This window comes from Hemicordylus capensis, chromosome 5 (assembly GCF_027244095.1).
Source record: "Hemicordylus capensis ecotype Gifberg chromosome 5, rHemCap1.1.pri, whole genome shotgun sequence".
In the NCBI taxonomy this organism is placed as follows: Eukaryota; Metazoa; Chordata; class Lepidosauria; order Squamata; family Cordylidae; genus Hemicordylus; species Hemicordylus capensis.
The window spans coordinates 210,674,757-210,818,935 of record NC_069661.1 but is presented as its reverse complement, the minus strand read 5'-3'; the positions used below and the strand labels follow the sequence as shown (position 1 = coordinate 210,818,935).

General features: G+C 45.7%; 2 protein-coding genes across 3 annotated transcripts; one reads left to right on the top strand and one right to left on the bottom strand.

The window, feature by feature from the left end:
- The first annotated feature begins 32,760 nt into the window (after positions 1–32,760).
- Positions 32,761–58,662, top strand: GSG1 (germ cell associated 1). 2 transcript variants are annotated; one of them, XM_053256152.1, is made up of 6 exons: positions 32,761–32,824; positions 41,631–41,955; positions 50,896–50,943; positions 53,607–53,759; positions 55,254–55,365; positions 57,993–58,662. In XM_053256152.1, exons 1-6 carry the CDS (start codon positions 32,774–32,776, stop codon positions 58,327–58,329), a joined length of 1,026 nt encoding a protein of 341 aa, XP_053112127.1. In that variant the 5' UTR covers positions 32,761–32,773; the 3' UTR covers positions 58,330–58,662. The 2 variants fall into 2 exon arrangements, with proteins under 2 accessions (XP_053112127.1, XP_053112128.1); XM_053256153.1 differs by lacking the exon at positions 55,254–55,365.
- Positions 58,663–60,543: 1,881 nt separating this feature from the next.
- FAM234B (family with sequence similarity 234 member B) lies at positions 60,544–99,147 on the bottom strand. The gene is made up of 13 exons (XM_053256991.1): positions 98,916–99,147; positions 90,822–91,214; positions 86,175–86,273; positions 80,030–80,218; positions 76,596–76,723; positions 75,736–75,883; positions 74,546–74,687; positions 72,656–72,799; positions 70,224–70,308; positions 68,658–68,810; positions 67,009–67,111; positions 65,083–65,303; positions 60,544–63,990 (listed from the first exon to the last, which is right to left on the bottom strand). Exons 1-13 carry the CDS (start codon positions 98,950–98,952, stop codon positions 63,985–63,987), a joined length of 1,848 nt encoding a protein of 615 aa, XP_053112966.1. The 5' UTR covers positions 98,953–99,147; the 3' UTR covers positions 60,544–63,984.
- Between the last annotated feature and the right edge of the window lie 45,032 nt (positions 99,148–144,179).

The following is a 144,179-nucleotide window of genomic DNA, read 5'->3' as shown; positions in this document are numbered from 1 at the left end:
TAACTTCTAAAGCCACTGCTGAGCAGTGGGACGGTGGCAAGAGCAGCTCTCTCACCTCCAGAAACTATGAAGGGAATAGCTGCTCTCTGGGGCAGGGCTGGCTGGGGTGGGCGGCATGCTGGTGAGTGGTGACAGGCACGCTGCTGCTAAAATAAAGCCTGCACTCGGAGGGCTCTCACCTCCGTGACTGCTGGCCACTCACTAAGTCTGACTGTAACTGGAGGAGGAGGGAGAGGAAGAGCCAGGAGGGCAGGCAGACAAAAGGCTCCCTTCCTCAGCCCTACCTGCCTCCAAATGAGGCTCCCTTCCTCAGCCCTACCTGCCTCCAAATGAGGCAGACGGGCCGATTTCAAACGAACAACGAATCAAACAACGAATATTTATAGACCGCTTTTCAACAAGAGTTCCCAAAGTGGTTAACACAGAGAAAACTACAATAAAGTAATAAGATGGATCCCTGTCACCAAAGGGCTAACAGTCTACAAAGAAACGTAAGACAGACACCAGCAACAGCCACTGGAGGGATGCTGTGCTGGGGATGGATAGGGCCAGTTGCTCTCCCCCTGATAAAGACAAGAAACACCTGCTTTTGGTGCCTCACTTCACATGTCAGAATATCTTAGGCTGCTACCATTGAGACAAAAAGGCATTCTTAGGATCACTGATCATTATACTCATTACCGGGACAGACTACCAGGAATCATTGGATAATTCATTCTTGAGTGCCACTGTAGCAATTTTGAAAACAAGAGCTCTCAGAAGGTCTCATAATCCTATTTCAGTGTGGCAGAAGAGGGAAGTCCTGAGAGGCCTATCTTCTCAGAAGCATGACGGCCCACACCCTAATAAGGAGACATGGAATCCATTATAAAAGGAACAAAAATGCTTCCTGACATTTCAAAGCCACTTTTGTTTCCAAACACTGACCAAATAGCTGGCTAGAATCATTATAAAAATGAAATCATTTTCTCTAGATACAAATTTAAGTCATTCACCAGCAGCAAAGAATTGGAACCAGTGCCGGAGAGGAAATCGTATGCTGCAAGTTTCCCCAAGGCATCATATAGTGTATGAAGTGAGCGCCTGAGTGGTCAGGACTGTAAATAAGGTACCAATAGTACTGCTGCTACAAATAAGTTCTATAGCATTTGTTAAAAGTCTACACAGAACTTTACAGTCTTCATTGTGTTTCACCCTCTCAGCAACCTTGTGATCGATCGATCTATTGATCAAAGACTGTTTCCCCCATTTTACAGGTCAGGGACTGTTGTATCCGATTCAGTTATCTTTTGCAGTTTGTTTGTTTGTTTGTTGGGGATCCTGTACACAGGGTGGGAGAGGAATCAGAAAGGGAAAGGGAGGGAAAGGAGAAGAAGAAAATGGAGTTGTTACTGAATAAACCTTTAATTAAATCCACATAAGATTTCCTTGTGTGTATGAGGGAATAGGGACTGAAAGCAACTTTTAGTTATTGCAAATATATCGTAACAGAGGCAGTCACACACACACACACACACACACACTGCACTGGACTTCCCACATATTGTGCAAAGCAAGGACTTGTGGATCTTTGCTGCACAGATATTTAGGAATTTCAGGTGCTTATGGCTCTCACCTATATCATCATAGAGGAAGTGTAGAGGTTCCTGGCTGCATTCCCACATAACATAGAACTGCGAGTCCAATGAACCCTCGGTTCCACTCCCTGCTCCTCTCCTGTCCGAATTCAAATGAAACAGAGAGCCTGCAGTCAGCAAGACTGCAGAGGGGAGGAGAAACTGGCTGTGCGGTCTTCCTTCTTTCATGAAGGACAGCCCACTCTGCCAATGACAGCCAGAGAGAGGTAGGAGCTTCCTCCCTCAACTCTGCTTTGAGATTTGAGGGAGGAAGCTCCTTCCTCTCTCAGATGTAATCCAGGCTGTGTTAAACCTTGGGCTGGATGAGCGAAACTCACTTCAACCTGAGGGTACTGACTGGAGTTTGGATAGTGGAACTGTGCTCTCTGTGCTGAACCAGAGTTCTGAGGGCTGGCATGCATTCAGATGTAACAGTCTGGAAACCTCTGTCCCATACAACTCCAGTTCCACGTTACTTGCGAATGCAGCCTCTGTTTCCTTAGGAAACAGGAAGAACAAAAAGCAGAAATGTGCACCACTACTTTGTAATATCTGAACAGGGCAAGCCCAGGACCAATCTGAACAGAGACTGAGGCACTGTGGTGAGGCAGCACCCACACTTTCCCTTGGCACACAGAGTGCACCTCTCTTTCTATCCCCCTGGCTCTTTTCCACCTTCGCTTGCTCCTCTCTCTCTTCCTTCCCACACTGTGGTTCTTCCCCACCACCACCCCACCTTTTCTCGCACCCCACCACCCTGATTATTTCCTAACCACTCCAACTTCTTTCCACCAGCAACACATGCAGCCCTTTAATCTCATCTCACCTGACCTGGTGGTATGCTGCACTTTCAAAAGGCCAAGGAGAAGGGAGTGGAAGGAAGTGTGAAAGAGAGGAGAGGAGGTGGGCTAGCTCCACCCTAGACCATATCTGTACTCTCCTCTGCACTTCCTTCTGCTCCCTTCCCCTCTGCTTTTTGAAAATTTGGGAGTGGAGGAGGAGTAGCAGCAGTGGTCTGTGTACCCCCTGCTAGGTAAAGGGGGTGATGGGGTAGAGGTAATGGGTCAGCAGTAGGAGAGGGCTGCACAAGGGGCACCCCCTAAACACCCCCAATCCACTGCTACTGCCAGTACTCATTCGCGACCCAATTCGGTGTCAGGAGTTAGTGGGCCAGCCTGTGTCACCATCACATATCATGAGCAGACAGGCTTTGTGTCAGAAGCTGTGCTGAGCCTTGGCGAAGTGACTTGGGCTTCAGAGCAGAGAAAGGGGTTGGATGTAGGTCTCCCAAACTGAATCCAAATCATTCTCTTGGTTTTACAGAACCTTCAAAGGACCTCCAGGCATTGGCCTTACTTCAAAGAGTTCCCACATCTGACAAAAATATTATGGGGCTTTGATTGCTTTTGTGTGTGTTTTTATTCACAAATGGTCCACAAGTAAGTCACATGACTGAAGAGGTCTAAGCAGGAAAGAAAACAGCTCCTGTCCAGTTGTAGAACTCTTGTCTTTCATCCCACCACCTTTCCTTCTTTTTTCTTTTTGTCATTAACAGCTCTTCCTGTGATGTTTTCTGCAGCTGCGCTTTTAATTAGCCCCTCTCTCCCTCACTTCTGTCTCTCTCATTTGCCTTGCTACCCACAGTCCTCTGCATCTAACACTAGAACCAGGGGTCATCCCATGAAATTGATTGCCAGGAAATCTAGGACCAACAAACAGAAGTTCTTTTTCACAAAACGGAAAATCTACTTGTGGAATTCTCTGCCACAAGATGTGGTGACAGCCAACAACCTGGATGGCTTTAAGAGGGGTTTGGATAACTTCATGGAGGAGAGGTCTATCATCGTCTACTAGTCAGAGGTCTGTAGGCCACCTCCAGCCTCAAAGGCAGGATGCCTCTGAGTACCAGTTGCAGGGGAGTGACAGCAGGAGGGAGGGCATGCCCTCAACTTCTGCATGTGGCTTCCAGCAGCATCTGGTGGGCCACTGTGCGAAACAGGATGCTGGACTAGATGGGCCTTGGGCCTGATCCAGCAGGGCTGTTCTTATGTTCTTATGTACTGTTTTCTGAGGGACAAACTGCTGCATGAGGCATGAGAAATCCTTAGCCTTCTTGGTTCTATCTCCAAACCTACAGGCCTTCTCTTTGAAGAGGCTAGAAGAGCTTCCTCTTTCCTGAGCTTGGAGAGAGGTTGTAAAATCTGCTTTCTTTGGCAAGCCTTTTAAGGTCAATTGGTCTCCCCGCACCCGCCCTGCTCTATGGCTCCTTAACTGAGAATGGCTTTGTTGGTGCAGTTCATTTTATATTTTACATAATTTTTTGCTGTGTTGTTTTTACTGTTGTAAACCGCTTTGAGCTGCCAGAAAAATTCCCTTAATCTGAGCCAGCATGGTGTAATAGATTACAACCAGGGAAACCTGAGTTCAAATCCCTGTTCCATCATGAAACTCACTGGATGTCTGTGAACTAGTCACTTGTCTCTCAGCCTAATCTACCTCACAGGGTTGTTGTGAGGATAAAGAAAAGATAACTATCCATGTACTGGGATCCTCAGATGAAGAGCAGAATATAAATATAAAAATAGATAATTAATGGCTCCCCATATCCCCGCCCCGCCCCCCCCCGCCAGTGCAGCAAATATCAGCTCTTGGGAGGAATTTACTGGTAGATTGGGGAAATGGTGACGAGGAAGGGGTCCCCAGTGCCACTGTCCCGATCAAATGGGGGTGGGGCAGATTGCTGCTTTTAAGTAAAATTGGACACATATTGGGATCCAGCCATTAATCTCCCAGGATTTTGCCCCCTCCTTTCAGCCACTGGAACAACTTAACTCCTTGCCCTTTTAGCTTTCCTGCCTCTAGGATTTCTTTCCACTCCACTTTCCAAATTCTCTTGCTCCTGCTGGGCCCACAAGAGATGTTCTCCCAGCTAGACTGACCTTTCAGTTTCCTCACCAGAAGTTGCAAATTACTCTTTTTGTTTCAATCCTGAAATAGACAGAATGTTTGTGAGCATAGAAGATATCACAGTGTTATTTTGTCCCTGCCCACGGTCACATGTTGTAAATGCCACCGAACCTTACTGTCTCTCTCCTTTAAAAAAAAATAGGTAGCCGATCAATCCAGGCTTTTGTTGGGTTTTTAAAAAAACAGAACAGAACAGAACTTTATTATGGCCATAGACCACTATATAAGAAATACAAACAATGCATCATGTAAATAAAATTTAAAAAGAAGAGAGAAATATATAAACTATTATGAAATGCATTGCTAAAGATCAGATCGAGTTTTGCAGATTATAAAACAAAACCTGGCCACTATATTAATCATTTTTTCATCTGGGTTAAGTAATAAAAACTTCAAATAAAAATCATCAGAGTGTCCTAAAAACTTAGACAATAAGGGGGAGATTAATCTCAAGCAGGCTTCCTTAAAAAAAAATCACAATGTAAAATTGAATGTGTACTGGTTTCCATGTGGCCAGAACCACAGGGGATTGGTTTTTTTAAAAAAAATTTGAAACATAGAATTATGTCTATGTATTGTTCTCCATTGGTGCTCAGGAGAGATATTTCATTTTGTGCACTGTTCAAAATACAAATACGACAAATATTTATATACTGCTTTTAAACAAAGTTCCCAAAGCAGTTTACATAGATATAAATAAAATAAAATAAAATAAAATAAAATAAAATGGCTCCCTGCCCCCAAAGGGCTCACAATCTAAAAAAGAAACTTAAGATAGACACCAGCAACAGCTACTGGAGGGATGCTGTGCTGGGGATGGACAGGGCCAGTTGCTCTCCCCTTGCTATATAAAGAGAATCACAACTTTTAAAAAGCGCCTCTTTGCTCAGTTAGCAGGGATCAGGCTTACATGTTCATGAACTATGTGCTGAAAGTGGTTAGCATGTGGTTTTATCAATGTTCAAAGGACATATCACATTACAACCAAACATGCCAAGTACCTGAGTTAAACAAAGGTCTTCCTTTGCTTGGCCAATGGAAGACGCTCTAGTAAATTAAACTTAACAGCCTCACGTAAACAACCAAACATAAAGGGTCATGTCAGATTTGTCACGACATGAGCATTCTGTTAGTGGAATTCCTAATGCCATTTTCTTTTTTCCAAAAAGTTGATTTGGATTAAGACCATGGTGCAGGATGATTATCCCTTTGCCTGCATGCCAATTCTCTTCCTTAACTCCCCACCAAAGCTGCTATTCGCTGCAAAAGGGGAAATTAACAGGCACAATCTGTGCCTGCAAGTTTTCCTCTCTGAGGCTCATAGCAGTCGTTGAGGAGAGAGACGTGGATCATAGTCATGGTGCGGGGGCAGGGGGCCCTTTCACGAGGCAAGGCAATTGGCTCAAGTGGCAGATTATTGGGACCCCAGCATGGCAGCAAGATGTCCCCCACTGCCCACTTCCGGAGCAGGTGTTTGGGACCAATTTAATCCTGGCAGACTTTGCAGGGGGTGCTTCTCACATTCTTACAAAGCCTGCAGGAAGCATGAGGAGCAAAGAGGAGGTTTCTAGAAACCTTCCCTCCTTCCTGCCCCCATGCACTTTCAAAGCCTGCATGGATAGATTTCAAATGGAGGCTCCCCCCGCCCTGCTAAATGAGCAAAGAAACACTTTTAAAGTGGTGATTCTCTTATATTTAGCAGGGGGAGAGCAACTGGCTCTATCCAGCCCCAGCACAGCATCCCTCCAGTGGCTGTTGCTGGTATCTGCCTTATGTTTCTTTTTAAATTGTGAGCCCTTTGGGGACAGGGGGCCATTTTATTTATGTATTTTTCTTTATAAACCGCTTTGTGAACTTTGGATGAAAAGCGATATATAAATATTTGTTGTAGTAATCGTCATAGTTCTGGTAGAAGCAGCATTTTACACCTTGCCTCAGGTGCCACAATAACTTGGGCTATCCTTGGGTAGATTCCTCCTCAATGAGTACAGCCCTGATTCAAATCCAAGAGCCCAGAGGTAACTTCTTTTAGTATGAATACTATGAATATTTACATACTACTTACCAACAAAAATTCTCAAAGCATTTTACACAGAAAAATAATAATCTATAACAACAGCAACAACATTGACAATAAAATTCAGCCATCCCAGGTCCTTGGGAAGGACTCAATGTCTGGATAAAACAAACCAGTCAATAACACCTGTCTGACAGTGTAAATAAATAAACAAATAAATAAATAAATGATACATAAATAAAGATGGATCCCTGTCCGCAAAAGGCTCACAATCTAAAAAGAAACATAAGGTAGACACCAGCAATGACCACTGGAGCAGAGGTGCTCCTACCCCTGGACTTTGGGGCCGAAGTCCAGGGCCTCTACAGCCCCTGGGCCCGCCCACCCCAAATCATAGGAACATAGGAGCTGCCATATACTGAGTCAGACCATTGGTCTATCTAGCTCAGTATTGTCTACACAGACTGGAAGTGGCTTCTCCAAGGTTGCAGGCAGGAATCTCTCAGCCCTATCTTGGAGAAACCAGGGAGGGAACTTGGAACCTTCTGCTCTTTCCAGAGCAGCAGCTCCATCCCCCAAGGGCAATATCTTACAGTGCTCACATGTGGTCTCCCATTCAAATGCAACCAGGGCAGACCCTGCTTATCTAATGGGACATGTCATGCTTGCTACCACAAGGCCAGCTCTCCGTCTCGGGTGGTGTGGTCACCCAGCAGAGCATGAGGATGCTTAATTTGCAGGGGAGGGGGGCCTCCAAAAGCCTTTAGTCCCAGGCTACAAAATTACCTAGGTGCACTTCTGCACTGAAGGGATGATGTGCTAGGGTTGGATAGGGCCAGTTGCTCTCCCCTTGCTAAACAGAAGAGAAGCACCACTCTAAAAGGTACCTCTTTGCTCAGTTAGCAGCAGGGGTGTCTTAAGAAGAAGAAGAAGAAGAAGAAGAAGAAGAAGAAGAAGAAGAAGAAGAAGAAGAAGAAGAAGAAGAAGAAGAAGAAGGAGATGATGATGATGATGATGATGATGGCTGGAGGAGTCCCAATCATGGATTTCCCATATGACAACTTTGGATACTTCTCACAGTTTCAGTTCTGCGGTATAGCTCTTTTTATGAACTTGCAGCAACACTCCTGGAATGTACACCTTATTTGACTGAAGCCACATCACTCATTTAAAAGTACAGCTTTGTATGTAAACCTCTTGGCTTTGAGGGAAACTATTTTAAATATTTGCTCAGCTGAAAGGGAACCCTATGAAATTCTGATGGAAAGAGGCCCAGCTGTCTTGTGTGTCACTCCCCTTCCTTTATGTTTCTGCTGTAACTAGACACTATCAAAATATATTGTGCTTTGGCAATATCTTGATTCCTTGTCACAACTGCAACACTTTGATGACACCTTGGCCATCTCACTTGTCTTCTTCATTGGCAAATAAGAAGCCATTAGTTCCTATAAAGCGGCAACATGCAGTCTAGTCCTCCAAGTAGATTTCTGTGGCATTTCAGCCAGCCCTTCCAGTTTTTCTCAACACAGTAACTAACTGCACGGCATCACACTTCTGCATAATGTTTCTGTTCACCAGCCACACCCTTCTGCTTCTCATATTTCCGCATGTTCATTCAGAGGCCCTTTCCCCTTTTCTTTATACCATTGCTCACTCATGAAAACACTCCCCACAGTTAAACTTAGAGGCACTAGCTGGGAGGCCTGATCGGTTCATGTAATTCTTCCTTCCAGACAAATCATTTTGTTGGATTAAATTTATTAACAGCGCTGCATTGGCACCAGATCCTCACCTGGTGTTAAGGTGCTTCCTCCCTCCCCGTTAGACTGTGGAAAATATTTGCTGTATACATGCAGCTACCTTTTGATTTTGACCTGATGTGGAACTAAAATGTGCATTACTCCATACTGTAGATAGGGTTATCACCATTGTTGTTGTTTCCTGGCAGAGGTTGGAAAGATGCAGAAATCTGGAGATGAAGCATACCAACAGATGGTGTCCTTATCACTGCATCTCCCTGCTGGAAAAGGCTTCATCTTTTGAATTTCTGCTTTTCACACAGCTTTTAAAGATAGTCCTGCCACAAAATAAGTGGCAACCCTCACTGTAGAACAGTGGTGGGCAAGGAGAAGGCTTATGACATCTTCTCAGGAGTGCTGCCTGCCTTGATGTATGTGCACTGAAAACCTTTCCACAAGGAGCGTAGCTAGGGGAGAGGGGCCATATTCACCCCTCTCCCTGGCAGCCCCTCAGAGTGAGGGAGATCATGAAGAAAATAAGGAGGGGTGGAACTGACTGGGGGCTCCTCTGGAGCTTGGGGGCCTGGGTTCTTTGAACCCATCCGCTCAATAATAGCTACGCCCCTGCTTTCCACCCATACCTAGGGTGACTAAACACACGTGGCAGAAGACCTCAGTTGAGGTGGCAGGCCCTGATCCCAACTTGCATGCCTTCATTGTAGTGTGTAAACAGACCCTATGGGTGCACAAACCAAATGAATATATGCTCTGTGTGCACCATCAGGAACCTTGCAAAAAGCAGCAAGGTGGGAGGCCAGGAAATCTGAGGCTGCTTTAGCTGCTCCTGCTTGCTTTGCTCTCTAGGAGATCATATAATAACTGCCCACGACTGGCTGTCCAAAGTAATTTCTGTAGGGCTCAGAGCTGGGCATCCTCTGCGCTTTGACATGTTTGGCATTTCTTATGGATTGTGCACATGCTGCAGAATCAAGTATCCCTTTCAGAATTCTGATCATCTTAACTTTCTTCCATTTTTAGTTATTACATGTCTATACTGCCCACCCCTAACGGCTCTAGGTGGTTCATACCAAAGAAAATAAATGAAAGGCAGGTTTTTTGCCTGAGGTTGTGGAGATGTCTTGGCTAAAATTGTAGGCAACATCTGCAGTGTTCAGTCTGGACACCGTAATAGGCTCCTCCCAAACCTGCCGTTGCATTCAACAAGCTTTATGTTGAATTTTGACCTTTCATGCAGCGAGACATAGGAGCAATGCCTGCTCCCCGCCACCATCAACGGTGACAATCCTATTCAAAATTGATTCTACAGCATTTTAGAACAGGAGGTCGTTTAGAACAGAAGGTCATGATCTATTTGAAACTGCAGATAACACAGGTAATCATGTGTGGCGATTTCCCTCTGGGTTCCCCCTTCTATTTATTTTATTTTCAATCCCAACTTTTTCTCTCTCAAAGTGGTTTAATAGAAAGAAGAAGACAGGCAGCCTCCTGTTCCCAAAGGGCTCATAATCTAAAACAAAGCACAAAAGTAGGCATCAGCAGCAGCTGCTAGAGAGCTGAAATGTTATCAGCTCCCAGCAATGTTGATGAATGATTACAGTTGATCAGGACGTTGGGTTTGTGGCTCAGACCCAGTCTTCTACTGACTCATCACTGAATCATTAAAACCTTTCTTTCAACAGCTCCTTTAGACAGAGGCTTCTGTCCAATACTGAAAAAGCAGAACCAACATTGCTGATCTTGTCAAGGCCTCATCATATGCCAAAGTAATGATGGTATAAGTGGACACCACCAGTTTTGTTTGATTAGGATTACACAGTTGCCATACCTGCCACTTTTGGAAATAATAAGACAAGCTACATTTAGCAAGTCATTGAATATACTTGCATCCAGTTGCTAGTTCTATTCCTACATGTATGCCTTCAAGAAGAAAATATGTTGAAATGTTTCAGATTAATCACATTCAGACATTCACTGTGTGGTAAAAATGAATGCAGGGGAGAAAGCTTTAAGGGCACACCCACTGAACCGTGCACATTCAGGAGTCTCATCCGTTCATATCCTTGAACAATGGAGGGTACTGATTGTGCATAGGTGCCTGTGCATGCTATTATCACTTTCATTTTTCAAGGTATGGGTTTTCAAGGTATGGATATGGTACACGTAAGTATGTGCATAATCTCTGTGCAAATGAGAATTAGGGTTGTCAACTCTTTAACCATCCCTTTCTCCTGTCTGTTTAACAGCAACTTGATCTGTAAATGTCAAGAGATGCATAGTTTCAGCTACTGATTTCTGATATCAAATTGTTGTTAAAGGCACAAGAGCAGAGAAACTCAGTTCTTTCTTGACAGTTCTTTCTTGACAACTGTGTCCAAAACAGCCTTGTCCATCTCTTTCTCAGCTATATTTTCTCCCTTGCATAAAACTGCTTCTTGGTCAATGAGCTAAGTATCTATCAGTAGGAGTATAGATACCTACCAGCTGTCAAACTCCATGTGCTTTTGTTTACAAACAGAAGCAGATGGCTGGGGGATGACATCACAACGCCCACGTGGGGTGCTGACGTCATGGGAGCTGTCAAAATGTGCTTATGTCACCGGAAATGGTCAAAGGAGGGGCTTAGGTCACAGGAAATGGGCAGAGGAGAGCCCTACATGACCGGAAAAGGTCAGAACTAGGGGTGCGCCCTCACCCCTAGAAGTTTGGCCCCTCACCCTCCCCTCCTACCCCAAAATATGCCCGGGCATGTCCCGAAGGTGGGCATATGACCCCTCTATGAACACGCCACTCCACTCTGGACCAATAGGAACAGGTTTCAGAGCCCAGAAAGGGCCAAGTGCACAGGCGTGATTATGGGTCAGTGGCCATTTTGTGTAACTTGATTGGCTGAAACAGGGTCAAGTGTCCCCTCTACGAACAAAACCCACCACCCAGGGCCTATGAACTATGAACAAGTCCCCACCACTTTGCCAGCATGGCTAACAAATAAAGTCAAGGAAGCGTTAGAGGGGAAGAAGACTTCCTTCAGAAATTGGAAGGCCTGCCCAAATGAAGAGAACAGAAAGCAACAGAAACTTTGGCAAAATAAATGCAAGGGGCAGGTGAATAGCCTGTGTCTCTCTGAGCCATCTTGTTTTTGCAGACTCACTGTTTGTGTGATCATGGGATCCCCTGAGAGAGCATTGGAGCCAGCTTGTACCACTGACAGTTGTAAAACTTAGCCCAAGAAAGCATTCTATTAGCACAGGTTCTGATGATGAGATGTTTCCACCAAAGCCCACTAATTTCCTTTCTTCTCACAAATACGCACATGCACACTTTTTTTAAAGCAAGACCTTTTTCTCTCTGTCTCACAATATAAACATTTCTGGGATATATCCTTAGGTTGCAAGCTTATGCACACAACAGTTACCTGGAAGTAAGCCCCCACGAGTTCATTAAGGCTTTGACTTGGAAACTGTATAGAATGGTTGCAATCAGGGCTGCTATGATTTAAATTGTGACTTAAATTACTTCACAGAACTCAATTTTAATTATTTCAATCACAATTTAAATCACTAGTCAAGAAGATTCTATTTAATCACCATTTTCTAGTAAAAGTAAATTCTTGTTGTCTAATGTAAGTTTAGTACGTATTCAGGGATGTAATACATATTCAGAGATCATAATGCTGTTTCATTCAGGCAACCAGGCCTTGCATTTCTTTGTTGCACTGTTTGCATTTTTGCACACATACCTGACTTTAGCCCATGGCTAAAGATGCTTTAAAAATCATGTGTAGTTTTCTAGCTGTTTTCATTCTTTTGTAGGTTCATAGCTATCATCGCATCCTCAGGATGCTGGAAAAGGACACCATTGCATAATATGTAAGAGGCTCATACTGCCCCCCTCCTGGCAGAGATTCATGGGAAGGTGTAGGATTATCTGATTCCTTTTCGCCTGCAAGGGGTGTGGGTGTGGGTGTGCCAGTGAGATGCTAGTGAGAGACTCAAGGAAGGATTTTGGAGAGAGTCCGTAATGGAGCAGCCAAGGCAGAGAATTGTAGCATCTCAGGATCGAGGGTTTGCCCTCTCGGATATAACCCACTGCTGACTTCTAAGAATGATATGTTATTGTCTCAACTTCATCCAGTGCTGAGTCTGAATATTTGTGTAAATAAACCAAATATGTCAAAGGCACTGTAAGTCTGCAGTGATTCTCCTTCCAAAGAAAACCAGAATCCAGAGTGTACTATGAAGCCCTGGAACTTCTCACTGATCAGGAAAGTGGGGCAACAGAGGCAGCAGAACCAGGATCTACACTTTCCAGAGAATAAACCATGAACTGCAGTGGGAGTATATATACATCAGATTGTGTTGTTGGACCACTTCACATATGACTGTTTTCCTGCAGGAAGATCATCTCCCTATGAAGCTACTTTACACTAAGTCAGAGCCTTGGTCCATCTAGGTCAGTTTTGTCTACTGTGATTGGCAGCAACTCTCCAGGGTTTCAGACAGAGGTCTTTCTGAGCCCTATATGGAGATGTAGGGGAGAATAACACAGGTAGAGATATGGGAGGAAAATTGATCTTGTGGTAGCAAGGACGACTTGTTCATCAATGCGGACACCCTTTGCTAAGCAGGGTCCGCACTGGTTGCATGAATTGTTGACTACATGTGTGAGCATGGTAAGATATTCCCCTCAGGGGATGGAGCTGCTCTAGGAAGAGCAGAAGGTTCCAAGTTCCCCTCCCTGGCATCTCCAAGATAGGGCTGAGAGTGAGAGAAATTCCTGCCTGCTGCAACCTTGGGGAAGCTCTGACTGAGATAGATAGACCAATGGTCTGACTTGGTATATGGCAGCTTCCTATGTTCCTGTCTGTACACAAGTGCAATCATTCACATGTTATGTTGAATGCAGGTATAGAAGTACACTTCCTATCTGTATAATGCATTTGAATCAGGGGCGTAACTATAATAAGGCAAGGGGAGACAGTTTTGTGGGGGCCCACTGCATTGGGGGGGGGCAGAGGCAAGTCACATGACTGACTCCCCCGGCTGTGCACCCTCCCGGGCTTCCTTCAGTTGTATTTATCCTCCGAAATTGATGTGAGTATTAAGACCTGGAGCTACCACAACAGTATGTCTTTCTCTAGTACCATTACTCTCTCTCTCTCTCTCTCTCTCTCTCTCTCTATATATATATATATATATATAGAGAGAGAGAGAGAGAGAGAGAGAGAGAGAGAGAGAGACTGTATATATATATAACTTCAGTGAGGGGGGGGGCATTTTAAAATCTTGTCTCTGGGCCCACTCCAACCTTGCTATGCCCCTGATTTGAATGGCCTGTATCCAGGCTCACTTTAAAAATGAACACATGTACAGTCATTCACACAAACACATGTAAGAGTGTACAGGCATCTGTACACTCATACAGCATAACATCAGAATTTGGCTTTAGAGCAGAGCTATAGAAATAAGAGAGAAGGGGGTGGTGGCAGTCCTACACACTCTTACTCCTAATGTCCCTATTGGTCAGGAGGAGTTAATGGCATTGAGAGTCAACACCTATGGAGTCACATCTCCAACAAGAGATTTTATCGTCGTCATCATCATCATCATCATCATCATCATCATCACTATTATTACATGTATATATTTACATCCTCTGAGGAGCTCATTTTTATCCTGACAACAACCCTGTGAGGTGGGTTAGGCTGAGAGATACACGGCTGGCCCAGAGTCAGTCACCCAGTGTGTTTCATGGTTGAATGGGGATTTGAACTCAAGTATTGAACCTGGAACCAATGGCATAGCTAGCTAGCACTAGGGGTGGTGGTGGCGGGGACATGAACATCCAGGCAGTGTCCAGGTGCCTCCTGGCACCATCCCTGCCCCCTACACCTCAGGCTCAACTTGCACCAGCCACTGGCCAAGGCACTGCCGCCCTGATTGTTCCATGAGGCAGAGCTGCCCCAATCCTAGTGAGAGCAGGTAGACCCTTTAAGGAAGTCCTGTTCTCGCTGGCATCAGGACAACCCTGCCTCATTGAGCCGGTGTGATGTCATCATGCTGTGTCTGCTCAACCAGAGCATGGTGAAGGCAGGTGGCAGGGGGGTGCGGGGGGCGGGGGGAGGCAGAGAAGGGGGGAGGGGGGAGGGGGGAGGCAGAGAAGGCAGGGGGGGCGGGGGGAGGCAGAGAAGGCAGGCGCAGGGGGTGGGTGGCAAAGGCAAGCAGAGGGGGCCTGTTTCCTAGGCACCCTCCTGGATACCCTCCAACCTTGCTATGCCACTGCCTAGAAGCAGGCCTGCTCAACTTAGGCCCCCCAGCTATTTTTGGACTCCAGTTCCCATAATCCCCAGCCACAGTGGCCAATAGCCAGGGATTACTGGAGTTGTAGGCCAACATCTGCAGGAGGGCTGAAGTTGAGCAGCCCTGGTAGAGCCTTCTGCATGCAAAGCAGCTGGCCTGCCACTGAGCTATGGTTCAAAATGGATACATGTGGAGTTGGCCCAAGGGTTTTCCTTGCCACACATGCAGTGGTCAGGAAACAGATGCTTTACAGCAGCCTCCAACCAATAAACTCAAAGTGAAATGAACGCATCCTTCCCTGCACAGAGAATAAGGCTGTTCTCATGAGCAGCCTAACCCAGGCTAGGGCAAAAGGGACTGCCCTCCTGTGCTCCCTCCCAGCCTAACCCTGTTCCTAAGCCCGGCTGGCTGCCAGGATCGTGTGTCTCCTTGGGCTGCATGCAGCCCACGGTGAAATGTGGAATTCCTGGAGGCCGGGATGGCCCCGGAATGCCACATGGCTCCCATGTGCATCTGCTGCTCATATGTGCAGTCAAGCTCCATGGGGAGGTGGCAGGAAGGGCACAGAGATCATCTGGGTAGAAGCTAAGTTCAGCGCAGCCTTCCCCCCTGCCCACTGGTCATGTGAATAGGCTCACTATCTCTGGGTAGGAAGAGTGTTGTGCGTGAGGCAGCCTTAAATAACAGCACTGAGCCCGACACGGACACTCCCCATTGCCCACAGCAAGGGGAGGAGGAATTACACATAATACAAACCATCACTATAGCAACCCTACCCCACCCACTGGCACAATGTGATAAATTAAGGGCTGGGTAGTCCTGTTTGCTATGCTACACAGCTGAAAACAGCTGCCTGATTACTAGATGCCCCAACTCAGCTTCCTTGCCTCATTTTCACAGCCTCTGCATTGCAACAATATCTTTGCATTCCCCCTCAGTTTGTACCCTTCTTGTTCTTCAGAAGAGTTTCCACCCAGAATTTAATCTGTGCACAGGATCACTCCCTTAGAGAGGTGCTTTCATTTCATGAAATGAAATATATTGCATTTCTACCAAAGTTTTCAAAGCAGTTTACATTAAAAAATCTATTCTATATTTTGAAGAGTTTGTGGGTGTGTTTGTGTGAAATAAAGTCATACTTCCCGACTCAGATACCAAATTTTGCACACACAATCCTGCCACTTAAATTAGCTGAACTCACTACTTTACACTGGTATATGCTGGGCGGGGGGGGGGGGGTGATGTTTAAAAATCATTTTCTTAGAAGAAATTCTGAATATAATCATGAGATTTTAACCATTATTGTTCTCAACTGATTTTTAACATTCAATAATCAGATCAATAATCCCAAAACCACATCATGCCCAAGAGAAGCAGATCTTTCTCTATTTCAATTTTCCTCTGATTCAAAATTGTCAGAAATGGTGATTATCCAATAAAATGAATCATGTTTGAAGTTGGAACCCTACTAATTTCAAGCCGTTCTTTGACTTCCCTTTTCAAACACATTAATAACATATGTTTGATCTCTTAACCTTTCCTATAAGTGTAATCTTCACCAAATGGCTTTTTGCTCAATTGGCTGGGTCTGTTAGCATCAAGATCTCCCTCACACAACTGAGCAGCCACTGCCCTCCCAGCCCAAGACTAGGCTTTGGCTTCCAGAGAGACTGAACACCAGACACCTTACATTTCACACAAGCAAGACTGTTTCCACCCAAGCCATTGTTCATATGCAGAGTGCATTCAGGGGGATGCTAATGGCACATTCCTCTCACTGGCTGATGATGGCAGGAAACGGACAGGGTGAGCAAGCTGTTCTCCACTCCACCTCACACCGCCGTTTTGCCACTGGACAGAGGACCGAGGTCACACGGGCTGAGCCTTCTTTGGTGCTGCCTTTTCAAGGGTTTCCAAAACAGTCCTCGCAGAGGGCTTACTGGTGTTGCCCCAGCAACAAACTACAGGCTGTGAAGCAACCACTGAATGGATGCGGGGGAGGGATGAATCCTCCCATTGTCTAACCATTCTTAGCTTAATCAGAGCCCCTCCCTTCCCAAGGGGACTCTAGAATGCCCCCCTCCCCCGGCTGTCTCCTCTGCCCCCCCCCCCCCCCGCAACATTCCCTGTGCATTTCGTGCTTGGGCACAGGATGTGCAGATGGAGACGTTGAGTCACACCAACTGCTCTGAGAGCGGATAGGAAGCTGTCTCTGTTCATCTGATGGCAGGCACACTGGTACTGTTGATAACAGGGGCTCTCTGCAGCAGGGACAAACACACACGTACAAGCCCTTCCACCCGCAGGCGACTCCTGGGCACATTGATATTCAGCCCCAAAGTGGGGGAAAGGTAGTTCTCCCCCTGCCCAAATATTCTGTCTTATGGAGGCTGTGATTCTGGTTTGAAGCTGCAGCTGTGCATATACAGTAAACACACTGTTGATGTTCCAGGCCAAATAATCACCCTGAAATCAGAGTGTGTGATCTTGCAGAGGCACCTCAAAAGGGATTGCCTGAGCTGCCCTCCTCCAAGAATCGGGAGAAGAGTTTAAAATTATCTACCCTTGTTAAAAGAGGCACCTTCCGAAAGTGGCAATTCTCTTCGTAATTAGCAGAGGGAGAGCAGGTGGCCCTGTCCAGCTCAAACACAGCAATCCCTCCAGTGGCTGTTGCTGGTGTCTACTTTGCGTCTCTTTTTAGACTTTGGGGGACAGGAATTTTCTCCTTATTATTCATGTTTCTATGCAAGCTGTTTTGAGAACTTCTCTATTGAAAAGCAGCAGAAGAAGGAGAAGAAGAGTTCTTTAACTTCTTTAAGCTTTCAGAGTAAGATCCTTTTTTGCACACATGCAGAAGCTTAAACACAACAAGATTAGAACTATGTCGGGATATGCCTGCACAGTGTGTTCCCTTCCTTGAGCCATCTCCTGGGAGAAGGCTATTGGGGGAGAGTGGGGAAAGGGTGAATCATAGACACCACCACCCCACCCCACCCACACACACAGGGGCATCTAGTGCATGGCATGATAGACAGTGGAACTCCATAGGAACATAGGAAGCTGCCATATACTGAGTCAGACCATTGGTCTATCTAGCTCAGTATTGTCTTCACAGACTGGCAGCGGCTTCTCCAAGGTTGCAGGCAGGAATCTCTCTCAGCCCTATCTTGGAGATGCCAGAGAGGGAACTTGGGACGTAGATGCTCTTCCCAGAGCGGCTGCATCCCCTAAAGGGAATATCTTACAGTGCTTACACATGTAGTCTCCCTTTCAAATGCAGCCAGGGCAGACCCTGCTTAGCTAAGGGGACAAGTTATGCTTGCTACCACAAGACCAGCTCTCCTCTCCTAGGTTAGCATATCCTCTGAGGTAAGCATGGTAAGCATATCCTCTGATTTTCCACAGATGGAAAGGACACTCTTGTGTGTTGGTAGCACCCCTATTTTCACATCAAAATCAATGCCTGCCCCCCTCCCCATTCTGCATTTCTTAAGCCTTTTCCTCCCTGCTCCATTTTGCACTCACTGGTCCTGCAGCATTTCTCCTTCTCTGGCTTCTGAGGCAAGATGTATTAGCAAACTAACCACAAGACTTGTTTTAAAGTATTTTCTGCTGGCTCTTTAAGAAAGCTGGTCTTGTGGTAGCAAGCAGGACTTGTCCCCTTACCTAAGTAGGTTCCACCCTGCTTGCATATGGATGGGAGACTTGATGTGTGTGCACTGTGAGCACATATTCCCTTAGGGGATGGAGCCGTTCTGGGAGGAGCAGAAGGTTTCAAGTTCCCTCCCTGGCTTCTCCAAGATAGGAATGAGAGAGATTCCTGCCTGCAACCTTGGAGAAGCCGCTGCCAGTTTGTGAAGACAATATTGAGCTAGATAGACCAGTATATGGTCTGATTCAGTATATGGCAGCTTCCTATGTTCCTAAGAGCCAGGCCCAGAAGGCCTCAGAGTGAAAAAGGCCATGTGGGGTTGCCAACTCTGAGTGAAGCTATTCATAGAGATTCCCTGCCCCGCCCCCCATACACAAGCCATTAAATCCTCCAGGATAGATTTTATTGGTCACTTAGAGATTCAAATTGATTCCTGGAGGCAATAGGTCAATCCTGGGCGCTTTCCAGATTGCGAGCCTTACACAGTAAATAGCGGTGTAAACTGCAACGTTTTGTGACACCGAATAAAAACCGTATTAGACATCCGTTGTAAAGGGGCAAGCTTCCACCAATGGGAAAATACAGCTATTTTTTTGCAACGCAGATGCGACGTTATAGGGCTGTGATGCAGCAATAGAATCCGAAAGAAAGCATCCAAAATATGAATGGCACCTTCCTTACAATGCAAGGGCTGAGATGTCAAAACACAAGCAATACAGAAGCACAGTTAAGGGACCCATTGCGACACTGTGATAGTGTGCCAGCTGGAAAGCGCCCAGGAGGGCTGGCAGCCCTACCTGTGAGAGAATGATAGAAGTTTAGAGTTGGAAATGACTCCGGCGGCCTTCTGGTCCAAGCACCTGCACAGTGCAGGAAACTGCCATGGAACTGGAGAAACAGCTCCCATTTTATAGCAGAAGCCTGTGTAAGTGTTTGGCATGGCTGATCTCCTCAGGGGCCTAAACAACTGTAGTCCCAGATGTCCCAGAAGCCGTACTTAAAAAAACCCAAAGCTATGTGTATTATGCACTGAGCTTCTTCTGTAAATTGTAAGCAATAAATAGCTGAGATATTAGAAGAGGTCAGGTGCGTGCTGTTGTTCTCACACATCCAGTAAAATGTTTAATGGAATGTTTAATCCCGCAGTCTGAGTGTTCTGGTTAGAGAAGCCCTATTCACACATTACATTAGATGTGTGGACAGGTGCTGGTACACCTGTGCATGTTTTTGTGTGAATGAATGAATGACTGCTTGCATTCATTTTAGCAGTAAAGCTGGATACAGTGCAGGATACAGATAAGAAGTGTACTGCTGTGCATGCATTCAACATAATGTGTTAATAATTGTACATAAATACAGATCTGTATATGTGTACACTGTACACAGATTGTACGTGTGTGGAACATAAGGTATGAATAGGACTAGAATCACTGAACCTCACATTCAGTAGCATTTTCTACCTGAGTCTTCCTCAGACAACACCCTCCATGCACAGTGAACATGTGAGGGGGGAGGCAGGATCATGCCCACTAGCTCTTGCTATGTTATCCCTGCCATGTTACCCCTGCTAACTGAGCAAAGGGACACCTTTTAACGTCACCATTTTCTTATATTTAGCGGCGGGGGTGGGGGTGGGAAGCAATTGGCCTTATCCAACCCCAGCATAGAATCCCTCCAGTGGCGGTTGCTGGAATCTGCCGTGTGTTTCTTTTTAGATTGTGAGCCCTTTGGAGACAGGGAGCCATCTTATTCATGTGGGGTTTTTGGGGGTTTTTTTTTGTTTTTGTTTTGTTTGTTTGTTTGTTTGTTTGTTTATTCTAACGTATGTGTATACTGCCTACTACCAAAGTCTCTAGGTGGTTTACAACAATAAAACAAAAGAAGAAATTTTAAAACAATTAAAGCATATACAACGTTCACATTAAAATAGCTACCCCTAAAAACTACTAGATAACTAAAAAGCTTGGCTGAAGAGATGTGTCTTCAGTTGTTTCCTAAAAGTCAACAGAGATGGAGCAGCTCTAATCTCTGTAAACCGCTTTGAGAACTTTGGTTGAAGAGTGGTATATAAATATGCGTAGTAGTAGTGGTGGTGGTAGTAGTCGTCGTAGTAGTAGTATCCCACACCAATGAGCCGACTGGCCATGCCCCTCGGAGAATTCTGTATTTGTTTGACAAGGGCAGTACTGATGCAGGAAGTGTTCCTCCATGTGATTCAGAACCACCATGCTGGAGTACAACCCGAACAATATCTACATGACAAGCATATGTTGGTTTTTACCAATTTTATTATGATGGCATCAGGTTATCAGAAAGAAGATTGGCAATAGGGCAGTGATGACAATGTACGATTACAGCACAGCTTTCCTTGAATGATGGGTTTCATGGAAATCTTAAATCACAGGACTTTGCAAACGTACATATGTTATTCATTGATTCTAATTCCCCACTCCCTCCCCTTTATCTAATTGCAGATTTTGTGCCGCACAGCCTGAATGAGCACTGCTCACAAATTCCACCTTACAGATTCTTCCCAAGTGCAGAGGCAGATTTTTGCGTGTGCTGCATTTGCATTGATGGCTACAGAATACAGGACTAGATGGAATGATCCAGTTCTTATTTTCTGAAAAGTTGGAATACAGAATGAATGGAATAAGATATAAATTATACAGTTTATTGATTCTGCATATAATAAGTGATTGCTGAGTGTGTGGATCTCTCTTCTTATCAGAGTGTGTCTGTTTGCATTTCAAGTTCCTAATTAAAATGTATGGATTGTGGCTTTTTTGGGTCATCCTTACCTATCAAAACCTTTTAGCAGGAACCTCCTTTATGGTAGCCTATCCCCAACCCTCCTTCCTATTGGAGATGGAGTTCCAGTGCATCAACCTTTTGCACCAACTATCCTAATGACCACTAGGGGCATTGGGAGCAGAGGTAGCTAGTGAGGGTCTCCTTACCTATCCCTGCTTGCCTCTACTCTATGAACCCTACTTTGACTCCTCAGGTATTTCCTGTAGTGAGTCAGTCCTCTTCCTTTCCTCCCAGAAAGAAGATGGAAACATATCTCTCTCCCCCCCCCCATTCATTATGTAGCTGATAGATAGGATAGGCCTTTCCTATTCCAAATATATTTCACTAAAACACCTATTTAGTTTAGACTCTACTACAGTGATCTCCATGTGTGTTACTTAAATAGCTGCAACAACTAAACTCTGCACTTTGTAACTGAAGTGGTAGCTTCCTTAGTGCTTTGCTAAATAATCACAAAACCCCAACACTGCCTCCCTAGTATTTGTCTCTGCACCCCCAATGAAAAATGTCTCACTACTCCCCTGGTCATCACCCCAAGAATTCTGAGAATTGTAGTTTGTTGAGGGTGCTAAACGTTCTCAGCAAGAGTTCCCTAGTCCCCCTCCAAGAATTAGATCTCCTAGAGTTCTACACCTCTCCAAGAACTACATCTCCCTGGGTGAGCAAATGGTTTTTAGTCTGTGGCATGGAAATGCCCTTGGAATCTGGGCTAATACTGAACAAAGATTAGCCTTCAGTAGCTTTCACCTGAGCCTGAAAACTAACGATAAAGAGCATCTAATCGTAGATAAAGATAATGTCATAACTGCATTACATTGAGATTTGGAATAGATTTGATTTTCTGTCCGATTACTGTGACATTAATGTACCGTGGATCAATCATAAACTGCAGCTCAGAGAAACTGCAGCCATCATTAGGAGTCCAAGGAATGAAATCCTTAGCAAAGACTTGTTTGGATTACATGCTTGTTATTTTCAGCATAGTCCAAAGTGATCCTTTGCGGAGGGCACAATATTAGGCAACCCCTGCTAACTAAACAAAGAAGAATCTTTCTCATATTTAGCACGGGAGAGCAACTGGCCCTATTCAACCCCAGCACAGCATTCTTTCAGTGGCTGTTGCCGGTATCTACTGTTGTGTTTCGTTTTAGACTGTGAACCCTTTCAGGGACAGAGAGCCATCTGATTATTCTTTTTCTATGTAAACAGCTTTCTGGAATTTTCTATTGAAAAGTGTTATATATATATATTCTCCATGTCGACCTCATCAGGAAATGGCACATCTTCCCTAAATGCCTGCTTGGAGGTGGTAATGGGCTGGATGAGGGATAACAAACTGAAGTTGAATCCAAATAAGACGTAAGTACTGACTGTGGGGGGGTCGGGACCTGAGAGATGGTTTAGATCTGCCTGTTCTGGATGGGGTTACACTCCCCCGAAAGATCAGATATGTAGCTTGGGAGTGCGCCTGGACCCAAAGCTCTCCCTGGTTTCTCAGGTTGAGGTGGTGGCCAGGAGCACTTTTTATCAGCTTCGGCTGATACGTCAGCTACGTCCATATCTAGAGGTGAATGACCTTAAAACAGAGGTACATATGCTCGTAACTAGGGTTGTGCGTTTTGTTTTTTTCCCTGTTTTGTTTTTGGCCCGAATCCGAAACACCCCCATTTTGTTCTTTGTTCGAAATCAGCCAATCCGAAACACCCCAATTTTGTTCTTTGTTTGAAATTGCAAAATCCGAATCCGAAACGTTTTGGATTTTGAAAAATGGCCCCGGGGAAAAACTAGTGGGTGGGGGTGGTAGTGCCCAGTGGGTGGAAACTACCACCCACATTTCAGAGGAATTGGGCAAAGGGCTGGTTTTTTGAAGGGCTGGTTTTTTTTGGTGAATTTTTGAAGTATAGGATTTTTCCCATAGGGAAGAATGGAGGTTTCAGCAAAAGTATAGCTTCATGTTGGGGGGAAAGGGGTGGCCCAGAGCAGATTAGGGTGGGTGGTAGTGCCCAGTGGGGGCAAGGAAGCTGCCAGGATTATTTCAAAGGAATTGGGCAGAGGGCTGATTTTTAAAGATGTAATGGAGTTTGCGCATCTGTAAAGTTCTTCCCCATAGGGAATGATGGACCTCCATAATTCCTGCCCCATAACTGCACTTGGGGGGCACCAGGGTGGCCCAGAGTGAGTGGTGGTGTAGAGCACATAGGGTGCCAACCACCCCCATGGGTTGCTAATCCATGGGGTACTGGGTTCTGTTGTTTCTGAGATGTTTGAGTGTAGATTCAGATTCTCTGGTAGCATATGAGAGTGGATTCATGGTTTGTCATTGAAAATCTCATATGCTACCAGAGAATCTATACTCAGAACTCCTCAGAAACAACAGAACCCAGCAGCCCATGGGTTAGCAACCCATGGGGGTGGTTGGCACCCTGTGTGCACTACACCACCACTCGCTCCTGACTACCCCAGTGCCCCCCAGGTGGAGTTATGGGTCTTCTGAAACCTCCATTATTCCCTGGGGGGGGGAACCTTAAAGAAGCATAAACTTCAACAATTCCTAAGAAATCAACCCTTTGCCCTATTCCTTTGGAATAGGGCAAGTGGCAGGCACCCCTTGGGGCACTGCCACTCAACCCACTGTTTTGTCCCTCAGGCCCCCTTTCTGCTCCGAATCTGCCCCAAAGACATGTCAACTTCAGAAATTCTTTAAAAATCAGCTCTTTCCCCAATTCCTTTGGAATCTGGGTGGCAGCAGGCACCCATTGGGGCACTACTACTTGAACCACTCTTCTGCCCCTGTTCCGAAACAGCCGAAACAACAAAACATTTTGTATCCGAAACAGGGACGTTTGGTTTTGGCTACAAAATTTTCTGTTTTGAGCATTGGGTGTTTTGTTTTGGCTACAAAACAGCCGAAACGGCCTGTTTTGTGCACAAAACGTTTTGTATCCGAAACGAAACGCACATCCCTACTCGTAACTGCCAGACTGGACTACTGTAATGCACTCTATGTGGGGCTACCTTTTTACGTAGTCTGGAAACCACAATTGGTACAGAATGCGGCAGCCAGATTGGTCTCTGGGACAACATGAAAGGACCATATAACACTGGTTTTAAAGAACTGCACTGGCTGCCGCTACGTTTCTGGGTGAAATACAAAGTTCTGGTTATTACCTATAAAGACCTTAATGGCTTGGGACCAGGCTATTTAAGAGAGTGCCTCCTTTGTCATGAACCCTCTTGCCTTTTACGATCTTCTGGAGAGACCCGGTTATGCTTGTCACTAGCTCGTCTTGTGGCGACTCAAGACCAGGCTTTCTCTGTGGCTGCCCCAGGGCTTTGGAATGCACTCCCTGCTGAAATAAGAGCATCTCCTTCTCTGTTTGTTTTCAGGAAGACCCTCAAGACTTTCCTGTTCTTGCAAGCGTTTAGTTAGAATGTTAATAACTTTAATAACGTGTTTTATATTGTTATTGTGTTTTATGTATTTTAACCAGTGATTTTAATGTTGTGATTTGTACACCACCGATTTACATATCAGGCGGTATAAAAATATGATAAATAAATAAATAATAAAATAAATATAAGAGGTAGTAGTAGTATCAATATGTAGCTAGGGCCCACACATGAGAAATGTGCTATACCTTTGATATATTTTTTTCTGGTTAGTGGCTATAATAAAGGACGGGTGATGATGATGATGACGACGACAATGACAACAACCATAATTTCTCAATCAGCACCCCATGTCAAGCTCATACGGACATGTGATTCATCCAAATGAAAGAGAAAACAATTGCCCAAACAGGCAGGTTGTGTGGAGTCAAAGCATCTGGCTCCCTTGAGACACACTGCGCTTAATGGCATAACTATTTTTAAAAGTATTCTCTGATAGAACCTTTGCTTGAGGGCCTTTGCATGTCATGGAATGCAAGACATAATGACTGATATTTTAATGATTACTAAGTATACAACTCCATGCCTTGACTGAATGTTTGTAATGCCATTAATATCCCATAAGAAGAATCGCCACAAAGCTCACAAGAGTTTATTTTAGAAGCACTTCTAAATTGAGACATATCATATTTTGCAAAAGTGGAAATCCTGCCGCTTCTGTGACATAATTCAGAATGAATGAGCAACTTTAGATGGAATTAACTCATGGGCAAAGAGACACATTTGAAGAATCTGAGACATCTGGTCAGTCCCTCCAGAGATTTATGGCTGTTGAATGGGGTGTGTGTGTGTGTGTGTGTGCGTGCGTGCGTGCGTGTGTGTGTGTGTGTAGAGGGAGAGAGAGAGAGAGAGAGAGAGAGAGAGAGAGAAATATGGATGGCTCTTCTCACTTTTCATCACACTTTCAGAGGATGCTGAGGAAGACAGAGGGCCAAATTTTCTATCATAGCTACATCTTCTCTCTCTCTCTCTCTCTCTCTCTCTCTCTCTCTCTCTCTCTCTCTCTGTGTGTGTGTACACACACACACACGATGGCCATCTTTTTGATACTGAAGCACGTTTCTCAATGTGCAGGTTTTATATTTTGTTAAACAGAGCTCAGCATTGATGTGTGTGTGTGTGTGTGTGTGTGTGTGTGTGTATGGACTTACTTACTTACCTACCTACCTACCTACTTGGATGATCAGCCTTTTGAGTAAACTGGAATATACTGGAGTAGACATAAATCTGCAGTGGAACCACAATAAATTGGGATTATTTAAGTGTGTGGGGAACAATCCAGTTTAAGCATCTCTTGCAGGGCTAATAGCCATGAATGGGTGCAGCACAAGAAGGCCTATGCAGAAGAGGTTGTGATGAACCGTCTGTCCCCTTGAGTAATAATTTGAATGTCTGGTACATATTCATTCAGCCAGTTCACACAATCATAAATTGGGTAGGACAAACATCCTACCAGCTTTGGGAGCTATACATGCTCCCAGTTTTCAATAATGTGTTAGCAAAAACCTAGGTAGGAGAAGTGGGGAGTGCTCTTCTGCAGGACAGGTTTGAACTGCTTTTCCTTCTACCTTGTTAAAGTGTTGGGTACAAATGCTGGGTAGTACAGCGCTAGCCTACCCAGCTCCCATCTCAGTGTCGATCACTCCCCCCTCCTCCTGTCTAGGTTGTTGATAGTACGCAGGAGGAAAAAATCGGGAGAGCACACCGCTTCCAAGTTGGGTAGGATGCTTGTTGTCCTACCCAATTTACTATACAATCATGTAAACTGCTCTATTTTTAAACTCTCTAAAGCAGTCCAATGCCATTAACAACATCCAGCCTGTAAAACCTGGTAAGATTTCCTCACAAAATAGAGTTACAAGCAGGAAATGTACATACCAAGTTTCCTGCCAAGGAAGAGTTAAAGAGCTAAATAAAGGTTACAATCTGAGTGGAATTAACTTAGGGCTCAAGCAAAAATCTGTCATTTGCAGTCTGTCACTGGCTTTGAGCAGTCTGGCACTCTTGATATCATTGCACTGGAAGGGATCGTTCAGTCCAGAAGTCAATGAGCCAGAAGACCATTTTTTTCTGGAATATTTTTACTCCAAAAGGCAAGAAGAGAAGCTGTAAGGTGAAGGCAACAAGCGTCACATCTGACAACCTGAAGGGACGCTTGCTGGGTATGGCTGTACAGCTGTTTGACTGTCTCTGTCTGTATTCTGCCGCGCTATTTCTGTTGTGATGACAAATCAATTCCCCCCTTTCTAGGCTTACTGAAGAATCATCTTCAAAGTACTGGAAGAAACCTTACATACACCTGAGAGCACAACTACACAAGACGCTATGAAGAACTGTGTCATCTTTGAGATTCACTGGTTGAGTATTAATTAATTAATTAATTCATTCATTTAGTAAGTAAATAAATACATTTCTATACCACCCCCATATAGAAGTCCCTGCGCGGTTCACAATCTAAAAGCAACCATTAAAACATTAACACGCTTCAAACAATTTTAAAATACAAATTAAAGCATTAAAACCTGAAGCTTTAAAATGATAAACTAAAAGCCTGCTTAAACAGGTATGTTTTCAGGTCCTTCTTAAAAACGTTCAGAGAAGAGGAAACTAATTTCATTAGGAAGCATGTTCCAGAGTCCCGGGGCAACTGTCGAAAAGGCCCAGCTTTGAGTCGCCACCAACTGAGCCAGTGGCAATTGCAACTGGACCTCCCCAGATTATCTTAATAGGCGGCGGGGTTGATGAAGAAGAAGGCATTATCTTAAATGCCTCGGACCTATTGCTCTCCTTTTGGCCTTAGTCTGAGATTTGCTCTGCTAGCAAACAAATTTGTAGGACACTTGCAGGCAACATGAATGTGGAGGTCTGAATTGCTGATTCAGCATGTCCAATCCTTGTGTTACTCCCAGACTCGGGATCCCAGTTCCATGGTGGCCCATCTCCAGCCCACATAGATGACTGTGGAACCAGTTGAGGCCCTTCTGCAGCACAGGCTTTAAACGAAGGCACAGGGATTTATTTTATTTATATCACAGCCTTCCTCCAAGGAGTTCAGGGCAGTATACGTGGTTTTCTCCTAATAATATCCTCACAACAACCCTATGAGGTAGATCAGGTTGAGTGATTAGTTCAGGGATAGCTCAGGTAGAGTGATTGCCCAGGATCACCAAGTGAGCTTCATAACTGGGGTGGGGGGTGGGGTTGAACCCAGCTCCCCCTAAACTTGGGCCAACACTCTTAGGCCAACACCACCCTGGCTCCCTGGGAGAAAAGGCACCTGCTACTAAATTAGCACAGGAAACAGCCATCTGGGCATGCTCTTCTGGTGATTTATAATTCCTGCTGCATTGGTACAAAATCACAAACAACTGAACTGGGTGGGTGGACATACAATTATGAAGGGGGCATGCCATAAGAACATAGGAAGCTGCCTTTTTACCAAGTCAGAGTATTGGTCCAGCTAGCTCAGTATTGTCTACACCAGACCTGCTCAACTAAACTCAACTTAGCCCCCCACCCCACCCTGCAACTGTTATTGAACTACAAACTCCCATAATCCCCAGCACCAGGGAGTATGGGAATTGTAGGCCAACATCTGCAGGACGGCCAAAGTTGAGCAGCCGTGGTCTATACTGATTGGCAGTGGCTCTCATTGGCAGTGTTTAACATTGCCAATGTTCAAGCAGGAGTCTTTCCCAATCCCTGTCCTAACTGCAGATGCCAGGGATTGAACCTGGGACTTTCTGCATGCAAAGCAGATGCTCTACCACTGAGCTATGGTCTGATGCTGAGAGCATACCCATTGGGTTATCCTCTGAACCTGTTGGGTTATAACCTGTTGGATTATCCTCTGAAGATGTCCCAACACTCTCCCGGTGTGTCCCTTTATCACACGAGGGGGCTGTTCATCCAAATGGTTTAAGGGCCATTCAGATGAAAAGTCTCTTCATGTGATAAAGGGACATGCCAAGAAGCTGTCAGGACATCCTCTATGGATGTCCCAATAGGTGTATTCTTGGTGCATCCCTTTCCTGATCGCATGTGCTGAGAGTTGAGTTGTCTGAACTGGTCTGAACTGTATCGTCCAAACTAATGATTCAACTATCTAGCATGTATGTTGTTAATCCTGTCAGCCATACATTTGACTTGCCAGGGCAAATGTTTATCCATCATTTTAAACTATCAGTACAAGAATATAGGGATGTGCAAACCAGCTCGACGTCAAACAGGTTCAACGTCGAGCTGGTTTGGTTTGACGGTCTGGGGGTCGAACCGAACCACCCCCTATTCGATCCGACCCGGGACCGAACACCCCCCAACTGTTCAGGGTGGTGGTGCTGCAATTAAAAAAAAATATTTTTTTACCGTATCAGGGGAGTTCCTTGGGATGGTGGAGGGGTCTGCAGAGGTTTCCCCTCCCCCCACCGACCTCCGTTATCACTGCCAGTGGCCCACTCGGTCGGTTTTTCGTCATGCCAGGCCTATCAGAGGCCAATTGTGCAGGAGTGGCAGCATCAAAAATGGCCACCACGCTGAGGTTTGAAGACCGAACAGCCAAACGGGCCACCGGTGGTGATAACAGAGGACCCTGCCCCCCCCCAGGAACTCCCCCCAAAGGGGATATGGTAAAAAAATATTATTTTTTTAAAAAATTCACAGATCCCCCCCCCGCCCCGGTCTGGACTGGGGGGATTCAAGGGGGTGCTGGACCGAAATGGGCCGGTCAAGTTTGAGTCTAGTCTGGACTTAAACTGAACCAGGCCAGCCGGTTCCGTGCACATCCATACAAGAAGATCTCTCCAACATTTGTAGAAACAAAGTGTTGGGTCCATCAATGCAGAAGTGTGCTGGTCCCAGCTTAAGAATGACCTTTAAAAATATTGTTTGGATACCAAGTTTATTACTGCATAGAAAAGGGGAGATATCAAAATATATCCTTTGTATATATTCTTTGATAGGAAAAGGTATAAACAGTGTATTATTTTTACATCTGAAATCACCATAATAATATGTCAAAGGATTGCCTTGGAAGGGCTAAGAGGCAGAAGCTGAAAGCAGAAGGAAATGGAAGAGGCAAGCTGTGGACACAATAAACTAGGGAGGGATTTTGGTTCTCTCTCAAAAGCAAATTAAGAAAACCAAATGACATGAAAAGTGGTTGAGCAAAGCAAAAACAGGAAGCGCAGATGAAACCTGCACTGCCCAGAGCAGAGCTGATGATGTAACACACACATTTCCTAGATAATTGGTTTGATCCTACAAAATTCTAGGATGAATGTCCTGTAGAACAGAGGGAGAGGCAGTGCTTATTTTTTAAAAAAATGAGAAAGGGACACAGATTTGTTTTTCTTGCTTTAAAAAAATAAATAAATACAAGGGAGGAAAATGTGTTTGCCCTTCCTAAGGTATGAGTTTTTCTAAAATTGGAGCAAATGTGATCCCACCCCTCCCCCCGAGGGAATTGTGAGGAACGATTGCCACCTACTGTTGGGATATAGAACTGCCACCATTCAACCCATAGTTTTGCTCCCTCCCACCTTCACTCTCTCCAGACATGGGTCTTACAAGCCTGAGGAACCAAATTCAAAGCATTAGGCCTTGTGGCTTCATGCTTACTTCCATTGGACTCAGTGGAACTTACTTCCAAGATAATACACAAATAGGGCTGCCATATTGAAAAGAGGACTGGTCTCCTGTACCTTTAAGAGATGCATGGAAGAGGGAATTCCAGAAGGTGAAGCTTGCTATGCAGGGGAAAGAAAGACTGCAACGACTGAAATTCCCTATTCTGTGCATCAATTATTCATTCATTCATTCATTCATTCAATTTTTATACCATCCTTCCAAAGCTGTGGCTGAGGGCAGTTTACAAATAAAGGTATGGAAGACCTATCCTCTTTTTCATTTTGCAGCCTTACTCACATTGGGTCAGAATTTATGGTAGGCTATAGTTGATGGGTTATATGCATACAAAACTGGGATCAGCAGTACCTCTACAGCCAGTGATGGCTCAAAGCACTGAGGTAGGATGCCAAATGCTGCCCCCTCCCATGTGTGCACCCTCCTCCCCTTCTCAGCCCCCCTTTTAAAAGCAGGGGCAGAAAGACATCTTGCGACTTCACTGTTGCCCCAGTAATCTGCTGCCTGAGGAAACTGCCTCACCTTGCCTCATGAAAAAGCCGCCCCTGGTCAGTTACAACTTGTGGCCATTCTATGGAGATCCATAAACTAGGGATGTGCACGAATAGATTTTTTAAAATTCAATTTGTACCTGATTTGTTTTGCGTCCTAATCTGCCCACCCCCATCCCCCGAATCACTCCAGATTTTATTTGGATCCGAATCAATCCAAATCTGAATCAATTCAGGGCAACAAGAAGGAGTTCTGGGGGCAAAAGAGTGCCCAATGGGTGGAAGCTACAAATTTCAAAGAAACTGGATCCGAATCTTTTCGAGTCCGAATCTGGGTGATTTGTTTTGTACCCAAATCTGGGCAGTTGAGAACAGGGGCTATTTGTTCTGTCTACAAATTACCCGAATCAGCCAGATCTGGGTACAAATTATTTCTACCCAGATCTGCGAATCGACTGTGTGAATCGATTTACACATCCCAAACATAAACCTAAGTGCTATGGCCCACATTTCAGCCATTTCATCTGAGAACTTTGAGAAGGAAAGTGATGTGTCCATTGCATCTGAAGATTACCCCACTAACATAATATAGCAACTTTCTGTAAGAAACGAAGCAGGTTTGCAAAAGGAAGCCCTGTGGAGATGAGAGGAAAAATAGGAAAAGACACAACCCTCTGTAACAAACAGATCAGCCCAAGTCATCAAGTTTACTTCTACCGATTCACGTGTATGTTACCTAGCATCACAATCGCCTCAGGAGTACAGATCGGTCTTTGGGGTGTAAAGTTGTTTTGTTTTAAAAATCCATCTGGGGTAGCGAAGTCATTCAGCTGCTTCACACACACAAGCAATGCAGCTTCTTTTTTGTTGTCTTAATAACTTTGATCATGGGTGGGACTCTTGGGGCTCTTCACACATTGAGGGCATTCACATGACACGAGCGGCCTGGGTTATCCCAGGCCGCTCGTGTTGTCTGGAGCAACAGGAACCCTCCACTCCCGGCTCAGAAATCACCCCTTGATGGCTGTGAGTAAAGGAATCCTACCCTTAGAGTGGTTCATGGTGAGTGTCAGTGTGGAAAGTAGCAACACTCCTTCTCTCTCTCTCGAGTCCCCATGCCTTTTCTTCCCTCATTAGCTCCACCCCTTCTTCTATCAGCATTGCCGCCACTTCTCCCCCTCCTTGCAAACTCAGCCCTCTTCTCCTCACCCCATGCAGGACTAGGCTAAGAAGACCAACTGAAGGGTGGAGGTGTGGGGTTTGGAATCTTGAGCACCTATTTGCAGGTAGCACCTTGGTGCACATGTTCCACACCACTTGAAAATACCACAATGTATTTGGCCACACACAGAGCCCACTAGTTTCCTTTCTTCTCACAAACATGCACTTACAGTATATACATTTTTTAAAGCAAGTCTTATTTCTCCTTTTCTCACAATATAAACATTTCTGGGATATGTCCTTGGGCTGCAGTCCTATGCACACCGTGAAGCTATTCCTATGATCAGTACAAAGCAGGCCAAGAGAACCTAGCCCACTTTCTACTGATCATCAGAACCACCAGGCTCGTGGGTGAGCCCGGTGGTTCCAAGGCAGCTAGCCCGCCTAATTCTCCCTCCCCTTAAATGAGGTTAATGGAGCAAGCACTCTGTTAATCTCATTTTTTTGCTCGTGTGCTGCTGTGGTGCACGGTGACACATGAGTAGACCCCCAACTGAGAGGCTGCAGGCTACCTCCTGGCCTCAGGGGTCTCTCTGGAATGCCCTGCACACTTGCATGGGGCATCCTGGAGCTTCTGAGGGCTGGGCGGCCCCCAATCCTCGCAGCCTCCACCGGCTCCGTGACAGAGCCGGAAGACGTGTGGGCAGCCAATCCAGCTGCCCAGGGCTTGGAGGCTGCTCATCTACGGGGAGAGCCTGCTTGCAGAGGGCATTTACACATGCATGGTGGTGGCCAAAATGGCCGCTGCTCGCCTTTATGGAGGCCCCAAAGGGCCAAAAAGACTACATTTACTCAGCTGCGGCGGTGATGAGGGAGGCGGCGGGGGTAAGGGGGAATCCTCACAGACACATGCACCCCACCCACGGCTACAGCAAGCCCCCCAAAGGGGCTACAATACAGGTAGTTATTTTTCATTTTTAAAACTTAAAAAAAAAAATTAAAACAAATTCGCAGACCTGTCGGACCGGACCCGGGGGGGGGGTGGTCGATGGAGGCCGGACCAAATTGCCCCAGTTCTGTTCGAGGCCGGTCCAGCCTTGAACCAAACTGGGCCAAACTATTCCGTGCACACCCCTACAAACGGGAGCCATTTTATTCATTCATTCATTCATTCACCACCTGATATAGAAATCTCCAGGCAGTGTACATTTTGTAGCTCTGAGAAACAAAATGGGAGCCGGAAATAACCTCCGTGTTCATTTCTGGCACCGCTGACCCAGGGATATGTGAGGTCAACATGGTTTCTTTCCCCCGCAACGTATGCCGAGGTCAGATGCCTTTTACCCAACTGCAGATACGTGGATAGTGACTCCATGGATAATGAGGTTTCCCTGTACTTGACTCTTTTGGATTGGCCTGGTTTCCAAGCTGTGCCTGTTAGGTTGCCTGTGAAGAGAAGGTAATAATCTCAGAATCCTTAAAAAAACAAAAAGAAATATTTCTGCATAAAGACACACACATTTCAAACAGGATAAGTTTGAAGTTGTCCAATTAGTAATTTCAGTTAAAATACCTTGATTTATATGGAAGCCCTAACCCCTCCCCATCTTTTACCCTCAAGAGAGGTGAGAGAGTAAGAGAAAGATAAGGGAGCTGGCAAGAGGCTTTGCTTAAAGTCCCAGGGATCAAAGGTGGGGAGCTGCTTGCTTGTTAGTAAAAGAACTACCCAGAGGAAACGCCAGTCCACCATATCTCCCACTTTCCCCCTCATTTGCTAGACCTCTGAATGTTGCCAAGGTCTGCCAGTGGCATTTTTTTAAAAGGAAAGGAAAAGAATAGTGCCAAGCAAATGCTGGAGAAATCCAACGCCTCCTCCTGAGGGCTTGGTTGGGGTGCTGAGTGAGGAGAAAAGGGCTGGCTTCCTTCTGGAGAAAGGTAGCCAGGGCTCCTACTTGTACTGGACTCCATTTGCTTGCAGACTGGGTGCTCCCATTTTGCACAAAGATCTCCAGAAGGTCTGCTCAACCTACTTTGAAGGACCCTGGGAAATCAGATTACTGGGTGGGCTTTGTTTGCTGGCTATTGGCCAGAAAAAGTGCCTGTAAAGTATTCTGACACCTGATTGGTTGAGAGCAGGGCAAGCCCCTGCCCACCCTTTGGGGAGTCACCCTTGGGCGGGAGGGGGGGGAAAGAAAGATGCATCCTGATTGGTGCTGGGGCACTAAATATGCAGTTTGGGTAGTGACTATGTATGGTGATTAATTGCTTCATTTGGGGGCAATGTGCCACTGAGCACCCTAAGAGGGAGGAAATGGCTTTACAAAGGAATTTAGAAAAAGGACCAAGAGCCAGTACCATCCTCTGGCAAGCAGCAGGAATGCAAGAGCAACATTCAAGTAAGAGAGAAAGGCAGATAGAGAAAAAGATGGAGAGGGTTATGTTTGGTGAGAGAATAGGGGGCTGGCAAGGGGGGGGCAACACCCCTCTGCACCAAATGAGGAGCCTCCATTGTATCAGGTTGTATTTTCATGGCATGGATCTAAACATGATCACTTGTTAATATCTGAAGATCAATCTGCAACGAGAAACCAAAAAGAAAGCCTGCGTGGTGTAGTGGTGAGAGTGCTGGACTAGGACTGGGGAGACCTGAGTTCAAATCCCCATTCAGTCATGATACCTGACCTACTTCACAGGGTTGTTGTGAGGAGAAACCTAAGTATGTAGTACACCGCTCTGGACTCCTTGGAGGAAGAGCGGGATATAAAATGTAAAACAAAATAATAAAATAAAATAAAAGATCCCCCACAAGACTGACCAATAAGAAACACACACAACCTAATTGAATAAATCTGTCTTAGGAAATATGTTCAATCTTTTTGGTTTCTTGTTGGATCCTAGTACTGGAATCCATGGTATCCCAGTATGCTTTACAATTTTTCTTGTTGTTTAAAGGAACAGCTACAGGAGCAAATGTTGACAATCCTGATTACATGTAGCATGCAGCTTTCATGGTGGTCCCCATCCCACCACAAACCTGAAATATATACATATTTTTAAGTTATCACATCGTTTTAGGAGTTGCGGCTTTTAAGCACGTGTTTATGGGTAATTTTCAGTTCACATGGATGCTCAGAACTGTATGAGAAACTGCAGACATGACCCAGCTGGAGTTACACATGTTTAATTTTCGTTCATTTCTGTGAGAGAATTAAATGAGCTTAAATGCCTCCCATTGCAATTAATGGGACCTAAAAGTGTTTAACTTGGTTAGAATATGTTCTGTTTTTTCCAAGAGGATTAGGCATTTATTTTTAATAGGTATTATTATGAAATGCCTTGGTATTTTGCTGCCAAGCAGGATTTTTTTTTTACTTTAAATCATGTCTTTAAATATATATATATATTGGGGCGGCAGTCATTCTGGGAAACCAATAAGCTGCCCTGATTCCCCAGGAGAACAGTACATTAATCCACCCTCCAGTGAGCAAGCCAAATTACAAAAATGCTCCGTACTCTGGTTAGGCAGTTATGTAATGTACAACATGTACCTTAAGGACTCTGAGCCCATGTAAGCTAAAGTAAAATAAATTCCACATCCAGTAATTAGTGCATTCCTATGCTCTCTGGCCACTGCTTCCCACAATCCTCATTTTAGTTACTGAAATTAAAGCAGAGTGCTGTCAAGAAGCTTTCCAGTGATGTCATTCTAAAAGACTCAGACCCTAGAAAGTGTTCATTAGCTTACCGGGGCCCCGGGGCGGGGGCAGTGGGCGCTAGGGCAGGGCAGCCCCCGCTCACCCATTTTTTCTCTGCTCCTCCCTACATTTTTACAAACACTTTTAAAACGGCTATATTGTGATTTATTGGAGAGCAACTAAGGTGGTCAAACTTGGCCCCTACTTTATTGGCGCCACTGATGCTCCCCTTGCCCCACCCCCCCACCCCGTCTTGTGGTAGCCAGCATGAATTGTTCCCTTTGCTAACCAGGATCCACCCTGGTTTGCATTTGAATGGGAGACTACATGTGTGAGCACGGCAAGAGATTCCTCTCAGGAGATGGGGCCACTCTGGGAAGAACATCGGCATGTTGCTTGCAGAAGGTTCCGAGTTCCCTCCCTGGCATCCCCAGGTTTGGGCTGAAAGAGACTCCTGCCTGGGAGAAGCCGCTGCCAGTCTGTGTAGACAATGCTGAGCTAAATGGACCAGTGGTCTGAGTCAGTATATGGCAGCTTCCTATGTTCCTCTGTAAACATTTAGGCTGGCTACAGTCCTGCATGGGCTACCTAATGGCACAGCGGGGAAGTGACTTGCCTAAGGAGCAAGAGGTTGTTCATTCGAATCCCCACTGGTAAGTTTCCCAGACTTTGGGAAACACCTATATCAGGCAGCAGTGATATAGGAAGGTGCTGAAAGGCATCATCTCATACTGCGCAGGAGGAGGCAATGGTAAACCCCTCCTGTATTCTACCAAAGACAACCACAGGGCTCTGTGGGCACCAGGAGTCGACACTGACTCGACGACACAATCTTTCCTTTCCTTTCCAGTCCTGCATACTCACCCAGGATATGCCCGAGTGGAAGGGCGTCCCTTCCATGAGGCAAAGTGAAGTGGTCATCTCAGGCAACATTATTGGGATGCCAATGAGGCAGTCAGAAGCCCTCCTGCCTTTCCTTTAAAAAGGTGTGGAGGAGAGGAGGGTGTGTGCCTAGAGGGTAGCATTGGGCACCCTGCCTCAGGGGTTCAGAGGTCTTGAGCTGCCGCTGTCCCCATTCACAGTGATGTAGTTGAGCTTTGATCAGAAGGAAACAGGCCATGAGCCCTTTCTCACAATTGAGTGACAGTGCTACCCGGCAGGAGGCAGGGAAGGCTGCTCAGACTTTCCTTCCCCACAGACAATCCTTGGTCTGTGCTGGGCACACGGATCGCATGCCCACACAGACACCGGCTGCCCCCAGCAGCGCAGAGGTTTAGGGCCGGGATCACTTCGGATCACTGGCCGGGAGCCTGTTCCTGGGTTGGCAGCGCATGGCACTGACACACGAGCACTTAGTGCTGGTTAAGGGCACCCTTGCACCCTGACTAAGCAGCAGGCTCCCTAAGCAGGTTTGCTGCCTCCCGGCAGTACGCATGCACAGCCAAGAGTGGGCTTGGCTGCCTTAGCCTGCTCTTGGCTGTGCATGTGAACAGCCTCTGTGTCTTCATTTCCCTTAGGAACATAGGAAACTGCCATATACTGAGTCAGACCATTGGTCTATCTAGCTCAGTATCGTCTTCACAGATTGGCAGCGGCTTCTCCAAGGTTGCAGGCAGGAATCTCTCTCAGCCCTATCTTGGAGAAGCCAGGGAGGGAACTTGGAACCTTCTGCTCTTCCCAGAGCGGCTTCATCCCCTGAGGGGAATATTTTGCAGTGCTCACACATCAAGTCTCCCATTCAGATGCAACCAGGGCAGACCCTGCTTAGCTATGGGGACAAGTCATGCTTGCTGCCAGTGGACCAGCTGTCCCTTGCCCCAGAGCCCCTTGCTTCTCTGCTACAAGGAGAGGCGTCAACGCCAGCTGTGGCAGCAGCCATTGTTTCTGGCCCACAGAGCTTTTGCATCCCGGTGGAGTCCCACCACCTCCTCCCAAGCCAGTCCCCACTGTGGCTGCTGTTGGACATGAATGACTGAAGCCGCCTTCTCTGCTTCCCCCCTGAAATGTTTCCTCCCAGTGAATGGAGGTCGCCTCTTACGCTTAATCCCAGCCTGCCACACCAATCTTTCCTTCCATAATCCCCCCCGAACAGCTGTGCTGTGATTGCATTGTGGATTAGAAAATGCCCATTTCCTGCAAAGCAGCTGCTGGCTGGCTGGATGGATGGACAACATGTAATAATCATGGAGGGGCATGAAGGGCTTTGGGGGCTGGGAGGAGGAGGAGGAGGAGGAAGAAGAGGAGGAAGGAATACAAGGCAGATAGGATGAGTTTGCTACCTTCAGTCCTAACTGGAAGATGAGGGGACGTAAAGGCACTTTCCGAGTCCCACAAACAGGGCAATTTGCACATTAAACTGGAGCGACTGGAGAAGCCTCCAGAAGGTAATTTCAATTTGTCCTCTTGATGCTATTTCCAAAGACAGCTGGGAGAGAATGTGGCTCTGTAGAGTGTGGTCAGGCTGTTGTAATAGGAAGTATGCTATCCTCTCATTCTGATGAGAAGGAAGGAAGTTGTCAGGATTTCCCTTCCACCTCCTCGTGTTCCCTGCTGTTTTCTATCCTGTCTCCCAATCGGACTGCTCCTAACTCCAGGCTGACTCGCTCAAGTACATTTGTCCTCCTTTGAAGTCCATCTGTATACAGGAGATGCAGTCAGCTGGAATGGATAACCACACAGCTTTCGCAAGCAAGATTGATGAGCAGGGAGGAGAACAGGGTCATGCTCACAAATCTTTCCTGCAAAATCTGTGTGGAATCTGCGTTCTGTCATCATTTTAGCAGATGCATTCCTGGGTGGGTAAGTTTCAGCAGAAGACAAACGCTTCGATCAGAACAGATCCTTTATCTCCTTCCCCTCTATCCTTTCTGTCCATTCTAGGAAATGACCTGGAATCTTTCCCTGGACCCTGAAATATCCAAAGGGACAGAAGGAAATAAGGCTTCATTTTGGCCATAAGCCAGGGATATCTTGAATGCGTGAGGTAGAACCCATTGCTCTGTGCTGAGGGTGAAAGTTTTTCAGTTGTTGTCTCTTACTGGAGATGCATTTTTATAGCACTGTCTGTAGAGTTGCAACTGGGGATGATGGGAGTTGTAGTTCCACTCTAGAGATCCTCTGCTGTTTGATGGAGGCAATACTGAGCTACAGGGACCAATGAATGTTTTGATTAAACAAAGTTTCAATCCAGCTCTAATCATGTACAATTCATCAGTCACTTCTCTCTCAGCCTAACCTACTTCACAGGGTTGTGGTGAGGAGAAACTTAAGTATGTAGTACACCGCTCTGGGCTCCTTGGAGGAAGAGCGGGATATAAAATCGACGTAAAATTTGGGTGGTATAAAAATATGTAATAATAATCTGGTTCCACGCAGTGAACAACCCAAGGTTATCTTTTTAAAACTTCAGTTTGAACCCTCGGGTTGTAGTGAGTTTTGGCTCCCCAATCCGAGGGTCCACACAGCCTGTGCGTCATCTCAGTTAGGAACCACAGGCTATGATAACTGATAATGGAGTTGAGTGAGGAAACTCCTCCCTCCCTCTGGCCACGATTGGCAGTGCGGGCTGTCCTTCATGTCCTTCAAGCACAGCCAGTTCCCTATCCTCTCTGCAGTCTCGCTGATTGCAGAGAGATCACTCTCTGTGATGTCCAAAGTCGGACAGGAGAGTGGGGGGGGTGTTTGTGAGCATAACTGGGGCTCTATTTGACCCATGGTTCTGCGTTACATGTGAATGCAGCCAGTACGTCTCCTGAAGAATGAAATTTATTTTATTTTATTTTATTTTATTTTATTAGTTAGTTAGTTAGTTAGTTAGTTAGTTAGTTAGTTGTTAGTACATTTCTATACCGCCCCATACACAAAAGTCCCTGGGCAGTTCACAATCTTAAAACAACCACTAAAACATTAATACAATTAAAACAATTTTAAAATACAAATAAAACCTCTAAAACCCAAACCTTTAAAACAATTTAGGGCTTTATATGTGATAACCAGCACTTTGTATTTCGCCCAGAAACATACAGGTGAAACTCGGAAAATTAGAATATCGTGCAAAAGTCCATTAATTTCAGTAATGCAAATTAAAAGGTGAAACTGATATATGAGACAGACGCATTACATGCAAAGCGAGATAAGTCAAGCCTTAATTTGTTATAATTGTGATGATCATGGCGTACAGCTCATGAAAACCCCAAATCCACAATCTCAGAAAATTAGAATATTACATGGAACCAAGAAGACAAGGATTGAAGAATAGAACAATATCGGACCTCTGAAAAGTATACAGTGTACTGTGCTTGATTGGCCAGCAAACTCGCCTGACCTGACCCCATAGAGAATCTATGGGGCATTGCCAAGAGAAGGATGAGAGACATGAGACCAAACAATGCAGAATTGCTGAAGGCCGCTAATGAAGCATCCTGGTCTTCCATAATACCTCATCAGTGCCACAGGCTGATAGCATCCATGCCACGCCGCATTGAGGCAGTAATTGCTGCAAAAGGGGCCCAAACCAAGTACTGAATGCATATGCATGCTTATACTTTTCAGAGGTCCGATATTGTTCTATTCTTCAATCCTTGTCTTCTTGGTTCCATGTAATATTCTAATTTTCTGAGATTGTGGATTTGGGGTTTTCATGAGCTGTACGCCATGATCATCACAATTATAACAAATTAAGGCTTGACTTATCTCGCTTTGCATGTAATGCATCTGTCTCATAGATCAGTTTCACCTTTTAATTTGCATTACTGAAATTAATGGACTTTTGCACGATATTCTAATTTTCCGAGTTCCACCTGTATTGGCAGCCAGTGTAGTTCTTTTAAACTGCGTGTAATGTGATCTCTCCAGGCAACCCCAGACACCAGCTTGGCTGCTGCATTCTGTTCTAAATGATTCTTCTTCTTCTTCTTCTTCTTCTTCTTCTTCTTCTTCTTCTTCTTCTTCTTCTTCTTCTTCTTCTTCTTCTTCTTCTTCTTCTTCTTCTTCTTCACCATCATCTTTATGGTGCCCTTTGAGTGTGCAAAGTACTTTGCATGTACAGTCTTCATGTAAACCTTGCAACAACCAGATAAAATGTGGAAGTGGTGTCCACATACTGTAGCTGGGAAGCTGAGACTGAGAGGGAGGCGCTTGTTTTCAGTACTGAGCTGCAGTTCCTCCACACAAAGGTCCACTCCTGGCTTTCTTCCCACAACCTACTTTGTGAGTGGGGAGCCTTTTGGTTGTTGCTATTGCTAAGCACAGGGTCATCACATCCATTGGACAAGGGGGGTACACATGTCCTTGGGTCATCAGGGTCTAGGGGCTGCCACGGCACCCCCTCCCCCAGGGCACCCCCCCCCCATGAATCACTTGCCAGCTGGGAGCACGAGGCATGGGATATTTTATTCTCTCAACCAGCTCTTTGTTTGCTATGCCGACTGGGTGTTATTTCTCGCCCTTGCTCCAAGCAAGGAAGAGAAAGAGCATCCAGCCACTGTGGTGAATGAAGCATCCTCTGGTAATCATCAAGGGACATGCACCTGCCCTTCCTGCTGCTGGCCACGCCCCCTGGGTCAGCACATGAGTTATACTAAGGCAGGGGGGGTGACCAATATACTTGTGAGCATGTACAGTGGGGGGGTGGGGTGGCAGCAGCAACCTTTCCCTGGGCCGTTAGTGAGTCCCCTATGCAGCTAGCTAAACAGATGGGAGACATAAATCATTGCTGACCCACTGTACATCACACAGAGATCTACTAGTACAAGGCTGGCCAACTTGAAGCTCTCTAACTATTTTTGGACTACAACTCCCATCACCCCCAGCCACAATCCAAAGTTGCTTATGTTCACGTACACCACAGGCTTTATTCTCACGATTATGCCTTAAATCACATTCTCTATTTCCTTTGCTGAGTGCAATTGAAGATGGCTGAAATCATGGTACTTCTGCTACTCCTTCGAGGCGTTTCCCATCAATATACTTCCTTCTTACTGGTAAACCCTTGGTGCTGAGAGGACTGCTCCTCCTAACCCGAGCAGCCAAGAGCAATAAGGGAATCTCTTGTACTTCCTTGCTTATTGCAGATGGAGCTTCTGAAGTACCTGCCCTGGCATCGTGCAGTCCTGGCTGTGGTCCTGAACCTGCTGGCCCTCAGCCTGTCCACCACAGCCCTGTTCGCCAGCTATTGGTGTGTTGGCACTCAGAAGGTCCCCAAGCCCTTGTGCGGGAAGACCAAGAGCACCAAGTGCATCGGTGTCCCCATGCCTCCTGACGTAGGGACTGGCAACTTCTCATCGCCATCCCAGGACGTGGTGCACTATAGCTGGGAGACCGGAGACGACCGCTTTGCCTTCCGGTACTTCCACACGGGCATGTGGCTTTCCTGCGAAGAGAACATCGAGGAAGAGGGTAAGGTCTCCAGTGAGGCCAAACAAATGGCCTTATTCTTTATGCATTTTAATGTACGGCTCCATGTATATAGCTGCCTCCTTACTAGGGCACTCAAGGCAGTTTACAGGGGTGTGTGTGTGTGTGTGTGTGTGTGCGCGCGCGCGCGCGCGCGCGTTTTAAGTAAGGCAGTTCATACAATCACTATGAGGGTAGGACAAGGATCCTACCCAGCTTTGGGAGTTGTGCAAGTGATTTTCTATCATCTGTTAGCAAACAACTAGGTAGTAGGAGGAGCAGGAATGAATATCTGGAAGGCAGGAGTTGGGTAGGACTGCTTTTCCTCCTACCTTGTGAAAGCGCTGGGTAGGGCAGCGCCATCCTATTCAGCTCCCATCTCACAGACATGATCTCCCTCCTCCTCCTGCCTAGGTTTTTGCTAGCACACAACTGAAAATCAGGAGTGCGCACAGCTCTTGAGGCTGAGTAGGATGCTTGTCCTACCCTCTTAGTGAATATATGGACTGCCTTAGCAGGTCACAATCTGAGAAACAATATGTAAAACTAGCTGGGCTGGGTGCAGAACATCTGCACCTCTAGTTCTCCCCCCCACCACCATCATTTTCTTCGCCCGCATGCTGCGACCCCCATTTTCTCCCCTCCCCCCCGCCACTTTGTTATCCTCCTCGCCTCTGCTGGTACTGCCGCTTTCCTCTCCCCCTGCCAGTAGCTCGCTTGCAAACTCTCGCAAGAGCTGCCACACATGGGATTAGTGACGGGTACGCCTTAGAGAAATATATAGAGAGAGATGACTGGCCAAGGGCAAGGAAAATAAGGAAATTCAGGCACCCACCCTTTCATACTGTTATATAATGAAATAATGTAGTAAGTAGATGGAATAGTCACTCATGGAGGGAGTTCTGGGAGGAGGAAGAGCCCAGCAGCAGTTGCTTCCAGTTGAGCCAATATAAGGTTCACTGTCTCACTTCTCCCTCTGCCATGTTGAATGTCAGCAATGGTTATACATGCTTAGTTCTTTGGGATCCGTCTAGTGCCAATCAGAGTGCTGACTATGAGCAGAGGTGGCTCATTGCGTGTTGCCACTTGAGGAGATGTGCAACATGCTGCTCCCTGCCTCACTGGCCTCACCACGCAACTCACTGCCGTACCCTGTGGGGCAGAGTTGGAGAATCAACACTGCCCCTCTTCCCCTTATTGGCCTCATCATTGGCGGCTTGCTCTGGTCAGGGCTGCTGCTTGCTATAGCAGGCAGTAGGCACCTGCCAACCAATTTGTCCCTCACCACCAAGCACTCTCCCCGCTCTCTCTCCTCCAGCACAAAACCTACCCACTTTGTGTCCTTCATTTGTCCTTCATGTTGGGAGCAGATAAAGTGGGCAAGATTCATGCTGGACGGGGGCATGGGGAAAAGAGAGAGCAATGGTGCCACAGCTCGGCCATGGCAGTGAGAGACAAATCAGCGGCTGATGGAGGATGCTCACTACCTGCTACAGCCAGCAGCAGCACCAACTGGAGGAGAGAGTGTGCCACTGAAGGTGAGGCCAGCTGGAGGGAGAGGGGTGGTGTCTGTGCTTGGGCTCTGGCCCAGGGGCATAGTAGTGAGTCAGGTGGTGGGGCCAGCAGGTAGGACTAGCAAGGAGAAATTTTGAAAGATTTAGGATGGTAGCGGAAAGGAGGTGGGGTGGCGGCAGCAGCCTAACTCACTGCCCCATGGCTTACTCTCCATCTGAGGCTGTGGCTTCACATGGTCTTATGGGGAAGTTACTGCAATTACTTCCTTCCTTGCTTGCTTTCATAAGGGTTTCTTATATATAGCTTCAGGATAATAGCGGGGTGGGAGCAGGGACAACAGCCCTGAAGGTTAGTGGTCCTTGAAATCTCAGTGTCTCCCAATTGTTGGTAACTCTCTTCACCTGACTTTCATCTGCTGATGAACATTGTGCTCAAGATCCTTAAGAGAAACCATTGTATTTTGCTGCAGTTAGGGTGGATGGCTTTATGTGATCTGGTTCAGTATCTTTGTTGTTGCTGGTGCTATCCAGTATAACACAGAATCAAAAGGTCTGACTACAGAACATTTTGTGGCCTTCTACATCCATACTGACGTATCTGTGATGAACAGGGGAGAGAACCAGCCTGTAAAAAATCCTGTCCTTAAATATTATCTGGAAGCAAGTTCCAATGAAATAAATACAATTTATATTACCTTAATTATTTATAAATGCAAGCAAACAAACAAAGAAAGCAAGGGGGAAAGGATAGAGAACCGTTCTGGGCAGTTCTGTTTGAAATCAAACTAAATTCTAACTGAACCGGCAGTCCAGTTCATTATAATAGGCCAGTGCTTCCGTTCCTGCTGTCGATCTGGGTCAAACTGGGTTGGCCCAGTTCAACCTGGTTCAGGACACTTGTAAAGCAAAGGGGGTTCCTAACTCTAAAAAGAAGTTGCAAGGGTGGGTGGGCAAGAGGTCACCTTACCTGCAGCTGTGCGGTGGCGGAGGCTCCATGGCAATCCTGCTGGTGTACTCCTCTGGCAGTGTAGGCCAGCAGGGTCTGGTTCCTGCCTCTGCACATATGAGGAGCCTGGAACCCAGACCCGACCAACCTGTGCTGCAGGGATGGAGCGCTACTGGGGCCGCTGCCATGGAGCCGCTGCCGCCGCCACCGCACTGTAGGTAGAGAGCCTTCTCTTCCACCCACCCCCTTGCAACCCCCTTTTTAGAGGTAGGAATCCCCTTTGCTTTTAAAGGGAATCCTTACCGGATTCCCCTTTACAAGCATCTCACACTGGGTGGAAGCAGGTTAAACAAGTTCGATCCGAACTGGGCTCAGTTTGGTTTGAACTCAGACATCCCCCTTTGGAGGGGGGCAGTCCAGCTCAAGCTCGAGCTAGTCAAACCAAGCTGGTTCAAACTGAATAGGCCTCAAATCGAACCCGTTCTGCACACCCATAGGAAAGGACTAGGTGATTTTCTTAGGGCTAGTCTTTCCTGGGTTTGATTTGTTAGGGCTAGTATTTCCTAGGATTTGATTTCCTAGTGTGGGGATTCGCTGCAGGTGATTCACACAGCTTGTGGGAGGGGCCACATTTCTGAAGAGGCACAGTTTGGAAGCAGCTCTTGAGAAGACAAGGCTCAGACCAGGGGAGCTTTGCTACAGGAGTTTGCTATCAGATATCAAAGGAGTGTTGCAACGGGTTTAGCGGAGAAGTGTGCAAGGAGGTGCTAAAGCGGCCTCTAGCATGAGTAAGGTGAATACTACCCCACTTTTATAATTTTCTTGGAAGGTAGAGCTTAAATCTTTCAATAGCTGACAACTTCAGTTAAGACTTTCAATATATTCTTTGTAAATATTCTAAATAGCTAATAACACTAGTTATGAAAGTAGAATGCCAGCAGGGGAGTAGGTGCTTCCCAGTGTATTGCACGGAGTCTTGCATGTATGACTATCTGCTTGAGGGGCAGAAGTCATGGGTATGCGCTCAGTGCAAATAGCTCCTGGCTCTCAGGGAACAAGTTCATTCTCTCAAAGCAAAGATGGCTGACCTGGAGAAGTTCAAGGATGGAAGAGAAGAATGTGGATGAGACCTTCAGGAATGTAATAAAGGTATGCCAATCCTAGGATTACAGCTCCTCTGCTGTCATGGAGAATGAAGATTCCAGGGAAGGAGGACATCAGTCTGAGGAAGAGGGGGATGCTCCCTTAGAAGGGACCCCTGCCTTAGGTGATGCGCCCATATCCTCTTGCACAGAGGATACTCCTCCAGGGGTTGGGGGCTTCCTAGTAGTGGGTGATTTGATTGTTAGGGACATAGAGAGATGGGTTTGCAACTTATGTGTAGACTTGTCTGCCAAGTGCATAGGTTGCAGATTTCACTCAGCGACTAGATAGGCTGTTAGGCAGTGCAGGGGAAGAGTCCACTATTGTGGTTCATGTCAGCACCAACAATGTTGGGAACTGCGGTTGGGAGATCCTGGAAGTCAAATTTAGGCTGCTAGGTAACATATGGAAGTCCAGGACCCCCAAGGTTGCATTCTCTGAAGTGTGATCCAATTCAGCTTACATGCAAGTGGAACACTGCCAGGGAAGTTCAACACAGATGCATTGGACTTCAGAAGAAGAAACATCTCAAAAACAAGTTGACTGGTAAAAAGGAAACTGAAAGGGAATGTCAGGAGAGTCAAATCATTCCAGAAAGCATTGAACTTATGTCTTCAAACCACAATGATAGAAGCTCAGTTGGAATGTATACCAAGAAGGAGGAAAGGTACCACCAAGTTCAGGAGGACGCCAGTGTGGCTAACAAGTAGAGTCAGGGAAGCTATAAAAGGGAAGAAGACTTCCTTCAGAAAATGGAAGTCCTGCCCAAATGAAGAGAACAGGAAGGAACATAAACTCTGTTAAAAGAAATGCAAGGACACAAGAGTTTGAGGCACATATCGCTAGAATTGTCAAGGGGGATAGCAAAACCTTCTTTAAATATATCAGAAGTAGAAAACCTGCCAGGGAGGCAGTTGGACCCTTAGATGATGAGGGCATGAAAGGAATTATTAAGGCAGATAAGGAGATTGCAGAGAAGCTGGATGTTCTTTGCATCTGTCTTCATGGCAAAGGATAATGATCCACTCCAGAACTGAGTTCTCAGGCTTGGAGGCTAAAGAATTGGGCCAATTTGAGTTGATGAGAGAGGTGATTATCTTGAGGTGACTCTTGAAAACCTAAAAATTAACAAATCACCAGGGCCAGATGGCATCCACCCAAAAGTTCTGAAGGACCTCATTTTTGCTGATCTCCTAGCAAAAAAAATGTAACTTGTCCCTACAGTCAATATCTGTACAGGGAAGTAGGTAATGTAACTCCAGTTTTCAAAAAGGAATCCTGAGGGCATCTGGGAAACTACAGGCCAATTAGCTTAACTTCTGTGCCTAGTAAATTGATGGAAAGCATAAAGGACAAAATTGTTAAACATATAGAATAACAGGCCTTGCTGAAGGAGAACCAGCATGGCTTCTGCAAGGGCAAGTCTTATTTCACTAACCTCTTGGAGTTCTATGAGTGTCAACAGGCATGTGGATAAAGGGGATCCAGTTGACATAGTATACTTGGACTTCCAAAAGCTTTTGACAAAGTTCTTCACCAAAGGCTCTTGAGTAAACTTAGCAGTCATGGGATAAAAGGACAAGTTCATGTGTGGATTGATAACTATTTGAAGGATAAATGGACAGTTTTCTCAATGGAGGGAAGTAAGAAGTGGGGCCCCCAGGGATCTGTACTGGGACCAGTGCTCTTTAACATATTTATAAATGATTGAGAAGTTGGGGTAAGCTAAACTATTTAGGGTAGTGAAATTCAAAACAGATTGTGAGGAGCTCCAAAAGCATCTCTACAAACTGGGTGGGTGGGCAACAAAATGGCAAATGCAGTTCAATGTAAGCAAGTGTAAAGAGATGCATATGGGGGCAAAAAAAAACCCACCCCAGCTTCACATATACACTGATGGGGTCTGGACTGACAGTGACTGACCACAAGAGAGATCTTAGGGTCATGGTAGACAGCTCAATTAAAGTGCACAGCAGCTGTGAAAAAGGCAGATTCCATGCTAGGGATAATTAAGAAGGGGATTGAAAATAAAATGCTGATATTATAATGCCCTTATAGAAATCTATGGTGTGGCCACATTTTTAATACGGTGTACTGTTCTGGTCACCACATCTTAAGAAGGACAATGTAGAACTGGACAAGGTACAAAAATGGGCAACTGAGATGATCAGGGGCATTTCATAGCTTCCTTATGATGCAAGGCTACAGCATTTTGAGCTTTTTAGTTTAAAAAAGAAGTGACTATGGGGAGATATGATAGAACAGGGATGGGGAACCTTGGCACTCCTGCAGATGTTGGCCTACAATTCCCATAATCCCTAGCTATTGGCCCCTTGGCTGGGGATTATGGGAGTTGTAGTCCAAAAACAGCTGGAGTGCCAAGGTTCCCCATCCCTGTGATAGAATGTAATTATGCATGGAGTAGAGAGAATGGGCAAAGAGAAGTTTTTCTCCCTCTCTCACTACACTAGAACTAGGGCCATCCCATGAAACTAATGGCCAGGAAATTTAGGATCAAAAAGAAGTACTTTTTCACACAGAGCATCATTAATCTATGGAATTCTCTGCAACAGGATGTGGCAATGGCCAATGGTTTCGATGGCTTTAAAAGGGGCTTGGACAGATTCATGGAAGACAAGTCTACGGGGTGGATTAAGCTTTTGCTGCCCATAGGCAATCAAAGATTTGCTGCCCCTCTCTGTCCAGAAGGAAAGGGGGTGGAAGAGGAGCTTTGTGGAGAGGAGGGAGATGGCCTCTAGATTATGGGCGGCAAAAAGGCTTAATCCACCCCTGCCTGGCATCAAGGCTTGCAAGACGAGCCTTCTAGAAAGTCGCACAAAGGGCTGGCCTTGCAAGTGACAAGCTGCTAGCCTGGACGAAAGAGTGACCCCCATCACATCAATAAAACATAGACCAGCAGGGGAGAGGCGGGAGGACCCCAGCCCCCCCCCACACACACACAGCTTTTGCAATGCTGCTTCTCCCCACCTGTTCTCCATCTCTCCTCATCCTCTCTTCTTTCCTACCCCCTCCCACTGCTTCTCTTCTTCACTCACTTCCTTCTACAGTCCTTTCCCATTCGCCTTCTTCCCCTCCTCCCACCCTTCCTCCTTCTCCCCACCCCCTCTCCCTTTTACCCCTCCTCCTTTTCCCTTCTCCATCCACTCTTCCGAGTCTTCTGAGCAGTTCCCGCCTTGCAGTGCCCTCCCTGCTTATTTTCTCTCCATTCACTAGCTGGCTTTTGAACCTCAGCACCCCTCTCTTGGGAGACTTCGTCACAGGCACTCCCTCCCTCTAAACTTGCTTGCTGTGCAATTTCCACCCACCTGCTTTCAAGTGGAGCTCTGGGACTCCGCTCCAGCCAAAAGCACTTGTGGGGAAAGCCAGCTCCACCCCGTCCCACCCCCCACTTTAGAACATGCACACACAGCCTGGCCCCGGAGACTTTGGATCTTCTTTCTGTACATGTAGTCCTCATGGAAACATTCACCAGAAGCCCAGGGCAGGGGGCAGGGCAGGGGTGTGAATTTGCTACACGTCTTTGGAGCCCCTCATCCCAATTCTGCGGGAAGCTTCTGCCCCGCATATGGTGGTGGTGTTCAAATGAAAAATGGAAGCGAAGGCGGTGTGCCAGGCGTTTTCTGTCTTAGGGCATGCACCTTTTGGTTTCTGGGAAGAAACATTTAGCAAGGTACTGCAGGGAGCAAAGCTGAAAGGTGCAACCTTTCAGGGTGATGAGTGGGGAAAATCAAAAGGAGGGATCCTGCTGTTTGAGTGAAGAGAGTTGGAGAAAGTCCCTTGCAGAACCGCAGGTATTCTCTTGTAGTCCAGCTGCGGAAGATTGTGAAAAGGGGCGACGAAGAGGTTTGGGGGAGGAAAATTGTTTCGGAGGGTCAAAAATTTGCCGCTCCTCAAAATTTGCTGCCATAGGTGAGTGCCTACTTTGCCTATGTGTTAATCTGCCCTTGCAGGTCTATTAATGGTTACTAGTTTTGTGGCTATAGGCCACCTCAGCCTCAGAGACAAGTTGGAGGGGAGCAACAGCAGGAGAGAGGACATGCCCTCACCTCTTGCCTGTGGGCTTCTCAGAGACATCTGGTGTGTTCCACTGTGGGAAACAGGATGCTGGGCTAGATAGACCTTGGGCCTGATCCAGCATTTGTTTAAGGTCAGGGTACAGTTAGTAAGGGCAGTTTCTTTCAATTGCTCATAAAGTAATAAGTGGGGACTCCATGAAATGTGCAGATTGTGCCAAACAGGGAGGGATTCTGAACTCCAAAGAACTGGGTAAAATAATACAAAGGGACTTAGAGTTTAGTCGGGGGGGGGGATAACAAGATGATGTTCAGCTGGGGAGGACAAAATAACCTAAAAAACAAAAAAAAGCATACTTCCAGGGAATATAATCTGCAGTTCTAAAAGCTTGGAAAGAGTAATACAGTAGTAGTAATAAAGGCCAAACAGTAATAAAGGGTGTACAGGTTGGGTACTTATTTATGGCCTGATATAAAACTGGAAAAAGACTTAGCAGTCTTCTATATGAGGTTGGTAAGGTCCCCACTTGGCCATTTTTAAAGTGGCTTGACCTTCTTCTTAACCCCTGGTATTTGTGTTTACTTGGTTTCAGTAGAAGTGAATGAGAACTCTTAAATTAAGTTGCTTTTTTCTTATCTGTAAGCCCCTTTGCAGACTTTTCAACCTTAAAAAGACATCTCCTGGAAAGCCAGAGCACCTGCTCTGGGATGCAGAGTGCTGCTATCATGTCCTTGATGCTGTGGGGAAAATAAAATGACAGCCAGGGGTCATGCGCACATGATGTCATGCGCACACGAGTGAGGCCAGCCCTCCAGAGCTCATTCCCAGACAGCTTTTGCTGGCTGGGTACATTTAATTTTCCTTTCTCTCCCTTCAGCGAGGGAGAAAAGGGGAAATAAATGCTCCCAGCCAGCATCCACTGGCTGGGAACATGCTCTGAAGGACTCACACTGTGCCTCCAGCAATTAAGCCATACCCACGTGTGTTTGACGTCACACGCAAGGGGCATCACTGGCAGGGCCTCTGGGGATGGGCATAATCTGTGCTTCCATTCCCTGGCTCCGCCACTGCCATACATTACCACCTCAATGGGAACTAGGCTTTTGTCTTTTTGAAGCCATGATGAACAAATTATCAGTGTATTAAACTAAACCATGGCCATCTCATTGATATCAGAACCCTGGAGAACATAACCTAAAAGCATCCCAGAATAATATTCTCCAGAGTCTTGAAGCAGCTAAGGAGAACTCTTCTCCTTCTTCTTTGGTACCTTCTGGGAGCATTCACTATTTCGTTCTCTTTTAGATGAGAAATGTCGCAGCTTCATTGAACTTTCACCTCCAGCAGAGAGAGGTAGGATTGAGAGCTTTTGTTGGTCTGGTTTGACATGGGTTCCAGTGTGCCCTTTTAGGAATAGGCATGATCCTACATTTGGGCATCTGCTGTTAGCCAGAGCTCTGAAGTCTGCTGTGACATGGCAAATCTCTGCTTTGTGCCTTTTGATACTGAACTTTCTCCTGTTTCCAGTGTCAGCAGAATTGCAGTAAAAATACCCTGGTTTCACTTTGTTTCAATGAACAAAATAATGATGGAAACTTGGCTGCCTAGCTCTTCTGAACATTATAGAAGGCTTGAACAGGCTTTGAAGAAAGGGTTGAGCGGTCCAAGAGAGAGATTGCTATTTGTTTACTACACTTTGAAACCTGCAAAAGTCCCAGAGTATTTTTCTTTTGCATTAAGTGGATATTGGAAGACATCTCTGATCAGCAGGCCACTCTGTAGTACTTGCTAGAGCCCACACACCTGCTTCCAATAGCTGTAAATAGTTACTAAAGGGGACCACAAACCTGTCTAGCCCATTGGCTTGTCCTGCACACCTGGTCAAAGAGCTTAGTCACGCCTTCGTCACTTAAAGCATCTGGCAGGTCTTGACAATTAGCTAATGAGAAGGATGCATCCTTCATGCCCCGGGGCCTGGAGCAGCCATTCCTCTTCAAGCCTCTCATCTTGTACTTACAGCCTGGGATTCGGTCCTCCTGACCAGAGGTGCACCTAGGTAACTTTGGAGCCTGGACCTAAAGGCTTTTGCCCCCACCCCCCACCACAAGATAAGCTGCAATGCACTATTTTTTAATATCAGAACATGCTTAGGGAAAGGTGGCAACTTTTGTTTTGTACTTTTAGAAGGAATTATGGATAGGATACTTCCCAATGGCCTGCACATACCACCTTTAGCATGGAGAGCCCTGCCACTTCGATTAGCTGACTGTACTACTGTTTACACCAGAATATGCAGAACAGGGGAAGGAAGGGGTAGAATCAAAGGGGGACGAAAAACAATGAGGAAAGCAAAGGAAGTGAGAAAACCAAGGAAAGACAGAGAGGAGAAAAGGAAAGACGGCTGAGTTAGGGGAGGTGGGATGGAACGATGTAAAAAGCATGAGGAAAAGAACCAATATTAAGAGGAAAGGAAAAACCAAAAGGGGAGAAGAAGAGCCTGGGTGATAGTGGGACAGGGGATTGAATTTGGATACGGTGGTGTGTAGGCACCCCAGGACAGCTCGGTCTCGCTGAGGCTGGTTCCCACCACCACCACCACCGCGTTCCTTCCCCCCACTCCGTGCCTCCCCATGCACCTGCTGCAACAGAGCCAAAGCGGCGGCCACAGAGGTGCACACAGGCATGGCCGCACCGCGCGACTCATGATCAGCCTCCGCCAGCAAGCAGGAATGGGTGAGGGAACAGGAAGGAGGCAAGAGGCAAAGGCATGGAGGCAACGGCTGAGGGAGAGCACCAGCCAGCTACAGAGCCAGGCGACAGCAGGCCAATGTGGAGGGAAAGGCGGGTGGGTGGCGGCAGCAGCAGGCATCTCTCCAGCAGAGGAAGAAGTGGTGGCCAGGGGTGCTGAAGGAGATGAGGCGCTTTGCGGCCCGTTGGAGGAAGCCGGAGGGAGGCAGCAGGTGTCTCCCAGCAGAGGAGGCTGCCCCTGCGTGCCAGCCGGGTGCCTCTGGCATTGCACAGGCCACACGGCCGGGCCAGTGGCGTGGCACCGTGCAGGCCAGCAGTGGCCCACCACTCTTCCGTATCCACCCGGGATGGAATTTATGTGCCTCAAGGCCTGCAGGGGACCAGACATCCACCCAGAAGTCCAGGAGGAAGGGAATGTTTTGTTGTTGAGAAGTTTGTCCCAGTGGGGATCTTATATTTCATTTTATTTTATTTATTTATTTATTTTACATTTTATATCCCGCTCTTCCTCTAAGGAGCCCGGAGCGGTGTACTACATACTTGAGTTTCTCTTTCACAACAACCCTGTGAAGTAGGTTAGGCTGAGAGAGAAGTGACTGGCCCAGAGTCACCCAGCTAATTCCATGGCTGAATGGGGATTTGAACTCGGGTCTCCCCGGTCCTAGTCCAGCACTCTAACCACTACACCACGCAGGCTCTCTTATGCTCCTATACAGAGAGTGTGTGTGTGGGGGGGGTGGAGTCAGAAAGGAAAAGGGAGGGGAAGGAGAAGGAGAAAATAGATTTGTTCTGAATAAACTCTTAGTTAAATCTACATAAGATTACTTTGTGTTTATGAGGGAAGCAGCTATAAAACTGCATTCCAGATTCTTCTCTGTCATTCATCCATTCTCTGCTCAGGGATAATGGAAATGCTGTTTTCTCAAGCAGACCCTAAACAACTTGTATCCTACCAAGTCCAGCACAGCCTACCATCTGTACGTGGTGGACCTCCAGAGGCTTTCTAAATCTCCCCATTTTAATCTTGGGACTGAAAAACAGGGGAAACCATTCACCACCTGGCAGGCCACCATGCATGGCTGGTGGACTCCATTGGTCTTGATGGGGCACAACTAGTTCTAGTCTCGATGAGTCACAACATCTGTACAAGTTAGTCTTGATGGGTCACAAAGACTGTACTAGAGTCTCCTCTCTAAAGGTAGGAGAGACTTCTGCTTTGCCTGGTTGTAACCCAAATGTGATCGCTTTCTTCTGGTTGCACACAATAGGCATCCTCTGGCTGTCACTTGGTTCAGAGATGGTCTACATAAGCCTATTGCTCATTAGTTTCATCCTCCTGCTGATGGAGATGCTGTACACAGGAAACCCAGTTTGTGGACTCAAGCTCAATGCCTTTGCTGCTGTCTCCTCTGTCTTGTCAGGTAAGTGTTTTATCCACTACAGAATGCATTTTATGGAGAAGGAAAAGTACTCCTTGATGGAATAAAAGGCAGTCAAAGCGGGGCACAGATTCTTCTTCTCCAGAGCAGAAGCCAGAATTTAGAAGGCATGCAACTGTAAATGGGAGAAATGAGATGGCCACAAGAAAAGAGACTAGCAGGTAGGAAATAGGAAGATCTCCAGCTGGGACATTTGGCACTTAGGAAGCTGCCTTATACCAAGTCAGACCTTTTGTCCATCTAGCTCAGAATTGTCTGCACTGAGTGGCTGCAGCTCTCCCAGGTTTCAGGCAGGAGTCTTTCTCAGCCCTGTCTGGAGATGAACCTTCTGCATGCAAAGCAAATGTTCTTCCACTGAGCTAGGGTTCCATCCCCTAAGGAGAATATCTTACAGCAGACAGCTCTTAAACATAGTCATCCATCCAAATGAAAATCAAGGTGAGCCTTGCTATACAAAGGGGATGAATCATGCTCACTACCCCAAGTCTGGATCTTCTGTGGACATTAATTAAGACCCACAGGATATTATTACAGGAAGGTTTCCAATATCGCAGAGGTTACATTCCAGGAAAGCTGCACAAACAGTGAATCTGCCACAAACAGTGAATCTGGAGTGCTTAACCTAAACCCAAAACCAGGGTTAATCAGGCCTGCTCAACTTAGGCCCCCTAGCTATTTTTAGACTACAGCTCTCATAATCCCCAGCCACAGTGGCCAATAGCCAGGGATTATGGGAGCTGTAGGCCAACGTCTGCAGGAGGGCCAAAGTTGAGCAGCCCTGGGTTAGGTTCTGTACTCAGGCGACATGAATGGCGGAGACACTTAAAGAGTGTCCCAGCCTCTTGTGCCACCTCTTAAAGCCTCCCAGCTGGGAAGAGCCTCCTTGTGCAAATGCAAGGGTTGCACAAACATAGTTGCACGAGAGACAGCCATTATTTCCAATGGCCTCCATTGTGCAACTGTGTTTGTGTAATCCTTGCCTTTGTGCAAGAAGCACTCCTGCACAACTGCACACACATTCCATTAAAACACACATGAACGTTGTGCAGTATGTCAGCCACTAAGCCTATTTATACATCACTTTTCAACAAAACGGTTCTCAAAGCACTTTCAACAGAAAAAGGAATAAGATGATTCCCTGTTCCAAAAGGGCTCATGATCTAAAAAGTAAGGCAGCTCAGACAGCCGCTGGAAAGGCACTGCGCTGGTGTGGTATGGAATAGAAATAGTTGCTCTCCCCCTGCTAAAATAAGAGAGACACTACTTCAAAAGGTGCCTCTTTGCCCAAATAGCAAGGGTTGCTTACCAGCAGCTAGCTGGTGTGGTGATCCCTTCAACCCAAAAGGTTTCCCCTAAAACTTCTGGTTGTAAAGAAGTTACACTTCTGGGAGAGACTAACCATATGAACCTGAATAGATTTGTGAATCTGAACGATAGTGCAGGATGGATCATCACCTTCCTTTGCTCTTAATTTAGGCCTGCTTGGGATGGTGGCACACATGATGTACAGTCAAGTTTTCCAGGCAACTGTAAATCTGGGGCCAGAGGACTGGAGACCGCACTCATGGGACTATGGCTGGGCTTTCTAGTATGTGCCATTTGTCTATTTTTATACCACTTTTATTAAGACATTTGAAGATGCCTTCCATTGCGTCAGACCCTTGGTCCATCTAGCTCATTCTTGTCTACTTCAACTGGCAGTGGCTCTCCAAGGCATCAGGAAGAGGTCCTACCAGCCCTCTACCTGAGGTGCCAGGGATTGAACCCAGGATGTTACACCCATGTGATAGAGCTTCAATGAACTATGGTCACTTCCTTAAAACTGATCTGGCCCTATGGCAGAGTCATCCAGCAACTGCATTGCTGTGCATATAACATGCAGAATCATTTGCAGTGAGCTCACTTCACAGCCAGGGCCCATTTTCATCTATGTGGATTGGTCCTTAACTGCCCATGTTCAAGAAATGAATTCACAGGGGCTTAATATGATTTTAAAAACATATCAGCAAGGACTCAAATCCACCTTGGAGACCTTTCTCTTGCTTACAAGACTCAGCTCCAGGATGTCTGTTTACTGTCATTGTAATGACTCATCCACTGTCTAGTATTATGCTATTAGGAAACCCCAAGGCTTTGCATGATTCCTATGTAATTCTGGCCTAATAGCTAGGAGTAACAACTTGCTTAACACCAAGGGTCATGGTTAAGCTTTAGATTCAGTTGCATACATTGCACATTATTTGCACAACCCCAGCACATGGCAAACAAAGCGTGGGTGGGATATGCAAAACTCTCCATCAGAAAAAGAATTCTATAGTAGCAGCTAATCATAGGCTACATATTTCCTTGGGAAAGCTTCCTGCCCCTTCTGATTCTCACCGGCTGCATTTACTCTGCTCCAAGTCCCCTTTGTACTACTATGTTCTTTGGGTTTAACATTATTTGAGCCCTAGACTTCTTTGTGTATGCATACTTTGCTCACAGTTGTGCTCCATTATGGGCTTTGCTAATGATAGTCACTTTATACACCGTTAATGCAATTATTGTGTCTGACAAACACAGGAAATATAGTAATGGAAAAGGACCAGCTGGAGTCCACTCAAGTGATGTGGATCACAATGAAGTCCTGCCTTCATTTCAGAAAACATTTCTACCCTAGCATAATCTTAAATCACCACATTCCCACATCCAATGTTTTAATAACAATCTCTTTACAAAAGGACAGCCAGTGATCTGCAAAAATCACACAAGGATCCTGCTTGGCATGTGTACAGAGGGTGTGATTGTGATGGAAAACTGGTTTTTCCAAAAAAAATTCAAATTTGTTTGAAACTTTTTTTTACATTTGAAAATTTGAATTTTCAGTTTTTTAAAAAATATATCTCACACAAGGTCCCTGCTTGATGTGTGTGTAGAGGGTAAAGTTGTGCTGCAGAAGCCTGCAGCAGCATGTGTATAGGGAGTAAGATCATGCCTGGAACTTGCATGAAAAGTGTGAGCTTCCCACAGTGTACTGCAGTCTGGAAGGGACCTTTGTCTCTAGTTTGCCTAACAACACGCCCAGGGGCGTATCTAGGGTGGGGCAGGCAGGGCATGTGCCCCGGGCGCCACTTGAAGGGGGGTGCCATTTTAAAAAATTATTTTTTAAAAAAATGGCCGCCGAAAACAAAATGGCCACCGTGCATGCTCAAATGGCCTCTGTGAGGCCCTAGGCCATGCCAGGCCTCACAGAGGCCATTTATTTATTTTATTTATTGAGCATACGCGGTGGCCATTTTGTTTTCAGCAGCAATTTAATTTTTTTTTTAAAAAAAATTGCCACCGCACATGCTCAAATGGTCCCTGCAAAGCCCTAGAAGCTAGCGGGGGGACGGGGAACCTTTGCAGACCCCCCATGGCCTTTAGGAAGCTCCCCAAAGGGGCTACAGGTAATTTTTTTAAAAAAAATTAATATAAGTCACTGTACACATAATTCAGATTGGCACTATGTACAGAGTATCAGGGCTTGTGAATACTAAGCTGAAGCTTATGAGCTAGGATTGTATTCATTTGCTCTTACTTTGCTTCTTGTGATAAGTGAGTTAAATGTGAAGTCGTAATAATATGGCTATTAATGGTGAGTTTGTCTTTGAATCAGTGTGAAACCCTTAATATTAAGGCCCACTGGGAGTTTCTTGCTCTCTTTCTCTCATTTTAACTGTCTTTCTGAAAGACTAGAATATATTCCAAGCAGTGACACAGTTTACTCTGCATATCCTTTAATTATTTTCAGAGTATCTGGGAAAAGTCAAATTCTCCATTTATTTTTAAAACTTATATAATAGTGATGCTACAATGCATAGTAGAGAATTAGACAGACACTTCTGTTCAGTTTTCCAAGAACACCTCCACATAGTATTTGGGTATTGCATGAGCCCCAGCATACTGAAATTTGTAGTTTTCCAGCATTTTTTGGTCTGGAAATAGTTTTTGAAATATTAAAAGATTAACAAGCTTGACTTGTATTTTTGAGCTGATATGATGGTAAAGTTATCTGAAAGATGGGTGTCAAATGTTTGGTCAGGGGGCGCAATTTCAGTGCTTGCCCTAGGCGCTATTTTCCCTAGATACGCCTCTGAACACGCCCCCCCCCAGCTCCTTTTCTTGATCCCCGCCATGCTCCACTGTGAAAAGGAAAGCCACCAGACCCTTGTTCTCAACCTCTCTCTTTCGTAGCATGGCCTGGGCCTCCTTCACTTGCTGCATGGCCTCCGCCGTCACGACCCTCAACACGTACACCAAGTCAGTGCTGGAGTTCAAACGCAACCATGAGAAAGCCTGCAACGGGAGCTTCACAATGGACCAGTCTCAACACCACCAGTGCTTCTTGCCGCTGCAGTATCACCACAGAGAGCAGATCAGCAGCTATTACCAGCACCGAGAAAAACCTCTCCACTCTGTCTCCGAAGGCGTCGACTTCTACTCGGAGTTGCAGCAGAAGGTGCTACAGAGGGAGCCTGATGTAGAGCTGAATGAGGTCCTGGGAAAATGCGTCGGGGAGGATTCCTGTTAGGATGGAGAGTTCAGTGGAACAGTAGGAAAGTGGAAGGACTCTAAACCAACCATTTAGCCACCTCTGGGGCTCTGGCTTCTTTCATTCACACTACCTGGGAATTTGGGGTAGTGGGGGGAAGTATGGGGTATTGGCACTGATGTATCTGGACAGTACTGCAGAAACTGTTACCCTGAACTATTGAACACAAGAGCGGGTGATACCAAACATAGCTAATTTAAAGGAAACTGTAATGCACAGCAAATGTATTAATCCAACAAAGTAATCAAAGTCCAAACTCATTTTTTAATTGTACAGCTCCTCTTCAGAGGACTATATTGGAGGGAAAATTAAATCTTGAACTCTTGATACCAAATGTAGCTTGATACCAGAATGTAGTACCATGGAAAAAAGAATTCATACAGGTGCTCCAACTTTCTTGGATTCAGAGAATTCCAGTCTGACTTGTTTGATCTGTTCAAACATTACAGTACCGTTCAATATTTGGATCATAAACCAAATTCCTGTTTAATAGAACCCTGGGATTTCTGAATGGATGTGTACTGCACACCATGGTGGATGATAGTTGGCTTATTTACACTTTTAAGCCACCATAATTTTGGGGAGATTTCGATCAAGGCATGGGGAAGAGGTGGTGGACGATAAAGCAATCTTTATCTAAGGCTGCAGTCATAGGAACATAGGAAGCTGCCATATACTGAGTCAGACCAAAGGTCCATCTAGCTCAGTATTGTCTACATAGACTGGCAGCAGCTTCTCCAAGGTTGCAGGCAGGAATCTCTCCCAGCCCTATCTTGGAGATGCCAGAGAGGGAGCTTGGAACCTTCTGCTCTTCCCAGAGTGGCTCCATCCCCTGGGGGGAATACCTTACAGAGCTCACACTTCTAGTCTCCCATTCATATGCAACCAGGTTGTGTATGCTAAGGTTGCCGTCCCCTGCTTAGCTAAGGGGACAAGTCATGCTTGCTACCACAAGACCAACTCTCCTCTCCTATGCACACTTTCAAGAGAGCAAACTTACTGAACACAGTGAGACTTGCTTCTAAGTAAACAGTCACAAGATCGCACTTGGAGTTGGCTTCAACCCAAACCATGTCAGACATTCCCTTCAACTGAGACAGTTGTCAAATTGTCAAGAATAGGAATGCATTCTCTTTAATTTTTTGTGCATTCTGTCCCATTGTGAAAGAATCCAGCCTGAGGTAATCTACCCTCCAGGACTGTTCTGGAGTCTCCAGGAATTGGCACCAATCTCCAGATGACTATTGAAAGCAATCGTGGAGATTTTAGTCACTTGGAACTGTGGAAAATATTGGGGGCAGGTGGGGGGACCATTTCCAGAAATAGCTTCAGTCAGTGTTGGCAATCCTAATCTAGCCTATTAATATCATGACCCCAAAAGATGCCTTAGCCTGCAGTCAGCTTAAGCACAGTTACTCGAGAGGAAGCCCTGTTGGACCAAGTGAAGCTTGCTTCTGAGTAGAAACACTCGGAATTGTGCTGCAGATCTCCCTCTGAATCACATTCTCAGGAGCTCCTGATTGCCCTTCACTTCTCCCTTGGGAAAAAAAACCCCTCTTTTTTCACTTGGGCTTAGTACAGTTAAAAGAGTTTTAAAAAATTAACTTTTTCACTTTCTCTAGTACAGACATACTAAGGGAGAAAAGAGGGTAGGCTTTTGGTTTTTAATGTAAGCAAGCTTTGATCCTCCTGATCTTCACTCTGTTCTGACACTCGTACCTGGCTCTGGACTGAAATATGATTTTCTCTCCTCCTGACACGCTTCAGGCAGGCTGTCTAGTTAGTTTTGATGTTTCGGACCTGCTTGTGTGTGCATTTTAAAGATATTCTCTCTCTCTCTCCCTCCCTCCCAGACACACACTTTTAAGTCTGCTCACGAGCAGGGTGTTGGAAATGTGACTGATAGAGGTGCCAGCCAATCAGAGCTGTGCAGAGACCTGCTTTGATTGACACCAGGGCTGGTCAATCAACATTGTGCAAATCTAGCTTCTCCTCAAGCAGGGACGTAAATGGTTGATGTATGTGTGCCATAACTGCAGTGAGTGTGCTCCCACAGCAGATTTACTGCTGAAATCCTATATGTCTAGACAGAACCTTAGGACTATGCCAGGGGCATCAAAGTCACACATTCTTTTCCTTAGTCTCCTTCGTTCCTCAGAGAAGCTAGCAGAAACAAGTCACAAACCAGAGAGATGCTGTATATGATATTTATTTGTTCCATTATGGTTCACAGTTCAGACAACATACAGACAAGCTATTTAAAGTGCAGATGGGATGTGCAGAACTAATTCACATTATGGAGGGCCCAGTGTCACCAAACAATATTATAAATCAAGTCTACGTGTTAGAGCAAGGGTTCCCAAACGGCGTTCTCCAGATGTTGTTGGGTTACAATTCCCTTCATCCCCAGCCACAATGGCCTTTTGTGGCTGGGAATGATGGGAGTTGTAGTCCAACAACTTCTGGGGATCCAAGTCCGGGAGCACTTTTGTTACAGGAAGAAACGCAGAGCACGTACAGTCTCCGGTACTTTACAGACATTGCCTGCTAGGGCTGGACAGCATGGAAAAAGAAGTTCCTACCTTGGGAGGACACTTTGGAACCAGTTCTCAGCCCTTTAGCAATTACCCTTATTTATAAATACAAACCAGGCAAGGAGATGGCAGGGGGAAGACAAGTGCTATAAGCTCTGGTAGTATTTACAGAGCTATTCGTCCAAAGCCCCATCCAACATACACAAACTATTCAGAGGAGTCGACAGGGAGGGCTCCAACTCCCTGCCTCAGGGCCTGAAGGTAAAAGCTAATGGTAGAGAGGCATTTAGAAGGATAGAATGTGGCTGTGTGACTCCCATGAAGCAACAAGAGCCAGTTCCCCCTGACTATGGTGCTAGCCCTGATGAAGCTGTTTCTAATTCCAACATCTACCCTTGATCTAAAATAAATCAGTGGAGTGATGAAATTCCCTTGATCTAAAATAAATCAGTGGATGATTTCAATCCTAAGGAAGGTGGAAGAATGTTCTTGAATGGTAGAACACTGAGTAACTTTCAGAGGACCACAGGAAACCGCCTTAAACCAAGTCAGACCATTTAGTAGGTCCATCTAGCTCAGTATTGTCTACACCAGGGGTTCCCAACCTGTGGTACTGTACTCCCGATGTAGTTGAACTACAACTCCCATCATCCCCAGCCACAATAAATTATAACTGGGGATGATGGGAGTTGTAGCTCAGCAACATCTGGAGTACCACAGGTGAACCCCGGTCTACACCAACTGGCAGCGGCTCTCCAAGGTTTTAGGGAGGGGTCTTTTTTCTGGAGATGCCAAGGACTGACCTGGGGACCTTCTGGATGCAAACAGATGCTCTACCACTGAGCTACAGTGGGGAATGTCTTACAGCAAGCAGCGTTCACATAGTTATCCATCCAAATGCAAACTAGGGCGGACTCTGCTTAGCAAAGGGGACAATTCATGCTTGCTGGGCTCTGTGGTCACCAGGAGTCAACATCGACTCGATGGCACACTTTAATTTACTTTACCACAGGACCAGCTTTCCTCCTTAGGAACATAGGAAGCTGCCATATACTGAGTCAGACCATTGGTCTATAGGCTCCATCCCCTGAGGGGAATATCTTCCAGTGCTCACATATCAAGTCTCCCTTTCAAATGCAACCAGGGTGGACCCTGATTAGCTAAGGGGACAAGTCCTGCTTGCTACCACAAGATCAGCTTGAATGAGTACTACAGAGTATCCGTTCCTTTGAGTACCTTTGTCACTGATCCACTTTCCCCTGGATCCCATATAACTTCTAATAGTTACTGTGATGCTTTATAAATTACATGCTGCTGAGAGAAGATAACAAAGGCATTATAACTTGTTAAAAATCATTGCGTTTATGAAGCCTAATCCAGTGGAAACACTGTGGCAAGAAATAAGGCAAAAACAGAGAGCATGACAGAGAGACACCTCCTCCCCACCCACCCTGATATGACTTTGTAAAGCGGAAGTGTAAAAAGTGCCATTTCCTTAACCAACAGAGAGGAAATCCCAGAAAATATTTTGTTTTTCCTCCTAGAGGAGAGAGAAAGAGCTGCAGACGGTTGATGCAGAATTAAACCCTGATCAAAATTAAGCACCCTAAAAATGGAGAGGCAACTTTACATGGGAAGGGGTGTTCGAAAAGGAGCAGATTCTAAGATTCTGTGTATTGCCCCAGTATCAGGGCTGGTTTTATTTCACATACTCTAGATCACCATGCTCTCTGAAACACAGCCGGAGGCTCTACTGCAATTAGAAGTCTGGATGTACTGGACATAATTTTTGATTGAGCCAGTAGACAAGGCAACACAACAACAACAACAACAACAACAACAACCTACATCTATTTTAATAACCTCATCATATGGATGATAGGTTATGTAAACAGGACAGATCCCTCTGATAGATAAGAGATGCCTGGCTGGGATGCTCAGCGTCACCTGGCCAATAATAGCATCTAAACACCAACATTGTAACTGAATTTCACAAAAGAAATGCACCAGTGTCTGACAGCCATCCTTAGCCCCCGTGCTTTCCAGAGGCAGAGCCAGACGCCAGCTACACATCTCTGTAGTGAAGCCAGAGTTCTTCTTGCGGGGAAACACACCAGCCCTATTGCACCAAAGGAGGAGTTCTTCAGGCATGGCCTGTTTATGTAGGTAGTTGCCTTCGATGAGTCAGACTATTGCTCCACCTAACTCAGTATTGCCTACACTGACAGGCAGCAGCTCTCCAAGGTTTCAGGCAGGAGTCTTTCCCAGCCCTTCCTGGAAATGCCAGGGATTGAACCTGGGGTCTTCTGAATGCACAGAAGATGCTCTGCCACTGAGCTATGGCCCAACCCACGTTTGTCATTTCATAGCCAGTAAACAAGAGCGTAGTGATGGATGTTTTGTTAGACAAAACCATGGTAGGCGGCCAATCCCAGCTATATGAGAACAGTGAGATATTTGGGCAGGGAGCACAGTCTTTTCTTTTGACAAGACCCAATCCAGTCTGGCTCTAAACAAATTTAGGATCATATGCAATTGTTCGGCACTACCATGTATAACCTAATTCAGACTTGATCAGGGGATGGGGGAAGGAAAAACTGAAAGGGATACAGCAGTGACCCCAAAACAAAGGAGGTAGAAGACCTGAAGGAACCCAAAAGGGGACATATGTATGAGGCAAGGGCAGACTAGCCGAAAGCAGAGTTCGCTGAAATGCTTCTAAGACACACACGGGAGCTTACTGAAAAACATATCATAAATTTAAAATACAATATATATATATATATACACATCTATAATATACACACCTGTGCCTCTGCATAAATGTACATGTTTAATCTACCCAGAAGGAATAATGCAGGCAAGGACTACCGATGGAGGGGTCAAGCAGCGTTCCTTCGTGTGAAGATACCTGAGGGTCATCAACAAAGTCTCTCCAGCACTACATGATCTACGCAAGGGTGAGGGGAAGCTGGGTCTTCAGGCCCCATTCTTCGCTTGCTGGATGTGTCGCCCAGTCTGGCTGACCAGTTTGGCCTACTGATACGGAGGGCCACATTTTTTTTGTCCGATCACTCAGAAACCCTGAAGAGTCAAAGGGCTAGAACTGGGGAAGGGCAGGGTGGGAGAGCAGCAGGGAGGGAGAGGGAGTCAGTCTCCAGCAAGAAAACCAGGTGCTCTCACTTCATGCAAGGCACATCCTAATGTGGAGTCTTAGATGAGGCAGGGAGGGCCTGCTCTCACTTGGCAAGTCTGATAAGCTTGGGTGGTATCTGCAATGCCCTTTGCAGGGGGACCCCCAGGGCACTCGCACGCGACACCAAGTGCAGTCAGTCAGAAGCAGCAAATATCAACTCTGTTTGCTGGGTGCCTTGCAAAACAAGACTGTCTCCAGCTTTTCCATGCACCAGAAGTTCATTACTGAGTTCACATTAGGCCCCTCAACCAAGCCTGGGACTGGGCATTGCCTGGCCTTGCTACCCATTATCCATGTTTCGAACCTGGAATCTGTAAATTAAGCTCAAGAAGGGATCTGCTCATTTGGCAGAGAACTGTATGTAACTGATTTGTATGTTACTCCCTTTTGAGAAACAAGATGGGCTCCCTGAATTATTCTGATGACCTCAAGACATATGCAGTGTTCTTTGGTGAATGGGCCAATCACAAGACTTCTTTCCCCTGATGAGCCCATGAACTGCATCATTCTGAAGTTTATGGTTTTTTACATTGTGAGTCCTTTGGGAACAGGGAGCCATTTTGTTTTACTGATATTTATGTAAACTGTTTTGGGAACTTTTGTTGAAAAGCAGTATATACATATCCATCGTATCCGTATCTGCATCTGTATCCATATCTGTATGGTTCATCCATTTGTTACAAAAATTATGGCAATATAAGCCATTGTGGAAATTATCTCTGGAAAAAGCAGCACAGCCATCAGCTCTTAAGCTGCAATGGTTGGTTTGAGGTCTTACCAAAGATGTCTCCCTAGTGAGCAAATGAACAACACTATGGCTCGATAAAACCTGCCGAAGGTCAAGGGAGAGGGTCCCATCTCTCTGTTGACCCCCCATATTTCTGTCATGGCTCTCAGTCCCTTTGTTTGGCAATTCACCAGACCTTCAAATCCAGGCATCCCTACTAGCAGTTCACATTCTCACATGCAAATATTTCCAAATGACATTTTAAATCATCTCACCTTTGGAGAAAAATCAACAAATTTGATCCTGGAAAGAAACCGCCTCAGTTCCCCCTGGTTGATTTTAGGATTGCTCTCCTTAAGGGGCACCACTCGGCTCTGAGTCATCAAGGCCCACCTGAGGCGAAGTTTGCTGACTGACAGAAAGCCTGGTTGGTGTTCGGAGGCGGGGCTTGTCACGGTGATGTAAAAGGCATCTTTTTGAAGATCATTGATTCCAACTGGCGGATGCCAAGGGAAAAGAAAATACTTGTGAACGTGAAGACATTCCCCGCCTTCAGAACCAATCTGCCAGTCAAGCTATCTTTCATTGGCAGTCTCGAACTGTGTAGAGGCTTGGCCTCCAGTTACACACAAAATTAGCCATAGTGTTCAGCAGACTGAAACTCTGCAATGACTGCAAATGTCTCTGCAGGGTGGATAGGAAGGCTCCACTCACAACTGGCATTTCAGCCTCAGGTGACATCATTTGCAAATGGGCACACACAATATCAAAATGATAATTCTGAAATCTTAACACACCATGCCACAATAATAATTCTGACAGCGCGACAAACAGAAATTATACCCCAAACAGTCAAAGGCACACTCAAGAAAAAAGCATCTGAGTTCTTTAGAATCATATAAGGTGCTCAGCAAAACAGAACTGCAGAGTCCTGAGATTCTAATGGTCAAACCCTATTTCGTTGCTTTACTGGAATTGTGCATCTAGGGAGTTGAACCACTTCAGCCTATGAAACAGGATCTTGCATCTAGCATGCAAGCCAGCACTGGCAGGTTCTTCCTGCTGCAGGTCCGCTCCCCCACTCCACCATTGCCCCCAGCATTTGATGCTAAAAATGCCAGAAGCACAACTGGGACAGCATCTGCAGGATTCCCACAACCAAAATGCCTTGGGTGTACCATGAGGCTTGAACCAGGGGCCCTGGGTGTCAAGCACAAAACTCCCTGCTCTCTGGGCCAGCATAGCTACTGGTCGGAAAAGGGAGCTGCGCACAGTTCAGTGGGGCACCAAGCTGAGTTTTAGGGTCTGGTCTGAGGGTGCGTGCTTTAGCCACCTTCGTGAAGCTAAGCAGGTCAAGGCTGGGTTAGTGCCTGAATGGAAGACCACCTGAGAATCCCATGAATACTGCTTAGAGTTCCATCATGAAAGAAAGGCAGAATAAAAATGGAAATAAATAGAGAGAGACCCCATAGCTTGGAAGCCTTCTGGTCCCAAGTATCAGGTGATCATAACAAGCCAATGCCATGCTACCGTCTGCTACACAGCTCCCAGATCTGCTGCACTCCCTCTGTCTGGGCAACATGCTCCCGAGGGAGGCCCCCAGGCTATTCCGCTCAGAGCCTCCCAGCTTTTTCAGGCCACTATCTCATTTGTTCCAGGGCTGGCTACCTCCTTGGCTGGTTTTTGCCAGCACTTGGCTCAGGGCACCTGACACATGGATGCATTCTAGAATCATGGGTAGTCTGTCCTGTTCTTCCTCCTGCTCCTGCTCCCATTTTTGTTGCACTAAATACCTTTGCACCGCACTGTAACCCCACAGCCCATGCCAGAGGCAACTGCAAGTTCAGGATCTGTATCCAGTCCCAGAAGAGCATCCTGAGCTACCTATCGCACTGTGCCAGCAGCAAGAAAGACTCTTGGCCCAGTCTTTTGTGCACCCATCATATACCGCTCTGCTGCATCAGAAGGCAGTGAAGGATTCTATCACCCTCTTCTTGCTTTGGATTCATTTTGTATGGCTATCAGCCAGGACTTATGCATGCATGAGAGGAAAGACAAATACTTCACCACAAGGTTGAAGTTCTCTCAGCAACCCAGACAAAACGGGAAGGAAGAGAAGAGAACCACCATTACACAGCAACGATTGGGAAGGGGTTAAGTATCTTTTTGGATTGTCTGCATTCCCCCCCCCCCATACTCACTAGATGAAGCAGTCACTGTGCCTGTTGTATTACTCAGGTCCAAGAGGATTGTAGGGAAAGTGGGGTGAAGGAGATAGAGATGGTGACTTTTTACGTTGGATTCCTGTAACAAAACCAAGCCCCCCGCAAAGGCACAAATTATCTGTTTTCTCCATAGTTCCTGGGGTTTCCTATGAAATGTATATTGTCCCATAGAGGATGGGTAACTCCTAACCCCCACATAGCCACTCACTTAACCTTCAACAAAAATAATTACTTCAGGCATTCTCAGCTTTAGTTTTCAGTTAAGATCCGCCCACTACCATTTACAGTCAAGTCAAACTACGTTTGTTTTATCTTCTCTGTTAACTGGTGATGAGCCAGCATGGTGTAGTGGTTAGAGTGCTAGACTAGGACCGGGGAGACCCGAGTTCAAATCCCCATTCAGTCATGAGACTAGCTGGGTGACTCTGGGCCAGTCACTTCTCTCTCAGCCTAACCTACTTCACAGGGTTGTTGTGAGGAGAAACTCAAGTATGTAGTACACCACTCTGGGCTCCTTGAAGGAAGAGCGGGATATAAATGTAAAAATAAATAAATAAAATCAATAAACTGCACAATGCCTGTGTAACATATAAGGTCAGTGTTGTGATTTGCGACAGTTCCCTAGGTTGGGGATATTACAATAAGGAGATGCGGATGTGCCCCATTAGGAAACTGAAGCTAGGAGGGAGTGATTTGCCCAAGTCCACGGCTAGCAATGGATTACACAATGTTTATCAATTCCAGTTTTGCAATTTTATTTATTTATTTGCATTGGTTCATAGAAGCTAACATCAGTGGCTCTGCATTTCCCAAATCCAACTTGCAATCAATAAAACTGAGCTGATTTTCAAGATGGAAACTAAACGACAACTGGAGCCAGGAAAGGTGTCTGCTTTATCTTGCAGAGTGCATTGCAACCATCAGATGCTACCACTGGAGTCAGGATGGGATGCAAAATTTAGCCAGGGTTAAGAAAAGGCATCATTAGTTATTTTTGCTGTCACCATTTAGGGCAAAGTAATGGCGTCATTTGCTGAAACTCTTAGACTAACATTTCACTGTTATTCTTTATGTAGGAGTTTTGCATAGTATTAATGTGCAGTAAAGAGTGACTTAATATCCAGAGATAGGATGGATTCTCTACATGCCTTTCACAGCTAGAGCAACTAAAGGCTTCTCAATGATACCAGTTAGCAGGCAGATTTTGTTATGCTGCAGAAACCCAGTCATCCAATGTACTCAGAGGGCAGCTGAGGGTATTGGTTAGGTAGATTCCCTGAAAGCCATGAAGGTCAGACACATGTAGGAATATAGAAACTGAGATAGACAAGTGGTCCATCTAGCTCAGTACTGTCTACAGCAGGCCTGCTCAACTTAAGCCCCCCAGATGTTTTTGGACTACAACTCCCACAATCTCCAGCCACAGTGGCCAATAGCCAGGGATTATGGGAGTTGTAGGCCAACATCTGCAGGAGGGCCAAAGTTGAGCAGCCCTGGTCTACAGCAACTGACAGCAGCACTCCAGAGCCTGGGACAGGGGCCTTCTCCTGACCTACTTGGAGAGATTGGGGATTGAACACCACACACATTTCTCCTTCTGACATGAAAACTGGACTCTCACTTACCGAACTATTTAAGAAAGGCAGCTTCTCAGCCCAGAAGAGGAAGACAGATTTCCTGTCCAAAGTCATCACTGACAGTGCATCTGATTTTGTCAAGTTACATGGCAGCTCATAGCTCCAGATTGGGAGGCCCGATTTACCATCCACCACCAGCAACTGAAAACAGAGAATCCCAAAGTGAGCAAAGGAATGAGCTAAATGTAAAAAGACAGGGTGGCGGCCGCGGGGGGCGGCGAGAATGGGAATCAGGAGGCTACAAAAATGGACCCTCTGAATCCAGAGGTAGGAAGCACCTGATTTGCAGGTGCCAGTGCCAGTGCCAGACCACAGGAATTAGCTGTCTTTTTTCCAGCCCTGTTGATGAGGTTGTCCTTCCCAGGAGCATCTGGCTAGAATATTCTTTTGAAGACTGAGAGCCATTCTAGACGTTATGTAGAATTAAGTGGGAGAACTCTGGACTGCTCCACTTAAGGGGCTGGAGGAGCGATGTCACCTTTTCTAGTGTTCCATCACACAAAACACTCTCTGATTTTGTCAATTAGCAGAGAGCGAACTAGACTACAGCCCTACTGCTATATACTAGTTCACGTCATACAGAGGTGTTCTGTTTTTAAATGTGAGGGAACATTACCAAATATTAGCCCAGGGCTGTAAAACCTTGGCCCTCTGGCTGTTTTTCCCCATCATCCCCAGCCATAGTGGCCAATAGTCAAGGGTTATGGGAATTATAGACCAACATCTGCAGGAGGGCCAAAGCTGTACAGCCCTGTATTAATTTATGCCCTGACCTGCATTCAGAATTCCATCACCTCAGTCCATCAATCCACTTTCCATAATGTGTGGAGCCTTGCAGTCAATCACCTCTGGCCACTTGGCCTAGTTCTGCTTGAAACTAGGTTTACAGCTACCTATAGATACATGTATCTGTTATCTCGCAAAACAGTAATCAATGGGTAAAAATTAGCATGCACCCTTGGAGCACAGGTGGGCATTAGGTAGCTTAGGAGTGACTGGCAACTTCCGGGCTCGTCTGAAGTAGCTTGTCAAGACTTTGGACTTGCTTCACCCTCCTTTTCCTTCTAGTCAACACTACAAATTTGATTGGCTTGCCCAATGGGGGTGTGGCTGTACTACATGTGTTCTCGTTCTCTCTCTCTCTCTCTCTCTCTCTCTCTCTCTCTCTCTCTCTCTCTCTCTCTCACACACACACACACACACACACACACCTCGGAGGTAATTTCCGGCCACCTAGGAACCGTGGATTATAACCATTTGTTTAACCACATATACCAAGGTCAGGTCTCCCTTGCCCAACCGCAGATGCGTGTGACGAGGTCCACCTAAATACACTTGGGTTCTTTTGTGTTTTGTTTTGGTATATATGAACCCAGTCACACATCTTTTTCTGGGTTCTGTGATTGGCTCGAAGTCCCAAGCCACCATTTTTTGTGACTGACTCTTCCTCCCCAAGCATGCGGGTAGTTCCCAAAGCTCTGGCAAAGTAAAAAAGCATAGCTCCCAGAAACGATAAGTCTGCCCACTACTGCCTCAGAGTGCTAGTAAATGAACCTTTTTCATGATGCTGTTTCCACTTTGTGCCTGAAGCATGAAGTCCAGGATTTGATCATCATTGAAGTAGCCAGGGGAAGGCTGGCTGTAAAGAGAAAGCAACAATCAGAACCAAGGAGAGACAACGGAGGCATTCAAAATGAACACATCCACACCTTGGCGGAAACCTTCCTTTCACCGGCACTCATCTGCATTCCTACAAACCCAGGCTTTGCCAAAAGAGATCAGACTGCTCATCCATCAAGGATGCTATCTTGGCATGGGCAAGGACCATTTGTTGACGCATGGAAGGAAGAATAAAAGAAAATGGAGCACAATGCTCCAAAACCAATTATTCATCGGCCATACACCATGAGGGAAAACGCTGTGCTGATGGAATTGGGTCATCACCCTGAAACATGATGTTTTATTGCCCTCATGCTTTGCATATATCTGTTTGATGAGCAATCATAACATTCCCCAGACCTTTAAAAATGCACCAGCAACTCTGGATTCAGTGACCTACACCAATATAAAATGCATCTAATCATGTGGGCTCTGCAGATCTTTAGTAATGATTGTAATGTGTGGCTCACTGTGCGGTATGGCTCACAGGGCTGATTCGTACATGCGTATTAATCCCCTGACACCTCACTGCCAAATATGTGAACTGTCCCCATTGAAAGAGTACTGTGTTTGAGAGTATCTGAAAGCTCCGCCTTGGCATTTGTGGCAATGGCTGCTTCACACATGCACGTTATCATGATGCACATGCGCAAGCTCACCCATAGCCTGGGCAACCAGGAGGATTTGTCTGCAAGGGAACTTCCTGTACTCTGTGGACCTGGAAGCAGAAAGCTCCTTACATCTTGCCAACACTGGGAGGCTGGCAGTCTACACGCTGTGATACACAACAGTCCTACTACCACCATCCTACAGTATATATCAGGGGTGCGCACGTGTGGGTCCCATCACCCTCAGCCACAATGGGATGCATTCACTGACTTCAAAGCGTTTGTGATTTTGTAAACCTCTTGTGTTCTGCATCCCCATTTGTTTTTTTATGTATACTTATTCTGAAGTCAAGGAGTGGGTCCAAAGCAAATTAAAAGTATCACTATGAATGCTAAACATTTTGATCTAAAAATAAATCCAGCTGTCAATGTGATGACGTGGCTAGGGATGTGCAACCCCCCGAACCGGTCCGGTCTGGCACGGGGGGGGGGGGCTGTAGCTTTAAGGGCAGGGGGGTAGTACTTACCCCCCCCCGCCGCCGCTCTTCCCCCTCTGGTGCTGTATTATTTTCCAAAGTTTCTGGGCCAGCAGCGTTCCTCCCTCCGCATATGTCACACGTTGATGTACTACCCCCCGCCCTTAAAGCTACAGCCCCCCTCCGTGCCGAACCGCCGGACCGGCTCGGAACCAGACCGGTTCGGAGGCCCCCAGCATGGCCTCCGAACCGGTTCGGGCACATCCCTAGACATGTGGCGTATGCAGAGTGCACACGCGCGCCGGAACGGGCGCATGCGTGCTCTTTACATCGGCTCTTGCGGGCTAACGACGGGGGCAGGGGCGGCAGGGAGCAACGCTGCCGCCCCAGAAACTTTGGAAAATAACACAGCGCTGGAGGGGGAAGAGCGGCGGGGGGCGGGGGTAAGTACTACCCCCCCCCGCCCTTATAGCTACAGCCCCCCTCCGTGCCGAACCGCCGGACAGGCTCGGAACCGGACCGGTTCAGAGGCCTCCAGCATGGCCTCCGAACCGGTTCGGGCACATCCCTAGACGTGTCTCCAAGATGCTCCGGTGTGAACTTTTGCAAAGAGGTGAATTGTCTTCCATAGCTGTGAAACCAGCCATGAAGCCCATCGCTTTTGTCTTAGGGTCTTAGAATAGAGATAATGGGGTAAAGAGGATGTCCTCGATTCATCTTACTTTTGGAGTATGTGACAAATATATAGGAACATAGAAAGCTGCCGTATACAGCTTATGCCTTGTGTTGTGAGCTGCCCAGAGAACAATGTGTTATGGAATGGCTAACAAAGTTTATTAATATTAATTGTTAATTTATTATTCTGAGTCATATAATTGGTTCCAGGCAGGATTCTCTCCCAGCCCTACCTGGAGATGCCAGGGACCTTCTGCATGCAAGCAGATGCTCTATTATTATTATTATTTTATTTTACATTTATATCCCGCTAGGGATATAACTAGGACCGGGGGGACCCGAGTTCAAATCCCCATTCAGCCATGAAACTAGCTGGGTGACTCTGGGCCAGTCACTTCTTTCTCGGCCTAACCTACTTCACTGGGTTGTTGTGAAAGAGAAACTTAAGTATGTAGTACACCGCTCTGGGCTCCTTGGAGGAAGAGCGGGATATAAATGTAAAATAACAACAACAACAACCCCGCCCAACGAAAGCAAAACAAAAGAAAGCAAGAAAAGTCCTGGCCACCTGTCAATGTCTTGTTGCTTTAGAGTCCAGCGAGGCTTCAAGTCCTGTCCCTGCAGTAAGGTCAGACCACTCTCAGTAGTGATAAGGAGGTCACTGCAATTGCCATCCGGAGACTTTACTGCCTGCAGGAACTTAACACCACCTCTGGGGGAGGAAGAGAACAATTATTTCGTCTCAGGCCAATTAAAGCGGCTTCAGCCCAGGTCAAACCTGACATGGCAAGTGCTAGAGAGCAGTTTCTAAGGAATTCCCCCAGGTGCATTCTTATGTTATACTGCTGGAATGCACTTATACTGGTCTGGGTCTCATCCAGGATTCAAGTCAGCCTCAGACAGAGAATGTAAGGAAAGGATCCACTTGGGAAGCTCTCCAGCAATGCCCCCCAAATTTGCAGATCCTTCCATTTTTGATCCTTTTTTAGGGTATGTATGTATGTATGTATTTTATATACCGCCTAACTCCAAAGGCTCTATGCGATTCACAAAAGTTTTTAACAAAAAAGAGCCACAAAATGGCTCAGCACTACAAAACGGCAGCAGGAAATGACAGCAAAAGTCATTTCCGGTCACTCAAGAACTGCAGATAGGCGAAAACAACCCTATCTTTGCTCCGCGAAAAAAGAAACTGGGTCCCTATGAACCAAGCACAGATACATGAAACCGCAGGTGCCAAGACCGTGGATAACGGGACCGTGAGTAATGAGGGCCACCTGTATTTTCCTTTCAGTAAGACTAGGGGATTTTTAGGGGGTATTTTACATGTCCTTCAGTTGAAGGATTTCTTCCTTTAAGTTTGTTCTCTAATGCTAAAACCATGGATCTGAATAGAAAATCTGTCTGCCCTGTCAGGTTTCAGTTGGTCCCATTTGCACTGCCATATCTTCTATATCAATACAGCCTTGCTTAAGTTAAACACTCAGTATAATAGATATTGTCAATTAGTAGTTTGTTTGCAGTCACACTGCAGCATGGATTTGGTAGTCTAGAAGATTATACAGAGAGATCGTATGTATCAACACAAGAATCAAGATGCAGTGTGACTGTGAACAAAACAGTCTTGTGTGAAACTATGTAGCATCTGCACAGTCAGTGCATTGCTGAGGATCTGACAGAAACAAGGTGGACTCAGAAGTGTGCCTGCAGTACAAAATCACATATCCACATTAGCAAATTCAGCACACATTCAGAAGAACCTGGCAAACATTTGACTAAAAAAGTAAAGCAAAGGAATAGCATGCAAGATTCTTCTGCCACATATTCTGAATCAGACAGCCAAGAACAACAGACTGTGAGTTCAAGTAGAAAATGCTTCTTAGCTTTGCATAATTACAATCATTCAGAACAAAACAAAATCCACACAGGTCGGCAAGCTCTGATTTGAACAGTGGCTAGCTGACTTAAGTCTACCTGCAACAAGGGAACAAGTGTTTATAATAATTCTGGTTGTGTAGATAGTGGGAGAAATATGGGGACATTTAGCAAATAAGATTAGATGCGTATATGTATTTGTGTGTGTGTGTGTGTGTTTTTATAACAAGAGAAGGTTCATATAACCCCTTCTTCTGTCCTTCCAAAGGCATGTAAAAACTGTCTTTTGTTTCAGAAGGCCTTGATATTTGTTTAACTATTGGTATGTTCTTTGCTTTAATTCCATTTTTTAATGCTTTTGTCTGATTTTTAAAATAAAAATCTTTTTTAACACTTAAAAAAAATCAAGCTGTGGGTGACCTTTGACTTGAGGCAAGGCATTTTAAATACAAAACATTCACAACAGGCGCACATGTAGCTAGAGAGTCTGTCATCATCTCCCTGTGTGATGTATTTCATGGCCCACTGAGCTAAGACAGAGAAAACCAACGTACATCACAGTGGAGCAGGAGCTGTTTCTCACCTGTAAATGTCAATGAGCTCTGACAAATTGACTGATCTGCGCTTCTCCCACTCTGGCTCTTCTCGCTGCAGCACAGGTGGGAAGGTGTCGCGGTTTCTGGCTTGAGCGAAGATATCCCGCAGGGCAACTGCTTGGACATTACCTAGGCAACAGAGAGGAGCAAAGACTCAAAGTCTGGGGCACTTGAACAATCAGCCTCGACTAAACAGATATGAGGCTGGAAGGGGGCTAGAAATGGTGCATGCACAAGGGCCACTGAAGGAAAATCCCAGAAATGGTGCATGCACAAGGGCCACTGAAGAGAAATCCCAGAAATGGTGAATGCACAAGGGCCACTGAAGAGAATTCCCAGCTCCTCTGCTTCTGGGAGGGCTATTCCACATCATCAGTCAAAACATGTCCCAGCTATATTTGTGCCCTTGTGTGGTAATCCTGCAGGCCCCATTTCAGTGGGTTCTGTTGTCTCTCTGGTCATACCCTTCACATCTGGTCCCGATGGGGCTGTTGCTCGGTGGCAAAGCATCTGCTTTGCATGCAGAAGGTTGCAGGTCCACTCCCTGACATCTCCAGGTAGGGCTGGGAGAGACTGCTACCTGAAACCTTAGATTGCTGCTGCCAGTCAGTGCAGACAATACTGATCTAGATGGACCAAGGATCTGACTCAGCATAAGGCAGCTTCCTATGTTGCAGTGTCCTCAAGGCTCTCCACAAACAGCCGAACCCGAAGAGTGCTCAGCAGCACACACAGGGCCTGTCTGCCCCAGAAGCTAAAGCATGAGCCAACTGCTTCTGCAAAATACATATGGAGGCAGAGCTGTGTTGCTGATTTCATCCTTTTAAAAATACAACCTAGTGAGACGTGCAACTTCACAAAGGAGAGGAATTAATTTTTTAAAAAAAATACAAGGAAACTAAACGAAAAATAAAAGAAATAGGTTTAGATGCAACTGTGCATCTTCTAGACCAGTCCCACCCTAGATCCTACTCCTTGTTGACATTACCTTGGTTCCACTTTTGGCACCATCCCTAAGCTAGATATCTTGGGGGCTGGGCCTATAGAACCCCAGATTTCAGGTCGGCTCCTGCCTTCTGAGATCCTGCCAGAGAGTCCTGGGTCCAGTTCACCCTTTTTCAAGCGCCAAAGTGCATACGAAACAAGATCAGCAACTAGAAATGACAGGGCATCTTACCAAAGCCAAACAGAATGTAGACTGCTCCATGGCTGGTGATGTGAGCCTGTGGGCCAATGGGTTTTCCTTTTCTGTTGATGGTGTATTTCACAGGCCCTCCCACAGGGCTTCCAGTTTTACCTGATACCAGAATGAAGCATACGTCTCGCTATATAGGAGAAAGCAGGTTTGTTATTTTTTATTATTATTACAAATATGTATATATCATTTTTCAATTCGTATATTCAATAGTATATTAAATGTAAAGGTTCTCAAATTTAAAGGTTTACATGGAAAAAGAAATAAGATGGGACCCTGTCCTCCAAAAGACTCATAGTCTAAAAAGAAACCTAAGATACTCCAGCAGTAACAACCACTGGAAAGATGCTATGCTGGGGTTGGGTAGGAAAAGCTATACAGAACTCTGGGAGTGGATCTCCACACATAAAAACGTCTCATCCTACTGGGCAATATAACACCATTCCTCATCCACAAAATAATGCCCAACTTGTGATGCAGAAGCCTCCAAGTTCTTTGTTCATAGCTGGTGATCTGCATCTTGTTCCTTGCAAAATGGGGCCTCTGCCTTAAAACTCTTTTGTTAGCCAAACTGCTAACAGTGGGGCTGGGGTAAGGGAGAAGAAAGAATATCAGCCTCAAGCCATACATGACATTCTTGGAAAATTATAGCGACTTGTCAGTTGCTTAAAAGGTGTTTATTCCATTCTGTGTTCCTGGCTCAGTAAAGAAATCTTACATACAGTGGGCAGGAAAAAGCACATATCTGGAAGGCTATTTGCTAGCCATCCACAAGACACAATTCAGATCATGTTCTCCACCTCACCCCCAGGTATGTGGGGCAGAGGTATTATGTCTCATACCTCTGTCTTGGCCAGGATCACCAAATCGTTGACCCTATCCCCATCCACATCTGGCACAGTCACAGCTGGAGCAGCCAAGGTGCCACTAGGCAGAAGGTGGGATGAGTCGAATTTCCAAATGGGCTTTCCTGCAGGATGACAGACCATGATTCCAGTGTTAGCAGAAGGCAGAATTAGCAAGAAACTACAGGAGATTTGGGGAAAGGGGTGCAGATTGCCCCTCCCCCCAAAGTCATTGCTTGACAAAAACCTCAACCAAGAGCACACAAAGGTTACTGGACTCACTCTAAAGACAGACACAGAATAGCAAGGGGGCCCACAGCTCTCTTTTTATGTGAATGTCTCCAGCATATCAGCAAATTGACCCCAGATATGTCATTCTTCCTCTTCCCCACTCACTTGCCTGTCCAGTTTCTATTTTCTCAGCTTGGCCTTCAACGCTTTGGCAGATTGGTGTATTATTTTAAATTGTTATGGATTGATTGTTAATTTTGTTTGTTTTATCGGTTGTTAACTGCCCAGAGCTACTAGTATTAAAATCTAACAAAGTATAAACAGTATAAAAATCTAACAAAGACAGTATAAAAATCTAACAAAGAAACAAATATTGCTAGTACTTCTCTCTTCCTCTTCCTCTGGCTGGGAAACAAAGTGCCCCACAGCTGAGTGTCTGTGCTGGATGTGGGGGACCAACACTGTGGGGCACAGCATTTTCAAACTGGAAGGGGAAAGGGAGGTGGATGCCACAGTGGCAACTGGGCAAGCGAATGGGTGGCATCAAGAACGACACATCAGAGCTTGATCTGCTGGTCGTTAGAGAGACAACTGTAAATATCTAAAGAGAAAACACGAGCCCTTTCTCACGATCAGTGAGAAAGGGCTCCGATCTGCATGGGGAGGAAGCCTTAAAATGCTTACCTCCCAGGCAGACGACTGAGGGCTCTTTCCAGGGTGGGCGGATTGCCTACCCAGACAATTGCCAACTACTGCTGGCAGCATGGATAGGATTGAGAGGAGAGCTGGTCTTGTGGCAGCAAGCATGACTTGTCCTCTTAGCTAAGCAGGGTCTGCACTGGTTGCCTATGAATGGGAGACTAGAAGTGTGAACACTGTGAGATATTCCACGTAGGGGATCGAGCCACTCTGGGAAGAGCAGAAGGTTTCAAGTTCCCTCTCTGGCTTCTCCAAGATAGGACAAGATTTTTTTAATTGAACCAACAAACAACCAAAGCATACAGTACGTTACCAAAGCACAATTATATACAGTACAAAATGGTTGTTTGTACATCATATATCTACAAAGTTTTACAAACGAGGATTTGGTAACCCACAGAGTTATAAAGTATATGCAGGCAGTACCGTAACTCGGGCTGAGGGGGGATTACAAGGCACATCAGGTAATGGGGGGGGGGGTTATGTCCAACGTCCATTTCCACAATTTGTCCCATTGCTGTTTAGAAGAGATACACTTGTCTTTTTGCATAGGGCTGAAAGAGATTCCTGCCTGCAACCTTGGAGAAGCCGCTGCCAGTCTGTGAAGACAATACTGAGCTAGATGGACCAATGGTCTGACTCAGTACATGGCAGCTTCCTATGTTCCTATGGAGGGCTGGGGACTGGGATGCATCTTCCCAGCCCCTGGAACTCCAATAGTGCACTGCACAAGAGCGCGATGCATTACAGGGATCCTCCTGCCACTGGCCGGGTAGATGCCACACTGAGCCACACAGCACCAAGCTATAAGCAGTAAGCCCGGTTTCAGGGGCCCCTGGCACCCAAAACCCGGGCTAAGTGGGGGGCTCCCCAAGTGGGTTTGCTACCAGCGGCTCACACATGCTGGCAAACAGGGCTAGGCTTCCTTAGCCCGGTTTTGCCTGCACGTGTGAATATCCCCGAAATGTTTTTAACTTTTTAAATAGGTTTGTATTTTTTCTTACATTCCAATTTAATATTTGTATTGTTTTAACAAATAGTTTTGTACTGTTTTCTAAATGTATTATAAACCACCTTGGGATTATTTTAATGAAAGGCGGTATATACATCTAACAATATATAAATAAATATATCACGTTCATAGGGCTGTGAGCTCCCTGTCTATATTGCAGTGGTTCTCAAACTTGGGCCCCAGGGGGTGTTGGACTACAACTCCCATCATCCCCAGCCACAACTGTAGTGCAACCTCATCTGGGAACCCAAGTCTGAGAATCTCCGCTATATCGCATTAGTCTCAAAGCCTTTTCTGCCTCATGTTTGGATGCGCCATCTCTGCCAAGTAGTTTGGCATTCTAGATGTCTTATTTCAGTACATAAAATGCCCAGTTCTGAAACTGAAGCCAAGATTCTTTTTGGTGTTCACTGCGGAAGAGAGCATCAGTTTCTGCTAAAGGTGACATATGAAGCCACCCTTGGCAGAGAATTGGGGGAGAGAAGGTTTCCCTGAAGTGATGACTGGCCAAGATTCTTGGACTGCAAGGCCAGGTGAGAACATAGTAGGAGAAGGAGAAGTCATACCACAGCCATGAGTATTTCACTGACAATGTGTATCCCAGAGAGGTGCATAGTATACATTTTGCCTCTGAGTTTCAGCCATGGATAACATGATCTCCCTACTTCATATGCCTTATTTTTACAGAACGAGTATCCAATGAAGCTCTGATCATGTATTTTCATCATTTAGGTGAATAAGGTTTAACGTGTGACAAGTTGGATATTATTTCTTACAATGGCTGCTTCTAGGAGTGCACAACTTTGGCTCTCCAGCAATTGCTGGATCACAGTTCCGATAATCCCCAGCCACAGTGGACAATAGTCAGGAGTGATGGGAGGGCTGAAGATGTGCAGCCCTGAAGATAATGCGTCGGTCATCTCCAGGAACATTGCTAGCTGCTTAAAAGATCCGGGCCCCAGACCCACAGCCCCCCTTTGATAGTTATACTCAATCATATCTGCCACCAGAAAAAATTACAGATGTGTTTTAAAGTCTCTAATATTATAATACAGCAGCTATGAAGGTGGAAGCAGCAGGGAGCGAGGTGAGGCTAGGGGCTCCCTCCCACCCTCTGTGCAGATACTGCTGCACTTGCTTTCTGGAGGAGGTCATGGAGGATGGAGGTGGCTGATGAGATATGAGGATCTGAGCCATTCACCCTGAGCCATGGGCCCTTCCTTAATGCCATCCATTGTCATCTCCAGTATAACCCTTAATGCAGGGTTTCTTAACCTTGGGCCCCCAGATGGGGATTCTGGGAGTTGTAGTCCAACAACATCTGGGGGCCCAAGGTTAAGAAACCCTGCCTTGATGCATTTTTAAACAAATTGTGGCATGCACACAGCATTAGTGGTGCTGGCCCACAACAACATAACAAAGCATTGTGGCTCTGCTAGCTCTGGTGACCAGTTTACTTCTGAGCTTATTCATTCCCACTTGCTCCTACCTGAAGAGGCACTCAGCAGGCCAAGGAACTTAGAGATCCCAGTAATGAGGCAGGCAGGCTCCGCTGTAGAAACAAGGTTCAGACCCTTGCACTGCACACTCTGAATCTCCTCTTCCAGATGAGCGGACCACAAGTCGCTGCCATTAATACCTGAAAGGGCAATCATGGTTTCCCACGGCTTGGAGACACCTAGAAGCACACAAAAGCAGCAGTCAGATCCCTTTGCAACTCTCACTTTCAGTTGATTGCAATGGCAGGCTATTGAATTGTCTCTAGTACATGTCGCAGTATTGGGTGCTCTCCAGATTCCACACTATAACAGGGGTAAAAGGCTTCATCTTGGCAGGGTCGTATGAAAATGATCCCCAGAATCTCAAACTCCTACAACGGGAAAATACAGCTACTTCTTTGCGATGCACATGCAACATTGTAGCACTATAACGCAAAGATAAAATCCGAAAGAAGGCACTGGAAAGTGCCTTGCTGTCAGCGCAGGGACTGTGATGTCATAACACAGGATGTATGAAAGCACACTTAGCAGATCTGTAGTGACACAGTTGTAGGGTTCAATCTGGAAAGCGCCTTGGTTAGTTCAGCCCGTTGACCTTGTAATTCTAGCAGAAGAAAGACTGCAGTGCAAGAGAGACTCCTATGGAATGCAGTGTGACAGCTGTACCAAGCTGTTTCCGATTTTCCAGCATGCACACAGTCGCAAGCTGTGGCTAAGTTTTATTTGCAGCTGGTAACTACTGTGTCAATTATAGGATAATTAAGAAAACAAGCTTATACACAGGCTGGCAACCAAGGCCCAAGGGAACAGGCCCTCCTGAAAATCTCTTTCCCACATCAATAGAAATGCGATTGGCTCCAGCTCTTTCTCCTCTGCTACTTGCCTGAATTTCCCTTAGATGAGCAGCGCACTTTATGAACGTTTAAATATTTATTAAACTGAATAAACACATCAATAAAAGAGCTTAAACGTCTCTCACAGAGACCGGGATGTTTTCAGCTGAGGCACATAAACTTCTAAAGGCAAATAAAATGTCCATTCATGCACACTGTTTGCCCTGTATCAATGTCCTGGCTAAAGCCCTGTTAATCCACCTAAGAGACACTGAAGCTATTCTCACGAGCAGCAAAAACCCCAGCCCAGAATTCGCTGCATCTGAGAACCGCTGGGAGCCGCATGGCATGTGTCTGCCACAGCTACTTGCAGCTGCGGCGGGCACACTCGGGGGATAGGGGGGCTCCCAGAAGGGGACTTACATGGTACATTACTGGGGCTCTAGGGACAGGGCACGACAAAGTGGCACTCCCCTGAGCCCGACCACTGGAGCTGCCGGGCGAGCTGCAGGTGGCCTACAGGAGAGCAATCCGCCCGCCCAGGAAAAGGTAAGGGATCGTCTGCGGGGAGGGTTGGCCAGCACTGAGGAGAAGCACCCACTGCGGGGAGAGAGGCCAGTGCTGGATGTCGCGTCCTCAGGGAGAAAGGCCAGCATTCCTTTTCTTCTCTTGCCCTTGCTTTGCAACCTTTGGAACCACTTTGGAACCTAACCCCCAGATTTTCATTGTCTTGGCGTCTCATCATCCACGGTTTTGTTATCCGCAGTGATGGGCGAGAACCTAACCCCGGCGGATAATGAGGTCCAGCTGTACAGCATTAACCTGTCCACACTGTCATAATGAAAGCACAATAAAGGGATTGTTCCCTTTAGCGGGGGATGCCCTTGTTGTATTCACCACTCCCTCCCCACCACACCAAACACTTTGACATGTATGCAGCGTATAGGTTGGTATGCCCGAGTATCCTGCAAACGTATTGTATAGATTTCAAACAGAAATACAGAATTGGGGTTTTATTCTATTCAACTGGGGCAGGATGCATTTCAAAGTGCAGACTAATGTTAAATGATGAGACAGCAGAAATGCATTCAAGCCAGTGGGAAGCCTGGGTGCTCAGTTGACACACGGAGCATTTCCAAATGGCAATTACCGTATCTACCTGAATCAAAAACTAGGTTTTTTCCAAGTTACAGGTTGAGTATTGCTTGGGACCAGAAGTGCTTGGGACCAGAAGTGTTCTGATTCTGGACTTTTCCGGATTTTGGAATATTTGCATACTGTAATGAGATATCTTGGGCATGGGGTCCAAGTCTAAACATGAAAGGTTACTGTACACTGTATATTTTTAAAGAGTTTTTTTAAAGTCTCTAGTGCCAAAGCAAGTGAGCTGAGGCATTTTGTTTTTTGTTTTGTTACAAGGCGCTCAGCTGCAACAAGTCAGTGCTGCAGGCGCACGCCGTAGTGGTTTCCGGATTTTGGAGCATTCCGGATTTCGAGTGTCCAGATTAGGGATACTCAACCTGTATTTGATGTTAGAAATTATGTAGTCCTCTTCCTTTCAGGTAAATAAAGATGTAACCTGTTCTTAATATCTATTATTTAGGATGGTAGCCTTAAATTCAGGGTCATCTTACATCCTTATACAGTAAATGCAGCTTCGCTACACTTAGGCTGTGCAGCAGGGAATTCATAAGAGGGAACCATTTACAATGACATCAGGATAGTAACAGAAGGTGCCATTCATACAGCCAACGGCATTCTTCAGCTTGGCTTCTCATGATTCACAGTTACTGCACATTATATGTCTCTTTAAAAAAAACAGCACTTTGGTGGAGTGCTCAAAACTACTTAACTTTAGGCACTTCCTGCCACTGTAAAGCTGTCCACCTGGCAAAGCTCATGAAGAATGGAGGCACTCATGCACTCAAGAACACAAACATAAAGCCTTCAACAGAATATTGTGCTCACACTGGGAAACTTGGCTATGAGAGTGACATGTGTGAGTGTACCCTCATAACAACGCAAGAAAAGCCCTGCTGGATCAGGCCCAAGGCTGAGCCTAGGATTCGGAGGAGTGGTCCAGGAATGCATGCATCCCTTGCTTCTGGTTTCGGGAAGGATATGCTGAGAATTGTGTTGAACAAACCCATCACTCGTAGCATATTCTCTCCTACTTGCAATATGGAACCAGACATCTGTCCCTCATTTCAGGTCTTAGTTACAGATGTCAAATACCGTAATACAAGTAGGGTAGAATATGCTGAGACTGGTAGGTTTGTGCAGCATAGCCAATCCCAGCATATCCTTCTCAACATCAAAAGTAGAGTTCCAGCCATACCACTGAACCTCAGATTTGGCATAACACATGAAGCTACCCACAGAATGTGATAGGAGGAAAAATTAGTTAAGCAATTACAGGCCTGTCTCCAATCATCCATGGCTGGGAAAGGTGATTGAGAAAGCGATGGCCTCGCAGCTCCAGACAGTCTTGGAGGAAACTGATCATCTAGACCCATTTCAAATTGGCTTTCGGGTGGGCTATGGGTGGAGACTGCCCTAGTTGGCCTGATGGATGATCTTTAATCAGGAATTGACAGAGGAGTGTGACTCTGTTGGTCCTTTTGGATCTCTTGGTGGCTTTCGATACTATTGACCATAGTCTACTTCTGGAACGTCTGAGGGGACTGGGGGTGGGGGGCACTGCTTTGCAGTGGTTCCACTCCTATCTCACAGGCAGATTCCAGATGGTGTCTCTTGGAGACTGTTGTTCTTCAAAATCTGAACTTTCCTATGGTGTCCCTCAGGGCTCCATATTGTCTCCAATGTTGTTTAACATCTACATGAAACCGCTGAAAGAGATTATCAGGAGATTTGGTACAGGGTGTTTTCAGTATACTGATGACACCCAAATCTATTTCTCCATGTCAACATCATCAGGAGAAGGCATAACCTCACATAATGCCTGCCTGGAGGCAGTAATGGGCTGGATGAGGGATAACAAACTGAGGCTGAATCCAGATAAGACAGAGGTACTTATTGTGGCGGGTCGGAACTCGGGCTGCTGGTTCTGGATGGGGTCACGCTGCCCTGGAAGGAACAGGTACACAGTCTGGGGTTGCTTCTAGATCCGAACCTCTCCCTGGTGTCCCAGGTTGAGGCAGTGTCCAGAGGTGCTTTTTATCAGCTTCAGCTGATACACCAGCTGCGTCCATTTCTTGAGATGAACGACCTCAAAACGGTTGTACATATTCTGGTAACCTCTAGGCTGGATTACTGCAATGCACTCTATTTGGGGCTGCCTTTGTATGTAGTCCATAAACTGCAATTGATCCAGAATGCAGCAGCCAGGTTGGTCTTGGGTAATCTAGGAGAGAACATTTTACTCCTGTGTTGAAAGAACTACACTGGCTGCCGATATGTTTCTGGACAAAATACAAGGTGCTGGTTATTACCTATAAAGCCCTAAACAGCTTAGACGCTGGGTATTTAAGAGAGCATCTTCTTCACCATGACCCCCAACACATGTTAAGATCATCTGAAGAGGTTCATCTGCGGGTGCCGCCAACCCGTCTGGCGGCTACTCAGGAACGGGCCTTCTCCATTGCTGCCCCTGGACTTTGGAATGTGCTCTCTGTTGAAAGAGCCTCCTCTGCCTGGATTTATATTTTCAACTTCTGGCTGAAATTGACTTTTTCTCTCTTCTGGCTTAGCTCCCTTAATCTTTAAGGATGAACACCCCTCTGAATGGACCCTCTTAATCACTGAAAAATTAAAAGTATATGGACTGTCAATAGAATTTCTACTCCCCCAGGCTATAATAATGCCAGAGTGATCCTTAAGCAGCGTATTATCGATATGGGGCACCAGATAGATTTAGGTCGGGCATCAAGCTACAGGTGGTTTGGAGCAGTTAAAACCAGCCAACTAACTGTTTAATCTGACATATCCAACCCAGAAAAGAGCCCTGATGCTAGCCCGGATGGATGTGTTGCCCCCTGGTATTAGAGGGTAGATTTAGGAGGGTTCCTTTTTTGGAAAGATTGTGTCCATGTGAGAATGGCGATGTTGAAACAGTAGGTCATGTACTTTTGTACTGCTCATTTTATCTTGATCTGCAATCTTAGACTTATTGCCCCTCTTGTTTTTAGATATCCAAATAATTCTGAGGAGTTTTATATAAACTTATTTCTTTCTGATACATATACTGATGTCTCGCATCTGGTGGCCAAATTCTGTACAGCTGTGATTCAGACCCGCATACGGTGTGTCGGAGATGGTTAATTCAGACTCTTAATTCGTTCTGTTTTTATTTTGTTATCTTATTTCATTTTATATTTTATGTACTAGTTCTTAATTGTATATTTTATGTGTATGTTTATATATATGCATGCACTGTTATCGATGTTCACTTCTGAGGACTCTCGTATCTGGATTTGATCTGTGTGCTGATCTTCGATCGTAATAAACTGAATTGAATTGAAATAAGAGCCTCCCCATCTCTGGCAACTATTAAAAAGGCACTGAAGACACATTTATTCACCCAGGTTTTTAATTAAATTTATAGTTTTAAATTTTTTAATACTGGGTTTTAAATGTTATTAATGTTTTAAATTATTTTAATTGTTAATTGATTTGATGTTTTAAATTATTTTCATTGTAAACTGCCCAGAAACACAAGTTTGGGGCAGTATAGAAATATTATAAATAAATAAATAAATAAATAAATAAAGAAAGAAAGAAAGAAAGAAAGAAAGAAAGAAAGAAAGTGTCACTGTTCACTGCAAGCACCATAACAATCCGCCCATCCCCACAAAGTACCAGGGATACTTGCACAACCACAATGTATTTATAAAGACTAAATAAATAAGTTTATTGTTACGCCTGTAGACTAGCACACAACAGAAATCATACGCTATTGTAATAATTGATAAAGTGTATGAACATCTTATCTGGTATTCAGATTGCAGGTGCCACCAACAACACAGCCTACTTGAAAAATATGATATACCTGCAATGAAAGCTTTGTCTGGCCAGCATATGTCTGGTGCATGTGTCATAAATGGGAGGCAAATGTATATTGATTTCTTTTTTTAAAAGAAAAAGCAACTGATTGTGTGAAAAGGCCCTTGGAGAAGATTCTTTTTTTAAAAAAAGTATATGATCAAACGTACTATTAAAATAGAGCAACTGGGTCCAGTTAACTCTGTGTCAATGGAAGAGGTGAGTAGTACAGCATGATAGCATATTCTGACTGTACCCTGAAAAACATTTCTTGATTATCTATGCAGGTTTGCATGCCTACCTGACACATTAGCATTTTTCAGAGCTGTGAAGGGGAGCAGGATGTCAGGAAGCCCATCACCATTGACATCAAAAAGTTCTGGGGGAAACAGCACTCTGCCTGCAGAATAAAGTGAAAGAAGTGACTCTTCTGAGGGTTACCTCCCAACCATCCAAAGCAGGCCTGGAATGACCTAGAAATACATCCATCATTAACAGTTTGTGCTATCTATGCTGTCACCACTGTCCATGATGGTGACCGTTCAAACATCTTTCTTTAGCATTCCTGATCAAACAACTTAAGAACATAAGAACAGCCCTGCTGAATCAGGCCCAAGGCCTATCTAGTCCAGCATCCTGGCCCAACATTGGCCCAACAGATGCCTCTGAGAAGCCCACAGGCAAGAGGTGAGAGCATGCCTTCTCTCTTGCTGTTGCTCCCCTGCAACTGGTATTTAGAAGCATTTTGCCTCTGAGGCTGTGGGTGGCCTATAGCCACCAGACTAGTAGCCATTGATAGACCTTTCCTCCATGAATTTGTCTAAGCCCCTTTTAAATCCATACAAGCTAATGGCCATCACCACATCTCGTTGCAGAGAATTCCATGAATTAATTGTGATCTGTGTGAAATAGATCCTTTTCTTGGTCCTAAATTTCCTGGCCTTCAGTTTCATGGGATGACCCCTGGTTCCAGTGTTGTGAGAGAGGGAGAAAGATTTCTCTCTGTCAACTTTCTACACACCATGCATGATTTTATAGACCTCTATCATGTCTTCCGTAGTCACCTCTTTTCCAAATTTAAAACCACCAGATGCTGTAGCCTTGCCTCATAAGGAAGGTGCTCCAGGCCCCTGATCATCTTCGTTGCCCTTTTCTGCACCTTTTCCAGTTCTACAATATCCTTCTTAAGGTACAATGACCAGAACTGCACCCAGTACTCCAAATGGGGCTGCACCATAGATTTGCATATGGCATTATAATATAAGCATTTTTCATTTTCAATCCCCTTCCTAATGACGCCTAGCATGGAATTTGCCTTTTTCACAGCTACCATGCACTGAGTTGACATTTTCAATGAACGGTCTACCATGAACACAAGATCTCTCTGCTGGTCAGTCACCCTCAGATCCCATCAGTGTATATGTGAAGTTGAGGTTTTCCGCCCAATATCCATCACTTCACACTTACTTACATTGTACTACATTTGCCATTTTGTCACCCACTCCCTCAGTTTGGAGAAATCTTTTTGGAGCTCCTCGCAATCTCTTTTGGGTTTCACTAACCTAAATAGCTTATTGTCATCTGCAAATCTAATCACTTCGCTGGTTACCCTTCCTTCTAGATCATTTATGAACAAGTTGAAGAGCACTGGTCCCACCAATCTCAGGGGACCCCACTTCTTACTTCCCTCCATTGTGAAAACTATCCATTTATTCCTACCCTCTGTTTCCTGTCCTTCAAACATTGACCAATCCACACATGATGTCCCCTTATTTTTCCCCTTATCCCATGACTGCTAAATTTAAAGAGCCTTTGATGGGGAACTTTGTCAAAAGCTTTTTGGAAGTCCAAGTATACTTTCTCAACCAGATCACCTTTAGCCACATGATCCCCCCAGATCCCTTTTATAAAACTGGAATTTCATTAGCTACTTTCTAGTCCTCTGGTACAGAGCCTGATTATAGGGACAAGTTACATATTTTTGTTAGGAGATTAGCAATTTAACATTTGAGTTCCTTCAGAATTCTTAGGTGTATGTTATCCGGCCCTGGCGATTTGTTAATTTTTAGTCTTTCAAGACAGTTTAGAGCATTCTCTCTTGTCACCTCAAATTGTCCCAGTTCTTCTGCCTCCAAGCCTGAGAAGCTTAGTTCAGAGCGGGTATATGATCAGTATCCTCTGTCATGAAGACAGATGCAAAGAACTCATTCAGCTTCTCAGCAATCTCCTTATCATCCTTAATAATCCCTTTCACACCCTCATCATATAAGGGGCCAAGCCCCTCCCTGGCAGGTATTCTGATATATTTAAAGAAGTTTTTATTTCTCTTGAAATTTCTAGCTACATGCTCCTCAAACTCTCTTTTGGTATCCCTTATTGTCTCCCTGCATTTCTTTTGCCAGAGACTTGAGTTAACCCCCATACACATAGCTACATTCTCAATTCATTGTTAACATACTTTGATCCCAAGTCTAAAAACTAGATATCCCCACTGCCCTGTACACATTCAAATGTTCCTTTGAATGGCTGAATGCACAACACATACTGAGTAGATGTTTAGCAAGGGTTTTTGAAATGTAATACTTGGAAGGAAATGTGGGTTGCATTTTAGCATATACATTTCTACATGAGGAAGAAAAAAGACTAATGGAGAATGTTACAAAAGAACTGGCCCAACTATTTTCAAATGAGTCATAAGAAACTACTATCAAAGGGCAATCTCTAAAGCAGAGGTATCCCAAGAACCTTTTCCTTCCCTTCTATGGTTCCAAGATATCCCTTATTTCAAAGACTCATTCTAAAACATCACAGCTCTATAATTAATCTTACTTATTTCAGAAGATGAAATACAGAGAGGAGACTGTAGTTGGAAAATTTTTGTGATTTTTTTGATGCAGTTCTAAAGGAGGATATCAGGAGATCCAAAGAGAAATACACTATGTGCATTCAGAATAAACAAACCCCCAATTGTAAAATGGCATCACCAGCTACAGGAGTAGATAGAGAAGCAAGTGAGAGCAGCTTTTCTTTTCTTTTCTTTTTTCTTTTTTGGTAGCTGTTGTGAAAGGAAGTAAGAAATAAAGCTGGGCAATTGATTAATCTCCTACTAGGATGACTTAAAGAAACTTAAATCAGCAATTTAACTCAGTCACTGGAAAGCTTCTATTTAAATAATCAAATGTAATCATCTTTTCCATGTGTGGTTCAATCACTTTTAAAAGATAAGCACTCCCTTGTTGATTATCTAACCATTAAACACATTGCTTTGTAATTATATGGAGCTTTCAGCACTAGATTTGCTATCTAGAAGGGAACGCCCTCCTGTATTCAAGAACCTGCCAAAAAGGTAAATCCTTGCAAATTGCAACAAGCATGGAAATAAAGAAATTTATGTTAACTTGTCGCATTTCTCCCAAATTCAGACTTTGAATGTTGTACTCACAGAATTTGGGACTGCATCACAAAGTCTGTATCTTCAGAATTAATTGATTTTGGCCTCAGTTTGCTTTTATAAAATTGAGACATCACTTTTAGGTACATGTAGGCTTCAATCCTACACTCACTTACCTGGAAGTTTTTCACATGGGGCTTTTAAAGCCCTTTAACTCACACCTCCTCTGGAATGGAGGGGGTGCATTCACATATCAGCCAGATTTACCCCGAAATCCCTACAAGTTATCGGGGAGCAGTTCACACAAAATTTGGGTTTTTCACAGAGCGTTAGAGCGTAGCCCAATTTATATACAGTGGTCCCTCGACTTACGAACTACTCGACATAAGTATTTTTCGAGTTACAAACGGCAGTTTTAGATCCGGTTTTAGATGCGGTTTTTTCGACTTACAAATTTTTAGATGGGGTTTCCTCGACTTACGAATTTTACATGCGGTTTCCTTGACTTGCCTGCCTGTTTACTGCTTGTTTATTCTTGAAAAGAAATGTTCCTGTGCAGTTTGCAAGCCTTACTGGGGGTCTGGGTCTTTTTTCTAGGCTCCGGAACGCATTAATCCGTTCCCAATGCATTCCTATGGGAAACCGCTTTTCGACTTACGAACTTTTCGACTTACAAATGTGCATTCGGAACGGATTAATTTCGTAAGTAGAGGGACCACTGTATGGGGTTTTTAAAAATCCACTATTTGTGTTGGGTTTGGGGGACAACTTTGAGTTTGCAGTAAAGTCTCCCAGTAAACCGGCAGTAAAGCCTGCTGTGTGTAAAAATTCCTTGGAGTGAGCCCCATTGAACTCAGCAAAGGCATGCATAGCATCGTGTTGCCATTATTGTAAAAATAAAATAATCTGAAATAATATTCAACTGGAATTTCAACAGGAAGCTAGGTGATTAAGGGCACAAGAGCTTGCAAGATGGAGAAGTGTGTGAGAAAGGCAGAAAGAAGTTGGGGAAACACTACTTGGGGGCAGGAATAGTTGCACTGGAGGAAGTGTGAAAGGCTCCATTTCACACTTCTTCAAAAAAAGGTGATTCAAAAAGAGCAAGCCTTTGGTTATAGATCACTAGGAGTCTTTTAACTTATCTAAATGGCCTTTGAAGGCTATATCTATCAATAGGTTTTGCCTCCTACATATGAATGCTAGTAAACTGTGCTGTAGTGGAGTCAGTGTCGACTCCTGGCAACCACAGAGTCCTGTGGTTGTCTTTGGTAAAATACAGGAGGGGTTTACCATTGCCTCACACAGTATGAGATGATGCCTTTCAGCATCTTCCTATATTGCTGCTGCCCGATATAGGTGTTTCCCATAGTCTGGGAAACATACCAGCAGGGATTCGAACTGGCAACCTCTGGCTTGTTAGTCCAGCCATTTCCCCGCTTGCTAGGCACCCATTAACTTACAATTCATTCTTCCCCTTCAGATCCTTCACACTCTTTTCCACTAGCATACCCCATTCCCTGAACGAGGGCAAATGTAGACATAGCAGAAGTTTCTTACCTGCCTCCTGACCCAAGTTACGAGTCCAGATATTATGCAAGTCCCTAGGAGGGCAAGGGATGAGGAAAGCACACACCAGCACAAGGATCATGGACACAACCATGGTGAGCAAAAAGATGGCCGTGCGCAAGTAAGGCATCAAGGAGCCAGCTGTCTTCTGCTCTGGACTGCCCATGGTCTCGTGGGGATACTCCTCTGCCATCCCCTCTGAGGGATGATGCTTTGCCACCCCAAGTTCCGCATCTGAGTCCATGTCCTGCACTTCCCCAAGGGGACTCTTCCCATTTTTGACTCCACCATTCTTCTGCAAGTTGAGCACGAGGTCATCTTCGCTCTCATCACTGTCGGCCTGAGTGAGGGGGTCATACTCCCCAAGGTCCGGGCTCTTTTTGCCTGAGAAGAAAGAGGAGGGGAGATGGTCAATCATGGCTGATGGGGAGGGGGGCATTAAGGACTCTTTGGCATTCTCAGATCTCCAAAACATTGTCTGCACATAAGGGAAGTCATTGTTCAAGTGATGGACATGTTCATCGGATGGAAACGATGATGCAAGATCAAAGGAAAGGCCGCTTTGTGTTTCCAAGATTCCGCACAGAAGGAGGAATAGGCAGAGTTCAACAGTTTATTTCCCCAAGGAAAATGATATGACAGGTTTTACCTAAGTCCCTCTAATGCTTTCGAGTTCTATAATGAGAAACATTTCTGCAGAGCTACTGTGCTGCTGCTTCGTGCTTAAATCTATGCATGCCAGAGTCCTATCCTTTTGCCCATCTTTTTTACTCAAGAACAAAACTAACCCATACTTGCTTCCAGAGCACAATCAATCACAACGAAATATGTCCCCACCTTCCTATGTATTTATCTATCCCACTATTTCCTACATTTCACGTAGACCAGCTCTTCAGTTCAGTTAGGGTTCTCACTACATCTTGACAACTCCCATTATCCCCAGCCAGAATAGCCAAAGGCAAGTGAAAGCGTGATAGCCCCTGTTCATAGCCCTTTGCAGACATTATGCCTACTGTATGCAGTGGATCCATGTTGGGAGAAAACGGAAGTGTGCTTCTAGCCATGGTATCATGCCAACCACTCCCTAGCCACACCTCTCAGGTGTCCCCAAGTTCAGCTCTTATCTGCAGTGGGAAGCACTGATGATAGAGAGAGTTTTTCCCCATGATTTAGAATCCCAGCATTCTAAATCACACATAGAAAGTAATTCTTTCCATGTTCAGTGCTTGGCTCTTCAAAGCACCGAATGTGAGGATACTCGAGGAGGGCACAGCTAAAGTGGCTGGTGGTGTTGTTAGCTGTAGCACTCCTGTTTCTCCCCACCATGGGGACACTGTAGATGGCAGGGTTAATGCCTACACAGGGCTAATGTTTCCACCAGCTCTTCCAACAGTGGGCGCATTAGCAGGGGCGTAACTAGGGTAGGGCAGGCAGGTCACGTGCCCCGGGCGCCACTTGAAGGGGGGCGCCATTTTCGAAAATTAATTTTTTTTTTAAAAAAAGGCTGCTGAAAACAAAATGGCCACCGTGCATGCTCAAATGGCCTCTGTGAGGCCCCAGGCGATGCTAGGACACGCAGAGGCCATTTGAGCATGCATGGTGGCCATTTTGTTTTCAGCGGCCATTAAAAAAAACAATTTAAAAATGGTCACCACACATGCTCAAATGGTCCCTGTGTGGCCCTAGAGGCCAGCAGGGGGATGGGGAACCTTTGCAGACCCCCCCCCCCACGCCTTTATTATTATTATTTTTATTATTATTATTATTTCGATTTCTATACCGCCCTTCCAAAAATAGCTCAGGGCGGTTTACAAAGAGAAACAAAAAATAAATAAGATGGCTCCCTGTCCCCAAAGGGCTCACTTTAAGAAGCCCCCCGAATGGGCTACATGTTAAAAAAAATTTAATATAAGTCACTGTACACATATTTAGTTTGGCACTATGTACAGAGAATCAGGGCTTGTGAATACTGAGCTGAAACATATGAGCTAGGATTGTATCTAGGAGCGAGGATTTGCTCTTGCTTTGCTTCTTGTGATAAATGAGTTAAATGTGATGTCTTAATAATATGGCTATTAATGGTGAGTTTGTCTTTGAATCAGTGTGAAATCCTTAGTAATTAAGGCCCACTGGGAGTTTCTTGCTCTCTTTCTCTCATTTTAACTGTCTTTCTGAAAGACTAGAATATATTCCAAGCAGTGACACAGTTTACTCTGCATTTCCTTTAATTATTTTCAGAGTATCTAGGAAAAGTCAAATTCTCCATTTATTTTTAAAACTTATGTAATAGTGATGCAACAATGCATAGTAGAGAATTAGACAGACACTTCTGTTTAGTTTTCCAAGTATACCTCCACATAAGTTTTTGGGTATTTCATGAGCCCCAGCATACTGAAATTTGTAGTTTTCCGGCATTTTTTGGTCTGCCTACGTCCACTGCTAAATAGTTTTTGAAATATTAAAAAATTAACAAGCTTGACTTGTATTTTTGAGCTGTTATTATGGTAAAGTTATCTCAAAGATGGGTGTCAGATGTTTGGTCAGGGGGCGCATTTCCCCTAGATACGCCTCTGCGCATTAGCGCTGTTCTAAAGATCTGTTAGTTCAATGGGTTTTAAGAATCACAATGCACTCCTAAGATCAAGTAGTTGCTTCAGATCAGCAGTTCAGAGCCAATGCTTGGTTTGTGACCATATTATTCAATAGTGGATTAAAAAGCAAAGCAAAACAAAACACCTTTATGAATTATCAGTTCTGGGGGGAAATATCCCCGGTGTACCCTACCAACCATATATTCCTTCTAAACTGCAAGATGATTGAGCGAGTGGATGCTTCTCAGATCCAGGCAGTTTTGGATGACACAGATTATTTAGATCCTTTCCAAACTGGCTTTTGGGTGGGCTATGGGGTTGAGTCTGCCTTGGTCGGCCTGATGGATGATCCCCAACTGGTGATCAACAGAGGGAGTGTGACTCTGCTGATCCTTTTGGATCTCTCGGCAGCTTTCGATACCATTGACCATGGTATCCTCCTGGATCGCTTGAAAGAGGTAGGATTGGGTGGCAGTTTTACAGAGGTTCCGTTCCTGCCTCTCCGGCAGATTCCAGATGGTGTCATTTGGAGACTGTTGTTCTGAAAAGCAAGAGCTAAAGTGTGGGGTTCCACAAGGCGCCATACTGTCTCCAATGCTTTTTAACATCTACATGAAGCTGCTGGGAGAGATCGTCAGGAAGTTTGGTATGGGATGCTATCAATATGCTGATGACACTCAGATCTATTTCTCCTTTTCAACTTCATCAGGAAATGGCATGACTCCTCAAGTGCTTGCCTGGAGGAGATATTGGGCTGGATGAGGGATAGCACGCTGAAGTTGAATCCAAACAAGACAGAGGTACTGTCTGTAGTGGGTCGGGATCCGAGAGATGGTTAGATCTGCCTATTCTGGATGGGGTAAGACTCCCCCTAAAAGATCAGGTTCTTTTAGGGGGATCCCAATCTTTCCCTGGCTTCTCAGGTTGAGGCAGTGGCCAGGAGTGTTTTTTTATCAGCTTTGGCTGATATGCCAAATACATCCATTTCTGGAGACAAATGACCTTAAAATGGTGGTACATATGCTGGTAACCTCTAGGCTTGACTACTGTAATGCACTCTACATGGGGCTGCCTTTGTACGTAGTTCGGAAACTACAACTGGTACAGAATGTGGCAGCAGGATCGGTCTCCGGGTTTACCCGAACGGACCATATAACACTGATTGTAAAAGAACTGCACTGGCTGCTGCTATGTTTCCGAATGAAATACAAAGTGCTGGTTATCCTCTATAATAAAACGCTTGGTGTCCGTCCGTGGACGGACACCAAGCGTGTGTCCGTGCCTCCCTGGACTGTTCTGAGCATGCGCGGAGCGCATGCTCAGAACAGTCCAAGAGAGACACGACCGCCAGCATCCGGCGGCCATGTTGGGCGGCCAAAAACGGCCGCCCCGAAGAAGCCGGGAATGTGGGGAAGGGGGAGACTGGCCGAGGCGGCAGCAAAGCCGCCACCTCGGCCAAAGGACACGGTGCGGCCAAGGCGGCGGCGGCGGAGCCGTGGCCGCAGCCTCGCCGCACCGCCGAAGCCGGGCGGGGGGAGGAGGCGGCGGGGGAAGCTGGCCGAGGTGGCGGCGGAGCCGCCGCCGAGGCCTGGCACCGCCGCCGCAGCCAGGCGGCTGCGAGTCCTTGGGGCCCTTGCCCGGCCGGGCAGACCAGCCAGGAATGTGAGGCGGGGGCGGACCGGACCGGCAGCGGCGCCCCCAGAGTCCGCCCGGCCGCCGCCACCGCCTGCTCTCCCGCCCTCCCAGCTGCCCAAATACTCCTTGCATGGATGCTATCAGCCTGTGGCACTGATGAGGTGTTATGGAAGACCAGGATGCTTCATTAGCGGCCTTCAGCTCTTCTGCATTGTTTGGTCTCATGTCTCTCATCCTTCTCTTGGCAATGCCCCATAGATTCTCTATGGGGTCAGGTCAGGCAAGTTTGCTGGCCAATCAAGCACAGTACATTGTATACTTTTCAGAGGTCCGATATTGTTCTATTCTACAATCCTTGTCTTCTTGGTTCCATGTAATATGCTAATTTTCTGGGATTGTGGATTTGGGGTTTTCATGAGCTGTACGCCATGATCATCACAATTATAACAAATTAAGGCTTGACATCTCGCTTTGCATGTAATGCGTCTGTCTCTTATATCAGTTTCACCTTTTAATTTGCATTACTGAAATTAATGGACTTTTGCACGATATTCTAATTTTCCGAGTTTCATCTGTATACATACAGCAGAAAGAGGTGGCAGAGTTCTAAGTAGGATAATGGGCTAAACAGCTTCATGGGATAATGTTTTCTACTTGTAGGGTCTTATAAGGGCAGTACTTGTTACTACACTTCTCAGATCCATGTTCTATATATGTATGCATCCTCGGTTGCACATCTGCTGAGTCACAGAGTAATTCTGGGTTAATTCTGAGTAATTCTGCAAGGAGTAATTCTGGGTTCACTCTATCAGGCAGTATCTGCAGTAGAGAAAAGTGTTTCCCTGAGCATCTGAGTAGTTCCCCAAGATTCAAAGCATACGTTTCCCGCTTTGAATCTTGGGGAACTACTCAAATGCTCAAGGAAACCCTTTTCCCTACCACAGATACTAGTCAGGGAAGCAGGCACCTGCCCGATAGAGCAAACCCAGAATTACTCTTTGCAAGTGTGAATAACTCCAGGTCTGGTCTAGAAAATGAATCATCACCTAGACAAAAGGTAAAACCCTTTTGTCTTGGTGATGCTTCACTTTCTAGACTTGATCTGGAGTTATTCACACTTGAAAATTTATGCTAAATTCAATTAAGTGGGTAGGATTTTTTCTGATGGCATTGGGGTGTGGTTGTCTGGTCTGCAGGGATGTTTTGTTCCAGGATCCTGTTTACTCCAAATGGGGATTTAGTCTTCAGGAGTGCTGGGTGGGGTCTCCACCTGTCCCAGTTCTCTGCACAACAGACGGCCTACTTTTCTGGCCTAAGATGGAGGTTGATCCTCCTGGCCCCAGTTTGGAAGATGTGCTATCTGTTACCTGTAGGACGAAGTGGAATGGCTTGTTCTACTACTTTTATATTCCATTGCCTCATTCTGTTGCATGTATAGGCCCTGCTCAAATCTCACCTCAATGTAATAAATGAGTTCTCAGTTTCCCTTCCCTCCCTTGGATAACCAAAGTGGAATAACCCCATGCTGCAAGAGGTTCCCCTTCTCCTTCCAACCTATTCCATCTCCCCTGGGGGCTGTGCTATGGGAAAATACCTGGGTAGTTTGTGCAAAGGGGGAAAAAGATAACAAATACAGGAAGAACACACATTGCAGGATTGTGTAGACAAACCTTAAGAAGAAGGCTAACAATGAGGAAAAGCTGTGTTAGATACAATGGAGAACACTGTTCTTTCAACCAAATAAAAAGCAGCACATGACAATTTCACGAATTAGCAAGGTTTTATGTTGGATGGCTACACAGTGGCAGGGGTGGGGGGTGGGGTGATGTTACCATTTATACAAGCCAATAGAAGAGAGCCACATTTCCTTTCTGCTGGATTTTGCTTTGCCAGGAACTTGAAGAACTCTGCCAGGCCAAACATTAAGAAGGAGAGGCAGTACTTGGAGTCAGCAGAGATAAAGCCCAATTCTAGTATAAGCTGACATGGCTCTCTCCTACTGGCTCAGTTTCATCACATGTATTGCTAACTTCTTCCCTTCTTTTCTGACAAACAAATTTCACTGAGGCTTGAATTTCCCCCCCCATATTCTTAACCAACATCAAGTTTAGGATACCAAAGCTGCATGGAGCTTTACATTATATTGTACGTGCATACAGATGCATTTGGGTGAATGACTATAGATGTGTTCATTTTAAAAATGAACCTGGATTCAGGCTCCCTCAAATGCATAGTACCGATGGAAAGTGTACATATGTGCCAAGCACTGTAGATAAAAAAGTGTGATGTTTGTGAAATACATAGACAAGGCTCAGCAGAACTTTCTTACTTTTTCATACAAATACATACATGTGAATTTGAGGTATGTATAAATTGTTTCAGAAAACCAATGTTTGGATAACAGATATTAAGAAGTGTTTTGGAAATGTGGCAAGAATGTCTTATTTGCCATTTACGTAAAGAAAGCACAAACAGACAATTCAATTAACAAAATAATTATCTGTAGGTCTGCAGTGTTTCTTTTTAAACACCTATTCAATGAAGGTAAACAGGTCAAGTGGTATGGCTGAAGCACTAGAAAATACGGGGCAACATCCACCAAGGTGCAAAATGTAATTATATTATATCATCATCATCATCATCATCATCATCATCATCTCGACTTCTAGCCCTTCCAAAAATGGCTCAAGGTGGTTTACACAGATAAATAAATAAATAATAAAGAAATAAGAAAGATGGCTCCCTGTCCCCAAAGGGCTCACAATCTAAAAAGAAACATAAGACAGACACCAGCAACAGTCACTGGAGTTACTGTGCTGGGGGTGGATATGGCCAGTTATTCTCCCCCTGCTCAATAAAGAGAATCACCAGTTAAAAGGTGCCTCTTTGCCAAGTTAGCAGGGGTGTTTGCCAAGTTAGCAGGGGTAATATGTTTTGTACACAGCATAATAAGCTATCTGGGTCAACCATGTGAAGCTTAAAACAACATGCCTTTAATTACAAGGAAAGCTGCCCAAGTGTAGAAGAAAGAGAAAACCTTATACTTGGATCAGCCACCACATCCCACCCAACGGAGCCACCAGTATTAGGCTTGAGGTTTGTGTCCTTCATCCCTTATCGATCAGTTTCTAAGGTGACATATCTTCTCCCAGTTGTGAAATGTCATGTCAACATTTGCAAAATGTGGGGACAGTGATACTTTCGCCCCAATTGAAGGTTTAAGGCAGCCCTGAGAAAAATAGACACCTCTCTCTCTCACACACAGACCCCATTACCTAATTCCTTCCATTTTTATCTCTTTCCCATTTCTCCCTTGGCAGCACAACAATATTGTTTTCCTCCTCCAGTCTCTTTCTTTCCCCCATCTTTTTCCTCGGGTCCAAGTCCAAGCCTTCCTCCTCTCCCTCCATCCAAGAGAGAGCCCCTCGCCCTTTCCTCTCCTCTCCCAGCATGATCGCCATGACAACCCCGTCATCTTCCCTCCCTCCCCTCCCCTCCCTCTCAGTCGCACCACACACCATTCGCCTCCCAAGTATCACCACCAATCACACCTCCCGCCCGGTCCTAAGGTGCATTGACCCCCTCGCCGCCATGTCTCTCTGTGCATGGCCAGAGATGAGGAGCACCTGCTGGGGCACGGACGCGCGCGGGGGGGGGGAAGGGAGGGGGGAGTCGATGCGTCTCTCCCTTGGCTGCTCTCCCCATCAGGAACCCGGATGCTCTCCCCATCAGGAACCGCCGGCGCCGAGCCGCAGAGCTCCAGCTGCGGGGCTCTGGGCCATCTTCCCCCGCCTCGCTCTTGCTACCTCCCCGCGCTTCACACCCGCGTTCGACGCACTACGAGCCAAGAGACCCCTACCTGGCAGCTTCAGCGCCCGTGACAGCACCGTAGCCATGCTGGAAGGGGAAAGTGCGCAGGCGCTCGGCTCACTTGCTTCCTGGGAAGTGTAGTTCTGCAGACTTAGGGCGCCGATGAGGAGCTCGCCAGGCACAGAAAGGGGGAGAGGGAGCCAGCAGGGAAGGGGCGGAGACGGCACTCTCCGTGTTGGACAGGGACTCTTGGGCTGCAGTTAGAAGCGGCGGATTCCCCGGCAGAGTCAGCCCCAGATACTTTGCTATCCGCGGTGGTGGTGCGTGTATCGCATGCACCTACATGGACGACTCAGGACCCCCTGCAATTCCACAGAAGGGACAGCGGAGTGCAGATTGCGCGGCGCTGCGAATGCGAAAGAGCGTGGATGGCAGAAGACGCATCTCTCAGACTGCCCTCTGAGAGGAGTTTAATGGCCTTCCTAAGAATGCATATTGCTTACTGTAGGCAAACTATTCTCTCTCACAGGGACACTCTGTAGAGGTGCCATTTAGGATGATTACACTGGTGGATCGTGACACACACACATGCACTCAGTAATTCTTAAAGCCTTCTCAGCAGAGGTGCATTGAAGTAATTTTGGAGCCTGGACCTAAAGGCCTCCCACACTCTGTCACCACCCCACACAGATAAGCTGTGATGCACTTACAAACAAACAAACACCAGAACATGCTCAGGGAAAGCTGAAAATTCTCTTTATTTCTGTTTTTAGAAAATATTCTGAATAAGGGCTTCCCACTGACTTGCAGAGAGATACCACATTTTGCATGGACAATCCTGCCACTTAAATTAGTGGGCTGCTCAGCATATGATTGGAGGCCTCCCAGGCCAGCATTTGGAGGCCCCCCAAGCCTGCAGGGGGCTGAACCTCTGCCCAGAAGTCCAGTCTAAAGAGTGCCAGTGCTTCTCAGAATTTCATTGAAAGTATTCAGCTTGCAGAATTCCCTTCCTTGTCCAGGAAACAGCCCCAGAATGAGACAAGGGAGCAGGTGGTGGGGACGAGTCCTCCCTTACTTCCCAAATTTGGGGGTTGCAGGGTGGAATCAGATCGAAGCCAGCTGACACAAAAGTCAGCCAAAAGGGGTAGCACCAGGGGTGTAACTAAAACTGAGCAGATGGCCCTCACTCCGATGGGGCTCCCAGTTCCACCCCTCCTTATTTCCTTCATTATCTCCTCATGTGCCCCCTCTCCCTTAGCTACGCCCCTAGGTAGCGCACAGAGGAGATCTTGGGAAGATGTCCTCTCCGTCTGTCCAAACCTTACAGTCGACAAAGGTGGGGAGGGGGAATTCTGTCCCATACTTTTTTCTTTTTTGGCAGGCTCTCCTTGCACAGAAGCCACCACCACTCCAGCCCCAAGAACTTTTGCTCTGCCGACTTTTCTAAGGAAACTGTCTGCAATCGGGATGCTCTCTTAGAGGCATTTCCTTTCATCTCAGCTCAGTATGTTTTGTTATGACTTGTGCCCATTGCTTCTTCCCTTCCCCCGTCATTGTCCCTAGTAAGCAGCTATTTGCCTTTTCTTGGCACCAGCAGCAACATTCTGATGCTGCAAATATTATCACCTTCCATATTTGTTGTGTAAACTTTAATATACTTCAAGACTGGACACCATTTGTAGCCAACAGGAAAGAAAGCCTTTGATCTCTAGCTAGATACTGCTGTGGGCTGCAGAACAAAAGCCATCATGACCTGAAACAGGCTGTCTGAACATGAGGAAAGCCACAACCCTGGATAAGAACTTGCTTTTCAAAGTGAGTGGCTGCAGCTGCCAACAAAAGGTTGGAAACCATGTGATCTGGTGGTGTGTTCTTTTGTATAAGAGCTGCATTCAAACCAGAGGTGAATCTAATTCTGAAAAGGGGCCTATGTGCAATAATTGAACATGGTTCCCATCACATAATTTCCCCATGGAGGTAAATGGAAAACTCAAAAGATTAATAATTTTGAGAATAATCAGCACTTTCTCCAATCTAGAACTCCCAGGATAGAACTGGTATAAAACATGTATATGTTTGTAGTATAGATAGGTGCCCACCAGGTACATCTTTCTTTCCCCATACTGAAAGATGACATTTTTCCCACCTCTGCAGGTGGCAATTATTGCATCACCTGTGGTTTCTCTATTATGATGTGCTTATTGTCTCTTTGATGATGGCTAATCTCCATCACTAAGCTTTAGCCATCAAGATGTGGAGGATGTAGAAGAAGACACAGAATCTCACAGAGGCAACTTGGTTCTCCTCCTCCTATCCCAAGAATAGATGGGATAATCATGCAATGCAGTTTTGCTCCTTTAACTATACAAATGATATCACATTGGCTGGAGAAGAATCTTCACCTTAGGCACTACCACGCCACCCCACCCATTTAGCCCTGGGACCTGAAATTCAAGTAGACGTGAGATCAGAACTTTTTGCATTGAAGTCAATGGGAGGCAAAAAGGCGGGAAATTCAAATACACGTCAGAACTCAAAATGGAGGAAGAAGCAGCAGCACTTTATCGGCCGCAAAATGGAGGGCCGAAACTACAAATTATTCGGACCCAAAACGGGGGTGATTTGTTTTGGCTCCAAAACATTTCGGGAGGGCAAGAGGGTGATTCGTTTCGGCAATGAGTCACCCGGAATGAGCAGTTTTGGGTACAGATCATTCTATACCCGAAATGTTTCACACATCTCTACTAAACAGTTTTCAAAGGCAGCTCCGCATAGAGCATGTTACAGTGCTCTGACCTCGTTTTATGGCACATGAATGTGCTATTCTCACAGTGGCGGAGCGGGACCACCAGTGGCCTGTGTGCCACTGCTGCCGCAGCCCTGCTAACCCCACCCCCGCGTCTGACGTCAGACGCAGGGGCATGGTCTGGCCAAATGGAGCCTTGAGGCTCCGTTAGGCCCAGAGAGAGAATTTAACTAACTGCCGAAGGGGCCGCGTGCCCCCTTCGGCAGTTAAATGAAGGCTGGCACTGCCTTCTCAGTGCAGCCCAGGAGCGGCTCTTCCCTGCAGGGAAGAGCCGCTCCTCGGCTGTGCTGCGAAGGCAGCACCAGCCTTTTAACGCCTGAAGGGGCTGCAGAGCGCCAGCCTTTGTTTAGCTCCCAAAGGAGCTGCGTGGCCCTCGCTCGGCAGCTAAACTAGCCTCCCCGCGTCTGACGTCAGATGCGGGGGGGTGTCGGGGCCGCTCTTGCGGCCCCTGATTGGTCAGCAGCCTGGGTTTTTTGAACCCATTGGCCCAATGGTGGCTCTGCTCCTGTATTGTCACTCATTTGTTACATGGATCCTGGTATTGAACCCCCTGCTAGTGCCTCTGTGGTAGGAAATATTTCCCCAGCATTCCAGTTGTAATATTTTTTTGCAGGAAACCAAAATGCTTTACTTTTGCTTTTTCCTTCAACCAGCATGTCCATTGCTATTGCAAATGCCCTGTGGAATATTGTTGCATGAGTGAGTATCACGAGAACCTTTTGGATAATGCTGATGACATCTATGGTGAGGAATGATACAGCTCTTCTCCACTCCCCATCATTCCTGTGTCATTTTATGACTCAAAGTGTGGGAGAACTCAGGAAGCCTAAGGAAAGCCAGCTAAATTAACTTCATCCTTCCCCACTTTACAGCAATGCTTTGCCATTTAATAAACATTTCCCATCTCCCAGTAGTGAACGGTGGGGGCAGCAAGAGGCACCCTAAAGCATGAGTTAGATTGAAGGTGCTTACCTCAGTTCCGACAGCACCTGCGGACTGCTCCTGCGCTGCCCAGCACTCCCTGCAGTGGGGGATCGGCTCTTCCATGCACCTGGCTTCCAAGGAGACGATCCCCTGCCAGCAGCCGGAGCATTTCCAGACGGGGTTTTTAGCTCACTTCTCTGGAATGAAGGGTGTGTGTTCACATTTCGGCCAGATTTACCCCAAAGTCCCTGTGAGCTATCGGGGAACACTCCAGACACAGTTCGGGTGTTTCATTGTGTGTTAGAGCATAGCCAGGTTTCTGTCAGGGGTCTAAACATCCACTTTTTAGGTTGTTGTTGTTGTTGTTGTTAGAAAATCCAAACTTGCATAATAGCCTCACAGTAAACCCGTGGTAAAGCCTGCTCTCTGGAAATGCTTCAGGTGAGTGGTAGAGCCGATCCCAGCCGCAAGGAGTGCTGGGCGGCGCACTAAAACTTGGGGCAGCTTGCAGGTGCTATCAGAACAGAGATAACTGCTAACTGGGCAAAGAGGCACCTTTTACCATGGTGATTCTCTTTATTTAGCAGGGAGAGTAACTGGCCCTATCCACCCCCACCACAGTACTTCCAGTGACTGTTGCTGGTGTGTGTCTTATGTTTCTTTTTAGAATTTGAGTCCTTTGGGGACAGGGAGCCATCTTATTTGTTGGTTGTTTCTCTTTGTAAACCGCCCTGAGCCATTTTTGGAAGGGCAGTATAGAAATCGAATGAAGAAGAAGAAGAAGAAGAAGAAGAAGAAGAAGAAGAAGAAGAAGAAGAAGAAGAAGAAGAAGAAGAAGAAGAAGCCACTTCTAATTTATGCTAAAGGTGCCTCTCACTGCCCCCCCCCACGGCCCACACCAGCCACTATTACTACAGAGAGGAGAGCTGGTCTTGTGGTAGCAAGAATGACTTGTCCCCATAGCTAAGCAGGGTCTGCCCTGGTTGCATCTGAATGGGAGACTTGCTGTGTGAGCACTGCAAGATATTCCCCTCAGGGGATGAAGCCGCTCTGGGAAAAGCAGAAGGTTTCAAGTTCCCTCCCTGGCTTCTCCAAGATAGGGCTGAGAAAGATTCCTGCCTGCAACCTTGGAGAAGTCACTGCCAGTCTGGGAAGACAATACTGAGCTAGATAGACCAATGGTCTGACTCAGTACAGGTATATGGCAGTTTCCTATGTTTCCTATGCCATCTCCTCTAAGAACATTTAGGGCACAATCCAGCCAGTCTATCCCTTGCCCAAGACCCACTGAAATAAATGGGAGCTATGCAAAAGTATAATACAGTTCCCATTCCTTCCCAAAACAGGGTTTGTGAAGAAGCATCTGCCACTGATCGTGCCTTTCCTTCTTTCAAAATAACCACTTCTTTATCTGCTATGGGAATGTACAACTCCTCCCTCTTTTAAATGACAGGAGGGTTATCCTGATTAGTTACAGATATCCCCAGAGCATCACTGTGGGGAGAAGATAATGCACCATGGAGCTACTACTGATACACAGTTCAGTTTAATGCAGTCAAAGATCAGCAGAATATATATACACACTACAATCCTACATGCAAAATTACAGAACCATCACACATAATCATTAACATAATCAGTAATCCTTAAGGAAACAGCACTGATATAATATAGCACTGAGACTAGAGCCTTTAAAACAACAACAACAACAACAACAACAACAACAACAACAACTGGAAGGGCCTTAAAAATCAAACTAGAAATAATGTTAAATGCATTCTCACATTTTTGTGTCTCAGGTTTTTGTTTTGTAATAGCAGCTCTAGAGGGGCCCAATCTGGACTGGGGTTGCAGGGGTTGGGGGCAACTCTCCCTAAATTATTTAACAATTTAAAAATTGCATACACACACCAAAATGCTATTTGAGTCCATGGAATTTGATAAGGCTTGCATATAAGATATAGTATAAAATTAATTCAAACTTGTTATTTAGCATACAAAAGCACACTGGAGTCTACTAGGTATATTAAGGTATGCAAAAGATGGATCAATGTTTACTGTGGTTTTCCCCTCTTATCCTCTCTTTTCATTTTTATGTTTACACAGATTATTTGGATTTACATAATTTTTGATCTGTCACTTTAATGGAACATTAAATTATTAATATTCCTAGTCTGAATTCATTCCACTATGTATTCAAAGGCAGGAGTTCATTTGAGCCTTGGAACCTTAAAAAAAAAATCTTTAAATGCCAGGACTCATTCTGGGACATATGAAACAAAATACCTTTAAACATGTGCAGAGTATCTTTCCCTTTTCCTGAATAATCACATAACTAGCCTTCATATTTCTGGGACAGTCTCCAGCCAGATAAGAAAACATGTCTTTCTTCAAGGAGTCTTGAGCCTCAGCATGTATCAGTTTAGAAGTGAAGTTTTGAGCAAACTATAAAAGGCAGTTTGTATTTGCAAAAAAGGAAGCTGAAATTCCATGTACTTACTTAAAAGCAAGCTCCATTGAACCCAAGGGGACTTACTTCTGAGTAAACATGCCAAGTATCAGGTTGCACCTGATTTTAAAAGATCACCCATTAACTTTTCTGTGAAGAAGAAATAGATTTGTGGTTCAGTTCAGTGGTGGAACCCAAGTCAAAAATGTGTATGTATGTATGTATATGTGTATGTGTGTGTGTAGATAGATAGATAGATAGATAGATAGATAGATAGATAGATAGATGGCGTACCTGTCGCTAATCCCATGCATGGCAGCTCTCACTGAATTTGCAAGACAGATGCTGGCAGAGGGAGAGGAAAGCGGTGGCAGCGGACAGACTTGCGGGCAAGGCAGGAAACAAAATGGTGGCGGGGGAGAAAATGGTAGCGATGGGGGAAGAAAATGGCGGTGGTTGGTGGGCAGGGCAAGAAAATGGTGGCGGGCAGGTGGGTGGAAGAACTAAAGGTGCAGATGCTCTGCGCCTGGCCCAGCTGGTTATTACTTAATTTATGAATACTTAACACTTGATGCCTACAGAATTGCCTACCATTTGGAGTTTGCTTGTGAAAGTTGTACACTCACAGAGAGTGAATATGATTGGAATATTTTCAGTCTCTCAGAAGTGGTAAACTACAATGGGCTCATTGTGACACCCATAAGTTCTGTAAAAGAACCCCTGGGACTTTTACACACAACAGGTTTTACCGCAGTTTTACAGGGAGGCTTTTCTGCGAACTCGAAGTTGTCAAAAAAAAACCCTGCCACAAACAGTGGATTTTTTTACCCTGGATATGAGTCAGGCTACACTCTAACGTGCAGTGAAAAACCCGAATTGTGTGTGAACTGCTCCCTGACAACTCACAGGGACTTCGGGGTAAATCTAGCCGAAATGTGAATGCACCGCCTCCATTCCAGAGGAGTTGCAAATTAAAGGGCTCCAAAAACCCATGTGAAAAGCTTCCTGGTGAACTCAGAGGCCGAATTCAGATGCAACAGGAAACTGGAGGTCCCTTCACCTCTGCCCACACATTCCCTCACCCACACACTTTCTCATCTGCACATCTGAATTTGGGAAAATGGAGTTTGCGGAGGAGTTTCCCTCCTCAAACTCCACTCTTAACTGTCTATTAGAGTGGAGTTTCGCCGCTGCAAACTCAATTTCTGTGTATCCAGCATTACATCCCAATGCTGGCACCACAGTTTCAGCCCCACAGAGCCAGAGCTGAGGGAGGAAGCTCCTCCTTCACTCTGGCCCGATTGGCTGTGCGGGTTGTCCTTCTGTCAAGAAGGGAGCCTGCACAGCCAGTTCCCCTGCCTCTCTGCAGTCTTCCTGACTGCAGAGAAACAGAACTCCCAGACGTACGTACGAATGCGGACAGGAGAGCAGGGGGAGGGGACATGGAACCATGGGTTCATTGGACCCATGGTTCCGCATTGCATCTGAAGGCAGCCAGAGTTTCAAGACGTTGTTAACACCTAGTTAAATTCTACCGGAATTTAAGAAGTATGTACTGTATGCTCTGACTGAAGACAATGCTACCGAAGCACGGTTTGTGATCTCTAAAGAGAATCTTTTTTTATTTACTACAGAATTAGAAAGAATAGTTTATTGAATACAAAACATTCACTGGTTCCAGGGGGAGCATTTTCCCAGGGCAAATGATTTGCATGTGAACAGGAATCCAAAATGGTTTTGTAAACCACCCAGAGAACTTGAACTTTGCAAGCAAGCAAGCAAAACAGGATTGCAGTATGGAATAGGGTTAAAGCCTTCATCTTCCTCTATGGTCCTGATCTAGATCAGAGGGTCCACAAAAAGGTGACTAGCTAGCCTGGACTGTCCCTTGGGTGGATGGGTGTAGCTCCAAGTTTGCACTGCTGCCAGGAGGAAGGCACTGGGCAAGGCCAGCATCAATGGTCAGCAGGGTTAGGTAGCTGCTGAAAGCCTAGGGCCCTCAGTCAGAAAGACCCACTATTGATGCCTAAGACCACCTCTGTGCCCACGACCTTTGTGTGGTAATGGTGGAGCAACTCTCTCTCAGGGCCCACCCAGGTAAGAGGGGGGCTATGGAAGCCAGTTTGCTGAGGGCTCCCTGAAACCTGCAGCCGGCTCTGGTGCTGTGCTTATAAACAGTCCAGCATCTTCTGCCAATGGCAATAAAACCTGCCTGTCAACACTTTCTTTCTGGCTGACAGCAAATCTGCCTCCCCACCTACCCTTGCCACGCATGTGGGGCTGAGGGATTAGAACAAAATTAGAAGACTTCTGCAAATTATGTCAAGAAATCCAGGATTGGCCTCCTCCACTAATGCTGATCCAAGTTTTCTCATAAAGCAGGAAACGCATACAGATTGGTTACAGATGGGCCTACAGAATGTGATCTGCATCTGAATGCTTGCACCAGGTTCATGGTGATTGTGTTCCCATCCATCTTCCATAGCCTTTACAAAACAAGCCGCTGGAGATTTTAAAAGCAGTACTTTTACTGAAGAGATTATCTGTTTGACTACTGTCCTGCATCCTGAAAATGCATTCCGTTTAAGATTCCTTTTTTGCAATAATTTGGATTGGGTGACTGCTTCCCAGTACACCTGTCTTACTTTCTTCAAATCCCATCTCAAAGCCTGCCTTTTCCATAAAGCCCTTAGCCCTATTCCCACATTAGGTTCAATGCATGTACAATCTGTGCACAATGTACCCATGCACACTTCTGTATGCACATACACATTATGGTCAACAGGAGTGTAGCTATAACTGAGCAAATGTTTTTGACTGTGCTTTGACTCCGGACCCTTTGGGCTCTGTTTGTGGAATTTGACTTGGACTTAGTTTGGACATCTGGATATTGTAACGACTCAGACCGGCTTTGGTTTGGGAATCGCTTACTGCTTGGCTCTAACATTCTCCTTTTGACCCTTTGCCTACTTCACGCTCCGTCTGCGGATATATAGCTCTAGATTAGCCTGACAGGTTTATGACACCTTCATTATATCCCTCACTCTGAGGGGCCACTGGGAAAGGGGAGAACATGGGTCCCCTAACTATTCCCCCAAGAGGCACTCTTACCCCTGGACTTTGGGGACACGTCCAGGGCCTCCACAGCTCCTGGGGGCCCTCGAATCCTCTTTAGTTTGTCCCGGGTGGTGTGGTTGCCTGGCCAAATATGATGATGCTTAATTTGCAGGGAGGGGGGCCTCCAAAGGCCTTTAAGTCCGTGGTCCTGATGGTCAACACACATATAGTAGTACATTTCCTGTCTGTGCCCAGTATTTGAGGGGGCCTGTACCCACATTTACTTTTAACATGAATACATGACAAGCCAATCACTCAAAAATGTGTGACACTGAAAGCACATACAACATAATGTCTGAATAAGACTTGTGGCACAACCCCATAATCCCCAGACCCTATCATAACCAAGTCTTAAATATGTGTAACCGAAATAAAGACATATTCTTCCCATTTATCTCAGCCCCCATTTCTTTCTCCCTCCTCTGTTATTCCCCTTGTCTTTTGTCTAGATTGTAAGTCCCTCAGGACAGGGACCTGGCACTTTGTAATGTGCCATGCACACTGATGGAGATATTTAAATCAGTAGACTTACATAACAGATAGCGATATATAAATCACTGTGGTAGTTATGTATATGTCCACAATTGATTGCAATATATGAAACACTAGTGCTACTAATAGTAGTGCAGTAGTAGTAGTGCTAAACTACTAATACTAGTTTAGTACTAGTAGTACTAAACTACTAATAGTTTAGTAATAATAATTACTACTAATAGTAATATTATTTACTACTAATAAGTAGCAATAAATATTACTATATTTGGTAATTACTAAATACTAATACTAATAAATATACTAATAGTAATAAATACTAAATATTATACAGCATGAATAGGGGAAACATAGATCCATCTTACCAAAACTGGTAGCCTACATTAGACCAAGGAAATGAGGAAAGATATTGGGGCCATTCACACGAACTACCAGGTGTGCAGATGGGCGGAAGATTTCCCAAACCTGGTGGGTGGGTGGGCAGAAGGCTTCCCAAACTTTGCCTCCCTCCCCCCAGATGTCCCTTCATTGCTCAGTGAGAGCGCACTCCATACTCCCACATGATCAGCCCTACTCCACGCAGAACGCAGCAGGGTGGTTTGATCTGAGGCTGGGACCCGACCTGGCCTCTGTGAAGCCCATAATGCAGCACATGACACACATGCCGCATGGTGGGGGGTGGTTCCCTCAAGATATGGGCGCTCTAGGCACCCATCTCTGTGTGCAGCCAGGCTGGAAGCAGCCCGTGCTTGCACACAAGCAGGTAACCTCAGCTCACAACCAGGCTTAAAAGCTGGGCTAGGCGGCACAGGCCCCCTGGGATCAGACCTAGTCCTGGCAGTTCTCACACACAGCCTAACCCGGCTGGATGTCCCTAGCCCGAGTTAGGCTGCGCATGAGAACAACCACATTATATTCTCCTTATCTATTATCTAGTTAATCTGGGGAAGTGATAATGCAAGAGTTAAATTCTGCACACCTAAAGTCTAAATTCTGCACCCCTGGAGCTTTGGCAGCAAGTTAAAGTTTTGGGAGTCAGTTCTGAGGGCTCATCATGTTGTTTTATTTGCGGTTGGCTGTGCAATCTTAGCATGTCAGCCAAGATACATTAGCTAACATCAAAATGATGGCGTTAATATTGCAGGCTTTCTTATGTGTAAGCACATTAGTTCATTGAGATAAATACTCTGCAAAGAGTAATATAATACAGTCCAAAACACTACTGGATGATTATTTTTGCATGTTTTAGCTAATACTCCTTGGCGGACATGTCTTCCTCATCCTTCCTGGTACCAGTGAACATACTGCACAGATGGGTCTTAAAAGCATGATAATTGCTGATCAGGGCTCAGTGTTTCATCTCTTCTGCTTCGTGAAGTGCTTTCATCCTGTTTTCCCAAGTTTTTCATGCTTCTAGGACTGTATTTCTTCTTCTCTCCACATATGACGAAAACTGCACTATGCTTGAAATGAAAACAGCTGTGAGAAATTCATTTGATCCAGATTATTGTTTGGGTTTGCTTTTAAAATTATTTGTTTGCTTTTTTGCTCTTTGCCTTGACAACCTGAATTGCTAACACATCCGAGAACAGGAAGAATGTTTCTTAATATGGACTGCTTTGGTCAGCTGCTTTTTAATGCCATTTGGATCCAACACTCTATTTTACTCTAATTTTTTTTAATGCTAGTCCATCCCACACTGTATTGTAAAGGCTATTGTGCCAAGCTTTCATCAAATCTGACAAGGCTATACTCTGCTCAGGGGCACAGCAAGGTTGGGTGGGCCTAGGACAAAAGGTAAAGATGGGCCCATGCCCCTTCTTCTCCCCTGTGATAGAGAAAACAAAGGGCAAGTTATCACCCAGCTGATGGGCCCTCCTCCCTTGGGGAACCAGGGACATCCCCCCCACTTGATCACTCTACTATACTGTTCTAACAGTAACAAAATCTGAGTAAAATGGGCTAAGCTATTCTGAAAACAAACTATACTATGGTTATGCTATACATCCCATTAAAATGTGCCCTAGTATGATACATTATATACCGTATTCATAAATCCCATTATGCCAATAATGTCCATGCTGTGTGCCTGAGGACACACTAATGTGCTGCCAAAGGATTGCTAGCATGCCATGAGAAATTAATAATGAAAAGGCTCCTATGACTGCGTTCAAAGCATCCTTTTCATGGGGAAAGCTGACCACTGTGCCTCCACATCTGATTTGCTGAATCCACTGGGTTCAAGTATTATTTGTATCAGAAGTGATTAGATCACTCAATCACCCCTGATGCAGAGATGCAGCTACAGTACATTACCTGGGCTGGCATCAATTGTTGGCAGGACCAGGTACCTGCCATGGCTTCAACCTAGCAGAAAGCCCCCAGGCAACTGGAGACATTAGGGTGATCTTTAGCTTCCCAGTGAAGCAAGTGCCTGAGGGCAGCAAAGGAAACAGAATGAGAGTTTTGCTCTGCTCCGCTGCGGGCATTGGGAAAGCAGAGGTTGCCTGTGGAGCCGTGTATATGTTTCATTGCAGGGGCTCTGGGACAATTTCCTATTTCCCAGGGGGAGTGAGGAGAGTGTGAGTCCTTGTAGCCCTGCCAAGTCTGAGAGGAGGAGGAGGAGGCAACATGGATACTTGTAAAGCACCACATTAGGGAGATGCTAGAAAGGGAAAGAAAGGGAAATAACAAGAGGAGACATTTGAGGATAAGTGGTGGAGGTGGTAGAAGAGGAAGAGAAACAAGCTGTAACAAAGAAACCAAGAGGTAGCGATTTAGAGTGGTGCTGGGAACAAGAGTTGCCCTTTAGGAAGCTACCATATACTGAGTCAGACCATAGGTCCATCTAGCTCAGTCTTGTGAGTGGCTTCTCCAAGCTTGCAGGCAGGAATCTCTTTCGGCCCTATCTTGGAGATGCTGCCAGGGAGGGAACTTGAAACCTAGATGCTCTTCCCAGAGTGGCTCCACCCCTGAGGAGAATATCTTACGATGTTCACACACCAAGTCTCCCATTCATATGCAACCAGGGCAGACCCTGCTTAGCTAAGGGGACAAGTCATGCTTGCTACCACAAGACCTTTCATGAGGCAAGGTGAGGCAGTCAGCTCAGGCAGCAGATTTTTTAGGCACCAGCAGGGCAGCAAGATACCCCCCACTGCCCTCAGAGCAGCTCTTTGAGAATGATCATCTGACCCTTGTAAGTTTTGCAAGGGATGCCCTTCATGCTCCTTGTAAAGCTTGCAAGCAGCACAAAGAGAGAAGAGAAGGCTGTTGGCAACCTTCCCTCCTCCCCACCTCTTTCAAAACTTGCAGGGCCTGTTTTGAAAAGGCGCTGATCTCCACCAGAGACACAGGGCAAGGCACCTCAGCTCAGGCACTGCAATACTTTAGGCTGTCCCTGACTGGGAAAGAAGAAGTGATGGCATTGATAGTCACCGGATCTCTTTATCCATTATTTTTTTTTGCACTTTTTTGACTGTACAGCTACAAATTTAAGGTGTGAATGTGATGAGGAAGTGTTTGAAACACAGGTAATATACACAAACATTCATCCCAGAGCCAGGATTAGTTGCAGCTCCCTCTATACTTTGTGGCATAGATGTGTCAACATAGATGTGTTGCTGTGTAATCTGTGAAACAGCCATAAAACTCTTGACCAAATGAAGACACTGGTAGCCAACTCTTTGGTTTTGAAACGTTGGCCTTTCCTGGCATGTAGAAAATATCCCCATATGGTACTTCAGAAATTATGTTGGTCACAGTCAGATGTCTTGATGCTTTTTGGCTTTGAGGATCCTGTTTGGCTTTGAAGATCTGGGGCTTCTTCTTGGCTGGGCACCCCTCTGGTGGAAGATCAAGCATTCTCCAGGACTCTGAGGTATCATTTCAATGTTGTTAATAATGATTGACATTTACAGGGACATACCTTTACCTAGAAGAATCTGAAGCATGGTACAGATTTACAAATGATGGTCACAGACCCATCTGGTATAAATAAAATAACCATAACTCCTATAATTCCTATAGTGCTCTGTTAAATTTCATGGGTCTTGTTTCATACATGCATTTAGCATATATGGCTTGTGACATATATGCCTTTAGAGTATGCATGCAATGTATGTGTTTCAAAATCATGTTAGGTTCCTGACTTGTTTTACTCTAGTTGTGGACATTTCCCTGCTGCCCACAGAAATGTAGTCACTTCTGCGGTTAAAGTCACAATGACTGAATACTATTCATTACTGTGCGCCAGTAATTTAGGTTTGACATAGAAAGAGAATTGTTTTAAATTATAATTTACTAATTTTAATAGAATAGTTCCCTCTCAAAGAGATAATCCATGTTATTTATTTATTATTTCTCTGTGTAAACCGCCCTGAGCCATTTTTGGAAGGGCGGTATAGAAATTGAAATAATAATAATAATAATATAAGCAGCTAGCAAAAAGTTAACATGACAAGAATAAAGAGACAACTGCTCCTTACCATGTGATGGTATGGGGGGAATTTCATCCTGCCTCATGGGAGGCAGGGTATGTCAAGCATGTCATCCTGGTCATATGACAAGGTGTGGCCAATCAGCTGGGTGCAGGCTGCTCCTTTATAAGTTGGTGCTGCCCTCCACTGCAGCAATTCAGCATTAGCTCAGCGCCCATCCTCAGTGGAGAAATAGCAGGTCACCTAAACCCTCTTCAGACATTAATCAATAAGGACAGTGTACCCACATACCAGAGGCGTAACTATAGGGGGGGCAGGGGGGCACGTGCCCCGGGTGCCATCTTTTCTGGTCACGTGGGGGGCGCCGCCATGACCAAATTTTTTAATTTTTTTAAAAAAATTTTGTTAATACAAATGTTTCCTGCTCAGTGCAGCAGTGCTGCAGCAGTCAAGGGAGCGCGCCGGTGTCCCCTTCCCCACGAGCGGTCCCTTCCACGCTGCCTGCGCCCCCCCCATTGCTTTGCTGGCGCCTGGCGGCCAGTCAGTGGCCTGGCTTGGCGGCGGCGGGCGCTTGTGAGGAAAAACCTAAGTATAATGTAGTATGTTGGGGGGGTAGCGGGGGTGGCGCGTGGGGGGCGCCATTTCAGTGCTTGCCCCGGGCACCGTTTTCCCTAGTTACGCCTCTGCCACATACACTGTCCAAAGCAGGCATGGAAGTTCCACCCTATCAATGCATTAATCATCTTCTCTACTCCCTCCCCGCTCACTCTTACAGCATACATCTGAAAAGGCAGAAACTGTAAGTGTAATGGCAAGTGTTTCCATGAGCAAGAGACTTGGGCAACCATCACACTTACAGCATTCGTCTCTTCAGAGGAAAGCTGTAAATGTGAGTGGAGCAGAAGGGGGAGGAAGATTATTGCTGCATTGGTGGGGGGACTTCCGTTCCCATGTTTGACGGTGTACTTGAGTATACCGTCATTTGTAAATCATCTAGCTGATTCATGTAAATCATGTAAATCAAATGGAAGTACTTTTTCACACAATGCATAATCAACTTGTGGAATTCTCTGCCACAAGATGTGATGTTGGCTACTACGGTAGTTTGGATGGCTTTAAGAGGGGTTTGGATAACTTCTTGGAGGAGAGGTCTATCAAGGGCTACTAGTTGGAGGGCTATAGGCCACCTCCAGCCTCAGAGGCAGGATGCTTCTGAATACCAGTTGCAGGGGAGTAACAACAGGAGAGAAGGTGTGCCCTCAACTCCTGCCTGGAGGCTTCTAGTGGCATCGGGTGGGCCACTGTGTGAAACAGGATGCTGGACTAGATGGGACTTGGGCCTGATCCAGCAGGGCTGTTCTTATGTTCTTATCTCTGTATGAGACTCTGGAAGAGGCCAAATAGGAATTATTTATCCTTACCTTACTGGATTGGTCCTTGGTGGGGACATGGTCTATAAACCACTGTTAGGATTAACAATGGTTTAGTCCTAACTAAACCTTAGGCTAAGTTCTGGACATTCTATAAACCACTTTTAGGATGTGTATATCTTAATGTGCTGGTTTACTTTTGAATCTGAAGCAATGTCACCACCAGCTTAATCACTAAAATGATTGTTGTGCAACACCTCGTGTTTCTTTGAAAATGTCTTATACAACCACTGATTAGGTCTGCTTGTGTTTAGTTTGGCAGTCCAGGATCTTGAGTGTGGAGAAATGCATAGCAAAAAGTTCATTCTCCTTGTTTACTCTGACAGGAATAGTTTTGGCATAATGTATCAAGGATGAAGTAATCAGCAGAGCATTAACTGGCAATCAGCAGAAGCAATTTGGGGAACAAATTCCCAGCTAGCTGACTGGAGAGTTTGTCCTCTGCAAAGGAAAACGACATAGTGGAAACTATGGAAAGCAAGAGGGTTTGTTCCAATGGTGTTGGCTGACAAACAGTTGTGGGGATACTAAGGGAAACTAGGAGTCATGGACCAGAAGGTGCTGATGAGCAGGAGGATCAACGCTCAAAAGGCACTTTAGGATCAATGACTGATGGCTGCAGTTCCATACGGCTCCCATGTGTTGAGGGAGATGTTCAGCTTGAATAGGTGGGAGGGGAGAGTGAGCAAGGAGCAGCTGGAAGAGGCTCATAGCAAGGATTGGGGAAACATGTGGACTAGGGAGATGAAGTGGGACACGTCACTCATCACAAGCTGAGGTCCTTGTGGGTGGCAATGAGAGAGGAGGAATAACAACAGAAACTTGGGAGCCTCATCTCATGAGGACTGTTATCCTGTGGAGTCCAGGTAATGTTTGCATAGAGTGTCATGCCTTCCTCAGCAAGAAAGAATTTATGTCTTCTTGATCTGATGGGTACATGACACATCTTAAAGTTCTCATAGATAGCATGTGACGAATAGACCAGCAAGAGAATCCGGGAAGGGAATGGGGGAGGGGGGAGAGACTTTTGAATTGATCAGTCTTTTGAAAGTGTGTGCATATAAAGTGTGCTTCTTCATAAATGTGGTAAATCAAGTGATGCAGAAGTTGGTTATTGAGAAAGAAAGAAAGAAAGAAAGAAAGAAAGAAAGAAAGAAAGAAAGAAAGAAAGAAAGAAAGAAAGAAAGAAAGTTATTCTGTGCATGAAATGCAAGTCCTTGAAAAATAAAGGTTGTCTATGTTCTGTAAGTGACATTAGTAACTAACTATGCATCTGTTGATGCATGTCCCTAGGAGCAAGGCCATAATATTTTCTCATTGGAGCAACCTTTTGTTTGTTCTTAAATGACTTGCTACTTTTAGTGTCAGTCTTATCTTTCTATATACATGAAGCTGCAGCAGCTTTACCTAGAGGTGAATGAGTGTGGATCTTAATGCTTCTTCTTTTTGCCAGCACACTCCAGCTGTTCTTTCATTCAGCACAACTCATTTGCCAAATGTAAAAAAATAAAATCATTTCTAATGAAAGGTATCTAGCAACATGTTAACTGAAAGCAAACTGGTTGTATGCATCCCAAAGCATAAAATACACAATACATAATGCTACATTTTAGTGCATCAAATTCTATGGGCAAAAATGTGCAAAAGTGGTCAAATTTGAAAGATACAATGAGTTTGTCTCCAACTTGCTTTAAAAACTAAAACAATTCCCCAGGTGAGCTAATTCTGATGCATTTGCTATCAAATTGGAATTATCTTTGTGCAATGCTACTGAACAAGCTGCATGCCAAGAATGTGTTTTCTTCCTTCATGCTTCAGCTAAAATGTGTGTATAAAGGACCTAATGACAGCTCATAATAAATTTATGGACTGCTAGTTAAATAAATCAACCTTTCTACCAGACTAATACTTCAATCCTAAGGCTTTTTGCACCAGCATTTAAGCTTTGAGGATGGTGCATAAACCAACGGAAGGCGTGATGTCTTGCTGGCATTGCAAAGACATTGCCCCAATATCACAAATAGATCTGCCACAGCATGTATTTATGACCAGGGTACTGATAATATCTGAATAATGTATTCCAGTTACATATTTTGTAAATAACATCTGAGAGAAAGAAGGGTTTTAATTTCCAGCTGAAGTAGGAGACTTAGTTCTTTGCCCTTGGTCACTTTGGACTAAGCATAGTTATTCAGGATGATAATATTTAATGCATATTTTGCAAAAGGCATAGGATTATGAGTTGATGTTCCAACAGCAAAAACACCCATGAGTGTTACTTGTAATCACTGAAATCTTGAATTGCAACACTTGAATTCCATCCGTAGGTCAATGAAAAATTTCACTATTTAGATTGTATCCAAATACAGCATGGAAACAAACTCTTCCATTTTGCTCATAAATGAGATCATAGCAAAATACACATATCTGACAGCAAGTGAAAAGCTGGCTAAAGATCTGTTTCCCTCCTCAGCAATGCTATTGCCTTCTCCTGATCCAAGATTGTTTTTCTCAGTGACTGTAGTCAAAAGCGTGTAAAACAGAGTTTGCTTCCTTCATTAATTCTATTAAGTACAGCATGTTTTCGTCAGGCTGCAGAAGATATTGACCTTTCAGAAAGGAAGGCCATATTTGGCAATGGGACACTAAAACCTTGAAAAATTGCAGATGAACTAAGAAAACAGAAGCGTTCTTCTGCACAAGGCTGAAACTGAAGAGGTGAACATTTTCTCTTTGCCTGCAGGATTTCGAATGGATGCATATATAATCTCTCTAGCTATGTCTCTGCTTATCTGTCATATGTAGAATAAAAATGTATTAGAAATATAGTACCTTGGGGAGAAATGTTGAAAGCAAGCAGGAAAGGGTGAATTGGAGAGAAATGTGAGACTGGAAACTGACATCCTGGCACATTATTTTGCTGCAGAGTATGAGATTCTGACGGTCTGAGAGCATAATAAATGTGCTGGAAGGTCTAATCTTAAAATGCTGCTGCTGTTATCACCACATGGGAAAGTAAGGTGGAATGTATGATCAAAAAAGGTTAGAAATAGGGAGGCTGAAGTTATTTCAAATTCCCCACCTGTCTTGTAGGGAGCCCACATTTACTACATACCTAATAGAAGAGATGGAGGGATTAGTGATGATGATTATCTCTGATTCAGTTCTGAGTGTGTGTGTGTGTGTGTGTGTGTGTGTGTGTGTGTGTGTGTGAACTCATGTTTACAGAACAAGCAACCATTAGTTTGTATCTTTAATGTTTCAAATGTTATGCATTTATCACAACATTCATACAATATCCTTCCTTTCCATTAGATGATCAGACAGTTCACAACATTAATTAAAACTATCAATGAAAGAAACACACAAAAATAATAGAGCCAGCAAGACATGGTCTATTCTAATGTGCAGCTAACACATTTTGTGCAGTGTTGAAAAATTAGTGCAGTATGAAATACACTTTTTGCACAGTTGGGAATATTACGTTTTAATAGGAACGAGGTTGTTTCTGAAAAAAAAACACATGTGGGTGGTGGGTGGGGGGAGAAAAGAAAATGAAGATCATTACTGTTTCCTTTCAATGTATACTGTATACCAGGGTTTCCCAACTTGTGGCACTCCAGAAGTTGCTGAAGTACAACCCTCATCACCCCCAGCTACAGTTGATTGTGGCTGGGAATGATGGGAGTTGTAGGCCTAGAGCAGATCATCATGAGCAAAGCCAGGTAAGAACTGGCAGGTCACTTGCTGAGTCATGTAGGAATTTGGTAGGCACTGGCAAGGAGAGAACCCAGTGAATTTTGTCAGGAACTGAGTCTAGAAAAGTCTGCTGCATCACTGGTGGAGCTTGGTGGGTCCACGTGTGGGATCAAGAGCAGGAAATCTTTGTTGCGCTGGTGTTGGCATGTATAGGGTTTTTAGCTCTCAGTATTGGATAACAGCTAGAACAGTTTTGCTGGGTGGCAAAGCAAATAATGGCCACTTGGCACTCTTATCTGCAAAGACTACTCAGACCCTGAATTTAAAGCTTATTGGTCAAGAGCACCACCATTTCCCAAAGGGTCAAACTAAAACAAATGACTGCAGCAGCTCCAACAGAAAATCGGCATTTTGTGACACAACACATCTGCCCAAACTTTGCTAAAATGAAACAGGGTTACAACTGTGAGCCATTAGGTGTAATGGTGGCAGTCGATCTTTGTGTTTAAATACGAATTTACCCCAATCATATAATATAAGCAGGGGGTCCCATGATTTTAGAGCAAAATAAGTGTGTGGGTGAGCGAGGAGTGCAGAACTCTCCCCCTACCTGCCTCCCTGCAGCCTCTATCCCATGTATTTTCCAGCCAGATGAGCACACTTCTGGTATTAGCTGAAGATAATAGTGCCTGGGAGAACTTCTGCAGGAAGGTAAGCTGTGGACAGGAGGAAGATTCAGCACTCCTCCACCACATGCACAGTACTGCTTTTAAGAATTCACATCCAGCGGAGTTGTTCAGGTTTGTGAGGGGATTAGTATCTGCCTCCCATCCCTTGAACCAGAATTTGGATTCATCAGTTACCTGCTGTGATGTGTTTAAAGAGTTTTTCGCTGATAAAATCTCTCGGATTCGGGCCGACCTAGATGGAGACTCCACAATTAATTTGATGTCTGAACTGGAGGTGCCCAACGACTCCTCTTATGTGATTCGACTGGATCGGTTTCAGTTTGTGACTCCTAAGGATGTGGACAAGCTGCTTGGAGCAGTGAGGCCTACCATTTGTTCTCTTGACCCTTGTCCAACATGGCTTGTTCAATCTAGCAGGGAGGTTGTTGAAAACAGCCTGGTGGAAACCATAAATGCTTCTCTGAGGGAGGGCTTTAAAACATATGGACCCACTGTTGTCACATCTTGTTTGTTCCACGGTTATAGTCCAATTTCATTGCAGTAGAAATCGGACAGACACTGAGGCTATTCTCACAATCAGCCAAAATCGGGCTAAGGGAGCCTAGCCCAATTTTGGCAGAATGTGAGAACAACCGGGCTCGCAGGTGAGCCCGGTTTCTCCAAAGTGGGTAACCCGCTAACGTACCTCTCCCCTTAGACAAGGTTAGTGGAGCAAGCGCTCCGCTAACTCCGTCTTTTTTATCGTGTCTTGCCACAGCGTGGCTCTGCGCCATGGCAACACACGAGGAGACCCCCGCTGGGAGGCTGCAACAAGCCTCCTTGCCCAGGGTTCTCTCCAGGATGCTCTGCACACTTGCACGGGGCATCCTGGAACTTCCGGGGGCCGCATGGCCCCTGATCCCCGCAGCCCCACCGGCTCCGTGATGGAGCCAGCAGTCATGTGGGCAGCCCATCTGGCCACCCAGGGCTGCAGCGTGGATCGTCTGCGGGGCAACCGGGGCTAGCCCGCTATCCCCGCTGACCTCATTTCAGCAAGTCTCATCGATCGTGAGACTCGCCTCATTGTGCTCCTCTGCAGCTCGTGTCACAAAAAGGTGAATTCCTGATGTTGACCGTGAATGAAAAATGGTCATGTGAGCAACTACTGTTTTGCATTAACATTGCAGCCGGGCGGGGGGGGGGGGGGGCTGATTCAAACCTTGGCAACACAAATGAGCATCTTTCCAGAAAGACCTTGCTCCATAAGTTCCCCAGAGCATATGATCTCACATAGTCTTGCTTTTCTGAGCCAGTTGGATGCACTGGCTTCCATGGAATGGCACAAAGAAGCAAGGATCCCTTATGTCAGAGTCAACCCACACATGACCTTTAAAGTGTTATGAGCTCTGAGGCTTAGTCTTTCTTTAGTGAATAGCATCCGGATCAGGGTCACCCACAAATTGATCCTGATCCATAGGGGCTCTGATCAGTGTTCCCTCTAAGGCGCGTGTATGTGTGTGTGTGTGCACTTGAGCACAAGTTTTTTGATGTTCGCTCAGTTAATTTTAGATCTCGCTCAAGATGAATCAGGAAGGCCCTACTCTGAATGCATGTGTACATACAGTGCCTTGATACTTCCACCCAGAATAAAACTCATCCAGCGGATAGATTTCAAAAATTACAGAGAACACTGTCCTTGATCCAGCTGCTGTTTATCCCAGAAAAAGCTCCCAGTGAGATTACTGCTTTAGGGTTTTGCATCAACTGGTAGAACATATATCTATAATAGACCCAATGTTCTAAATGCAGGCTTATAGGTGAGGTAAGATTGATGAAAGGGTTTAAAGAAAATTGAGTAGGATAGCATTTTGCAGTGAATGGCATTCACTTCTGTAGTCTCTCTTTGACACCTAAAGTAAAGTTGTGCCATTGAGTTGGTGTTGACTCCTGGTGACCACAGAGCCATGTAGTTTTCTTTGTTAAAATACAAAGAATTAGAATACAACAGTGGTTTACCATTGCCATCTCCCGTGCAGTATGAGATGATGCCTTTCAGCATCTTCCTGTATCACTACTGCCCGATATAGGTGTTTCCTATAGTCTGGGAAACATACTAACAGGGATTCGAACCAGCAACCTCTTGCTCCCTAGGCAGGTTACTTCCCCGCTGCACCATTAGGACGCCTTTGTCACCTACACTCCCTTTATTTTCACTCCCTTATAGATAATAATGTAGTTTATGACAGGTGGTAGAGCTATCCTTGACCATAGTGTACAGGTACATTTCTATCATGCTATCATTTCTGGCTAAACAGATTTTCCAGGTTTTTGAACCTCTACAAAACCCTGCAAAACCCATTTGACCAGGTTTTCACATATTCAAAGTGCAGAGAGTGAATGCATATGGGTGGCAGCAGGCCACATATGGGTGTTCACTAGACGGTCTGCACAGTGGAATTTCAGCTTAGCAGGATTCCTGACTGCACAGACAAGCCTATGTCTGTACACTTTGTACGTGTGTAGGGAGGCACTGTGCATCTTGTGTGCGGGAATGGGTCAAGGGCAGGTCCTGCCACCACATTTCACCTCCCTTCCTACCTATGTTCACTCCAGGGTTGGCCCCCAATGAATTGGCCCAATGAGATGACCCCCAACAAATTGGCATAGGCCCCAAATGAATTGCTCAGAGCCCCGCATCTCATCAGCCACTTCCCTCCTCCATGAGCGCTTCCAGAAAAGAAGTGCAGCAGTGGAGGAACCTGCACAGAATGTGGGAGGGCGGTCCTAGTTTCACCTAGCACTCTGCTGCATCTACCTTCATAGGGGCTGCATTATAATATTCTAGACCTCTAAAAATGTGCATAATTCTTTGCGGGGGGAGGTATGATTGAGTTTAATTATCAAAAGCGAACCTATGGGCCTGCACCACAGTACCTAGCAATGCCCTGGGTTCACTCTTGGTGCTCACAGGACCAGAGAAATGAGTGTGTTCTCCATAAGCAACAATGGTTCTTTCTCAATATGCAGTGTGCATATCCCTGGGGGATATGCATACATAAGGTACTGGCAGGGGTACCGGACAAGGGGGAGTGGGGAAAGAAGTCCAGCATATTGGATGGAGAGAAGAATGCCCTCTTCCCTGCTGCCTAATGGTGCAGCAGGGAAATGACTTTACAGAGGTTGCCAGTTTGAATCTCCACTGGTATGTTTCCCAGACTATGGGAAACACCTGTATCGGGCAGCAGTGATATAGGAAGATGCTGAAAGGCATCATCTCATACTGCATGGGAGATGGCAATGGTAAGGTAAGTGTGCCGTCAAGTCCATTTTGACTCCTGGTGCTCTCAGAGCCCTGTGGTTTTCTTTGGTAGAATACAGGAAGGGTTTACTATTGCCTCCTCCCGTGCAGTATGAGATGATGCCTTTCAGCATCTTCCTATATCGCTGCTGCCCAGTATAGTACCAGTGGGGATTCGAACCGGCAACCTTCTGCTTGTTAGTCAAGCATTTCCCCGCTGCACCGTTAGGTGGCTGGCAATGGTAAACCCCTCCTGGATTCTGCCAAAGACAACCACAGGGCTCTGTGGTCACCAGGAGTCGACATTGACTCAATAGCACACTTTACCTTTTACTGCCTAGAATTAGTCTCTCTCTCCCTCTTTTCCCATCCCTGTAACTTCTCCTTCTTTCAAAATGACGGCAAAAAATGGGTCGCTGGATTCAGCCCTCCTGGTTTGGGCCAGCATCAGCTCTAGTTGTGCACGCCTGTGTAAAAAAGTGGCAACCTTACCCACGCTGGATCCGACATCTGTCACATCAAGGCCTTATAAATACAGCCCTTCTTCCAACATATGGCACACATTATTGTAAATATAAAATGTACTGGAAAATTGAAGTGCTTTGTAAATTTTTCAGAAGCTAGGGGACTCTTGTCTCTTGCTGCTTAAAAGGTTGAGAAACAGTGCTTCATATCACCTTCAAAACAAAACAAAACTATAGTCTGTCTCCAGCCTTAAATTGTGAGCCTTTGGCACTGAGAAATAGCATCTCTTTATAATACTATTACCTAACTAGGTTACACATCAACATCAATAGGAATTCAAAGGATGATGGGAGGAAAGGCAAGAAGCGGAAGGGCTAGTTTCCGAAAGCCCAGAAAATATAACATCTGGGATTTGCTTTTGCATTTTTAGAGTTTATGTTTTATAGAGCCTGAGATCAAGAGGGTCAGATCTTCAGCCCCAGATGTAAGGGAATTTATTGCTGCCTTTTGTATCATAAATGAGTGAAGATAAAAGTCACGCCATCTCATAGGACCAGGGCTGCAATAGAGCAAGGAGCTGTTCTCCTCCTCTTTGGTGTATCTGTGAGGAGAGATTTGTGCTGCGATTTCAGCCTTTTGATATTGCAGGCGTTGGCTTTTCTCTCCTGGGAACAGTTGATCAGACATTTTCATTATAGAAATAATTATAAAGAAAAAGAGACATTTGCTTTGGAAAGGAGGACTGCTAATTATTAATAGGAATTGATAAAGTCAGTGAGGATATGATTCCTAGATGGGCTGGCTCTGGGCTTCAAGGGGCCCATAGCAAACTGCCCTCCATGGATCCCCTCCTACCTGGCAGGATCCCTCTGTGGTTCATGATGGGGCTTACCTTGGCAGGAGGCAAAGATGGGGCGACTCCCTTGGGGAAAGAGTCACTCCACCACACAAAGGCTCTGAGCGCAGAGGAAGGGTCAGAGAATTGTAGTCAGATCCAAGCGAAGGACTCTGGGCAGTTTCCTGATAATAGTGGCCTCTGACACCAGTCCTGGTTACTAGTGAAATATGGTATAATGGATTTCCCCAAAATAACATTTCAAGAACTTGAGTGTGTGTGTGTGTGTGTGTGTGTGTGTGTGTGTGTGTGTGTGAGAGAGAGAGAGAGAGAGAGAGAGAGAGAGAGAGAGAGGGTGCCAGGGAGACAGATAACAGATTCGTGTGTGTGTGTGTGTGTGTGTGTGTGTGTATATATATATATATATATATATATATATATATATATATATATATATATATAAAAAAGTATTTTGTTACTCTTCTCAAAAAATTGTTCCTCGTGCAGTGTCATATGCCTAATATACCTTATGAGCCTTCTGGACAGAAAATGGTGTGTCTTTGATATACCTTGTATAATACTGTTACACTGGGCTAATGAAAACTAGAAATAAATTTCATCACAATCTTAATACAGTTTGCCTAAAAGCAAGGCACATCCATATGGGAATTTCTCTAGCTCTTGTTCTGAAGTTCTGGTGCCAGCCAAGATATTTGAGAGAATTTTCCTGGAACAAAAATAGACATCACAGCCTTGAGCTAACATCATACTTTGCTGGACCCAAGGCTGGGAAGGAACCCCTGAAAGGCCATTGGGGCTGATGGGAGTTGTAGTCCAACAATATTTGGAGACCCAAAGAACCCTGGTCTTTAAGTGATAGGTGCTGGGGCTCAAGGCTGCCTGAAAATTCCAACCTTTGCTTTGAAAGCCCTCCATCCAGTCCCTGCTTTGTGGAGTTTGACTATGGCTCTTCAGTGGTGAGGGGAAATCATGGTGCAGTTGCTCATTGCTCTCTTCTTGCTTTCTGATTGCTTTACATGTTCCAGTCTTAGTACTGAAAACAAATCCCAGGGAGTTGGCTTGCCTCAAATGAAGCCCTACACCTTCACTGGCCCTGTGAAAATGAGCAAGTAGCTCAGCTAATGGTGTATGTGATTTGTGCAGATACATCCCATGAACCTGAAGTAAGCATAGTACCATTTAAGTCCCACTGATATTAGTTTGCAGATTTGCAGTCAACATTTATTTCTTTAGGCATGTATATCCCATCCTTCTTCCAAAGAGCTCAGGCCAGCATACACCGTTCTTCCCACCACCATCATTTTATCTTCACAACAACCCTGTGGGCTAGGTTAGGCTGAGAGATCGTGTCTGGCCCAAGTGAGCTTCGTGGCTGAGTAGAAATTTAAACGTGGGTCTCCCTGAACTTAGTCTGCTACTCTAATCACCATCCCATGCTGGCTGTCATATTGGAATAGTTGTTCTTTAGGAGCATACCTTTGGTAAACCCCTGCTAACTTGGCAAAGAGGCACCTTTTAACATGGTGATTCTCTTTATTTAGCAGGGGGAGAATAACTGGCCCTATTCCACCCCCAGCACAGTAACTCCAGTGACTGTTGCTGGTGTCTATCTGAAGTTGCTTTTTATATTGTGAGCCCTTTGGAGACAGGGACCCATCTTATTTATTTATTATTTCTCTGTGTAAACCAGCCTGAGCCATTTTTGGAAGGGCAGTATAGAAATCGAACAAATAATAAATAATAATAAAGAACAGACAGTTACAACACAAGCCTAAGTTATTGTTATTTAGAATATTTACAAGTTATCTTTCCCCATCCTTAGAGTAGCATGCAAGATCTTTATTTGAAAGTCCTGTTGATTTCAGTGGAGCTGACTTCCAAGCAAGTATATTTACATCAGTGGCCTGACATCTGTAATTTCAGTGAAGACTATCCAATGAAGTCTAAGTGGATAACTGTCTCACTGCTAGGGGTGTGCACAGAACTGGCTGGTCCAGTTTGAGTCTAGACTGGACCCAAACTGGACCAATTCAGTCCAGCACCCCCTTAAAATATTTGTGAACATTTAAAATATATATATATATATTTTAACTTACCCCCTCCAGGGGAGTTGTTGGAGGTGTCTGGGGGGGCGGGGTGTGAAGCTCCCCCCTCCCCCCGCCGGCCTCCCTTGATGTCCATACCGGCTGGTTGGCCAGCCAGCTCTTCAGCCTGTTTGGGCCTTCCCCCTCCAGCTCAGCGGCCATTTTGGAGGCCGCCGCGCCTGCACAATTGGCCTCTGCGTGGCCTGGGTCACGCAAAGGCCAATTGTGCAGGCACGGCAGCCTCCAAAATGGCCACAGCACCAGAGGGGGGAAACCCAAAAGGGCCAAAGAGCCTGTGTAACAGGGAGGGGCATAAGAGGCTTGGGAACCAAAGTTCCCAAAGCGGTGTTGTCAGGGTCCCTCCCCGACGTCCCCCTCTGTTCCAGGGAGGTGATTTGTTCTTATTGTTCTATGACAGTTTAGTCTCCAGGTTCTGGGAATTCGCTCAGTCTACTTTCCCTTGCTGCTGCCATATAAATTCTTGTTACCCTACTCTAGCTACTCAATACCTTTGGCTTTGTAGCCTCGCAAGCACAGGATAGGGATATATGTTCAGGATATAAAATGAAACAAAACTTGAGGTATAAAATGAAAACAAGAATAAGTTTATTATTTACTGATTAGAATAAAGATCCCTGCAAAGCAGGGCACACAAGCTTCTCTACCAAGTTACTAGGTACATCCACTGTTCAACTTTCTGAGTGTTCCTTTTTCTTTGGATAAAATATAACATGGGGGGTGAGATAACTGGGATGGAGGTAATTAAAACTAGCTTTGTAAACTTAGTGAATTCTTCCAGACCTCCTTGTCTGTTACTAGGAGCTGCCCAGAACACTGCTGGTTCTCCAGCCTCCACACATTCATCCTTCAAGTTCCACACAACAACCCCCCCCCCGAACAATCTCTCCTGTTCAGAGCACACACCCCATTCTCTCAACCCTCAGCCCAAAACACCTGCTCCCACACAACTAACTCCAACTCTCTCCACACAACTAACTCCAACTGCCTTTATTTTAAATCCCTCCCTCTCTGAACCTTCCATGTCTGGTTACTAGGGTGACCCACACACACTCACTCACCAGCTCCTATATACGTTCCATCACAGGTGTACATAGAGAAATATATAAAGACTAGTGATTTTAAGCCCATTAAATTAACGGGCGCTAGTAGACCTTTGGGGCCAGCTTTCTCCGCCTCCTGTGGCTGGACGGCGTCCTCCTCCTCCCGGCCGGGCCCTCTGCCTCCTCTGGCTGAGAGTGAGGGTTCTTTTCTGAGAGTTGTGTTCTTTCTGCTCTGTGTGCCCTCATTTATTTTATTACTGTTTGTGTTGGTTTCCGGGTGTTTTGGCGGGTGGGAGGTATTGTGCTTAGTGCAAACCTGTGTGTGTGTGTGTGTGTGTGCGCACGCGCGCATTGCAACCTTTTCTTTATTTTCGGGCTGGTTCTCCCTCGCCCGGTCCGGACCCGCCCTCGATGTTTCTCCCCTCCCTATGGGCTCCGGTCCCCACTTCTGCTCCTCCTTCTGCTCTCCCCGGTCCCCGCTTCTGCTCCTGCGGCCGTTTCTCCCTCAGCTGGCCGCCGCCTCTGCCCTCCCCGGTCCCCGCTCCTGCTCCTGCTGCCGTTTCTCCCTCAGCTGGCCGCCTCTGCCCTCCCCAGTCCCCGCTTCTGCTCCTCCTTCTGCCCTCCCCGGTCCCCGCTTCTGCTCAACATGGCCGCCTGGTGCCTGCGGCCGAATCTTCCTCGGACGTTCTGGGCATGCGCTCTGCGCATGCCCAGAATGGCCAAGGAAGACACGTGCGCAGAGACATGGGTGCACACTCTGGCTCTTTATTATAGAGGATGGGCAGGATGCCAACAGTCATCCCTGCCATTGCCCATGCACCAGCCATGCCCCCTGTCTTGAAAACAGAAGCACACCAACACTGGGGCAATGGCCAGCAGCAGAAAGGGGGGATGTGTGGCCCCTCACCCACTCCCAACCAGTGCTACATTCACTTGGAGCAAGAGAGAGAAAGTACCCAGCAGCCAGTGAATGAAACGCCAGCTGGGAATGGGTGAGAGGCCATGCCTTACTCTCCCAGGCAACAAATGCTTCACTTGCTCATTGTGTATGGGGGGAAAGAGGACACCCTGGGGGGATGGCCCCCAGACCATGCTGACCTCCAGATATTTGTTCCCCATTGTTAATGAAACTGCTCTGGAGTGTTGACTATGCACTCCTGACTAACTTTTGGGCTTGTGTGGGGAATCAGCAAAACGAGAGAAAGCAGTTCATCACAGAATAAATTTGTGCAAAATTTCGGTCTTGGAAATTACTGACAGAGAGTTTGAGTCAGAATACAATCAAGTTTATTAGAGTAATAGGGGTACAGAAAGGAAATATTATTAATAAGCAACACAATATTAACTAATAAAGCTAATAAGACTAATGACACCAACAACATTAAATTGAAGCTCATGGAGAGGCATTTTAGCCTCTGCTCCTAACTCTTTTGCTTCCCTCTCTCCTTGCCCTCTTTAAAGTCTAAAGCTGTTCTGTAAAGATCCTTTTCCCTGGCCAGCCTTGAGTTTTAATTTGGATCTCAACACACCATCGGAGACAAGCCAAATGGAAACTAGAAGCCTGTAGTTCCAAATCACATGTAGGGATGCTGCTGGGAGCCCCCAAACAGGCTGTTCTCTTAACACCATGTCCAATAGGAGCTATGCCACTGGTGACATGGCAGCTGTTTCCACTGGATGTGGTGACGAATAACTGCCCAAAGTTGTTGTTTTAAAACAGCGTCCCCATCAGGCTTCTTCATCAGAGCTGCCTTTTGCATTGCACAGCAGCTTTGGTGGGTGCCTAACATCAACATTCCACTGTGCTGAATGTCGGCCAATATTTGTAGCATTAACCTAAAGATTAGAAACACATCTGAAACCAGAAGGTAACTACAGTTCATCAGATATGGAAATACACTCATGTTTATTCACAGTTGGGCCAATTCTCCATCATTTGTAAGGATATGAAGAGGGTGGGCTGGAACACTTCCCAAGCCATTAGGAGATGAAGGTTATACTTCACTGGAAAGGTAATTTAATTTTCTCATAGTTTACCATCAGGCCGAACAGTTGACACATGAATTTTGTGTCACAGTCATTTGGAATTCTTGCTTTCTCATTTCTCAAATGAGAAACTCTGCAATGCTGATTAATAACTATATAAATCATATGCATCACTGCCAATAATCCTGATTCAGTAACAATGAGTCTTCTCAAGGCAAGAACACAATCCTCCCTGATTTAACGAAAGGCACATTAGCACAACTGTTGACCAGCTGTTGGAAGCCCTTGTGGTGGTGTAGTCAAATGTCCATTTGTATTGCCAAATGGAACACCTACCAAATCATTCCCAAGACTGCTTGACTGTGAGCCCAGCCCACATCATCTTGACTCATCATTCAGCCATTCTTCAGGTTCAGGCAAATTAGACCTGACAGAGACAATTTGCTTACAGTTTCCTGCTTTGCCCATAGTTCAGGAACAAGTGGGTATGTGAAGGGAAATGGAAGGAGCAAGATTTTTTTGAGGGGGACAGTTTGGCTCAACTTCCCTTGGGAATGGAGGATTCTAAGGAATCACTAAGGTGTTAAAATGGGGAAAATCATCCTACCTGGCACCCCTTTCTTGCTCAGCACTGTTTGCATGCACCCCAAGGGGTATAGGTACCACCAAGGGTGGAGCTACAATTAAGCAGTGGAGCACTACCATTAAGCACTGGCCCACTGTGGAGAGGCGGTGCTCCCTCCCTTCAGCAACCTGTATGCGGTGATGCAGGTCTGGCAATGGCCTGGCCATGCAGACACTATTTGTGTGGTCAGAGTGTTGATGCAAATGGCCTCCATACATGCACGGAGGCCATTTGCGTTGACATGCTGACAATGCAAATGGCCTCCATGCATGGTCATTGCTAGAATCATGCCACCATGCATGGGCTGCTGAAGGGAGTGCTGCCACTCTGCAGTGGGCCAGGGGCAGTAAGGAGAGGACCTTATCATCTACTTTTAGATGCATCTCACCTTCCACCACCACCCTTTACAAGCCTTTTGTGAAGGCTTCTCCTTTGCTTCCCCTTTATAAGGCCAGCAAATCACCGAACTAGTCCATCATGAACCAGGCTTGGTTTGGCCCGATCGCGGACTGGCCAACCTTCTTGAAAGCCAGTTCAGTTCATGATTGGACCAGTCAAACCAGCCTGGTGGCAAGGTGGTTCAGCCCAAACTGGACTGAACACACCCATTGATTTGCAATCAATGACTTGCTTTTTAACAATCTACTTCCACATTAGTGATGTTTCACTTGTTCTGAAGCAAAGCAACAATTTTGGTGCTCATTTCTTCACATCAGACTTTTATTATGAATGTGTTGCTTTCTTAAGCTGATGGAAAACTATGGATTGTTAGTGCTTTTCAGCCAAGCCATTTCCTGCAGATAAAGATTGCCCCCCAACCAGTTCTGCATACAAGTCTGTACATTTGCAAGACAAGGTGTCCTTTTCACTTACTTGGAGAAGTATCTCTTTCTCTCTTGTGAGAACAGATAGATTGCAGTTCCCTGTAAATTGGAAATTTACCCTTCAGTCTGCAAAACAGTAATCTTATTTATTTATTATTTCTCTGTGTAAACCGCCCTGAGCCATTTTTGGAAGGGCGGTATAGAAATCAAATAAATAATAAAAATTGAATAAATAATAACAATGGCCAGATCAATATTTAATCATGATAAATGTCTTCTGTGATTGGTTTGAAAGGGCCAGTGGGCCAAAAAAAGAAACCAAGTAGCCTTTTTTTCCCCCTTCAACAAAAGGACTTACCTTCAAGTTGGTGGTTATCAGACTTTTTGTTATGAATTTGTTGCTTTCTTAAACTGATTGAAAACCATGCATTTCAAGTGATGTCATTTCCTGCTAATGAAGAACATAGTGATGGTGTTGCCTCTCATGCTCTAGGAAAGAAGCCAAATGGCTGCATTCTTTAGCAATAAAGCACTTAGGTCTGTGTTCATGATGTTAATGTCTGAAGTTTTATGCTTCCCTTTTTCTGAAACAGTGTAACAAATTATGTATTACTAGCTGACCCTGCACAGAGCATCTGTGCGGCACTTTGGGGCCAGCTGTTTCCCCCTCCCTCTTCCTCCTGCCCCGGTGTCTCCTCTCTTTCCCTTCCCTCTGGCCCCACGCTCTCCATCCCTCCTTCCCTCCCCCCACACAGAGCCTCACCGGGCGGCGGGCGGCCAAGAAGGGCCCCGCCACCCACCCGCTGCCAATCCCTCCCGTCTGCCTGCTGCCGCGGCTTTTCTCTCCTCTGCTCTGCCCTCCCGCCGCCACCGCTTTTCTCTCGCCCACCTGCCACTGCTCTTCTCTCCCCCACCAAGCCCGCCTGCTGCTGCTGCCTTCTTTCTTTCCCCCCACCCGTGGTCCACCGCTGCTTTTCTCTCCCGGCTCCCCGCTGCTGCTTTTCTCTCCCCCCGTCCTCTGGCCGGCTGGCCGGCTTCCCCCTCTCCTCCTCACTCCGCCGGAACTCTCGCAGCGTGTCGCGAGAGTTCCACCACCAAATTCTGGGCACGCATGTCCCAAGAGAATTAAATACATAGATTCCTTACATTGCATCACTATTTTTGTTATGAGTTAATTTTCTTAAACTTGGAGGAATCTATGGGGTTTTCCAGCTCTTCCAGATGATACCCATTGAAGGTTGTCAACTTGTCTGTAGTTTCCTATTCAATTTGGTCTATTTCTAGGATGAAGATTCTTCTCCAGGCAATGTAGTATATTTCCCCCCACTCTCTCTAGAATTAAGTTCTGGCAAAGGTTATTTACAAAACCAAACTTAGAAAGGAAGCAAAAGATTTTGGCATTTTTAAAGAGATGCTGAAATACTCTCTCCTCATCTAGTGGATTGCTCGTTTTCAAATTGCCTCCAGGCATTACAAAATCCTATTCTAGAACAGAAAGATACATTTTACTTGGCAGCCTTACCACTCATTTGTTTAAAAGGAGCACAACTGCTTTGCCATGATTATCCCATCTCTTCTTCAGATAAGAGGAGGAGATCCAAGCTGCTCCTGTGAGATGTTACTTCTTCTCCTACAGCCTCCACAACTTGATGGCTAAAGCTAGGTGATGAAGCTTTAGCTACCACCAAGGAGACAATCAGCGCATCATAACAGTGAAACCACAGGCAATGTCATAATTGCCACCAGCAGCGGTGGGGACAAACTGTCATCCTTCAGCACTGGGGCAAGATGTAACTGGTGGGCACCTATTTACACTACAGATATATATGTGTTTTACACTAGTCCTATCCTGGGAGTTCTAGTTTAGAGAGAGTGCTGATAATTCTCAGAATCTTTTATTAATTATTAATCTTTTTGAATATCCCATTGATCTTTATGGGAAAATAATGTGATGTGGCCCATGTTCAGTTCTTCCACACAGGTCTCTTCAGCACTTGTTATGCTACTGTACCACACATTGAGAAACTGTAGTCTAACCACTGCACATGCTGCAGAGAGGGGGAAAGCAGAGAGGGGGAAAGCAGTCTCTGCCTTCCTTGCCAATTGTATTGGTTGCCTCCCTGTGTATCTTTTTGGCTAGCAGGAGCTGAATGGGGCAGGACAAAGCTTCCGAGGCAAAAAAAAAAAAAAAAAAAAGCTTTCAGCACAAGCAGCTCAAAATACAAGGGCCACTGATTTTTAAAATTATTATTATTATTATTTCTTGTTTACATAGTCAGACAGGTGTTATTGACTGGTTTGTTTTATCCAGACATCGAGTCCTTCCCAAGGACCTGGGATGGCTGGATTTTATTATCAATATTGTTCTTGTTGTTATTAGGGGTGTGCACGGAACTGGTCCGGCACTGGGGTGGGGGGTTCCAATAAAAACAGGGGGGCTCTACTCACCCCTTCCAGTAAAAAAACGTATTTCTTGTACTAATTGGGCGGCAGGGTGCCGCCCGCTTCAATCTCCTTGCGCGGGCTCCTCGTATCCATCGGGGCGGCAGGATCGCTCCAGTCCCTGCCGCCCCCTTCAAGTTAAGTCCCCCTCGGCTGGCGGCCGCCCCCTGAAGTTCCCCAGAGGTCCCCCGCCACCCCCTTCTTTCCAAAACTACCCCCATTACCAGAGGACGGCAGGAGAACTCCCTGCCGTCCCCTTCCCCCTTGCCGGCTGGGCTGCAAATGGCTTCTAGGAAGCCATTTGCAGCCCAGCCGGCAAGGGGGAAGGGGACGGCAGGGAGTTCTCCTGCCGTCCTCTGGTAATGGGGGTAGTTTTGGAAAGAAGGGGGTGGCGGGGGACCTCTGGGGAACTTCAGGGGGCGGCCGCCAGCCGAGGGGGACTTAACTTGAAGGGGGCGGCAGGGACTGGAGCGATCCTGCCGCCCCGATGGATACGAGGAGCCCGCGCAAGGAGATTGAAGCGGGCGGCACCCTGCCGCCCAATTAGTACAAGAAATACGTTTTTTTACTGGAAGGGGTGAGTAGAGCCCCCCCTGTTTTTATTGGAACCCCCCCACCCGAACCAAAACCACCCCGTGCCCGGACCGGTCTGGAGGCCTTTAGAATGGCCTCCGAACTGGTCCGTGCACATGACTAGTTGTTATTATAGATATTGTCTCAGAATATAGGCTATTCCCAGTAAGGTTGCTTTTTGTAATTGGCTGATGGTGATTTCTGTGGCCTCTATGGTGTTGAGGTGCTCTTCAAGGTCTTTTGGAATTGCACCTAGGGTGCCAATTACTACTGGGATTATTTTGGTCTTCTTCTGCCACAGCCTTTCAATTTCAATTTGTAGATCTTTGTATTTGGTGATTTTTTCTATTTCTTTTTCTTCTATTCTGCTATCCCCTGGTATTGCTATGTCGATTATTTTGACTTGTTTTTCTTTCTTCTTGGCTACAGTTATATCTGGTGTATTGTGTGGCAGATGTTTGTCTGTTTGTAGTCGGAAGTCCTATTATTATTGTTGTTGTTGTCTTTCAACATCTCTACTGTTTGTAATGGTCCGAGCATTTGTACTTCACAGAATTATTTTATTTTTTCATTAAAAACATCACACAAAATATAATTTCAGCATAAAGAAAACATGGCTGTTTTCTTTACCCAATAGACACTCAAGGATTGATTGATCCAATATATTAGGTTCTGTTTAGGAGATAAGACAGTTTTCTTCTATGATGCTGACAGATTAATCTGAAAACATTAATCATATCAATAAAACATGACTCTGCTTGACTGCTAGGATTTAAATTGTTCCAAAATGAAATGAATTTTCGCTGTATCTTCTGGAAAATATGTCACACATTCTCCCTTTCATATATTTGTAAAACAAATCAATTTATTCATTACAGTTGAAGATTAGTATTTATTTAGCTATGCTTCAATTAAAAGGGAACCTTCCAATTTGGGGCTCTATTCTTTTGGCAGTAAGTAGGTTACCACTCTATCTCATAATGCCTTGGTAGAACAAAATTTCTAAGGAGTAAATGACCCTGTTAGTATTATGGCAATTATTCTTAAGACTTACATCAAATAAAAACTAATTTTCTGGCATTCCCATCAAATGCGTATAAAATCACTTTTCTATACAAGGAAAACTAAGATGTCAAGGGAAATATTCTCATTTAGTTGCTACTTTTTTTTTACTGGCATGGACTATATATGGGAGAGTGTTCAAACATGTAGTCCTACACAAAGTGGATGGGGATGGGGCTGTAGCTCACTGGTAGATTATCCACTTTGCATGCAGAAGGTCCCAGGTTCAACCCCTGGCATCTCCAGGTAGGGCTTGGAAAGACTCCATTCCTACCTGAAGCCTTGGGGAGCTGCTGCAAGTCAGTGTAGACAATACTGAGCTAGATGGACCAATGGTCTGACTTGCTAGAAGGCAGCTTCCTAAGTTCCCAGGTGAATTGGTGATATAGGCTAGCAAGGGCTGTACCATGTATGCCTTCCTCACATCTCTGAAAGAATGGAAGATCAAAGTGATGAGTTTTATTCTCCTTTTCTTACAGCAATACTAAGATGAAAACTCTGATCCTGCCCATCATAAGTTTTCTCCCACTTTTCTTCTTCTTTCACCTCCTTCCCAGTGGAATCTGTCAGGCAAAACTTCTGAATGAGATTGAAGAGTGGAACTACAGAGAAGGAGGTAAGAAGTGCCAATGAGGCATGCCAGAAACAGCAATTGGGAGTCATTTGTATGGAGGCAGACCTGTCTATTTTTGCTTATGCAAGGCATCATGGACACTGGTAGCCAAAACCCTGCATAGATAGATGAGTTCTGGGTGCTTGCCTAAAAGCAAGTGGACAGAGAGGATTATTTTCTCCCTCTCTCACAACACGAGAACCAGGGGGTCATCCCATGAAACTGAAGGTTGGCGAATTTAGGACCAACAGAAGGAAGTCCTTTTTCACGCAGCACATAATTATCCTATGGAATTCTCTGTCATGGGATGTGCTGATGGTCACTAGCTTGGACGGCTTTAAAAAGGGCTTAGACAAATTCATGGAGAAAAGGTCTATCAATGGCTGCTAGTCTGGTGACTGTAGGCCACCCCCAGCCTCAGAGGCAAGATGCCTCTAAATGCCAGTTGCAGGAGAGCAACAGCAGAAGAGAGGGCATGCCCTCACCTCTTGCCTGTGGGCTTCTCAGAGGCATTTGGTGGGCCACTGTGTGAAACAGGATGCTGGACTAGAGAGGCCTTCAACTTGATCCAGCAGGGCTGTTCTTATGTTCTTCTTATGACCCCGAGTGAGAGTGTTCCACAGTTTGGGTGCCACTATTGAAAAGGTTCTGTCCATTGTGGCTCTCAGTCATACCATTAGTGGTGACTCCAAAATGTGGGACCTCTGAAATGTATCCCTACCTTGGGTCCCCAGATGTTGTTGGACTACAACAGGGGTTCCCAACGGAGGGAACTCATACTCCTGAGAGTACCTGAAGGGCTCCCAGGAAGGGCTCCCGGGGAGTACTCTGAGCCCTCCTGTCTTCCTGTACTGCAATAAAATAAAATAAAATCTGCACTATTTCTTGTCTGAGGATCATGGGCTTGAACCAGGGGCGGAGCCACCATTGGGTGAACGGGTCCAGAGAATCCAGGCTGCTGTCCCCAGGTGCTGCACCTTGCAGCCCCCCCCCACACTCCACCTCTGGTGTCAGACGCGGGGGGTGTTATTTTGCTCCCAAATAGGGCCATGCAACCCCGTTTGGGACCAAAATCAGCCTGCGCTGCATAGGCAGTGCGGCCGGACTGACTGTCCCTGCCTTTTAAAGGCAGGGAGAGCCGCTCCTGGCCTCATTGCCAACGCAGAGGGGCTGATCTCCCTCCCAAACGGGGCCATGCAGCCCCGTTTGGGAGGGAGACCACACCACCGCATCTTATGTCAGAAGCGGGGGGCGTGGCTAGCCAGGCCCCTGCAGCTGACGTCAGATGTGGGGGACAGGGGCAGGGGAACACGGCGGCAGCCAAACATGAGCCACCACCAGCCTCCTCCTGCCACTGACTTGAACAATGGCAGGGCAAGAGCAGAAAGGCCCGTGTTCTTTACAGGAACACAGGTGGCCCGCTCACCCTCTGTGTGCCATCCGGGCAGCTGAGGGCTCCCTGCTCACCAGCCAACCACCCCTGTTGCTGCTGCTCACCTGTCGGGATCTGCCCCAACTCTGCTTCTGTGGAATCCTTGGAGGAGGAGGACCCCAGCATGGCCCAAGGGGCATCTTTAGCAGAAGTCTTGGACATGGTCCCTGAAGAGCCCCAGACCAGGGGAAACCCCAGCTTGGCCCAGGGAAAACCCCAGCTTTAGGAGGAATCCAATAGGACCCCTTATTGAAGATGAAAGGTATTCTGACCCTCTTTCACAAACACGAGTGTTAACTTGTCTCTAGCCGGGGTAGGAATGGTAGGCATCATCCCCCCTCTGCTGGCTGACTGACTGGCTCTGTGCTGAAGATCAGCCTCCCCCTCCTGACAGTCAGGCTCAGCATCCACGGGAATGCTTTTGCTGAGCCCAGGCCACAAGGCTTCAGAGCACAGAAGGCTCAGTGTGGCTCTTTGACCCTGGAAGGATTCAGGAGCTCCAGGAACTGTGCAAACCCACCAGGCTCAACGATCCCACTGAAAGTGCTGTCAGGTTATTTCTAGATTTTTCAAGATTGACTTTCAATGTAAGAGGAGAGCTGGTCTGGTGGTAGCAAGCATGACTTGTCCCCATAGCTAAGCAGGGTCTGCCCTGGTTGCATATGAATGGGAGACTTGATGTGTGAGCACTGGAAGATATTCCCCTCAGGGGATGAAGCCACTCTGGGAAGAGCAGAAAGTTTCAAGTTCCCTCCCTGGCTTCTCCAAGATAGGACAAGATTTTTTAAAAAAAATAGGACAAGATTCCTGCCTGCAACCTTGGAGAAGCCGCTGCCAGTCTGTGAAGATGATACTGAGCTAGATAGACCAATGGTCTGACTCAGTATATGGCAGCTTCCTATGTTCCTATCTTTAGTTTTAAAGTTATTAGTAATTCAAAGAATGCTACCCATGGGCACTCCCACTGAAATAAATATAAGTAAACGTGTGTAAATTACACACACACACTGTACTGCTCTCCCTGCAGACGACCCTCCGCCCATCGCCAGGCGAGTGGGTTGCCTGCCCAGACAAGTGGCAGCTTGTCTCCAGTGCTCCTGCACATAGCAACTCGCCCAGCAGCCCCAAGGGTCGGGAGCAGGGAAGCAGTGCCTCATGGCACCCTGTCCCCCAGAGCCCCAACAATGTATCACGTGAGTGCACGGTGCATTACGGAGAGCCTCCCTCCCCTCTGAGTGTGTTTGTCGTGGCTGCAAGCCGCCACGGCAGCCACACGATCAATTGACCCAGTGTTTGGGCACGCTTGCGCCCAAAACGTGGTTTAAGCGGCTGGTTTAAGTATTTATTTTATTTATTTATTATTGATTGATTGGATTTATATACCGCCCTTCCAAAATGGCTCAGGGCGGTTCAATGGCTCAGGGCGGTTTAGTAGGCTCGCTGCCGTGCTGAAAGCTTACCTTCCCCACAGACAATCAAGGGATTGGTGGTGGGAGCGCGTTCTGCACTCTCACGTGAACAGTGCTGCTCCATGACACACGGAGCAGGGTGGAGGGATCTGGGGTCCGGAACTTGTTCCAGCGTCTGAGAATCCCATAATGCAGTACACAACATGCACATTGCATTCGGGGATTCCCCCAAGAGACGGGTGCGCAAGGCAGCTTTCTCTGTGTCCGCAGGGACTAAACATAGCCCCAGTGAACACATGAGCAGTTCGCCATGTTAGTTAGCTAACATGAGCAGCAAACAGTTGAGGTTAACAGTGGGGCTAGGTGGCACTGCCATGCCAAGATCAGGCATGATCCCGGCAGTTCTCCCGTGCAGCCTAACCTGGACTGGGCATCCCTAGCCCAGGTTAGGCTGCGCGGGAGAACAGCCTCTATGTTTCCATAGAAAATTAGATTTAGTGTCCTTTGGAGGAAAGCAACTGGGAATTGTCAGTACAAGGGGGAATGTGGGTGCACAAGTGAATGCTTTAGGGGCTACCGTGTTTCTTGCCCCCAACAGAACATTCAGGCATAGAATGCTCATGTAATCCTTTGGAAGAGGAGAAGCCAGGAACAAGGCTACTTTCCTTCTCCTATATAAACCACAACAATGTCCTGCCTTTGCCTCTCCCATCCTCACTTTTCTTTATCTAAAGAATACAAAGTGTTCATTTCCAGCACTGAAAGCACATGCATTTCTACTTTTTAAAAAAGCAATGAGCCCAAGGACAACCGTCTCTTCTTCAAGAATATCTCACTGTAGCAACCTTTCTCCCCCATCCTGCTACGTAGGGATAAGAGATCAGTACTGATGCATCAGCTGCTGAATTATGTACTGTAACACTAAAGATAAAATCAGGACTTTAAAAACAAAATTGCCTGCAGAAAACTTAGGAAGTTATTAATGCTTTTATAGCCCTTGTTTCTGGTCACTGGATATCTTCATATTATCAATGTGGCTATTCCCATTCTCATAAGGGCTGGAAATGTTGGCCTTTAAAAAGGAAAAAGAAAGCAATGTCAGGAAACTGCATGTACCAGGTTCTGCAGCAGAACAGATGCTGAACAGTTTCACACAGATCTAGCTATAAATACAATGTCCCCCACAATGTCCTCTCCAACCAAGCTGGAGAGCTTCAGGTTGGCCACTCTTTGGGAGATGCTCCCATTGGCTGATGAAGAGGGCAGGGAAAGGAGCATCTAGTGCACAAGTCTCCACCTCCTCCCAGCCTCCCCACTGGCTAATGCATCCAATGCATTCCCAAAGCACCTGCATCCAAGAGATCCTATTGGCTGGCAGGGAGGGTGGGAGAAGGAGTTGCTGCTTGCACTACCACCAAGGAACTTGACTGCAGTAGCTCCTCTTCTTCCCACCCTCCATCCCCATTGGCAAACAAATGGGAGCGGGATGCAGCAGCCACTCCTCTTCCTCCAACCCTCCATGGCTGGGAGGGAAAGAAGCCACCACTGAAGAGCCTCCCATTTGCTGATGAGGAGGATAGGAGGAGGTGTTGTCCCAGTTGCCTGCTGCCACCAGTAAGCTTGTGGAGAGCAGCACAGCATGGGGTCCTACCACAGAGCTTTGGCCCAGTGCCATTATTACTATTAGGAATATTTATCCACTGCTTTCCAACCCCCTGAAAAAGCTCTCTGAGCGGTTTACAGAACAAAACAGATTCCTGACCTGTCCCAAAGGGGCTCACCATCTAAAAAGAAACAAAGAAAGATACATGCAATAGCCACTGAGGGGGAGGCTGAGCTGAGGTTGAATAGGGAGATTTGCTCTTCCACTGCTTAACCAATAAGAGAGACACCACTTTGCAAGGGTAGTTAAAGCAACCTTTTTGTTTGTTTGCTTGCTTGCTTGCTTGCTTGCTTGCTTGCTGCTGCTGCACCATGGAATCAACAAAGGTAGAAAAATGTTGGTAGCAGATAAGAACACTGCTTAATTGAGTTGCATTTTGTCCCTAAATCTCCCCTCCCCCCCCCGCCGCCCCCATTTCCATTGGAATTCTGTTTTGTAGCAGATAAAGTCAACATTCAAGGCCTAAAGAGTATCACGCAGATGCTGGAGAAGTGGGGGAACAGCATCTTCTGGCAAATGAAACACTCTTTGCTGAGTCACCCTAATACTCTGCTGCCAGAATTGTCCAGGTAAGTGGCATCAACAGAACACAAGACTTTCAGGACTTCCCTCTATGATGTGGACTATATCATTATACCTCAACAGGGAAGACTTTCTTCAGGCCTACTAGCTAGATGTCTAGTACTAAAAGGCTGTGAGCCTAGGTTTAATGGTGGCATTAGGCACAGTGAAGAAAGAAATGGCTCAGATGTTGGGCTGTCCAGACCACCATGGGGGGCGGGGGTGGGGTGGGATGGTTGCTGCCAGAGGCAGTTTTGTAAAAGAGTTCTGCCGCTCCTTTACAGCTTTCCCTGCCAGCTGGGCAGAGGCAACTTTCAACGAGGTGATTCTCGTATATTTAGCAGGTGGAAAGCAACTATCCCTATTCAATCCCAGCATAGCATCGTCCTAGTGGCTGTTGCTGGTGTCTTCCTTCTGCTCTTTCTCTATTGTGAGCCTTTTGAGGACAGGAGACTTCCTTCTCCTCCTATTTTTAGCAAACTTTCCAATAGGCTTATGAGATCACCTGGCATTCAGAGTGTGTCCATCCATGTGTCCACTACCCCCGTCAACTTTGCAACATATAGACTAATATGAACCAAATCGGGTACAGTTGTAGGGACACATAGGGGCACCTCAATGGCTTAGTTTGCGATGATGTCATCCACCCCATTCTAAGATGGTGGTTGCATGAACATCTGAGGTGCAAGCCTGCTAATCTGTGGACTGTCTAACCCATTTAACCCCTGCTAACTTGGCAAAGAGGCACCTTTTAACATGGTGATTCTCTTTATTTAACAGGGGGAGAGTAACTGGCCCTATCCACCCACAGCACAGTACCTCCAGTGACTGTTGCTGGTGTGTATCTCATGTTTCATTTTAGATTGTAAGCCCTTTGGGGACATCTTATTTATTTGTTATTTCTCTGTATAAACTACCCTGAGCCATTTTTGGAAGGGCAGTATACAAATTGAATTATTTATTATTATTATTATTATTATTATTAATAATATAAACCAAATTGAGTACAGTTGCAGTGAGTGACACACAGGGCCACCTCAGTGGCATAGTTTGTGATGATGTCATCTACCCCAATCCAAGACGGTGGATGCCTAAACTTTTGAGGCACAAGTGGGATAACTTGTGAACTGCCTAAATTTGAACCAAATTTGCTGCAGCTGTAGGGACACATAGGGCTGCCCTAATGGCATACTGTGTGATGATGTCATCCACTCCAGTTCAAGATGGCAGCCGCATGAACATCTGAGACACAAGTGGGCTAATTTGTGGACTGTTAGGTAGAGTTAGGTGCAGTTGCAGTGCAATTAGCTACAGTTGCAGTGAGTGACACACAAGGACACCCCAGTGGTGTAGTTTGTGATGATGTCATTCACCCTGATTCGAGATGCCAGACACAAACCTTTGAGGCACAAGTGGGCTAACTTGTAAACCACTTAACTGATTTGAACCAAATCTGGTACAGCTGTAGGGACACATAGGGACACCTCAATGGCTTAGTTTGTGATGATGTCATCCACCCCAATCCAAGATGGTGATTGTGTGAATGTCTCTGGTGCAAGCCAGCTAATTTGTAGACTGTCTAACCCATCTGAACCAAATTGGGTACAGTTGCAGTGAGTGACACCCAGGGACACCTCAATGGCATAGCTTGTGGTGGTGTCATCCACACCAGTTCAAGATGGCGGACACGTAAACTTTTGAGGCACAAGTGGGTTAACTTGTGAACCGCTTAACCAATTTGAACCAAATTTGCTGCAACTGTAGGAATACATAGGGACATCTCAATGGCGTTGTTTGTGATGATGTCATCCACCTCAATCCAAGATGGTGGACGTGTGAACATTTGAGGCGCAAGTGGACTAACTTGTGGACTTTCTAACTGATTTGAACCAAAGTAGATATAGTAGTGAGTGACACACAGGGACACCTCAGCGGTGTAGTTTGCGATGATGACATCCACCCTGATTCAAGATGGCATATTTATTTACAGGAGGACCTCGTTAATCACGGGTCAAGCACTCGCAGTTTTGCGTATCCACAAATATATGTGACCTTAGTTTATGTGGGAAAGGGTAAACCCATGTATCCATGAGTTGGGGACGGCTGAAAATTGCCTCGGAGGTAATTTCCAGATGTCATTTTGAGTTTGGCAGAGACTGGGAGACATATTATGCCTCTTTTTAAAAAAAACACCTATGATTTTCAGTCGATTTTTTACTCTTGGAGGGCATTGCTGGACTGCTAGGGACCCGTGAAGCATGGTAGAAAACTCTCCCCCACGTTTATAGGGGTCATTTTACCTCTTTTTTTGACATTTTTCTGACCTCTGGGAACCTAACAAAATTGCAAGATAAGCTAACAGACAGAACTAAAACTAATTAAAGCCAGAAATCCAATTAAAACCAATTGTAAGGAGTGGTTTCAGGTTCTTTTAAAAACTAATCAGGGATTAGTTTTAATCAAGGAGGGAGAAGAAGAAGAAATTTTAAAAGAGGGGGGAACCCACTGCTCTGCCATGCTACAAGGTCAGCTGTTCATTCTAAAAACAAATGGGGGTTCAAAATCCCCTCATTTCCAGATGAAATTCACAGTTTTAAATGAATGAATAACTAAGTGAAAGGTTTTTAATACCTGTTTGATCCATTTAGAACTAACAGGATAACAAAAACGACGTTTTAGGCTTGTTCACAAAACCATTAAAACCATCAGGGCAGAAGCTGGGTTACCCTGTTTTGCATAATTGTGAGAACCTATGCAAATCCCTCCAGCCTAGGTTGTTTAAGGCAGGGTAACATAACTTTTGTACCATGTTCTTAACCATGGAAGGAAGAGAAGAGAGGTCTCCTACTTTTCTGGTTGTATGCATCCACTTACCTCTTCTATTCAGCTCCTGGGACCGGCAGGACTGGAAACAATAGAGAGCTGCGGCTACAAGGACTGCTGCCCATGGATGTGCCACTCTGTAAACCCCATTCTATGATCCTGTAGCTAGAGCCTCTGAAGCAGGGCTGAGTCCATCTCCTGCTCCTTTGCGGGCAATCGGAGGGCAGCTGTTGATGTAATGAGGTTCTCAGTCTCCTGGCAGTGCAAAACATACTGGGAAGGCATGGAAGCCTCAGAGGTCTATTGGCTCCTGAGTTCAACAATGGATGCAAGGCCTGCCTTAATCATGTTTCCTGGGTTTGCTGACCCAAACGGAGGTTCTGCTTGTGCTGCTAATGGAGTAGGAGCGCTCCAACCCACCCTCCAATTATCATGTGAACAAGCCTTTTATTCTGCATCCCTATTCTAGAAGCAGTTTCTCTTTTTGAAAAATGGCCATCAGGGTCACATAACATGCATACAAGCTGCAGCCCACCTGAATGTTCATCTGGGAGAAGAGACAGAACCCAGAACAAACACATGGGCTTCAAACAGCTTTTACAAAAGCAAAGGAATAAGAGTAAATAGAAACATCTACAATTCCCCTGCAATAGTCTTCTTCCTCCTTTCCAATATGCCACTCAAGGAAACCTGTTAGTTGCCATGGTGTTGCCCGGGTGACAAATTGATGATCCCACAACGTTGGTCTGTGGTGTAGGCTGCCGGATCCCCTACTCCTCACTTACCATTCTGTCCTATGTTGGGCAAACCCTCCCATCCTTTGCCTCCAGCCTGTCCACTCCTTGCCTCTACTGACGGCACACAGCTGCCTCCATTTACCAAAGTTTCAACCCCACTATTTCTTCTTCCTTCGCCCTCTTTGCATCCCTTCCTCCTCTCCCTTTTCAATTGTCCTTCCTGCCTTAACTGTCACTCCCCAACATTCCCATCTCCCTAGCAACTGTTGACAGGAGCCCCTCCATTCTCTTGGCCCCTCCCCTTCTTCACTGCCTCCAGGAGGATCTGCCACATGTATAACATGCAATTTGGCTTGCAATGATTTCCTGAATCCAGTCCACCATGCTTAGAGAACACTTCAGTGGAGTCTCCAGCCCTTTTCGGACCCCCAATTGCACATATACTGACTGTGTGAAAGGGGATCGTGCCGGCTTACATCACCACCACCACCCCCGTGCCCACATGTTCAACTAAAGAGGCGAAAGGAATTTCTGTGTGGGCTTTTCATCTGCTCAGGAATCTTGGGTTCTTAGTTGCATGAAGAGCCTGTGAGTGCACACGTGTAGGTATGTAGAAGGCTTTTTCAAGCCTTTAGCGGAATGTCTGAGTTGGGGTCAGTGGGGCTGGTTCTGCTGCCCTCCACAGTTCACTCTACACTTGAGGAGAAGGTCTGAAAGGAGCTCTTGCTACCTGCAGCCAATGCTGCCAGTTCTCTTGTTTTTCAAAACTTCTGCC

What these genes read in the sequence shown, in the direction of transcription:
- GSG1 (XM_053256152.1), top strand. Translation starts at nt 32,774, where the DNA reads ATGCACCCCACCCACGGCTACAGCAAGCCCCCCAAAGGGGCTACAATA. An exon ending in TGTCTCCTCTGTCTTGTCAG is followed by an intron (nt 53,760 to 55,253) that starts GTAAGTGTTTTA and finishes CTCTTAATTTAG; the next exon opens with GCCTGCTTGGGATGGTGGCA. An exon ending in GACTATGGCTGGGCTTTCTA is followed by an intron (nt 55,366 to 57,992) that starts GTATGTGCCATT and finishes TCTCTTTCGTAG; the next exon opens with CATGGCCTGGGCCTCCTTCA.
- FAM234B (XM_053256991.1), bottom strand. Translation starts at nt 98,952, where the DNA reads ATGGCTACGGTGCTGTCACGGGCGCTGAAGCTGCCAG. An exon ending in TGATCCTGGCCAAGACAGAG is followed by an intron (nt 75,884 to 76,595) that starts GTATGAGACATA and finishes TCTCCTATATAG; the next exon opens with CGAGACGTATGCTTCATTCT. An exon ending in TGCCTTTCTTAAATAGTTCG is followed by an intron (nt 67,112 to 68,657) that starts GTAAGTGAGAGT and finishes GTTTTGTTACAG; the next exon opens with GAATCCAACGTAAAAAGTCA.